Source organism: Ailuropoda melanoleuca, chromosome 16 (assembly GCF_002007445.2).
Source record: "Ailuropoda melanoleuca isolate Jingjing chromosome 16, ASM200744v2, whole genome shotgun sequence".
NCBI classification, from domain to species: Eukaryota; Metazoa; Chordata; class Mammalia; order Carnivora; family Ursidae; genus Ailuropoda; species Ailuropoda melanoleuca.
Window position 1 is genome coordinate 28941695 of NC_048233.1, and position 144179 is coordinate 29085873.

At 38.4% G+C, this 144179-nt stretch overlaps 1 protein-coding gene and 1 non-coding gene across 4 annotated transcripts; one reads left to right on the top strand and one right to left on the bottom strand.

Moving 5' to 3' along the window:
• Positions 1–5875: 5875 nt before the first annotated feature.
• PKP2 (plakophilin 2) lies at positions 5876–97223 on the bottom strand. 3 transcript variants are annotated; one of them, XM_034645236.1, is made up of 14 exons: positions 97135–97223; positions 96474–96738; positions 82955–83067; positions 81348–82042; positions 70892–71027; positions 54809–55016; positions 46153–46330; positions 30251–30368; positions 29222–29386; positions 28160–28333; positions 20287–20440; positions 12498–12687; positions 9964–10051; positions 5876–9816 (listed from the first exon to the last, which is right to left on the bottom strand). In XM_034645236.1, exons 2-14 carry the CDS (start codon positions 96694–96696, stop codon positions 9748–9750), a joined length of 2511 nt encoding a protein of 836 aa, XP_034501127.1. In that variant the 5' UTR covers positions 96697–96738; positions 97135–97223; the 3' UTR covers positions 5876–9747. The 3 variants fall into 3 exon arrangements, with proteins under 3 accessions (XP_034501127.1, XP_034501128.1, XP_002916631.1); XM_034645237.1 differs by lacking the exon at positions 97135–97223 and adding an exon at positions 97045–97062; XM_002916585.4 differs by lacking the exon at positions 97135–97223 and having other exon boundaries at positions 96474–96941.
• Positions 74124–74231, top strand: LOC117796873. The gene has a single exon (XR_004621574.1). It is a non-coding gene; the product is annotated as a U6 spliceosomal RNA (small nuclear RNA).
• Positions 97224–144179: the final 46956 nt, after the last annotated feature.

Below are 144179 nucleotides of genomic sequence, written 5' to 3' on the forward strand. Positions count from 1 at the left end.
AAATCAAAATAATAATTTTAATACTTCTACGTACACCTAGAGGTAAGTTTTAAAATCACCATTATAATCTGCATCTAATTGTTATTTAACACATTTAATACAATTAAGGAGATCTGGCATTTTGTACTTGTGATTTTATTTTTTTAAGTATTATTTATTTTTTTTAGTAATCTCTATACTCAAGTTGGGATTGAACTCATGACCCCGAGATCAAGAATCCCATGCTCTTCCAACTGGGCCAGCCAGATGACCCTGTACTTGTGATTTTAATTTGAAATATTTAATTAATATTAGTCTTGTGATTTTTATGAGGAAGGTATTTGATATAGTTTGAAAATAGTATTTGTCTAAAGGAATTGGATATTTCAAGTCTTCATGCTCAGGTTTCTTAGCACGATTTAACTTAGGAAAGTTTAATTAAATATTTGGATCTAACATGTTGGGTGTATGAAGGCCTTGAGATACACTGAATTTCTATGGTTATTGTTTAACATGCTTAACTGAAATATAATTAATTGAAGTAGTAATTATTTGGAGTAAATTACTCTGTTGAATTTATTAGTTATTGGAATATTAATCCAAGATCAAGTAAAAATTTTATAGAAAATTATGTGTATTGAAAACAACCAAATATTTAAGTTGAACTCCATGTTTAAGAAACACAAATCTTTATGATATACCAAAGATCCCTTTTTAACATTAAGGAACTCAGCAAACGATTAGGTTTTTCTGGGAAACTAATTTCCCCAATTCCTGGCAAGTATGAGTGACTGGAATACTCTCTCAGGGTTTAGTACAGAGAACAGAATTCACTCTAACACAGAATTTTTATTCATACAACAGTGTACGAGTAGAAAGACTCTGGGGGTTCACACACTTGTGCAAGAGCTGGGAGAGCAGAAGTCAGGAGGCCAGCTGCTGCTGCTCTTACCATCACACCTGTCGGTATCATGGCTGCCAACACGCATGGAGCTGGTGACTGGACATTGGTACACTTACATCTATTGGGACTTGCTTGCCAAAAGCAACAGCAGCTGGAACAAGGCCTCTGTCTTCCTCCCCATCTGCATCGTACTGGCAGAACCTAAGAGGTATCCCAAACTCTAGCAGCGAGAGTGAAAAAGGTAGCTTCTTGCCTCCTAGCCCCTAGGACACAGGAGGGAATTTGGAAGAGGTGGGACTGGGTGTGGAGATCCCAAAGACAAGATCCATGAAGCAAAAAGGCCACTAATCCATACAGGCCTATTTACTATGACTTGGCATTATTTCCTAACACCACAGCATGCAGGTCAGAAATTGGATGCCTTTTATCAGATAGAGCTCCTGGGGGATACAGAGTATTAGTCAACCATAGGTGGTTTTCCAGTAGAAGTTTTAGAAATGTTTGTGACCTAAATTAGACGACTTAATGGCTCTTTTCATTTTGTAAACTATTTCCTCTTGACATTTGTCAGCAAATACATTGTAGAAAACAGGCTTCCCTAGTCACATAGTTTTACAAGGATTACATTTCAGGCACTACGTCCCCCCTCCCCCCCAGGCAATATGTCCCAGAGCCTGCTTCCCAGAGAAAATAGGACACCCTTAGGTCAAACCTGGGCCTTCCAGTTCCCTCTTGGAAACATATGTATTTTCCTATTAAGTAGAATTAATTTCACAATGTGGCTGAAGACTGCTTTGTAAAGAGCCTTATCAACAGAATAAATGGATCTGAAGTCCAAAATTAACTCACTAAATTTACTTCTCTTTTTTTTATATTCTTGCTAGCAGTTTAATCTTCTAGTTGGCGTTTTGATCTAGGACAGAAGCACTGTATCTTCTGGCTTGGAAATTTTCTTAATTTGATTTTTCTCTATATAACAGTGTCAAGAAGTAATAGTTATAATTAATTTTGATTGCAAGATATAAAAACTAAAATAATAATAGCTTACACCCAATAAAATTTTATTTCTCTCTCATGTGTGCAGTGTCTGAAGGTAAGTGCCCCAAACTGGTATGACCAGGTTCCACTGAGATCACTGTCCTACCACACCAGAGTGTGGCCTTTATCCTTGTGGTCCAGGCAGGTAATACCAGCATTCCAGGCAGAATGGAGAAAGGGGGAAAATGAGGGCAAAGGGCATGTGCCCACTGTGTTAAGGAAGGTTTTGAGAGGCAGGGGGGATCATACATTACTTCCATGCTGCTGGCTAGCATTTACTCACATGCCTTCAACTCAGCTGCCATGTGAGTCAGGGAAATAGTCTTTACACTGGGCAGCGCATGTCTTGTCAAAAATTCTATTGTTGGGACAAGGTGAGAAAGGATGTAGTGGGGGCAATGAGCGGTCTCTGCCACACACATACTTTCATACACACATAAAACATTTACTTCGGAGAAGTATCAGGATACTCTAAAAAAAAAAATCGTTTTTTTTTAAGAAAAGGAAATTAAGCTCTACTGTTTGACCCGATGCATTATTTACCGAAAGTAGCACAAATGCCTTTCTTTAATAGAAAAACTTATTCAATATTTCCTCCTGGATTAGCAAGAACACATTATCTACCACTGCAACCCTGGCAACAAAGGGAGTCCTTTCACTCTGTGCTCCTAGGTTTCTCTGACTTGGGTTCTTCAGGAGGACAGAGTTTGGTGTGGATTACAGATCAGCAGAAGAAAAGTGAGAACAAGGAGGCATGAGAAGGGGCTGGAGGGGACAAGGAGATTCAGCAGGGAAGTCTTCCCTCTCTCTCTCTCTTCATTTCCTGTTTCATCACTACGGAATTTGCTTTCTGCTCTAAGATGATTCCTGGGCCACTGTGAAAAGCAGGGAAATCAAACTGGAGGCAGAAGTTGAAGGCTGGGGACACCTGGGTGGCAGCCCGATCTGCAGGAGGTTGTCAAGGCTACCTTGTATTAGTGCCCAGGCACCAAGCGTGATGAAAACATCACCTCATTTTATTCCCTGAACAATCCTACGAAGCGATAATTGTCAACTCCATTTTACCAGTGACTCAGAAAGTTAAGGTAACTCCCCAGAGTCACACAGCCAGGGAGAGGTAAAGTCAGAATTCCAATCCATGTTGTGTCTACTGGCCAAACTGACGTCTCACTGAGGAAATCAGATTATCCAAGCACCTCAGGCTCCGCCCCAAGTCCCTTCTAAGATGCTGTGGTCCATGAAGGTATAACTTGGGTTCCATAATCACTAAAGGTGAGGAATGGTAGATGTCAAGAAAAGGAGAATGAAAAAGAGGCACAGTACTTATGAAATGATTTTATTCCATCCCTACCGTTCAGCTGAGCCTTTTTATCATCTTTCATTATTCTCCTTGAAATCATGATTATTAGTTTAACTGCAGTTCCCAGATCTTCCATCATTCTTTACCCACAAGCCCTCACGGACTTTGTCCTAAATGCAACAGCCATGCAGACAAACTCGTTCTTTCCCCTGCGGCATTTGAGACAACAGGCCAAATGAAGTCAGTTTGCTAAAATAATGTTTAATTCTTAAAAAAAAAAAAGTTGACTTATTTCTTCTTCAAATATCCTTACAGATGGCAGACGATGCTGGTTGACTACTCTGCTGCCCCTTTTGTACTTGCTCAATAAAACCCCGACTGTGTCCAAGTATTTCCCATCCATGTGTCTCAGGGGAGGTAGGCCCAGCTTTGGGTGAAACGTGATCAGCTTGAGAAAGGAACAGTAGTTTCATTTTCCTCACCAGGAATTGATTTAGGAATGGACAGGTGATAGAATTCTGGGCCATATGAAATGAGGGATATCTGATGGAGGCTTCTGGGAAATTTTTCTTTACGTATTAAAAAAAGGATTCAAGAAAGGATTGCTTGCTCTTCTGGGCTTTAGACATGGCCCTGTAAAGGTGGCATGTTTGGAGCTGCTGCAACCATTTTGTCAACGTGGAGAAATCAAACAGGGGACAAATGCAAAAATGCTGAGGATGGCAGAGCAAAAAGATTGAAGGAATCTAGATATTTTAAAAAAATATTTTATTTGAGAGAGAGTGAGAGAAAGCTTAAGTGGGAGGGAGGGGGGTAGGGAGGCAGTGGGAGAAACAGGCTCCCCGCTGAGCAAGAAGCCTGATGCGGGGCTGGATCCCAGGACCCTGCGATCATGACCTGAGCCGAAGGCAGATGCTTAACTGACTGAGCCACCCAGGAGTCCCAGGAATCTAGATTCTTGATGACTTCAGTGAGCTGCTGAAATAACCAAGCCTGAGCCTCAACCTGGTCTTCCTGTTACACAAAATAAATACATTTATTGTTTAAGCCTCTTGAGTTGAACTTCTTTGTTACTCAAATGCAAATGAAGTATCTTAAGCGATAAACTAAAGCAGGAGAAATAGAACTATGAGATGAGGAAGTGGGTCACTTTAGGTATGAGCCACCAGAAGTGGGAACGTGCTAATACTTAGGATGTTCACACATAATTCTTATAAAAAGCTGTTCAGGCAATACCACAAAAATAGATCACTTCTATTTTTTAAATTAGGAACTGCAAAAATCTCTAATTAGAGCAAGAGGTAAAACAAATTCCCAAGAAAAGAAATTGTCAATTTTCTAAATATTAAAATTTTCACACACTCTTATTAAAGGATCTCAATTCTGACAAATCCTTCTGGCTAAAAATGCAGGTATCTTCTTAATAATCCTCTGCCTCTCAGGCTAACCATTTCTTGTTTTATGAGAGACCTATTCCAGAAGGTCTGTATGGGTCTAGAGTTCCCCAACTGTCACCCTATGGATGATGACGTTCATTCCCCAGTTCCCAGATAACGCAAAGGATACTGTAAACTGTACGAGTGTCCATCACAAAGACGTCCATTTCACTCAGATGCATGAGCACTTTCTCATAAAGGTGCATCTCACTGGTCCTCAGCTCCAGGAGTAAATGTTCAATACATGGATGTTGAAAGATAATTAAAAGTGGAACTCCCCCTTTTTTTTCTAAAACAAAACTCCCAAAGGATTATTTGTTACTGGGAAGAACATTGTATTACAGTTGTAGGAAAATCTGCAAATTTGAACTTGTTTTTTATTCCTTGCCAGATGGATTGTATGTTAGTAGCTTACGGTGAAATTCAGGCCTGTGAGAGATTTACCTGCTTCTTGATGTGAGATTTATGACGAGGTTTGATCAGCTGCGTGTAGGAACGTCTGTAGCTGCCTCGACCTGCTCCTCGGGGCTAAGAACTGCCTTCCGAGCTGCCTTCCTGCCTGTAGACGACCAGACTCCGGGTGGGGATGAAACAAAACATTCAGGAACTAATCCTTAATCTATTGAATCCTTGGTTTTCAGATTTCACTAAATCATGGCTAAGCCCAGGTTTGGTTTCTGAGTAGTCCAGGCCTCAGATGAACCCGACTGGCCTGTGAAGCAGAGAAATCCCTCCTGTCCTCCTGCCTCTGGCCAGATCACAATGCCTACAACAGAAGCATAGCTTCAAGGGTCATCTGAGAAAGAAGGGTGTATTGATTCAAACAAAAATCTCCCATCCTTGGGAGATTTCACAATGCACATTGCATGTTAGGGACTCTGAGAAGTCTTGCAATCAGTCTTTGTATAACTCAGCCCATCTCAAACTTATTTGATTTGGGGCTATTTCTTTTCATATAGCACTTATAAATACCTCCCAAAAGACTTGTTTCCTGAGGAACAGACATTCAGAATCACTTGGCTGGGCCATATTTGTTTTCCCCATTTTTACCTGGCCTTCTAAGGGATGGGTGCGTGTGTGTTGTGTGTGTGTGTGGGAAATGGGTAGCTCGAGGGAAGGGGTTGGGACTTTTAACTGAACCAACCATATCTGAAAAGAGAAACTCAAGAGATGGAGTAGAAAGAAAAGCAAAGAACCCTCAAACCAGGGAACTCCAAGTAATGTAGTCAGCATTTATTGGGTACAAACTGTCAGGCAAGGTTTTAAGTGCTTTACAATTAAGAAAACATTTAATCCTCAGAACAACCCAATGAAGTAACTACTACTATCATTCCCACCTAACAGATAAAGAAGGCCGAGATTCAGAGTAACTAAGAAACTCACCCCAGCTATTCAATGGAGAAGTCACACTTGGAGCTCAGACTGGCTGGTTCTAGAATCAGTCCTCTTCACTCTCCAAAGAGAGATAAGCCAAAGAGATCCTCACATCTTCCCATCTGGCCTCCTATGGCCTCCCTGCACTTTCTGGCTGTATTCCTTTGGAACATGACCTCTCTTGGCTTCACATTATTTTCATGTGTAAAATGTAAAAAAAAGAAAGAAAAAGGAAAAAGTATATCCTTCATGAAGAGACTGTGAGGACTGCTCAATATATGTCCACTATTGTTCAGTCAAAGCTAGTCTCACAAGTCTCTACCTATCGGCCCTGGTCTGTCCTCTACTCAGAATAAGTCTGTCATCTTTTATAATATATATATATTGTATAAAAATATATATATCTTTTTTTTTAAAGATTTTGTTTATTTATTTGACAGAGCACAGGCAGGGGGAGCAGCAGGCAGAGGGAGAGGGAGAGGCAGACTCCCTGCTGAGCAGGGAGCCCGATGCAGGCTCGATTCCAGGGTCCTGGGATCATGACCTGAGCTGCATGCAGATGCTTAACCAACTGAGCCACGCAGGTGCCCCAAGTCCTTCAGGATTTAAAGACAGGTAACACGGCACCTTTCTTCCAGGCTAACTATTGCTGGATTCTTTACGTGTGTCTCCCAGACCCTGGCTTCAGAATGCTTTCCCTTCCACTCATACTTTAAATAGCTCTTTTACCAATGTACAGCATTTTGATATCTTTTTCCTGATTATATCATAGAGTTTTTCTTTCTCTTACGGTCCTTAAAAGGTTAAAGTTTATTTCCTAAAAGATGAAATTGTCAGTACCACTATGAACTAGAACATTAAATCTAAAGCAGGATTTTATTTTGAAAAGTTTGTTTCCTTTTTTATTTTCTCTTCCACAACAAATGCTTTAGTGCAACAGTTACTGACTCTCAAAATGGGTGAATTACAGGATCGTGCTGAGCGTTAGCTGAACGAATGACTGCATACTTTTCTCCTCTGTTACTTTAATAAGAACTGCATCTTTTCTGATGCAAGACGATACTTTAAGGAGGATTTGACCAGATGTCCTCTAAATTCCCCCCTAATCCTTAGATCCTGTGATTTGAGGCTTCTGCAATTTTGTTGAAAGTACAAACATACTGAAGTCGTCCTCATTCCAAAGCATAATAAGTTCATGACACATTTTATTTAGAGGAAATTTCATTTATAACTCTAATACAAATAAATTATATGTATATAAAGATATATTTAAATATATTTATTTCCTATTTCCTTTTTTTATTCTAAGAAATTGCTTCTTCAGAGGGTGATTAAATTCATTTTAAAATGGTTTATCTACTCATGCTGCTTATTTTCCCATTTGACATGTTACCCCCTATCTTGCCAGATAACCCTTTGGTTATTTCCATCAGGTATAAACAAATGCTTCCAGTGACAGAAAGCCAGGGCAGCGACCTCGCATATGCCAGAACACCATTAAGAATCCTTAACAAGGCAGGAGCCCTTTGGAACTCAGCACAAATACACAAAAAGGCCCCGCTCAGCCTGTCAATTCCCCTGATGACATGGGGAAGGTTGGGACACATATTTAAAAAAAAAAAAAGAGCTTTTTGTGTGGACCTGTGATCAAAACTGATATTCCACCACACAAGGACCTCCCTCAAAGGCATCCACAGATAGTGATGTAGTGAGGTTTTTGATAAGCAGAGTGAACAAAGCAGGACATGGGGATCAAACACAGCCCATCTTGTCAGGGTCACAGACCCACTCAATTTACTAAAATCTATCACATTTGTATGTCTCTCCATTGTTACATGTTTTAGTCATTAGCTAATTCCAGTTTTCTTACAGGAAGTGTTTCTTGGGAAAGAATTTAGGGCTTTAAGTAGGGAAGAAACAGAAATAATTACAAAATATTAAAACTGTAGCAATGGAAGTTTATAAGGTCAAATCTTCAAAAGTCATGTCAGTCATACCACATATACCATGATACACAAATAAATCAGATATACACAGATACCAATGCAGGCAACATTATTTTGGCCTCCTTTTGTGTTTTATATTGAAAGCTCTACTCATGCCTTAAAAAACACAGAAGCTTCTTGAACATCCATCAGTTACCTAGAGGAATAAAAATGTTCCAAATGTTATTCATTAAAACTCTATAAAAAGAGATGATTTCTCTCTTCAGTATTTAAAAATTGGTATCTAATTTCATTTTGAACTAGGTTAGTAATGAAAGTCTTCTCCAACAAGCTCTTAAAATTCAAAGAATTTTATCTTCTAAATAAAATAAAGACTTAAATATACATTCAAATTGAATATGGGAATTTATTTTTCTATTATACTTTTCTGGCCAAAAGGAGCTGAAGGATTTTTTCCTTCTTACTTTTTTATAGCAAACACTGTCAGGTGTTTTTTTTTTTTTAAAAGCAAAATATAACAGTTGTAGTTGAGAAGACTAACTTTATGTAAATGGTATTAATCACAGCTCAGTTAAAAGAACACTTGATATAGATTCGCTTCAACAGATGACGTCAACTTTTCAACACTGGTATTTCTCGTATCATTTCTGGGTGGCCTTGACATATTTTTCCTCAACATGATGTCTTCATTTTTTTGCTCTAGAATTTCCTTGACTTAAAATATTGGCTTGAGGAAGATCCCAGGAGATTGAGAGGCTTTGTGCTATTTTTTAAATGTTGGGCAAATTTGGGTTGATTGATAACGTAATTCATTAAAATGAGCTGTGTTTTCAGTGCCCTGGGTTCACCCAGCAGTTTGAGAGGTTTTGGTTCCTTCTGTAGCTGAAGAGTATAGAGTCCATTTTTCTACCAGCCCACTGAAGTTGCTGAAAAAGTCCAGGCAATAGATCATACCGAATCCTACTATTCAGGAGAGATTTGCATTTCATAGTGTTGTGATAGGGTAGGTATTTCCTTGAGCAAGACTCATATTTACACAGTGTTAGAGGGGACACTGAATTTCATAACCACAGTTGCCTTTCTCTGTGAAAAGATTTTTAAATTTGCTATGATCACTTTATTTCAGTGCACGCTCTGTGATCTAAATTTCTTAAGTTCATTTCAAATCAGAGAAAAAAACTTCAAGAGGATAAAAACAAGCACAAAGTAAACAAACGTATAATTTTGCCATTAAATTTTCTCCTGGATAACTCTGCAAATTTTTCTTGTCGTTTCCATTCTGTTTCAACACTGCAGAACAATACAGTCGTGGCTCAATGGCGAAGCAACGTGCATATGAGTGACAAAACATGGAAACCAGAAAAGGGATATACATGTAAATCACAATTTAAAATCCCAGTAATACAACCGCCTCCTTCCTTACTTGTTGTTAACGTTCATTCCACATGGATTCACATTTTGGTTCCGGAAGGCCCTGCACCATAAGCCCAGATCACAAGGACCACAATCTGTGGAGGGTAAAAGTAGCCTGTGGCCAGTATCTACTGGTAGCAAACTTGCAGAAGTTTTCTGGAAGACTAATAAAATTATATTCTGCTTATTTGTTTTTTGGATTCTGGGAACCTTGGAAATAGAAAAGGCTAAGAAACAGGGCATGCTTTTTTGAGGTTTCTTGGGCTGGAAAGTAGAAAAATAGGTGTTTTCCTTTGGGGCTTTTTTGTGGCTGAGAATGGTGAGGCTGAGGTTTCTGAGAGCACTTTTTCGTTTTCCTCAGTCTTTAAGGGAGTGGTAGGCTTTGGCAGTCCGGCTGTTGACAAAATCTGTCTTCTTAAACTGAGCCTTTGGAATAAGCAAACAGAAACGTGAAAGGTAACAACATTTTCACACAAGAAAATGGAGTTTTTAGTGATGTCTCGCCAGGGGCAGACACGCGGGCCATTATGATCTGGCTGTTAACTGCAGCCTATACCTTTTTAGCGTTCTTACCTTCTTGTAGGCATTATGGAGCTCCGTGTGTGTCCACAGAGAATAGAGGAGAACAGAAGCAGCTTTACTTGCTTTGTTGGAGGCATAACTGAAAAGAGGAAAAAGGCATTCCGAGATCAGTGAGAATGTGTGGGGCTTCTGGATGCTGTCTGTGGACATTCCATAAACCTTTAACTGCTGTTTCTTGGTGGCCGTCCATTAAGTGAAGCCACTCACCATGACAAGAGATTTAGATGGTGAGCTTTGGAGGCTAGGGGCCACATTGGGTTTTTTTTTTTTTTAATTATTAAAAAAATCTTTTAAAACCACTAGCACAGGCCAACAAATAGTTTACAGAGCAGATTTCTTTTTTTTTTTTTTTTTAATGATTTTATTTCTTTGAGAGACAGCAAGCAAGAGTGAGAAAGCACAAGCAGGGGGAGTGGCGGAGGGAGAAGCAGCCTCCCCCTGAGCAGGGAGCCTGATGTGGGGCTCGATCCCAGGACCCTGAGATAATGACCTAAGCTGAAGGCAGATGCTTAACAAACTGAGCCACCCAGGGGCCCCTATAGAGCATATTCCTCATATTTAAAAGGACCATATCCTTAGATTTCATAAGTCCTTGATTTATAGAATACAATTTGTATATTTAAATACACCATTTACATTTATTTTGTATTACATTAATAAATAAAATTAAATATATTTATATTAAATATTATATATTATTATATAATATTACATATACACTATAGAATAGAAATATATTTGTACATTCATAATGCATATATGTAGAATATGAATTTGGGAAAGCATGGCTGAAAAATATATCTACCTCCTAGAATTAGTGACTCAAAGAAAAAAATGCATTTATGGTCATTTTTATGCAACTAATTTCCAGCCTAGCCCCTAAATAACAGGTCAGCTATACGACACTCTGGCAAGGAAGGAACAGCAGCCACAACTGGTAGAAGCCCCTTGTTGATAGTTCTGTTTTTTTTTTTTTTTTTTTTTTAGATTTTACTTTTTTATTTGACAGAGATAGAGAGAGAGCACAAGCAGGGGGATTGGCAGGCAGAGGGAGAGGGAGAAGCAGGCTCCCCACTGACCAGGGAGCCCAATTCGGGGGCTCGATCCCAGGACTGTAGGATTATGACCTGAGCCAAAGGCAGACACTTAACCGACTGGGCCACCTAGCACCCTGATTTTTTTTTCTTTCTTTTTTCTTTCTTTTTTTTTTTTTTTTTTTGNTTTTTTTGAGACAGGGCAAATGGACACTCAGGGCAAGAAAGAAGTAACAGAGTAGCACATTCCCATATGTTGCTAAGGTATAAGAAGTTTCCAAAAGTGAGGGCGTATATTCTCACACAGTTCCTATGCCTGAATACTCAAATAATTAAAACCGTATGGTCCCATGGAGATTTGCTTATAAGCACGGATGACTACTTGAAATAATCATTTCTGTTTTACAGCAATCATTCAATCCCCCATAAAGATTGAGCAACTGCTCTCTGCCAGACTCTGGGGACAGGTGAATATTCTGACGAGGGGAACTGACATTCTAACCAGTGCTCCCTTTTAATCCTGACTCTGCATATGGTATTCCTTCCCCCTGAGGTCTGCCAGAGCGGGGCTGCAGAGCACAAGGACCTGCCTGCACGGCGCTGTGGGAAGGAGATGTGTGTTCACTCCAGGACACCACGAACCCCCATGCTTGCCCGTGGGGCGAGGCGCACATTTGTCTACCGAGGGTAGAGTCTGTTTGCTTTACAACTTGTTGGAATTGGGGTATAACGTTTCGTCTCTTTCTTATTTACAAAAGTAACTTGTATTTAACAAGTCAAACGATTCAGAATTGTATAAAGAGAAGAAGATGCCCCCTTTGGGTTCCATGCTCTGAATTAGCTAATAGTAATAATTTCGTTACACAAGGTTTTCATTCTCTTTATCACTTTTTTTTTTTTTAATGGGGAAAATTGAAAGACACAGAAACAGGGATGTGGGATGACTTCTATACATTAGACCTTCTATTCTCAAAAGGGAATAAGAGATGGAAGAGATTTGATAGAGAAAACCGAGAAAGCAAGAATTTCTGATTATGTGGCCTCCTACTTCTTGTGTTATTGCTGTTTCTTCTAAGCCACCTGGGGTGGCACTGGCTCCATATCTAAGTGAGGAAAGGGGCAGTCCTTGTCCATAGGTCTCCCACTTCGCCTATGTTTTGCTTGTCTTAAATCATAGCTACGGCTCTGGGAAACAAATTAATTCATTAGGTCGATAAAAGACTGGAATGTACTACCCAGGGAAACTACGGAGTTCGACTATCTGGATATTTTAGAAGAGAATGGGCAACTATTTGCCTGGGAGAATTCAGTTTTTCACTTGCTTGGTTATCAAGCATCTTGAACCCAATGATCTGGCCCAACTTTACAATCTCGTTTTTTGGCCATAATGCCCACGGTACTCGATGTGTGGACATTCAAAACTAGATTTACATATGAGAGTGGTGGTGAGGAATGGGGAGAGAGCCAACAGGCAGATACTATAGGACTTACGCATCGCCTGAGCTGATGGTCATGATTTTCTGCAGGCCTCCAGTGTTTAGAAGATCCCGCGCATTCTGGTAACTATTTTGGGTTATATTGTTCAGAGTGTAGCAGGCAGAGGCTGTAGTCTCAATGAGAAGGTCAGTACTCGGGACTGTGTCAGGGATTATGGAAACCAAATCAGGTAGGGTTTCTTTGGCTACAAAGTGAAAAAAAACAACACTTGATTAGAAGGATTGTTCCTTAATCTCAAGATCCCAATACATTTTGGGTAAAGAACATTTTAAAAAGAAACACAACTGGTTAACGAACATCTGGAAAGATGTAATCTCTAATACTCAAATTTAAGAAAGATTCTTAAAAAGATATTTTTTTAAAAGATTTATTTGAGAGAGAGAGAGAGACCACATGTACGTATGTGTGCCTGTGAGTGGGGGAGGGGCAGAGGGGGAGGGAGAATCTCCAGCAGACTCTCTGCTGAGCTTGGAGTCCAATGTGGGGCTCGATCCCATGACGCTGAGAGAACGACCTGAGCTGAAATCAAGAGTTGGATGCTCAACCAACTTAGCTACCCAGGCAACCCCAAAAAGATGATATTCTGTGCTCAGTACATTGGAAATCTTTTGACAGAAATGACAACAACAATTTGACAGAAGTGTCAAGAATTAAAAAAATTTTTCACATTCTTTGATTTGGTAATTTCACTTCTGCAAATTCATCTTAAAGACATTACTTTAAAGACAGAAAAAGCTTTATGCAGAAGTTTTTATTATAGTATTATATATAAGTGAAAAATTATAAAAAGCCTAAATAACTCAATAATAGGAATATGATTATCTCAAACATGTCTGCAAAGATTATGTATCCCAAAAATATTTATGAAACATGTATAACAAGAAAATATTTATGTTAGCATTCTGTGTGAAAAATCAGTAGTTATTTATAAAGAATACATAACATTTGAAAAGAAAATATTCCAAAGAAAGCTGACAAGAAATACATTAAAATACTCACAGGACTTGTTTTTCTACAATACTATATTGATGGTGACCTAAAAGTTAAAAAAATTATCTGTACTGCTTAGTTTTTTCAATGCAAAAATAATATTATTATTTAAAAAAGAAAAAAAAACCCCACTATTTTAAATTTATGTTTTCACTCTATATGTAAGTTCTTGGTTGTAGGGTTTTAATTTGGCCTTTTTTATGGTAACAAAAGAGGTATTAATATTTGACGATTTGATTATAACTTGTCAAATATATTGGTATAGATTTTAGGCAATATGAATTTATACTTGATTTTTTGCAAGAATTCTTTTCATGTATGTTTTCTTCATTTTCTCTTACTACTTTGGACTCTTCTCGAATGATGGCGAGCATGCTCCCATGGCTCCTCACAACTCTTTATTACAGTGTTGTGTTGATCATGGCTGTATGACAAACACTTCTGCTTAACTTCTTCATCTGAGCTGATGTGTCCTGATGAACTGCACTCCTCTCTCTAGGGCACTGCATTGTAACTAGTCATGTGTCTGTCTGAATTCCAAAGGGGGCTACGGGTCCCTGAAGACAAATTATCACATTCACTTCCGGATTTCCAGCATCAATCGTCATGCCTAAAATGGAGAGGGATGCAATGAAAGGAACTGAGTGACTGTTGTTCTCTGATAATAAGTGGACCTGATCGACAGGAAAGATACACCTTCTGCTCAGAGACCTGAACTCTGGTTTTCACTGTCCCTGAAGCATCACGGCACAGTGTTCAGAGCTCAGAGTTCAGCCTCTGAAGTCACACTTCTTCAGTTTCAGTCCTGTCTCTGCCACTCAGTGGCTGTGTGGTCTGGGCAAGCTACTTAACCTCTCTGTGCTGCATTTTCCCAATCTGTAAAATGGGGGAATAATAGTGTCTACTTCACAGGGTTGGTAATATACACACATACATAACTGCATACAAGTAACATTAGGAAAGAAAATATGCAAGAGAAACCTGAGAAGAAAGAGCATTAGGTATATATATGCATATGTACATACACACATAACCGGGCCTGGATAAATGTATTTATTCTGGGACAATTAAAATGGGATCTTTAATAGTGAAATATAAAATTAAAGGCCTTATCATGATATTGGAGGGTTACAGCTCAACGTCATATTGTTGAGGGAGATTTTACTTAATCCTTAAACTCAATGCCTTAGAAAGCCAAGACATTAGTTGGATGTCCGAAAACATCTGTAACTATGAGTAAATGGGAACTGAGAATCTCAAGATGTGTCCAAATACCTCCTTATAAATATATTATTTTACCTGATCCTTGTAAAAACACCGTGAGGTAGTGATTATTAATCTCATTCTGTTCAGATAGCTACATCACTAGCCGCGGTGGTGTGTGTGACCAAGTGGCATTGTAGGACGTAGATCCGTGCCATCTGCATGAGATCTATTATTCTGTCACCATACCAAGTGTGCCTATCTTTAAATTTGTAAGAAAATATAAGTTTTTAAAAAAGATTTTATTTATTTATTTGATAGAGAGAGAGTGTGCGCGCACAAGCTGGGGATGGAGGGGCAGAAGGAGAGGGAGAAGCAGACTCCCCGCTGAGCAGGGAGCTCGACACAGGCCTCGATCCCAGGACCCTGGGAGCCTGACCTGAGCTGAAGGCAGACGCTGAACCGACTGAGCCACCCAGGTGCCCCAAGAAGATATAAGTTTTAAGTTTATTTCTGTAAATCTAAGTAACACGTGAGGATTTCATTCCAGGTCAGCACATGGAAAGTTTTAGTCTAGAAGTCTCTCATGAGAAACAGGATTCATGTATTTCAAACTGATTTTCATTTATTCCTGGCTATGAATGTTCTGAATCAAGATGGGTCCTGTCACTCAAATTATATATTTGACATAAAGCTGACTTGGAATTTAAAAAATGCATTTATCTTGCGCAAGTCTCTTCTCTATACTGTCCTTGAAATGAGACGAGCTTTATCAGCGCATCATCTCATGAAAGCATGGGGCTTCACAGAAAACCCACAATCATATGGTCAATTACTCTTCGACAAAGGAGGCAAGAATATGCAATGGGAAAGTACCAGTCTCTTCAACAAATGGTGTGAGGACAACTGGACAGCAACATGCAAAAGAATGAAACTGGACCACTTTCTTACACCATACACAAAAATAAAATCGATTAAGGACCTCAGTGTGAGACCTGAAGCCATAAAATTCCTAGAAGAGCGCACAGGCAGTAACTTCTCCGACATCGACTGTAGCAACATTTTTCTACATCGCTCTCCCGAGGAAAGGGAAACACAGCAAAAGTAAACTGTTGGGACCGCATCAAGTGAAAAAGCTTCTGTTCAGCAAAAAACAACCAGCAAAACTAAAACACAACCTACTGAATGGAAGGAGATAGTTGCAAATGACATATCTGATAAAGGGTTATTATCCAAAATACATCAAGAACTTATACAACTCAACACCCAAAAAACAAATAATCCAATTAAAAAAATGGGCAGAAGATATGAACAGATGTTTCTCCAAAGAAGACAGATGGCCAACAGACACATGAAAAGATGCTCATCATCACTTATCAAGAAAATGCAAATCAAAACCACAATGAGGTATCACCTCACACCTGTCAGTTTGGCTAAAATTAAAAAAAAAAAAACAACAAACCTTAAGAAACAACAAGTTGTTGACAAGAATATGGAGAAAAAGGAACCCTCTTACACTGTTGGTGGGAATGCAAATTGGTGCAGCGACTGTGGAAGACAGTATGGAAATTCCTCAAAAAATTAAAAATAGGACTACCCTACCATCCAGTAATTGCACTACTGGGTATTTACCCAAAGAATACAAAAACACTAATTCAAAGGGATACAGGCACCCCTATGTTTATAGCAGCATTATTTACAATAGCCAAATTATGGAAGCAGCCCAACTGCCCATGGATAGATGAGTAGATAAAGAAAATGTGGTGTGCATGTGCGTGCATGTGTATATTATATGGAATATTATTCAGCCATAAAAAAGAATGAAATCTTGTCATTTGCAACAACATGGTTGGAGCTAGAGAGTATAACACTAAGTGAAATAAGTCACTCAAGGAAAGACAAATACCATATGATTTCACTCATATGTAGATTTTTTAAAAAAAGATTTTATTTATTTACTTGAGAGAGAGAGAGAGAACAAGCAGGGGGAGCAGCAGAGGGAGAGGAAGAAGCAGTCTTCCTGCTGAACAGGGAGCCTGATATGGGGCTTGATCCCAGAACCCCAGGATTATGACCTGAGCAGACACTTAACTGAGCCTCCCAGATGCCCTCATATGTAGAATTTAAGAAACAAAACAAAACAAAACAAAGGGGAGAAAAAGGCAATCTGAAAAACAGACTCTTAACTATAGAGAACAAACTGATGGTTCCCAGATGGAAGGTTGGTGGGGGATGTATGATACAGGTGAAGGGGTTAAGAGGACACTGATCTTGATGAGCACTGAGTAATGTACAGAATTGTTGAATCACTACATAGTACACCTGAAATGAATATAACACTGTACGTTAACTACACCAGAATTAAAATTTTTTAAATTGCAAAGAACCCAATAAAGATGATCTCATTAGAATTTTACAGATAAAAGCCTCACTACAATAACAGGCTACGTAAAAGAAATCAAGCAAAACTAGACTTTTGGAGCAAAGTACTTCATTAGTGAGAGGATTGGATCAGGTTGGTCGTAATAAACTCTGATGTGACTGTACCATAATGGTCCTTTGGCCCTATTCATTAATAAAGGAGGCAGCCAGACCTACTTAACATAACACTGGTTCTCCCTAGAATGCTCAGTGGGCATTACCTACAAGTTACATGCCACTTTAATTAAGAGGACTACTAAAATGACAAACTGGAATAGAGACATTGGAACAGAAACTTTCCTCTCTCTTTCCCTCTCTCCCTTCCTTCTCTTTCTTCTTTCCTTTCTTTCTTTCCATTTTATGGTTTTACAAGCTAGTGACAAAAATATACATGTTAACATGCATGTCACACGCATGTTACAAAAGAGGAACTCTTAGAGATGGAAGAGACTAATATTGCGGTGGGTGCAACCAAGATATTCCTCTAGGTTTGGCCAAAAGTTAGAAATCAGAAACAAACTTGGGTACACATTACCACAGTCTCTAAAACATGCCTAAAATGTAATGAAAAATTTATCCAAAGTTCAACGATTCTGTATCATTCAGTTTGCTTCTGTTAAAATTAACTCTAATAATTTATTAGCTACTAGATGTTGTATGATCCAAATTTAATTATCATTTATCTTTCTGTTCATCTAAACTTTAATCTGTCTACAGGCAGAGAGATGTCTGGAATAATGTTCACCTAAGATTAACAGTGATTGTTTTCTGAGTGGTAAGAGGAAGTATTTTTCCTTTATTTGTGGTGCTTTTCTTAATAGCTTGAATTTTTAAAAATGAACATATATCTTTAAAAAAATTAAAGTTATTGTTCTTTAATAAAACCATCTGAAACAACAATTTTCCATTTATCTAGCTTCTGGTTAAAAGTGACAATTACGGGGGGCCGCCTGGGTGGCACAGTCGTTAAGCGTCTGCCTTCGGCTCAGGGCGTGATCCCAGCGTTCTGGGATGGAGCCCCACATCAGGCTCCTCCACTATGAGCCTGCTTCTTCCTCTCCCACTCCCCCTGCTTGTGTTCCCTCTCTCGCTGGCTGTCTCTATCTCTGTCGAATAAATAAATAAAATCTTTAAAAAAAAAAAAGTGACAAGTACGGGAATGAGAAGTCACATTGTTTTTTTTAAATTTTTTTTTTTAAAGATTTTATTTATTCATTTGACAGAGAGAGACAGCCAGCGAGAGAGGGAACACAAGCATGGGGAGTGGGAGAGGAAGAAGCAGGCTCTCAGCAGAGGAGCCTGATGTGGGGCTCGATTTAAGCCATTAAATATTAAGAGAAAAAAAGTGTAAATATTATAATTACTCAGGTGAGCCAACAAAATTTAAGATGCAATGTGTCAAAGCCAGAACTCACTCAAAGTAGGCAAACAAAGAAAATAAATAAACATTAAGTATAGTGAAATGCAAAAAAACCCTTTCTCTGCTAAGGCCATCTCCTGCTCAACTGAAGAATTAAATAAAGTATTTATTTATAAAAAAAATAAAAGTAAAGTGTGGGGCTACATTTGTATCTTCCCCACAGTTAGAGGATGGTAGGACATGGGAGCAACAGCACTTCTACCCTGAAGGCATGAGCATAATTCGGGGAGTGCAGTTACCCTCCATCAGCACCGTTTTAAAGATGGAGTCAACATTTTCTTTGGGAAAAGAAAAAAAAAAAAAAAGTCAAAGGATGATATACCTGATTAAAGTGCAGCACGAAAGTCCACAAAGGACAATGAGGAGAACACTTTCATAATTTTCAGAGTGCCTAGGGCAAGGTTTCTTTTAGATTCATGAAAAATTTCCAGGCTCTCTCTGTATTTATAATGGGCAGGAAACCATTGTATGAAACCGCCTGTCCAATATTGTGTTGCCGGCTGGCTTTGGAAATGATGTTATTAAAACATAACCACAGACCTCAGTCTCTCTGGTGCTGCGTGTCTGTGTGCATTCCAAATTAATCCAATGCACTAAAACCAAACAAGAACTTCTTTATAATTTTGGTGGAATTTTGTGGAAAACTGAATTTTGAGTTGCCAGGAATGACTAATTTATGGAGCGTTAAGGAGGCATGACTGATTTTGGCGTTATCTTCCTATTATCTCACTTTATAGTTTTTGACTTGATTCGCAACATTTCTCAGACATTTCTGTGTATAAAGCAAATGAACAAAACATTATATTATTTGATAGTTTAACAAGTTATCTTTGTCAATAATATAGACTCAAAAAAGGAGCAAATACTTCATTGTACTCATTTTAAAATTGTCTATGCCATTTTTTTTTAATTTTTAGAATTTTTATTTAAATTCAATTTAGTTAACATATAGTGTATTCTTAGTTTCAGGGGCAGAATTTAGTGATTCATTGCATATAACACCCAGTACTCATCCCATCAAGTGTTCTCCTTAATGCCCATCACCCAGTTACCCCATTCCCCACCCACCTCCCCTCCAGCAACCCTCAGTTTGTTCTCTATAGTTAAGAGTCTCTCATGTTTTTTTATCTTATTTTTCCTTTCCTTCCCCTATGTTCATGTGTTCTGTTTCTTAAATTCCACATGAGTGAGATCATATGATAATTGTCTTTCTCTGACGGATTTATTTCACTTCGCATAATCCCCTCTAGTTCCATCACATTGTTGCAAATGTATGCCGAATTCAGTATATACTCAGTGACTCCTCCTTTTTGTCTTTTTTGCATGTCCATCCATTTTTTTCTAGTGCAACAGGGACCAAGCTTCTCAAGTGAGGACCGCCGTGTGTATATTTTCAATGTTTTAGAAGAGCAGTGCTTAAGCAAGCTAAACTAACTGAGTGGGTTAAAGAGACTCCCCCTGATTGCAGAGCCGAAGGCTTTTGAAAAACATCAGACATGTTACCTACCTTGTTAATTATAGTTAGTTCTAAAATTTCTCTTCTATAGTAATTAAAACAACAACAACAAAATGCTGGATATTAAGAAAAATCCTATTTGAGGCCCGGGGAGAAAGCCTACCTTGATGCCTGGGTGCAAAGGCCAGGTCTATCACATTTCACCCCTCAGTCATATTTTCAGTTCATCATTGTAGAAAATGTGATACATTTTCAATATGTATTCACAACATCGAGACAATTTGTTGACTCACCAATTTCATTCTGCAGAGAAAGATTCCGAGACAAATTTCTCAGCAGGGAGACCGCCGTCTTTTTCACACTTGGGTCACCGACATGCAGCATCTTGCGGGTGTGCTGAAGGCCATTTTCTTTCTGGACGACTGTCTGAGCTACTGACGACGGCATCTGTGGCATGAGACGTGTCTTATCGATACTATTGCATTTGACTTCACACTAATACTGAATTTCTGTAGACTACTAGAGACTGAGCAAGATGTTTTGAAAACTAGCGCTGTGGTGAAACTAGTTTTCCTTTAAATTCTTATTACATTTTCGGGGGTACTGGGTGGCTGAGTCTGTTAAGCATCTGCCTTCGGCTCAGATCATGATCCCGGGGTCCTGGGATCAAGTCCCAGGTCAGGCTCCCTGATCAACAGGGAGTCTGCTTCTCCCTCTCCTCCTGCCCCTCTCCCTCCTCATGCTCTCTCTCTCAAATAATAAATAAATAAGATTAAAAAAAATAAATTCTTATTATGTTCTCAATTTTATTACAGGATAAAAACAGCTATCTGGTATTTTTAGATAGAATATTGGATTTGGGAATCATGGAACACTACATCAAAAACTAATGATGTACTGTATGGTGACTAACATAATAAAAAAAAAAGTATTGGATTTGGTTAATTGCTATTTTTGCATGTTTAGAAATAAAATGGGCCGTCTTTTCCTATCCTTCTTAATTCACATTTTCAGCTCAGCATTATGAAAAGGATATAAGGACGATGTAGAATCAAACACTAGTGTCATGAAATTAGTTGCATAATGTTTTTTTTCCCTTTCCTATTTTCTTGAACTATTTGTTTAATTAATATTTCAGCATATTTGCTGGTTGTTGCTTTGGTCACCTTCTTGCTCACATTTTGGCATTTTATGTATTTTAATGAAATTACTCATTTCTAAGAAGCCTGCTTATTCTGAAGGAGATATTGGAGTTTTAAAGAAAAGATGTACGGCTAGTTAGATTACTCTAATTTTACGTTTTCAATCAGAGGCTGTATGTGCAAATCTTATTTGAAATCAGGCTGGCCACCTACTTTCAGGGGGTCTGAGTACTGACCAGAACATTCCTAGCATCAATAAACCTCTAATACTGGGGTTTGTGTCTATCACTTTATAGATTTGTATTTGAAGCTAACTTGAGGCCACCTGCCAAAAATTCCTGTAATTCTTGACCATTCTTCAGGGTGACTATCTTCTCTGTTTATCTTTCCTAAACACTGTTTATTTCCTCCTTCCTTCTGCAAACTGCTCTCCTTACATTCTCCACTATACTTTTTAGAACAGGGGGTCTTAATATAGGGCCCTGGATAGGTTTCAGGGAGAGGACAGGGGAACCTTAAAACTATTTTTGTATTGGGCACCTGGCTGGATCAGTTGGTGGAGCCTGTGGCTCTTGATCTTGAGGTTGTGAGTTCGAGCCCCACGCTGGCTATAGAGATTACTTAAAAATTTAAAAAAAAAATCATAAAAAACAAAAGAAAGCCTATTTTTGTGTTTATAATAAAGTTTCTCAGGGAAAGGGTATATAATTTTATTAGTTACTCAAAGTGTCCACTACTCCAAAGAAATTTAATAATCATTATTTTAGAATGTTTTATTGTAAACAAGTTACACTTTATCTTTCACTAATTTGCAGAGCACCCCATTAAACTATGTGCTCCACTCTGAGAAGAATCCTTCCTCCGAAGCCATCCAGAGAGGAGGCTACTTATTCTCTACCACTCCTGTGACTTGGGTGCAGAGGTAGGTAAGCGTTCCTTTCTCTTCCCAATGGCCTGTCTAGATAGTGCCTTCCCTCCCATACAAGAGCTCCGTTCTTCTGAGTCACTGTCATCCACCTCTATCACCCCCATACCGTTTTCTTTGTCGTCTTGAGGCCTACTGGTCCTTTCCCAGCATCCACTGGTGGCTTCAGAGCCTGGCTTAGAGCCTTCTCCACCTCCTACTCACTGCAGATGACCGCATTAATTACACCACAGTTCCTGGACTTCCTAAATGTCAACGACCTTCATCTCTCCCATATATCAGCCATTCACTTCCATGGTCATACAGAACCCGTATTCACCCCACAAAACCTTGATTCTGAAAACATAAACTCCAAGGCTAGTCCCTGAACACAACTTCCTGTTGTCTTTGCTCTCTCTCCCTCACTCCTACCATATTTCTTCTTCAGCCTCATCAAGAACTCCAGTGCCTTTATCTCAACCTTTACTCCCCACACCTCAATTTGTCAATCCTCTTCTGCCTTACCTTTCTTTCTTATTTAGACTAAGGTACATGAACCAACACATCAAAAACTATCTTTCAATACCCTTAGCTCTCTGTCATTCCAGCTTATTTCCCCCACCCATTAAAACTGCAAAACTGATTTTATGCTTGGCCACCAAATACTGCTAGAGTAAATAGTGCATTTGTGCAATGATACTTTTTTTTTATTTTTAAAGGTTTTATTTTTTTTTAAAGATTTTATTTATTTATTTGACAGAGAGAGAGAGAGAGAAAGAGAGAGAGAGCACAAGCAGGGGGAGCAGCAGAAGGAGAGGGACAAGTAGGCTCTCCCCTGAGCAGGGAGCCCGATGCGGGGCTCAATCCCAAGACCCGAGGATTGTGACCTGAGCTGAAGGCAGACGCTTAACCAACTGAGCCACGTGGGTACCCCTGTGGAAGGATATTTCTGCAAATTTATGGTCTCCAGTCTTCACCAGGAACCAAATGTTGCCAGTGAACTTTCTAAACTGCCTGTTGGGGCTTCAAAGCCTTATACCAGAATGCTCCTCCTAAAATTTAATCTGATTATGTTCCACCTCAGGTTTAAGCCCTGTAATGACTCTCCATTGTCTCCAGAATGATTTTCAGATGTCTTCATACGGCCTGGCATCCACTTTCCTCTCTTTCCTTATCATTACTAATTCTCTAGGCTATAACTATACTAAACTGCTATCTCTCCTATTAGAACACAAGCTCCTTTAAAGGAGGACATGGACCTTATCCATCACTTTTCCCCCCCTCAAGGCCTTGTATGGTGCCTAGAACATGAGAGGTCCTATGTAAATGTTTATTGAACTGAACCATATGAATAATATGTTATCAAGTTTTCCTAAAGATTTACTATCATCTCAGGATATCAAGATGTATTAAAAAGTCACAAGGTAGGGGCGCCTGGGTGGCTCAGTCAGTTAAGCGTTTGCCTTCAGCTCAGGTCATGATCCCAGGGTCCCAGGATCAAGCCCCACATCAGGTGGCTTCTCCCTCTCCCTCTGCCTGCTGCTCTGCCTGCCTGTGCTTCCTCTCTCTCTCTCTTTCTCTCTCAAATAAATAAAATCTTAAAAAAAAAAGTCACAAGGTATTTATTTCTTAAAATTTTTGCTTTAAGATGTAAGATGCTTTTAAAATTGAAATCTTGCTTTGTATGTATATCACACTATACCACCTAATGATATATTCTTATATATGATAAAGGGTTCTGGTGTTAGTATATATAAAAAATCATTGGGGGTGCCTGGGTGGCTCAGCTGTTAAGCGTCTGCCTTCAGCTTGGGTCATGATCCCAGGGTCCTGGAATTGAGTCCCACACTGGGCTCCCTGCTTGGCGGGAAGACTGTTTCTCACTCTGGGGCGCCTGGGTGGCTCAGTCATTAAGCGTCTGCCTTTGGCTCAGGGCGTGATCCCAGGGTCCTGGGATCGAGCCCCGCATTGGGTTTCCTGCTCCGCTGGGAGCCTGCTTCTTCCTCTCCCACTCCCCCTGCTTGTGTTCCCTCTCTCACCGGCTGTGTCTCTCTCTGTCAAATAAATAAAATCTTTAAAAAAAAAATCATTGAAACATACAAGTCCTGATGAAGTCTGGATCCTCAAACGATGTTTAATCAACGAGGGGAAAGCATAGCATATCAGTTTTATTAATTCTGATTCATTGAGGGAAATGAGAAAGTCCAAAGTGCGACGGTCTTTACAATTTGCTCAAAAAGCAAAGTAAACAGATTTACCAAATAGAGATTTTTTTATTCCAGCTCTAGGAAATATGTGAGAATGACTATTAATAAGTTGGACTATTTGCAAATAACATTTTAGTTCATATTGTCCTGATTACTAATGAGGTTTCAAGCACCTCTTCAAATGTTTATTGGCCATGTCTATATTACCTTTTGTGAAGGGCCTGTTCAAGTCTCTTGCTCATTTCTATTGGGCTACCTTTTGATTGTTAACTTGATGAGTTTTTTTATATTTTCTAGACACCAACCTTTGTTATTTATATATGTTGCAAAAATCTTTTTCTACTCTGTGGTTTGCCTTTTTACTGTCTTAACAATGTCTTTTTTTTTTTTAAAGATTTTATTTATTTATTCGACAGAGATAGAGACAGCCAGCGAGAGAGGGAACACAAGCAGGGGGAGTGGGAGAGGAAGAAGCAGGCTCATCGCGGAGAAGCCTGATGTGGGGCTCGATCCCATAACGCCGGGATCACGCCCTGAGCCGAAGGCAGACGCTTAACTGCTGTGCCACCCAGGCGCCCCTTAACAATGTCTTTTGATAGCATAACAGCATAAGTTATTAATTTTAATGTAGTCAATTTATAAAATACATACTTCGTAGTAGTCCCCTTTGTGTCTTATTCCAGGGCATGAAGATATTCTTCCACAGGCTTTATTGTTTTGTCTTTCATATTTAAATCTTATTGCTGTTAGCACTTGTTTTCTAGTAAGGTCTGAAGGTAAGGGATATGTTTTGTTTTTTTCCAACAGATATTAAATATTTTTAAAGTGTTTTAGAAATTTGAAAAATGGTTATTTCAATGACTTTTAACTTTGACTATGTGATGTTTAACTTATTGCTATTGATACATAACTGACATATAACATACATTGTAATAGTTTTGAGTGTAAAACGTAATGATTTGATATACCTATATACTGCAAAATAATTACAATAAGTTAATATTCTTCACTGCACATGATTACACTTTTTTTTTCTTCTTCTGATGAGAACTTTTAAGATCTATTCTAGCAACTTTCAAATCTACGAAACAGTACTGTTAAGTATAGTCACCATGCTGTGCATTACATCCTTGGGACTGACTTATCTTCTAATCGCCAAGTTTGTACCTTAACCTTTTCTTTCTTTTTTTGTACCTTAATCCTTTGATTTATAATGTACTTTTAATTTATACTGTACTTACAGAGTTTGCTAAATGGGTAAATTTTATTAATTCTTTGTCTTTCCTTATTTATTATTAGAATGACCACTTTATCTGAACCAATAAAGTTTATTAATGTAGTTTTACTGACTAGAAATCAGTCATAATTTTATACTTAAATTACATAACCTATCTTTTAGGAAGCTATCGATTTCACTTTAGGTTCTTTGCCATTTCAGGCACATGGCCATCAACTGCTAGGGCTATCTCAGTTATGAACACAAGGTTAATGGACTGGATGCTTTCTGAAACAATTTTAAATGCCTTGCTTTTTGTGTTTTCCTATTCAGTGATTCTTTTTAGAAATTATAAAAAACAAGTATTTTTTTATCATATTATTTAAGCATAATAAAATTAGGAAAAGTAATGATTAGAAAGGATATATGTATAGATATATATCTATATATATCAAAATTTTAATAAAAAGCATCTTGTAACTTTAAAGACCATATAATTGTCCCATGGTGCTAATGATTTTCTCCTATAAATCTCCAGTCAAATTAACTCTTAACAACTCTGAGTATAGGTGATACCAGTTCAGTGTAGGCCTCCTTTCAGGGGACCAGGCTGGTTTAATATTAGGTATGATTTTAAATGCCTTGACACAATTAGGACGGTTATGAAGATATTTCCAATGCTTAGATTCCTTTCGGACTTGGAATGTCCTAGTACCTTAGATTTCTGTTTATTCATTCATCCCAGTTAGATTATTACCTACCACAGGGATTTTGTCTTATTCACTGCTGCCTACTTAGCACTATGCTGGTTAGTATCTGCTACATAGGAGGCGCTCAGAAAATGAACAAAGGGACTTAAGATCTAGGTAATAAACTACGTTTTCAGAACTTAAGTGGCACAAATATTTCTATCCTTGGGAACATGGAAACATCTCTGGACTGTTTGGATTCCATGTGAGATCTTGGAATGGAAGAGGCTAAAATGCAGGCTTAAAGGGTCAGCTCATACTGAACCATACTCAGGGCACAGGGAACTCAGACACGCACACACATACACGCACACCACTTAATTCCTGACGTTTTCTTTTAAGTTGGCTGAGAGTTAGTAAGAGGGCTTCTGTAGTTTGGGAAAGTGAAAGAAATGGTTTTGGGAAGCCTAGCACGGGAAAATGAGAAGGTATGATGACTGTGCATCATTCAGGGCTCCCTGGTAGTTTCTTGTTCCCTCCTCCCTGTGCACAAGTAAATTTTGCAGAAAATCAAAGAGATAAATTTTGGTCATTTTCTTTCTTTCTTTCTTTTCTTTTCTTTTTCTTTCTTTTCTTTTCCTTCCTTCCTTCCTTCCTTCCCTCCCTCTTTTTTTTTTTTTTTTAGATTTTAAGTAATCTCTACATCCAACATGAGGCTCAAACTTATAACCCCAAGATCAAGAGTCCCATGCTCCTCTGCATGAGTCAGCCAGGTGCCCTATGTTTGGTCATATTCTTAACCACAGTGCTGAGATAAGAGAAATACTGGTTTTAGCATTTCACAATTTTGTTCAAAACACAGCAAGCTTCTGTGTAAATATATTAAAGAATGAATATGGTTTCTCAAAAATAAATAATATTTTTGTTATCCATAAGAGTACTCTTCTCAGTGGGGATGGATAATTGGAAACTGGACATACAATGAACAATTCTGTGTGTGTGGGGATTTATTCTAACTTCATGATCAAGACAAAGATATAAGCTTAGTTCAAATAACTAAATATTTACAGAATCCCTAACTATGTAGTGAGGTGTAAAATACATGGGGAGGGGAAGCTTTTACTGTTTTATATATTTTGACTTTGCTGGTATAAAGTAAGTGCATCAGGAAGAGAAGCAGCTCTTTATTTTGTAGTTGAATTTCTGGGATGTTAAAGCACAGATGTCCTTTCCAACTCCATACACAGTGGACATCTGTTGTTTTTGCCTGGCCAGGACTCATTCTTCCTTCTGGTAATGAGCCACTCCTTAAGCATTTCAGTCCATGTGGTCCCAGTGGCAGTGACCCTGCCTGCTTAAACCCATGCCCCTTAAATTCACAGGTGGGCACATCACCCAGACCTGGACAGTCACAACATCCCAGGCTCCTAGCCACAGGTATTGCTTCAGATATGGGCAAGTGAGACTCATTTCTTGAGTTCCAAATGGAGCTACTGAGAAAACAGTAGTTTCTTTTCTGTTGGGGACACTGGACTGGATAAAACGAAAGTCTGGAATCATTGGTGACCTTTGCTATCATATGAGAGGAGCCTTTGAGAATAAAAAAGGGGAAGAGAGAACCCAGAGATAAGAGTTATAATTACAATTGCTGGGGCACCTACCCACCATGACAGAAAGAAGACACACCTTGACTTTCCAGTTAAATAAGCCAAGACATTCCTCTTTTTTGCCCAGGCCACTTTAGGTAGGATTCGAAGACATAAAATTTAAAGAGTTCTAAAATAAATATCTAGGAGTCTTTCACTCACAGCCTGACATGGCTCTGCAGAAATGGAGGCTGAAAGTCCTAGAAAGCTGGATGTCTTGCTGGCAATTACTGAGAACTGTCTTGACTAAAGAGAGAAAACTTTTGCTCTTACTTCACTGTCTCATCTCTGAACCTAATGTAGATACGTATGTCCTACAATGTCATTATTTTTAAAAAGCAGAAGAACAGGGTGATACTCACTGGTCCACTTCCTGCTGTGAGATTCTGCAGAGCTCCCAAGGACGCTTCCTGAGTGTAGTTTCGGACACTCTTGGCAATCAAGGACAAATACATCCGTATCACGATGGAATGCCACAGCCATTCCACACCCTTCGGGTTGCTCTTTTCTTCTGGCATTGGCATGTCCTGATATTGCTAACCACATACACAGTGAAATCCAGAATTAATGCCTTCAAGTGATTTCTACAATTCCGTACCCAAACTAAGGGACCAGAAATACCATCTAGTCTAGAGAGACTGACAATTTGCATAATAACAAGCCCCTGATATGGAAATGAAAAAACAAATATGTATGATTTCCAATCAGTTGACTTTTAGCTCATAATGTCTATTTCTCCTTAACAACACCCCAACTTTACATTTCATAGTAAGAGAAAACTCAAGCATGAAGGATAGACTGTTCTAGAATAGTTTTCAGGCTGCTGTTAAGCTAAAAGCTAAATTAGTCACAACCACTGTGGAGATAAGAAAAACAGGCCTCTTCCCTCAGTCTTGTTAAGTTGTCTGGGATAACATCAGGATTCTAAATTTACCAGTTGCTCTCCAAGTTCACAAATATGTACCATGATAGTCTGAGGAATAGGAGAGGTAACATTCTTCCAGTTTTCATGGAATGCCAGTATGGACAGTATTCCTTTGTATGGATATACTTTTAGGATACCCAGAGCCAAACATCAGGGTTGCTTTTAATGTTAAGCAATTTATACACCATTGGCTATGCTGCATTAAGCTTATTTCCTAACTTATAGAGCAGATAGCAGTATGATATGGTGGCTAACAGTGCAAATCTGGAGACAGACTGCCTGGGATTGAATTCTGTCCCCTCTACTAATTTCTTGGATTTTTCTGGGAAAATTAATTAGCCATTCTGTACTTCTGTTTCCTTGTCAATAAATGAGGATAATAATACACACCTCTTAAGGTTGATGTAAGGATTAAAACAACTTAAAAAAGCGCCTGACATATACTAAGTACTCAGAAATACACATATACATAATTTTTCTTTCAAAGTCCTCCATATACCTCTTTTATTTTCCTGCTTCGACTGCCAAAACACCCAATACTTCTGTTGTTGTCAGTCTGCATGGTCCGGTTGTGAATATAGATACTCTGCGAATATCTATCTGGGAGCTCTGCCTCCAGCTGGTAGGAGAGGTTATGAAGAATGCACACACAGTTCTCCGTGGCCTGAGAAAATAGGACGTGAGCAGTGATCATACACATATAGACATCCCTTTGCAGGTGTGCTATCCCAGGACTTCCTACGCCTTAAGATTTTACAGTTTAGTGGATGCCGTGGGGTGTGCTCGACTGTGCCCAGGGGAGTCCAATGAGTGTGGCTAGATCATGAATGGTCATGAGCACAATGCTAAGAAGTAGAGGCTGAATTCCTCAAACCACCGGAGAGCCTTTCTAGTTTACTTTTAAGAGTGTGTTCCGATGATTCCATATTTTAAGATACGTAATTTAGTAGCCACGTGGAGCTGGAAACCAGAAGAACTGTTTGTAGGACCAGTCAGGAGGCTACTGCACGGGTAATATGAAAGATACACAACCCAGGGCAGTAGGAGCAGCACCAGGGAGGAGGAGTGAGCCAACTGGGGGGTGTTTCCAAGATGGAACGCACACGGTTTGCTGCCTGATAGGTACAGGATGTGAAGGAAGGCAGGCAGTTGGAGATTATGCAGATTTCTGCTTTTATTTGGTGGATGGGGATAATTATTAAGAAGGATTATTCAGAGAAGGAGTAAGTTTGGGAATAAGGGAAGAAATGAATTTAAGTTCATTACTGCACATGGAGCACTTGGGCTCCTTTCAAATATCTACACAGAGTTGTTAAACAGGTAGTTGTAAATTTGAGTCTGGAAAGTAGAGAGAAAAATGGGGTTAGGTAGATATTAATATTTCTAAGCATAGATGGGAAATCTTAAGCTTAGCAAGTGAGTTAATGAATAAAGCTAAACCCAAACAGAATGCTTCCAGAATTCTCTGAGGAGTCTTAGTAAGACAAAGTAAGTAATTCAAATGAGAGGTATTTAACACACGAATCACCTTGTCATCTGGCTGATAGTCTGCAATGGTTCCTCTGACATAATGGACCAGGGAGTCGATCAGTCCGTCACACCTTCTCATCACTTTCCTCCCATCAGGGCCTGCTGAACTCATGTTTCTATCAGGAAAAACAGACAACCAACCATAAGACTTTAGCTGCGTATCTAATAGGCCTTTGTTTCAAAGCTTTATTTGATTGATGCTTCTTCCAAGTGTTTGGAAAACTGACAAATTTGTAAAAGCATGGCAGACAAGTCCTGGGGTCAGTTCATTATCAATTGCCCGACGGTCATCATATCTGGACACAACCTCTCGCTATATTCCTATAGTATGCCATCGTGTCAATAAAACCTTTCTGTCTACTTCACTCCAAGCACCAAGGTCACAACATCATTTCCTTAATCTGCAATCTGTTTTTGAGAGGGTAAATATGAAGCAAACACTTTGCAACTAAAAGACTAAATGACACATTCAATGTAGCAGTATACTAGATGCCCAAGTCCCAACCTGTTTGGTGTCTTAACTCTAAGTAACTTAAAATGACTTAAATTCTCTGGGCTTCAGTTTCCTCATTTGTAAAGACGTGATGTTGGACTCTATTATTTTGGGGTTTTATAGCTTTCAGTGTAAACAATTATTGATAAATATCAAACCAGATTTTCTAAAATGTGATGATTCTATAATTAAAATGGCAGAGAGATGTGACAAGAATGCAAAGTTCCACAGTGTGTAGGACCTTAGTCAAAAGCACGACCTTAAATATCTTTGCACTTAGTCTATTTCTAATTTTGCGAGGCCATGACACCTTTCTATAAATAGTAACTACATCTACAAGTGGAGGCTGCTTCCTTATAGAGAATTGAAACTTATCAAATACAGCAAAGTAATTTATTTGGGGATCAAATTTCATATTCAGATCATGTTTATATTCTAGTATGATGATGGTGATGACGATGATGGTCCTTTGGATTAAGATTTTGTAGCATTAACAATCAAAAAAATTTTTCCTCAAAAAAGGTTAATACCTCTGTCAACAAAAATGGCAAAAGAACAGCACCTTCAGATTTTTAGAATTTTGAGAACCATCCTTACTTATTGCCTTTGTTAACTTTAATTGCTAAGAACTATTCCTATAAAATGTATCAGACCAGTATTTTTTTAAAACTGATACGTATTCAAAGTATATTCAAAAGTTTTTGTTTATAATGTCTCTGTCATTCTGAACATCAAAAGAACTACAATTCTGAGAACTTTCTGGGTCTAATTTTCTTCATCTTTAAAATAATATATTGCATTAAGTGATTTCAAAAAGCCTTTCTGCCCCAAAATACTGCTTTCAATACATACTACATCAGAGAACAAATGTACCCAGCATGGTATCAAGAAAGGAACACATAGCATTGTACCCCGCTCCCATGAAAATCACATCTATAGGATGAACTCGATGATAGAAGACTGTTTTAAACCCACAGAAATGCAGTTTCATGATTCAACCTAATAGTTGAGGAGATGAGACTAATATATTTAAACTAAGGCTATACTAACAATTTAATGGTTGTGGATTGATACAATGAACTTTTAATTTTAACAAAATCCTTTGTGACTTTGGTTTTCATTTGACTATTCCAATTAAAGATTTACCTTATTTAATTTTTACCTCTTATTTAATTTTTACCGTACCTGAAAAACTGATGCTTTGTCCATTAAAAAAAGATAATGCATGGGTTTATAAAATGTAAATCGAACCATTTTTACTACAGTTTGTTTCTCAAGAAACGATCATTTGAACCAAGATCCTGTATCTATTCTCTGAAGAAGCCTGACAGAGACTGAAAAAAGCGTCTTTTCCAGTCATCTTATTTTACACATGGAGAAACGGAGGTGCAAAGAGTTGAAGTTACTTTCCCCGGTGACAGCATAGTAGTGGTCAAGTCAGAACAGGAGAGCTGTTCTTTATGCTATTCTCAGGGGCGACTCCAGAACAGAGCACACCTCGTCAACATTCATTCACCCTGCCATTTGCTTAGCAAATACCATATGTCCCCCAACTCCAAGACAACGTTATCACATGTTTTAAAGCTTCCCCTTGACCTTTTCAACCTCTGGCTTGGAGAAATGGCAGTAGTTTAAAACTGCTTTGACAAATCAAAAGGTTTCTCACTAGCTAAACCCGCCACATACCTTGCAGATGGATGACCTAGCTTTGTTAAAAACTTCAGGGTGTTTATTTTGGGTGCGAACGGTAATTCGCTTTGGCGGTACTGCCAGTTCACAAGCACGGACTCTTGTCTCGTAGTCTGGTATTATCCAGACTCTACTTGCTTGAAATGGGACTTATCAGGGTTTTCTGGCAGTTGATACCTTTGTTGACAGAAAGTGCAACCCCACTGCTTCAGTATTTGCTCCTGCATATCAAACATAGTTCCTACCTTACTCAACTGGCCAGAAATATGAACGATAAGGGTGGATTATTTTATAGCGCTATATCCATGAATAGAAGTCACTAGTCAGAAAGGAATTTGCTATTGTACCACTCCGAAAATAAGCAGTAATTATTAAAGTGATATATCTTAAGGCACTAAAATATTTTTTTCAACAGCCAGTACTACTTAAGTTTGTGGGAATCAGAGAATTACCATGGCTAATCTTAGGCAGAATGGAAGCTTTTACAATGTCTCTCTCAAATCCTGAGAAATATTTATTTATAACTATTTCCTATATATAGCCCAAAAGAGGTTTCATATGAAAAATCTCCCCAAGTTACAAATGAAACAATATCAAATATCAATATATGGAAACAATTATCTTATTGAAAAGTAAAAGAGAATGAGCAAACACACTACTCAATAAAAATTGATTATCAGAGCTACCAGTGAATATATTAGAAATGTTTAATTTAGTGTCTATAATTTTAACTCAATTAGATGATGGCTTTACTTCCAGAGGTATAATCTAGCCAAAGTCTGAGTAAATATGTGGGCAACTTCCAGGAAGCTAAAATATATATGTCATTGTACACTGAATTTTAAAAACCAGATCCTTGGACCGGGGTTGGAGGCTGGTGGCCCAGGCCTCCCGAGAAGGGAGAAGTGGGGAGTATAAACTCTTCACACAAAGGCAGGATTCTTCTGGAGCTCTTCACCTTCCCTGAGCCAGAATAGGAGGACAACAGCTTGATCAATTACTTATGCTTGACATGAAGAAGAATTTTTCTAGTAATAGGACTTGCAAAGGGTGGGCAAAATAGAATCTGAACCTCTGTATGTCTCTGAACAAAACTTTACAGATTTAGGAAGATTCAGGTGTTTAATCTAAATGCAAATCAATGATTCATGACTCTCTAGGACCACTTATCTCACACATTCCTGAGTGTTATTATGAAAAGGAGAAAAGAAAACCAAACACCCAGGACCTTGCTATAATTAAAAGAAGAATGGAATGTCTTCGTTAAGATTAATGACAGGGTGACTAAACCTTAAATTTATAGGGCAAACCAAAGAATGGACAATGTCAAATGATAAAGACAACTGCAACTTAGTGTGTGTGATAGACATTATAGCAGGCACTTTACAAATACCGTTATCTGTAATTTTCACAAAATTCTCCAAATTAGGGCATGCTAAAATTTCATTTGGAATCCTGACCTGTGACTCTTGTTTAAAATCGTAATTACCTGCTTCTAGTAGGATTTTTACTGGCCCTTCCATAAAAAGTTAAGTGTGTGTGGCTGCGTGTAGGCATGCTGTTACAGCTGGCTGGCCAGCACCAAAAGGAGGTTTGTTACAGCACAGAATGTCCAAAGCTCTGTGTGTGGTGTATGGTCAACTAGCTTGGAGAAACGAACACTGCATGTTAACTATACTGGAATTAAAACAAATAAAGTTAAAGGCTATAATTACTTACCAGATGAGAATGGCAGACAACACGATAATATGGTTAAAGTGAATCTTTTCAAGACACTTCACCACCAAGTAATTCTAAGAGGCAGAGATTATTTTTTTTTAAATGGGGCGATATCTACTGATAATAGGTTAGTTTCCTACTAACAGTTTACATGTGTATCACATGCAAGACCTACTGCCTATGGGGCCAGTCTTCAAGGTCTAGCTAGCTGACAGAGGGATCATCTCGATGGTTTAACAAATACTGTAAGTACACCTTCACGTTCACCAACAACTATAGGAGTTCTAGTATAGGGTATCATACCGTGCGATAAGGCCCCAGTCCACTAAGTGCTCGGTCAGAGTCCATTCTAAGACCCAACAGGCACTTGATAAGAGATTGGTAGATAAGGAGGCATCCTTCTTCCTCTTGTTATTTGAGATTTAGGTCTGGGCTTTTGTTTGTCTCTCAGCTGATATCTATCAGACAGTTGGGCCTTGTCTGTGATTACCCCAGAGAAAGCGGCAGAGGCAGATTGTTATGGCCCACAACAAAAGGTGAGCCTCATTTGAACTGGCAGAGGAACAAAAACTCTTTGCCAAGAAAAGGGCTTGTCTGTTACCCTAAAGTCAACATCAGTTCCTGGAGGTATCTGCAAACATCAGTCAAAGTCAACTGTTTGGTCTGCTAACAGAAGCAGCATTGGGAGGTAGAACAAAGCTCTCCCATCTACATGTCTTGTTCCTTCCAGGACAAGGAACATTAACCAAACAAAAGTATGTCAGCATCTGTTACACATCAAGAAACCAGAAGGCAGAGGAGGAGAAAATCTATCCTTAAAAATCCTTTGGTTTTGCTTTCCTGCATTTTTTTGGACCCTCCAAAAACATTCTGAATAATCAATGAAGCCAGCAATCATCTGGTTGGTAGGTAACAGTCACTTCCTTTGGATTTAGCTGGTTGTTCAAGGTAGAATGCCAAATTCCATTCTGAATCAATTATAAACAGCAAACTACTTTTTAAAATATACCCGGGAGCCACTGGAACTTGAGTAGACCTTCTTGACACTTAAAGGAGACGTCTCGGATGCCAGACAAGGATTGATGAAGATGCTTAAGGCTTAGAGTAAAATCATATGATGCTCACATGGTCTGCGACTCCAAAACAGGCACAGATTTTAACCACAGGATAGCAACAAAGTCATCTGGGCTTTATCCAAATATATCAACCAGCTCATTTTATTTATCATGATGAATTACAAATTTTTTAATAGTTCTATGATGATAGCAAAGTTTTTTGGAAAAAAATTTTCAGTGACATAAGATGTAGTTAAAAATAAACTACTTCCAATTAAAGCCATACACAGATTACTTTTAAATAGGAGGATGCTGAGAGAGTAAATCTGAAAAGGTCTCACACAAGAAAAAAAATCTTTGTTAACTATATAAGCTGACAGATGGTAACCAGACTAACTGTGGTGATCATTTCACAATGTCTACAAATATCAATCACTATGTTGTAATGAAACTAATGTGTCAATTACACCTCAAAAAACAAACAAACATAAGGATGCTTTAAAAATTCTTGACAAAGTCATTCTTGGGAATTTTGTTGTTGTTGTTTAGGACTCAAGTTACATACTGACTGATACAGAAAAACAAGCAAATACAGTCCTCTTGATATAATAAAAATTATTCTTCTGTTACCTTCATTGATTTTTCTTCCTCCATGTTAGTCTTATTCATGTATCCTTAATAATTATCCCAGGGCTGAGCCCAAAGCAGGTAGTCAATATTTATGTGTTGATTGATAAGAAAAAAGAGTTTCTTTGGCAAAGAGAAATGTCATATTATTACTAAGAAGTACGACTCCTAATGTGAGCCTATCTGCTAAGGACATGAATAGAATAGTGGAAAATTTAGTCTGAAGAACTGAGACATTTGCAAGGGTTGTAATTGTGCTGTTTGACAATTCTAATTCGGCCTATATTCTTAAGAACACTGGGTTCAGGAAGATCAGAGAGGGGTGATCAGGTAGGCACAGCAGTATTTGCTTGGTTTGTATGTTTGATTTGCTTGCTTTACTAAATTACTGTTGAGAGATTTCAAACAGAGATTTCAATGACCTAAAACCCCAGAGATTTAGCTTATAAAACAATCATTTTTTAAATCAAGATTTTATATATCCATTTAAATACCACTTTTCTTAAAAAAGATTTTATTTCTTCTTTTAAGATAGAGTGAGAGAGAGAGAGAGCGTGCGCACAAGTAGGGGGAGTAGCAGGCAGAGGGAGAAGTAGGCTCCCCACTGAGCAGGGAGCCGGATGTGGCTGGATCCCAGGATTCCTGAGCTGAAGGCAGATGCTTAACTGAATGAACCTCTTAGGCACCCCAATATCCATTCAAATACTGCTTACATCTTTTAAATTTACTTAAAGAGAAATTTACAAAATGATTTAATTCATTAAACTTGACATTTGGTTGTATATTATTGGGGATCAAGAATTCCTGTCCCCTTTGAGGTCCTTCTGGCTGGACTAAAAATCAATTGACAGGAAACAGATTAAGAGGAGAAAATCAAATAGCATATGTACAGAGAATCCACATAGTCATGGAAATTCTAAAGACAGGCAAAATGAGGTATATATGTTATTCTAAACTGAGGATAAGGGGGTAGAGTCCTGGGACTTCAGAAGAAAGGAATGCAATTCACAGGGTAAAAAGAAGAGATATTTGGTAATTAGATGTTTGTCCTGCCATACAGAGGGGACACTCGGATCAAATTTACCTCTGCTAATTACTCTTATTCTGGGAAAGACCCCCAATTTAGAGTTTTCTATGTAGTTAACAAAGGGGCAAAAGTTTCTCTTGAGCACAAAGGTCTTGATTGCCTTCAGCTCAAAATAATCTTCATGTCAAAGTGGCCCATCTTAGGGTGGCCTATTCTTGGCCCCACAATATCTGAAATACACAACATATAAAATACAATTATGACTGATAGTATAACATTGCTAGAAATATTGCCAATTCCATTATTTATGGTGTAGGGGAGCAAATTTTGCCACCCCAAGATAGCCTCTTTGACATGCTATTTTAAGCTGGTTATTTTTAGGAAACAGCAAACACAGGAGAAGTTCTGCAAACCAAGTGGAAGTGACCCTTTCTAAAGAGACATTTACATTCTCTTACAATTTGTAAGGAAAATCTCCATTTGGAAGGGTGTGTCTCTCTGCTATATCAGGAAGAGAGGGAAGACTAAGTCTTTAGAAATTTATCAGGAGAAAGCATGGATTTAAAACTGCATAACAGCTTTATTCTTGTTTATTGTGCTTTGCCTGGTAACCTCCCTTAACTGACTCCCCATCCCCAACATCTTTGTCTTCAGCTGAAGATGATATTTAAGGTGATGGCTTGGAGCGCCTGGGTAGCTCAGTCTATTAAGCTTCTGCCTTTGGCTCAGGTCATGATCCTGAGGTCATGATCCTGGGATCGAGCCGTGCATCAGTCGGGAGTCGGCTTCTCCCTCTCCCTTTGCCCCTCCCCCTACTTGTGCTTTCTCCCTCTCTCAAATAATTATATAAAATCTTAAAAAAAAGGGTGATGGCTTTAGGCATTCTGCGGAGTTATGCAATTTTCCTGGTTTCTCCCATGTTTACAGGAGGTATACATGTTATTAAGCTTTTGTTAGATTTTCTCCTGCTAATCTAAGCCAATTTGATTATTAAACGAGCCAGAAGAACTCTGAAGGGTAGAGAAAAATTTTTCCTCTTCCACAACAGACTTCATATTTCTATATTTACACATCAAATTAAGAGTTTAAATAATTAACCAAATAACTGTGTTTGAAGTTGATGGTCAATTGTCTTTATATTTCTGGAAAATCATACTTTAGGGTGAATTATGTGAATACTACTATCAAGTTTTGGTATTGTTTACACTATCTTAACTAATGTTCTTCTAGTTTTATGTTAAATTATTTTCCAGAAATAAAGAACTACATTTAGATAATAGCTTTAAAATGTAGTTCTGACCTGCTTTGGATCTACAATCTCATAAAAAATTGTTATTTGATACTCAGGGAAATTATTAGACCCTCATTTAATTAAGTATCTTAATTATCCAATTCTTAATTATTTAAATAATCATCTGGCATGTATTTGGCTAAACCAAATAAATCCTCTTCTGTCATGAGTATTTTGAATAAAGGATGAATTAGCACAAGTAAATAGAATGAAAATATACAATTAAGGACATACAGACTCAGGAAAGTTCTGAAGTTTGATATGCAGATATGTGTAAAAAATGAAATTTAGTAACATGACATGTTGTCTGGTTTTTTTTTTTTTATATTGGACAAGATAGAAGTATTCGAATACATTAAAATTTTACATGGAGACATTCTTTTTCCAGAGAGTGTGTATATTGATATTCAAGATCCCCTTTCCCACCCTGTGACATTACTCTTAACCCTGTGGCTAATTAGGAACAAGATTAATAGTTACAGCTTTTCTTTCTAAAGGTAGTTTGCTTCATCAGACCACTCGAATCCACCCCAATTACATTTATAGTGGTGACAACTGAAGTTTCTTTTAAGACAGTTATAAATTTTAATACATGTATTATACATTCATCAAAACACATTTACTACACAATGACACGTGGGGAAAAATGAGGTTTAAGTAACTTGCAAGAGAAATGTATTACCAATTGCTTCTCTTCTTTAACGGGCATCTATAGGCACAAAATACAAGAATAAGAAAAATCATCCTAAACAAAGTGGCAAAATTCTAGGATGGCCTTCAATTATGGTGATATGATAAAGGTGCCAATGCTATATGAGTTTCTCATTATGACTATATTGAATAATGATAGAGGTGAACCAGTAATAGAATGAAGAGCTGAAGATGGGGAGGGACATTCAAACACCTATTCATCCTTTAAGAGCTCCTTAAATGTGACTGTCCAGTTAATTTTTCCCAATGCTCAGGCAACATCAGTTAGGCAACTCAGTGCCTCCAGAACAGTCTTTCATACCTTTTATACTCCTTATCAAATGGATTGTGATTTTCCCTTCAGGTGCCTATCTTTCCCACTAAACCTGGAGTTCCTCCAGGGCGAGGTAGGTCCCATTCCCCTTGGAAATTTCAGAAATTTAAACTGTGCTTTGAATATAGCAGGCATTCAAGGAACAAATACAGTGTTAGATAAGAGGAAAGACAGACCAAATGGTAAAATACCAAAGAAAGCTGGGCTAGTTTCCTTTCTCAAATTTCTGATAATGGTTCTATAATCGTGGGAGAGTCACGGTCAATTTCTTCAGGAATGAAGAAGACTGCTAATAGAGGCTGCCGAGATGTGTTTGTGTTTGGTTGGAAGTGTCTTCCAGAACTCTGAATCACTGCTCTTGGAAAAAGCATATTTTTCCCATTCTTTACTCTGACAGCTTCCATCATTCCCAATGGTCTTATACCGGTCCACTTAAATCCAACCAGAACCTGGAGGCACTCTAATTTCTGACCTCTAAGTTGTTTCCGTCCCTTTTTCTTCAAGAGAACAAAGACTCAGGGAAGACAAAGGAAGAAAGGAAAGGCAGGAGGAAGGAAAGAAAGGGGAAGGAAGAAGCCATGAGAATGACATGGAGGAATGGAGAAATAATGATAACTCTTTGGTTGAAATTTGAAATTTCCTCCTGATAATAATTGGTTTTATTTGTCACATCCAAAGGTTTTTCAAAGGTGTGCCAATCAGCGAGGTGGAACATACAGATTTGACAGCCATGTCACATCATTCCTAAGAAGTTACCCATACTAAATAGAAAAGCAGGGGCTCATCACAATGAGTGTGCATGTAGGAGAGGTGTTAAATCGAAGAAGGCAGCTCATGCTTTTTGGTAATTTACAATTCTATGAATGTCACATAAGTCTTTTGGAATCTGAAATATCTGAAAGAGTATCCTAGTGATTGCAATAAATTATCAAATATCAAATACTGTTACACTTCTTGCCCTAAGTAAATGAAAATAACTGGGGGGGGGGGGAAAGAATGGGGCATTTTAGCATGTTTCCTCCATTAAAAAAAAAAAAGGAAAATGCTGAAGCTTTGTAATACCTTCCAAGGAAACAAAGGATTTGTCTCCTCTTTGAAAAGGGATGTGTATAGAAGAAAATATGCCTCTACCCTAATTACCTACATTTTCATGTTAATATTAACTAATAGAAATTCAGAGCCAGTGGTGTGCTGGTAAATGTTTACTTAACAATCAGTTTTCTAGGGGCAAAGGAGTGGGGAGACCCCTGACTTGTAGCATTTGCCAATTTCTGTGGTGTAAATACTCCCACCATGGCTGATTACAAGCTACCAACACGATGTCACTGCTTGTGGAGTTATTAAGAGATACTGACAATTGCTTTCACTGGCTCTAGCACAAACTGGAGTATACCATTTTATTTTTCCTCTCCTAACTTGGATTTTACTACTCATTATTGCCAGCATAATATTGTTTAAGATGTTTTCCTCATTGCAAAATTTGTATCAACTTTCAGTGAGTAACTTTAGTCATGAAAAGTATGTTATTTCCAAAGGGACCTAAAGAAAGCACCAAGGCCCATGCATGGTAAATGCTGCTGCAGACAGATGCTAACTAACCCTGTAGATAATCTGATACCTGACAAACAGGCTGTACCTGACAGCGTTAGTCTTTTCGAAGGATAAACTCTGCATGTTCCCCTATGTGAATGCAATCTCACTGTACCAGCTCCAGGTGGGCAGAGCCAGAGTCCCTGCTTCAAGTTCATGAACAAAGCAAACATCTCACCTGCAGAGCAGATTCACTCTACACCACTGCTATAGGCAGACCAAGGGAAGTCCCTCTCAAAACTGATCTCAGTGTCAAGTTAGTAAAGGAAAAAGGTCATTGGTGTATGCAGTTTTTCTCCAAAGGAGATTGAAAAAATTTAGTTACACTAACCTGAGTCAACCACAGTGCCAAAGATATTGCTCATGTTGCCAATTCATTGTTGGCTCTACATGCACTGGGGGAGAGAATACCTCAAATAAACTTACAGCAATTAAGATATTTGCTAACATTTATGACCTTCTTATTCAGCAAGATTCACTTTTGTTAGAACCAGTCAACACCTGTCTTGAAATCTGTTTAGAGAAGCTGTGGTCATAAATAAGCAACTACTCAGCAGACACCTCTATTGTTATGGAAATGGAGACTATTTGATCACAGGTTCCCTAGAGGTCTTTTCTTGCATTCTGCATGCCATCTCCTAGTGGCTTTTATACTCATTGTGACAACATCAAACCTGACATTGCCTACGATGCCCTCTCCTCTCCCGGAAATGTCTCCCATTTCATAGGCTCCATCCTTTGTATCTTCTCTGCTTATATGAAATGCAGTACAGAGTTCCATTTGCATAGAACTTCTAAAACAAAAACAATGAGACACAGATGCAACGCCCTTGACAAGACGTGAATGTGACTATAAGTTGGACTACCAAGCCGTGTGATGTTGCAAGGCTGTGAAGGGCAGAGGTTTTATCCACATCAGCACAGTCTGTAGAAACGTGGCTTTGGAGACAGGCTTCCTGATTTGATTCAGCTGTGTCTCTTACGAGCTGCATGATGTTGGGAATATCACTTACCCTCTCTGAACCCCTTAACTATAAAACGGGGAAAGCTTGCTTTACAAGGGCTACTGTAAGAATAAACTGAGAAAATCCTCATAAAGCATTCAGAACAGTTTCTAGAACATAAAACACAATAAATGTCAGCTATTATTATTGCGAATTAGATACACAGGTGAAATAAGAACAGATATTTAGGCATGTAATACGGCATTCAATTATGTATATTTTTTGCTATATTCTCCTTCTAAAAGTAGTTCAGATCAGTGGTTTGGATTGGCTTTGCAAACACTGTTTAAAAAGGCGTCATATTGATGGGAGTGTATTCAGCTATTACATCTTCTGGAAAATGTGTGTCAACTAAGGCACTGCTTCACTCAAACCAAGTCTTTTATTCCTTGTTCATAAGGGGAAACAGCAGAAAAAGCTTTGTAACTAACACTTTTGTCTTTAGTATATTATTCACCTTTTCAATACACCTTTCCTGTTAATATTATTCTTCACACAGAACTTATCATATTTCTATCCACCCACTGTAGCTAATCTTGCTTACAGAAGAAAAAAATTAACCCCTTAACATGACCTTCAAGGTTCCCACAATCTGACCTTAGCCTATGTTTCTAACTTCTGTTTCATTACTTCCCATCACAAATTTGATACTCTCGCCAGACTTGATTATTCACTCAGTTCATCATGTATTTCCATTTGCTCACTCGTTCATTTATTTTTTTCATTCAAATACTTTATACTTGCTTACTATAGGCCAGAAACTTTGCTAGGTGTTAGGGATTAAAGATAAAAAGAATGCACAGGCTTGTTTGTAGAGAATGAGTGCAACATGTGAAAAAGAAGAGCAAGTGGAGAGGAGATATAAATTTAAAAACAGAGTGAGTCCCATGGATGCTGAGTGTCTGTCCTAGCCCTTGAGGTCACTGTTCCTGGTGCACTTCCTTCACTTCCACAAGTGACTGTCAACATCTTCTCATGAGCCAATGAATCCTTACTTAGCTTTATTGAATTTGAGCTAAGTATCTCATTTTGAGTTGAAAGAGTCCTGATACTTTAAGAACTCTGATGTCACACAGTCAGGCAATGGGAGCTACAGAGAAATTTTGAGATGCAAAATGTTTTTAAATAGATCAAAATGTGTTACTAGATCAAAAGTGCAATAAAAAAGCAGTTCTAGTTAACTGTATAGAAGATGGATTCAAAGAGACCAGTTAGGCCCCTTTTCTGCTGTTCAAGGATTGAGACCCTAGTCCTTAGAGAATTTCTGACTATTGAAATAATCCACTGAGGCCTAGTTCATTTGGCATCTCTTCTATACTGTCTTTCTGATTCCACTCCGCTGGCGTGAATGGTCCTTTGTTCTGCATTCCTGCAGCACATCCCTTGTACCTCTAATACCATGACTCTCATAATTCGGCTACATCAGAATCACCTGCAGGGCTTGTTAAAACTAGATTGCTGGGACCCACCCCGAGAGTTTCTGATACAGAAGGTCTGGGGTGGGACTTGAGGATTCTAACAGGTTCCAGGTGATCGAGATGCTAATGCTCCAGGAGCCACTGCTCTAACATATTTCATTGTAAACTATGTTCTCGTTCCTTTGCTCATCTGCAGCTCCTGCTGGGTTAACAGTTCCCTAAGGATTTTCTTATTCATCTTTGTGAAATTCTCAGTAACTAACATAAAAGTTTACACAAAATTGGTATTTGATATGATGTGTAATTAACTATGGAGATAAGATAAACATTTGACCATAATAAATTCTCTTAGTTACCATCTAGATTCCCTCAAAAAACGAAGTGTAACTCGAGAAAATATCAAAAGGCAGAGTATATTCTGACCTCTCATGGGCTGCCTAATTTTGATTAAATCTTTTTTTTTCCCCCCGGCAGGAGAGAGAGAGAGAGAGAGAGTAGGCAAAAGACCTATATACTAACAACAATAAGACACTGATGAAACAAACAAGACATAAATAAAGGGAAAGATATACCATACTCATGGATTGGAAGAATTAATATAGTTAAAATGTCCATTTTACCCCAAGACAGTCTACAGGGTCAATGCAATTCCTATTAAATTTCCAATGGCATTTTTCACAGAAATAGAACAAACAATTCTACAAGTTGTATGGAATCACAAAAGACCCCAAATAGCCAAAGCATTCTTGGGAAAGAAGAGCAAAGCTGGAGGTATCACACCCCCCGATTTCAAACTGTATTACAAATCTATAGTAATCAAAACAGCATGTGGACACATAGATCACTGCAACAGAATAAAGAGCCCAGAAAGAAACTTGAGCATATACGGTCAACTGATTTGCAACAAAGAAGTCAAGAATGCTTGGGGAACGTGGGAAAAGAAGAAATGAAAGTCTCTTTAATAAATGGTGCTGGGAAAACTGTATAGCCACATGCAAAAGAATGAAACTGGACCACTATCTCATACCATACACACAAATTAACTCAAAATGGATTAAAGACTTGAATATAAGACCTGAAACCATAAAACTGTTAGAAGAAAACATAGGTAGTAAGCTTCTTGACATTAATCTTGGTGATTATTTTTGGGGTCTGACACCACAAGAAAAGGTAACAAGGGCAAAAATAATCAAGTGGGATGATATCAAACTAAAAAAGCTTCTGCACAGCAAAGAACACCATCAACAAAATGAAAAGCTCACCTGTGGAATGGGAGAAAATACCTGCAATCATATATCTGATAAGGGGTTAACATCCAAAATATATGAAGAACATACAATAGTAAACACAATTTGATTGAAAAATAAGCAGAAGATCTGAACAGACATTTTCCCAAAGAAGATACAGAGATGGCCAACAGGCACATGAAAAAATGCTCAGTATCACTAATCACCAAGGAAATGCAAATCAAAACCAAAAGGAGATATCACTTCACACCTGTTAGAATGGCTATCCTCAAAAAGACAAGAAATAACAAGTGTTGGTGAGGATATGTAGAAAAGGCAAACCTTGTGCAGTGTCTGTGGGAATGTTAATTTGGCACAACCACTATGGAAAACATTACAGAGGTTCCTCAAGAAATTAAACATAGAACTACCATATGATTCAGCAATTCCACCTCTGGGTAGTTATCCAAAGGATACAAAACACTAACCTGAAAAGATATATGCACTCTCACGTTCACTGAAGCATTATTCATAATAGTCAAGAAATGGAAATAAGCTAAGTGTCTATTGATAAGTGAATGGATAAAATCTTGTATAGACATGTAGAATATTATTCAGCAATAACAAGGAATGAAATATTGCCACTGGCAACATCATGGATGGACCTTGAGGGCATTATGCTACGTGAAATAAATCAGAGAAAGACAAATACTGTATGATCTCATTTATAAATGGAATCTGAAAGAAACAAAACAAAACAAAAATAAAAACCAATGTCATAAGGGTGCCTGGCTGACTCAGTTGGTAGAGCAAGTGACTTCTGATCTCAGGGTTGTGAGTTTGAGCCCTACGTTGGGTATAGAGATTACTTAACAACAACAACAACAACAATAAAAACAAGCTCATAGATAACAGAGAACAGACTGGTGGGATTGTCAGAGGCAAGGAGGGGTGGGCAAAAATGAGTGAAAGTGGTCAGAAGGTACAAATTTCTAGTCATAAAATAAATAAGTCCAAAGAAACCATAATGGAAATATATTTTTCATATGCCATAAATGAACAAACAAATAAGTTAGTTAGTCCTGGGGAGGTAATGTACAGCATGGCAACTACAGCTAATAATACTGTATTACATATTTGAAAGTTGCTAAGAGAAAAATCTTAAAAAGTTCTCATCACAAGAAAAAAGAAATTCTGTAACTATGCATAGCGATGAATGTTATCTTGATTCATTGTGGTGACTGTTTGCAATATATACAAATATTGAATCATTATGTTGTATATCTGAAACTAATACAATGTATAAAAGAATAAAAACATTAGGTTTAAAATTATTTTTTTTAACCATGTCAGTAAATTAGATTTTTGTGACTTAAAAAATAGCATGGAGCCTACCTTAAACCCTGGGAGATAGGGAAGGCCAGTCTGCATGGGATTCTGGGTATTCAGATCAGATCTGTTTTCTTTATTGGAACTGACATCCTCTCTCTTGTGAGCTAAGGTGGGTAGCTGCTGAAACCAAATATGCCTAAAACAATATTCTGTTCTTACTTTACCTTTCTCATTGTCTCTACATGCCCCGTTGGTAACAACGGGCAATGACACTCTTCTTGTGCTTCTTGTATTTAGCGTGATCTTTAAAATTCTTATTGCATCTCCAAGTAATGGGATAGAGCTTTAGAAACCTGGATGCAGTACGTAAGGTATACAGAGAAAAGATTTGTAGAGTGGCATTACCTTAAGCATCCTGTGACGTTGTAAAATATATCAAAATCAAGCAAACCGTTTGCTTTGGGGTAGTCTCCTTCTGGCCACCCCGAGAAAGGAATGATGATATTCTCAGTCAGGATAAGCAAGGCTTCTGTTATCATGAGATTCTTGAGTTTGTCATTCGATGACAAATTCCACAGCAAACCTAGAAAAGCAAAGAGTACTATCAAAACAGTGCAGGGATGGGTCAAAAATACTACTGAAAAGATGAGTTAAGGCATCCCCAGGTCTGTGGCTGGTTGTTTGGAGAAAAGGGTGAGGGAGACAGCGCCTCTCCCAACCGAAATAATCAGTTTAGAATTTGTTAGATGGCAATGAAGCTGATCCAAAAAGAGAAAGAGAGAGAGAGATTATGATATGAAATTATGCAGGTTTAAATTAGTCAGGAATGTGAATGAAAGTTAGAAATCCTTTAACGTTGATGCTGTTTCTCTTAAAAGATCCTACCATTAAGCTGACCTTACTGAGATGATAAATTCTGGTCTCACCAATGTGGAGACTGGAAATGATCTTGTTTTAATAAAGACTTCGATGTTTTTATTTTTATTTATTCTATTTTTTTGAAAAAGATTTTACTTTTTTTTTTTTAAAGTAATCTCTAAACCCAGTGTGGGGCTCGAACTCACAACTACGAGATCAAGACTTGCACGCTCTACCGACTGAGGCAGCCAGGCGTCCCAAGACTTCAGTGTTTTTGAAGGGTCATATTTTTTCTCCTGTAGAAGAAGGGAGAGAATATCTCCCTCTGCCTCCTGCTCCCCACTACCTGCAACTTCCACCTGATATTTGCCTCCCAGTGAGAGCAGGAAGGGCCCACAGAAAGCCTTTGCCTATACCTATGCCTGTCACCAGTAGGCTGATCAACATCACCAATTAATATTTATTAAATCCTACCCAGTGACAGACTGTCTGTCCTCCTGGAATTTATGCTAGCTACCTCATGTATTTCCTATATTATAGTTTGGCAGTGAAGGAGATACAAGAGTATTTGATCTATCTGCCAACGTGTATGGCCTAAAGCATTGGTCTGAGGCTGGTACCATTGTCCTCATTCAACTTTCCCTTTCCTCTTGAAACCTCTCCCCCTGACCCACCATTAAAGAGAAAGGCTATATAAGCCAACTCAGAAAGAAATTAAGATAACAGCACACTGTACTTTCTTTTTTTTTTTTTTTAATTTTTATTTATTTATTTGACAGAGAGGGAGACAGCAAGAGAAGGAACACAAGCAGGGGGAGTGGGAGAGGAAGAAGCAGGCTCCCAGCACAGCAGGGAGCCGATGCCGAGCTTGATCCCAGGACCCTGGGATCACGCCCTGAGCTAAAGGCAGACGCTTAATGACTGATGCACCCAGGCGCCCCCACACTGTACTTTCCAGGGCATTTGTGAGACAGAGCCTGAAGCTGGATATCTCAGAGAGAATCCAAAGTGGCACATATATTTAGGATTTGTTTTTCTCACAAATTTGGCATTCAAATACCTCCGATTCAGTGGAAGGACTACGCATCTCTCGCTGGCTATTCCAGTGACTCCAGGGACGTGTCAAGTTGCCTCACCTTCTTTCGTACCTCAGTAAATGACTCACGCCCTAGCATCCAGGGTGGCAGAAAGACAGAAGGGGCAGAAAGAGAAGGGATCTTGATTTTCTTCTCTATTCATCCCTCCACCACCCAGTCAGTAATACTGCTTTGTCTGCATAAAAGAAAGAGGAAGCACAGGTATACAGGACAGTCTACCTTGTGAAAAAAGCAAAGGTGCTTTTTTTTTTTGGCTGAATTATGTGGTGATATCATCACCCCTGATTTTAATGACTGAAATAATCATCTGCGCAGTTAAAGCTTGCTAATTATTCAACCATACTAATATTTGGCCCCCCATTTAGCACACTCGAGGCCAAACACAGTCTTTTGACCTTAATCAATTTACTTTGGCTGTGTACCAGTATGTAATTTCTGAACCAATAACCAAATTTCCACTGCAGCCTGCACTGAGCTTCCGTCAGATAGAGAGACACTGGGTTGGTGTCTTGTGAGGACTGGCATTCTGGCCCAGGAGGAGGTCTTCTGATCCAACTCCAGCTAGGGATTAGTCAGGAGCAGTGTCCCTCAGCCCCAGGTGTTGCAACACAATGACTTCATTCCTCCCACTTCATCTTGAGGGGCGCTGGACGGGGGAGTGACAAAAGAAAACTTCAAAGGTGGTTGAAAACAACTTAGAGGCAGGTCTGAGGTGGCCAAGTTGTGTGGTTACTAAGCTACTAAAGAGAGTTAAAAAGAAAAGAGAGAAAAGGAAAAAGAAAAAAAGCTTCCTGTTTTAAAGAAACAAACAAATTAACAGTCCCTGCCTGCCAGAGGCTTAAAAACATAAAGCATAATGACATTTCCTCTTTTTAAAAAGGACCACACAGGGCACTCAAAGGAAAAGTATACCTTACAACAAAAACCAGAAGAGGATTAATTTTAAACAAAGGGAGTGGAATTTTCCTTCAACAGTCCTTTATAGCTTGGCATGCAGTATTACTTCTATAAAAGAATCTGTTTTGGGAGTGTCAGTATAATTTTTGAATTTTTAATGTAGGATATCGTATAGAAATGTCATGCCTGCCAAATTTTTGTATGGCACAAAGCTAGGAAGGAGCTTAGCGTTCACTAGAGATTTGGGATTATACATACTTAGACACTCCCCCTACCTGTACAAACAAAATCAATAAAGGACCAATTACAAATTGGGAAAATATGTATGACAATAAGAGGTTAATATCCTTAATATATAGAGTTCTTATAAATCACTAAAGATTCAATTGCTAGTAGAAAAATTAACCCAAGCTAAAAAACACTACGATCTAGTATACATAGGAAAGCATTTTCTCTAGTAATGAAAGAAATGCAAATTTAACAGCTAGATATCATTTTTTTGTGACTATAAGAAGGCAAAACCAGAACTAATGAGTAGAAAATTCTAGGGGAAAAGATTCTGGCTCACTGAAAATATAAACTTCTAAGAGAGCTTTGAAGAAAACAGAAAGATCTGCTTGTAAGATTCAGCTGTCACTGGAGCTGATAAAAATGAGCTCATCCTTAATGAAAACGCTGACAAGGGTTTTTTTTTTTTTTTTCCTTTTTTTATCCCAAAGCTAGAGAGTTACACAGACTAGCAGTCTCCAAATGAACCTAGTGGCATATCAGAATCACATATTCCTGGACCATATCCCAAATTTACCTGCCAGAATCTCATGATGGATCTTAGGAATCAGTATTTTAAAAATGATTCCCAGGGCACCTGGCTGGCTCAGCGGGTAGAGCACACGACTCTAGATCCCAGGGTCATGAGTTTGAGCCCCACACTGGGTGAAAAGATTACTTAAAATGATTCCCATTTCTGGCACTGAGAAATGAATGGACCAGATGACCCCTGATAGAGGTTCCTTTCAATGACTTGATTCTAGATACCCTGAGATAGTATTAGGTTTTAGGTTTTCATTGGTCTGACCTTTAACTTCTGGTTAATTTATTCATAGCACCTAGATCTCTATTAGAGTTCTTTGTTGAAGCTGATAAGCCTGTCATTTTCTATCACTAAGTTCTCATTTGAGCCAAAAAGAAAGAGAGATGGATTCTGGTAAGGGACATACTTTGAATAATTAGCACTTATAACAGAGATAATAATAACTGCATTATCCAGAAATTTATTGCCAACTGTGAATTTGTAAAAAAAAAAAAAATAGCTAACTTTAGTAAAGGGACCTTATAATATATTAAAATCCATGTTTTATTAATATTGCCCTTTAGGACTAGAAATACAATTATTTAACAAAGTCTTCATGACACTTAGGCAGCAAAAACTGCAAGCATTATGACTAAATGAATCCCTATTATCAGTGCAGAAGAAGGAGGAGGAGCTGGAGGAGGAAAAGGGGAACCAGTGTGTTTTAACCTCGTTTTGCAAAGTGATCATAGGAGGATTTTTTTTTAAAGTAATTTCCCTTGCATGTATATACTCTTTTCACCTAAGTTTTGTAAATCTTACCTTAAGTACCACACTATTGCAAAGGCCATTTATTCCGAGTTGTATATGAACCCAAGGTAACTTTTTGCACATTACAAATGCAGAAAAAAATAATAACATACAATTATTTTTAAAAGGTAGTGAATATTTTATAGTAAAATGTTTCTGCTATTAAAAAACAGCAATCCAATTACATATTTCCATGAAATGTGCAGAGGTCAATATGCATTTTCAACAAATCTCATCATCATCCCGACCCTTCCTTACGTAACATGCCCGAAGGACAAGAAACTCCTGCTTCTTTCTTCCCAAGGCAGAGACCTACTCACTCCTGAAAGTGCTCATTACTCAGTGACCCTGAAGGTGAACCTGAGATCAGTATGAACTGTTCTCATTTCAATCAAAGTACACTACCATGCTCGCTTGCTAAGGGAGGGGACAATCTCACAGAGGGAAAGTCTTTGATCCTGAAGTCTTTTCATCTGAAAAGGAAAGAGCTTCCCTCCTAGGCTGGTACTGAAAATGCCAGGAAGGTCAGTGAGTTGATGTTCTCTCCCAAATGAACAAAGCTCTGGTGCTTCTTTTATGCATATATAGAAATCAGATGGTTAACTGTTTTATATCTTGGCCAGAAAAATCAGGGTCTTACCAGAAAACACACTTCATTCTCTTATTTGTGTGTAATCTAGATATTCCCAGGTCTCAAGTCTCTCTCTTTTTTCAAAGATTTTATTTATTTATTTATTTATTTATTTATTTATTTATTTATTTATTTATTTATTTATAAAGATTTTTTAAAAATTTATTCGAGAGGGAGCGAGGGAGCACAAGAGAAATCAAGCATGAGTAAGGAGGAGGGGCAGAGGCAGAGGGAGAAGCAGGCTCCCCAGTGAGCAGAGAGCTGGATCTCAGGACCCTGAGATCATGACCTGAGCTGTAAGGAAGACGCTTAACTGGCTGAGCCACCCAGGCGCTCACAAATCTCTTTCATATATTCAATCAGACAGCCACAGTTGTTGAGAAACTTAGAGGAGTAGCACTGTTGTTATTGCATACAGCCATGAATGAAGTAAGTGGCATCCTAATATTAAAGGATGCAAAAGTAATTCATTAGAAGCCCCTTTTTTCACAACTCCGCGGGGGAGGGATGGCAGCAGACAGGGAGTAAAGTATGATGGGATGGCATCTGAAAATGCTTCAGAGGAAAAGACGCCTTTTGAGAGGGTTCACCAGGTAGTCAAGGTGTGGAAAGGATTCTAGTCCAAGAAACGGCAGAGACAAAGATACCAAGACATGGAACAGACCAGCTAATCCTCTAGGATTTCAGAAGCTGGGCTGGAAGGGTATGAAAGGAGACACTGCTGCCCATGGTTACCAGGCTCACGTCATAAAATTAATTGTGTGGCATACTCCACAGTATGGACTATCTTAGAGGTAATGGGGCAGTATTTTCATATTAGAAAGAAATAACTAGGAGCAGAATGGTGGATCGAGTGGGAATGCGCAATACTGAATCAGAGGGTGGGTAAGAAGTGACTGCAACAGTAGACCAGTGGCGTGCAGAGGACCGAAGCACGTCAGTGGTAAGTGGAGAGATAGGAAAGCTCAGAGGAGTGAAGGAGCTCTCTGATCTGAGATTCTTAAAGACAAGCCCTTTCCCAAAGTGTAAAAATGAGTCACTCTCTGCCACGAAAGCAGTGGGTGGGAGCCACTTTTATGGAGCAAAACACCCAGATAAAGCTAGATTCTGGGCCTTGTGCTCTGCTAGCTGTGTAATCCTGGGCGATCTACTTCTCCCCGCTGCGTGTCACACTGACCATGTGGAAATCATCAATAATGCCTTATGGAGATGTCAGGGGGCACAAAGATGAAAAATGGAAAGTCCTAACTTAGTGACTAGCCTGTAAAAGGGGGTCAATAAAAAGATGTTCACCAAATAGACAAGGAAAGACTCACATATATGGTTGTTCGCTTTGTGTTTCTAAACAAAGATCAAACATATCTACATTAAGTCAACAGTTTATTTCTGAGGCCCTGAAAGCACTTACTTGGCTGTTCTATTAATAGAGCTAAAGGAAGTTATTTGGAAGGATTTGTATCAAACATTCAAGCATCAACTCAATTCAATTAGCGTGTAATGAGCACCCTCTGGTAGGGGTGTTTGGCTTGTTCTAGAAATCCTGAGAACTGCAGAATAAACCTCCATTTATCAGCTCTGTAGATTATCTAAAGATAACTGAATGGTTTCTATGGCATTAATACCACAAAACGTTACCGTAGTTTCCTATTGCCTAAACAAAAGAGGAGGGAAGTGTGGCTCAATGGATTACTTCCTTGACACACACCCACAAAGCCTCCCAAGCTCTCTAGCTACAATACGCCCTAACCTCAATACTCTATTATCCAACTCCCTCTAAATGACCAGCGGCTTCTTTTTGCTTCTTTGCTTTGCTAATGATGTTCACTTTGCTGGGAATAACTTCCACTCTCCTTCAAAACACCAGTCCAAAGAGTATCCTATGCTTCTTTTAAAGTCCACAAGGAAACATACCTCCTTTGTGAAGTCTTTTTTTGACTGTAAAACAGTGACTCTGTTTGATTCTCTCTTACGGTTGTCATTACTATATTTTAATGAAGGAAATGTTAGGTTCTAATTATGAGGTTTTTGTTTTTTAAGTACCAACCATTACATAATTGTTCATGTTTTAGTAGAGGGAAAAGAACATCTACAGCCTCTCTAGACTGATTCTCATTGCCTGGCACTTGAAGGTAGCCTTGTAAATGCCGTCTGGATGAACGAATGAATGAGATCACTCTTAGTTTCTGTACGTATTTTAATATAAGTCATAAACATGGAAGGAAATTTCTCATGGGACATGACAGCATGCTGGCAGAAGGGCAGCATGGCACGGTCCTTCATAAAGTTTTATAAAATTAAAATATATCAAGATAGAAAAATATGTGATTATTTTAAGATATAAATGGGCAGAGAAGATAGAATGACAACATTTCTACAGAAAAAAAGAACTGTTGGGGGTGCCTGGGAGGCTCAGTCAGTTAAGCGTCGGCTCAGGTCTTGATCCCGGGATCCTAGGATAGAGCCCCAAGTCAGGCTCCCTGCTCAGCCTCAGGGAGTCTGCTCCTCCCCCTCTCTCTCCCCATCTCCTGCTTGTGCTCTATCTTGCGGACACACACACTCTCTCTAATAAATAAATAAATCTTTAAATTAAAAAAAAAAAGAAAAAAGAACTGCTGTATGGTAAAGGGGACATGGCAGAAGTGTAAAACATATTCAATTTAAAATATTTGTGAAATACCTCCTCTTAAAATAAATAACACTGTCAAGCATTATTACTTAAAAATACTTTTCTAGGATATATTAAAAAGTGTTAACTTCTTTGGGCCTTCTTTTTCTCATCTATAAAAGATTTAATCACCCAATAATACCTAAAAATACCTCAAAACCTTTCCGTGATAATTAAATTAAAAATGTATGTTTCCCACCTGGGCCACTGAAGCTACTTAATTAAAGTTTCCCCAGGGCAATCCTACTGACAATCGCAGTCTGAAATGTAGCAGGGAGCACCAGCGGGGAGCTGATGGCGATGGCGAGTAGGGTGAGCTTAGGGAGGGCACGTATTGCATGGAGCACTGAGTGTTATATGCAACTAATGAATCATGGAACTTTACATCAAAAACCAGGGATGTACTGTATGGTGACTAACATAATAAAAAAAATATTATTATAAAAAAAAAGACACCGATGAACCATTTTCTCCTCTACTGCGTGTACTATTCATTTAAATGAATCTAGGTCTCTCTTCTCCACGTTTCAAGGATTACTAAAACTGTTGCTTTAATGCTATCAGACTATTTCATCCTTCTAATCTCTTGGGCAGATAGAAGATATTTATTTGTGCAAATCAGTATTTTGAAATATAAAATAGAGAACTAAAAAAAAAAAAAAAACCACATCCAGCCACTCTCATCTTTTTCTCTTTTTTTTAGGGTGCAGGGATGGGTGGGCTAGGGAGCAGGTATTTTGAGGGGTCCAGGCAATGGAAAGATTGGGGAACAACACTTCTTGTATTCTGACTATTTGATTAAATTGACCCTCTACATTCGGGCACTATTTGACTTCCTGACTTGGTTTCTTCAAATAGATCCAGGGAGTGGATTATTGAGTATATAATAAAAATAACTGGGTGTGGTTCCTATTGAGTTTCTTCAGAATGCATGCCTTGGACACCCAAGACAATACTCACACCTCACACGTCCTCAACTACACAGCTGGCTGTTAGTAAACTGATGCAGGATTTCCAGGCAGCGTGTCTTGCAAAGTTGTTCTAAAAACATGTAGTCAAAGTCACAGTTTTTAATGAAAAAGATTGAGCAAAAGCCTCAAAACAATTTCTCCTTCAGAAAAAAAGGAATTCAAACTTGACCTGAATCTGTGGTCTAACTCAGCAGGGTGACAATGTGCCTTGAAAGCCACCACTCAGATAATGATGAGCCTGTGTCAATCATTGGTTCTGGGAAGCTTAAGAAAAAACAGATGGCATAACATATCCAGCTGGGGTACCCTGTTCTACATCCTTTAATATTCCATAAACACTACCTGTTATTTGCTTTTTAGTCTCCAAGTCTCTGGTTTGCTTCAGCACCTGGAGCAGCCGAGGTACCCCATTGAGTTCAGCTACCTCCAACTTGTTGTCATTGTCTTCAAATACCAAGTTTCTCAAGGCCCCACACACGGCTCGCTGAACATCTTCATTCTGAACTTTTAGGAGCTGCAGCAGCTTGGGGATTCCACGAAGCTGATTAACCTGGGGAAGAAGTGAATGTGTATTTCAGATATTTATTCTGATGTGGCATTAAAGACATTGGTTGTAATATGAATGAACAGATGAAGTTCACTAATGTGGATTAGAACTTCCATCAAACAACAACAGAGACACAACCTGAGACTCACAGCATACAGCACACACCTGCTATAAGGCAGTACCTCTCACAGAGGAGCTAACAATAAATTTGAGAAGACTGAAACCTAGGAGATAATTGAAGGGGAAAGTAAAGTGACAGGAGGTGGATAAATGATAGTGAAGTGGATAGAAAGAGTTAAGTTATAAAAGCCTTAAGCATAATGAAGATGAACAGACTTGGGAATGCAAGGAATGAGGAGTTTTATGGAAGAACAGCCCATTACCTGAGTGTTCTTTCCAGGACAGAATTTTACAGTCAATATAAACAAACAGATCTCACCTTCATTAATGGTAGAAATAAAGATTCACTTACCATAGCAACGGTAGTAGCAACGCAAACTAATCCTAAATGCCGGCTATTTTTATGATCAATTGCTTTGGGTATTTAAAAAGATTTATATAAAAATTATGTGAGCATTTTCATTTCAGTAAATAATATAACTTTACAATTTTTGAGATGCTATTTTAAAAATATTTCTCCTATCCAAATATGCAAGGAAGAATGTGCTGTCTGTTACAGAAAGGGCCAGAACAAGGAATAGAAAAATAGATGGTTTAGATTCTGAAATGGATGGTTGTTCAAGAAGAGGTCAAATAATGGCAATCTAAGCAAAGTGATATTATATTTCAGGCTGCAAATATTATCTAAAAAAATCAAGAGGTGGACATGGGGTTGCTGAAGAAAAATGTTAAGTTGAGGACTGAGGGCTTTCCTTCTCATAGATTTCCACTGGCATCTGATGCAGAAAAATTTGTTTTTTAAAGAGAGTGAGACAGAGAGTGAGTGGGGAGGAGCAGAGGGAGGAGGAAAGAGAGAGATCCCAAGCATGCTGAGTGTGGAGCCTGATGCAGGGCTCGATCTCACAACCCTGAGATCATGACCTGAGCCAAAACCAAGAGTCTGATGCTTAACCAACTGAACCAACCAGGCAACCCCAGAAATTTTTAGTAAGAACTTTTGGTAAAGATCTCAGTCATTTTCACCATCTTAATGCAGAAATTTTTAGTACATAACTGTTGTTGTGAATGGGCAGGAGTTTCCCTTTCAGGTCAAGTTCATCACCTACAAATGATGCCCTACCTGTGTAACAGTTCATGCTCCGGGGCCCCATAACACCTCTTCATATTTTCTATGTATCATCAAACTCCAGCTTCCCTTTCATAGACAGATAAATGGTATTTAAGACATAATCTTCCAATGTGACATCTTTCTTTGTTAGGATTGGAAAGAAGACTAGCAAGGCAAGAATAAAAGTCAAGGCTTGAAAATAATAACCATAATAATAATAATAAAACACAGATAATGCCTCCTCTACCCACTTCCGGTGGGTTCTCTAATTAATAGCTTGTTAAGAACCTTAATAGATTAAATACTCTTGAGGCCCCTGGGTGGCTCAGTTGGCTAAGCATCTGACTCTTGATTTCGGCTCAGGTTGTGATCTCAGGGTTGTGGGGTCCTGGTCCCCATTAGGCTCCATGTTGGGCATGGAGCCCTGCTTAAGATTCTCTTTCTCTTCTTCTCCCTCTGCCCACCCCTCACTCCTTAAAAGAGAGAGATAGAGAGAGAGAGTAGTAGTCTTTTGGTGCCTTTAAGGCTTTGCCAGTAGTAATGAGGAGGACCACTTCCGTTTATTGCTCCCTTCAGAGGAGCCATTCGTTTGCAGAACAGGACACAGTTGGTAGACTGGTCACAGCAATTTTGTTGGGCTATGTCTAGAGCTATTCTTATATATTTGTGTGACAATGCTAATGAGAAAGATTTCCTAGCTATCAATTAATTCTGGTCCCACAGATCATCTATTTGCTTACTTCATCTATTCCCATTATTACACTTCTTCAAAAGCAGAAAGGCACACTTTATTTTAAAATAGACTATAACTCACATGTTCCCCTAATTCCATCAATTTCTATTTCATAGTTAGGTTTTAAAGTGGTTAAATGTATACTCTGTAAACTTCATAAATGCCAGTTATGCTAAATCTTCACACCAGCAGTATAAACATCAGGTGCGAAAAGAAAATCCTGTTTGTCCTGAAGGTAGTCTAAACTTTAGAAATATTTTATTGCTTAATTTATAATTTATAAGTTGCCTTCTTCAAAATATGATGCGAAGTGGCTTACTGGCCATATTGCATTTCCAGATGCAATTACAGAATTAGCCAGAAGTGGCATGTGGAAGCCTCCACTGACCTGATTTTGGGGGGGGGGGGGGGGGGGACNTTGCTCCAGCCCTGAAAGAAGGCATTGCAGACACACCATGCTCAGATAAAGGCTGAAATCTGCTACAGCTCTAGTTACTGTAGAATTTGACTCTCTAGTGTCTAGCACCTAGCCCAAATTGAAAAATAGACTTTAGTTACTTTTATCCATTTTTATCAAGCAGAATGATACAAAATCAATATCAAATGCTGATGACATTCTCCTTATTGGATATAACTAGAAGGACGGTAAGTGATGGATTCTGTTCATTAGGACCAATATCAAATGTACTGTCCTTGCCCCCTTTACATTCAGGGAAGCAGATGGGACCAGAGAGGTTGCATGTGTTTCCCAGTTATACTGAATCCTCAGGGGATTTGTTCTTCCTTTTGGGGAGAGGAGACAAGAAACAGACTAACATGAATGTTTCAGAACTTCAAAAGAGCTTTCATTTGAGGTGGTTTCTAAATATATGGAAGGGCTCTATTCTGATTCTCTTTCCTGCCAACTATAAAATAAAAGATGAGGATTTCTGGTGGCAAATGAGCAGACTGACTCCTTTGGGGCAAGAGCTCCCTTATGCCCTGGTGCCTTTGCTCTCTTTTTCTTTCCCGTCTGGAACGCTCTGACCACTATGCCTCACTTCCGGCAAAGCCCCACTCATTTTGCATGAGCAGGCTCAAATGTCACCTCCGTGAAATGTCACTCCCCTTCTCTCTTTTCTTCCCATTAGAATTAATCACTCCCTGTAAATTGGTATAACCTTTCAGGAAGGCAATTGGCAATATGTGTCAAAAACTTTAAAAATATTCTCTTCTAATAACCTTCACTAGGAAATATATTGAAATGCACACACACGTAATTGTAACTACATTATTTATAATAGTGAAAAATTTGAAACCATAAATGTCCAACAACAGGGGAAGACTGGTTAATGATTGTCACATATCCTTATGTTGAGGTTTCCATGGGAGAGGCAGAGCAATGTTAGAACTGACTGATATTTTATTAGTCATTATAGTTCCCTCACCAGTCAAATGGAGATTATCTAAGATTAACAATCTGCATGGAGGGTATATAGTATTCACTCAGCACACGGTAGCTACTACTATCATCATTAATATGCCACCATTAATATGAGGTATGCAAAATATTGCTAATGTTATGACAAAGTGCTTATGATACAGTGTTACTGAAAAGAACTGTATAAAATATCTATGTTTTGCCATTCAAACACAGACATAAAGAAGGAAATGAAATTAGGGGGTTTGGAAGAAATGATGGGCATATGAGTTATAAAAGCAGCTTGTTATTTTGTATTTTTTTAAAACAACAAGCATACGTTTGTGCATATTTTTAAAAATCACACAAAAAAACCCCTAAAAAGCTATATATTCAATTTGAGTATAGCTATGTACATAAATGCATTTAAGAAGTCAGAGAACAAAAATGATAACAAGAGTGGGAATTGTGGGTATGTTTTTTCTTTTTTCTTACTTTCTCAAATTCTGAGTAATGAATTCATATAAATTTATAATAAGATTCTGCAAGGCAGTTATGGCAGTCAATACTTCAGTGATGAGATCTGAAGCAGGCATAGAAATAAGGCCAGTTTTAGACGGTCTTGCAGATTAAATTAAGGGGTTTGTCCTTTCTCCCACAGGCAAGGGGGGCAGCTATTGGAAAGGTCTCCCTTGGTGCTCTGAGGCGACTGTATCAGAAGTGGTTAAGAATGGAGGAAGGGAAATTAACCAGGAAGCAGCTGGATTAAACATCGTGATAGGGATTAGCACAGTAGCACTGAGTGGGGGAGGGAAAGATGTGGGTAGATTCAAGACACTTTTAGTAGCAGTACTAATAGGTCTTAAAAACTGCATGAACATGAGTAATGTTGAGAGGTAAGAATAAAAGAAAGTTCAAAGTCTCTGTTCAAGTTTTTGTGTCACACCACTTGGGTGAACTACCACTCACCTACAAAGAAATAATATGCTGATTCATTACTTCAGGGCAGGCATTGTACCATTATCTGACTGCACTGACTTTGTTCTCACAATTCCTTCTAGTAGGACTATTATTTCAACTTCAAAGGTAGGTATCCTGAGGCTAAGAGAGGTTAAATATCTTGCCCAGGGTCACTGAGATAATCAAGGTGCTGGGTTCACCCCCGAGTGACTCGAGTGACTCCTGAGAGTTAAAACCACCAAGGGTCCTGCCATCCAATCCAGTAGGAAGAACAAGTTTAGAAGGAGTGTTGGATACTAGAGAAGAAGAGCAAAAGAAGATAATGTGTTCATTTTTTGAAATGCTGATGTTGAGTTCAGGGGGATGGCCAGGAAATAAACGGACACATGGTTTGGAGCCCAGGGCACAGACGGGGGCTGGAGATGCAATGAGTCATCAGGATCTATCATATGGGAACGGAAGTCGTAGGAGTGGATGAAACAGGTCAGGAGATGGTGTCGAGGGAGAAAAGTCCCAGGAAGGCATCTAAGGAACATGAACATTTAAGGGACAGGTTAAAGATAAATTTTTCACAGAAGAAACCCAAAGGTGCCAGAGAGATGGAAAAAGAACCAGGAGACTCTGGGCCAAAAGAAGAAAGATTCAAAAAGAAGAAAGAGACCAACCGTGTAAAATGGGCTGGGTCCTAATCAAATAAAATAAGGATTAAAAAGTTGCCACTGGTTTTTAAAGTTTATGATTTAGATTTTTAATCTTTATGTACACTTTGTAATTATTTTTTTAAGATTTATTTTATTTTTGAGAGAGAGAGAGAGCATGTGCATATGTGTGTATGCGGGGGGGGGGGGGGGGGGGGGGGGAGAAANGGGGCAGAGGGAGAGAATCTCAAGCAGACTCCCTGCTGAGCGGTAGCCCCAAGGTGGGGCTTGATCTCAAGATCCATGAGATCATGACCTGAGCTGAATCCGACAGTCAGTTGCTTAACTGACTGAGATACCCAGGAGCCCCTAATATTTTAAGTAATTTTTACACCCAGTGTAGGGCTGGAACCCACAACCCTGAAATCAAGGGTCGCATGCTCTACTGACTGAGCCAGCCAGGTGCCCCTGTAATTGTCTTTTATACATAACTTCAAACACTATAGCACTATGCTAAATATTAGCAGGATTGTGTTAATGTTCTTGGGTTATAACATAATTCTTAAATTTTTCTACCATACATATATATTTTTAGGTTTCAGTGTGATTTTCATGTTTCATTACTCTCAAAACCAGTGTTTGTCCTAGCTTTAGAATAAGAGCCAAGAATGCAAGCACAGCATTAATCCTATATATAAACAAAATGATATTTATAATTAAATTAATAACTTAAGAGATGGTAGAAATCTACCCCAACTTGAGTAACAAAAGAAAAATTCAAGTATTTCCATATTAGAAAATGAAAGCATGCATAATAATGCCCAGCTTTTTAAAATTGGAAATAAAAAAAGATATAAACATTTATCTGATTTCATCATAGAAACTTTTAGCCCAATTTCATCATAACTTTTAGCCCAATTCTCTTCACCTATATGTACAAAGAAAGTTCATTACTAGTTAAATATATTATTATTTTTTAAATCCTTATTCTTCCCATGGAACAAACATAGGCAAAGGGGCAGTGAGAAATAACCAATAATTATACAGCTTTTAAAACCAAAAATATTCTAGGGGCGCCTGGGTGGTGCAGTTGTTGGGCGTCTGCCTTCGGCTCAGCGCGTGATCCCGGTGTTCTGGGATCGAGCCCCACATCAGGCTCCCCCATTGGGAGCCTGCTTCTTCCTCTCCCACTCCCCCTGCTTGTGTTCCCTCTCTCACTGGCTGTCTCTATCTCTGTCAAATAAATGGATAAAATATTAAAAAAAAAAAAACCAAAAATATTCTAGACATGGGGATAGGTTTTTTAAAGAAACACCTAAAATACAGATGCCATGAATAGAAATATTGACAGATTTGTCTTCGGAAGAATTTTTAAATCCTGCATGATGAAAGATGCCATAAAATGCGTAACACTGGATTATATATAATATTATAAATAGGTAAAGAACTCCTACGAATCATTAAGGAGATACAGATCTTAGTAGAAAAAAAACAGTCAACAGAACTCTTTTGTCTGATTCTACTTAACTGACCTGCAGGATTACCTACATTCTTTATTCCCTCTGTGAGCTCTATGGATTCAAAGCTGGTGGGTTCCTAGATAATGGACTTTGAACTCTTATTTCTACTAGTTGAGTTACATGTTTTCCAAGGATAACTTAGGTGTGTTTCCCAATGTATTTAGGCCAACTGTACTTGTTACTGTAATCATGTAATTTAGTTACCTGTTCTGAAAATGAATGAAATATAACTGTGAAAAGAGTTCTGTCTCTCTGAGAACTAATCCGCATGCTTTGGAAAGACTAGAAAAAGGTAAACAACTTTAAAAAGCTCTGTAATTATTTTTGGACAAAATTAATGTAGAAGACTAGGGAAAATGTAAAAATCCAGAAGGATTTGAACTCAGATGAATTAGTGCCACTAAGTTCTCATTTCACTTTGACGAAACTAAAAATTGCAGATGATACATAATGGGCATATTTTATGAAAGATTATGACAAACTGTGTAATTGTGTGTGTGTGGTATGTGTGTATAAATTTTTTTTCTCTGTAACTGATTAAATGACCAACTCTTAGTCTTGATTTCAAAAAACAGGAAAATTTCTACCATAAACAGATGGGCTTTTTTTTTTTTTTTTTTTTTTTTTTAGATTAACAAAACCAAANCAATAAAGAATAATTTTGTGATGATGCATGTAAATGGGAACTGGGACACAATGTTACTGGGTTGTAAGTTTACACAATTTCAGGGAGAATTTATTAGGGAATTATTTATCAAAACTGATAATGACTCAACAGTGAGAAGGACTGGATTTGCCTACCACCTGAAACAACTTTTAAAAACAGATAAAACATGCAATGGTTTCAAGAACTGGACATGTAGCAATGATGGATAGTGATCCCTCAGGGATGGTAAACAAGCAAGGTGAGCCCCACTGCTGTCAAAGATCACTGTCTTGAGAGAGTTAGTTCTCAGGCTATAGCGTGCTGAGGGAAAACCCAAATGGAATTCAACAAGCAGAGTTGAGAAGACAGAATGCAGAAGTAGGGATTAATTAGTCCTAGAATAAATGCTGCTCTGGTTCCACCTAAAAAATCTCAAATGCGAGATTTGAAAGGATCAAACTGTTTTCAAGTAACTACATCCTAGAACAAAGCTCAGGAATATTTACAGAAATATAAAAATACCCAGCATTCAACAAGGAAAAATTCATAATACCTGGCATTCAATGAAAAATTTCCAGGAATGCAAACAAGAAGTGAACACAGATATTACAATTAGCAGACAAGGTCATTCAAGCAGCTATTTAACAGCCTTTCATATGTTCAGAAATCTTGAGGAAGGATGGAAAATGTTAGGTAGAGAAAGAAGATATTAAAAAAAGACTGAGATTTGGGGCGCCTGGGTGGCACAGCGGTTAAGCGTCTGCCTTCAGCTCAGGGCGTGATCCCGGCGTTCTGGGATCGAGCCCCACATCAGGCTCCTCCGTTATGGGCCTGCTTCTTCCTCTCCCTCTCCACCTGCTTGTGTTCCCTCTCTTGCTGGCTGTCTCTATCTCTGTCAAATAAATAAATAAAATCTTTAAAAAAAAAAAAAAAGACTGAGATTTAACTTTTAGAGAGGAAAACGATAATTTATGAACTGAAAAAACAAATCAACAAATCCAAATGAGATTGCAGAAGAAAGGATCAGTGAATTTAAAGCATAGCAACTAAGCAGATCTAAAAGGAAACATACAGGGGAAAAAAAAAACCAGAGAAAAAGAATAGAGTACGGATGAGCTATGAGACAACTTCAAGTAGCCAAATATGTATGTAAAAAGCTCCCAAAGGAAGGACAGAAAAAATATTTGAACAATTAATGGTTGAAAAATCCAACCAAAACTCCAAAATTTGATGAAAAGTAAAAAATCTAAAAATTTAAGAAACTCAGTGAACTCTCAAGCACAAGAAACCTAAGGAAATCTACACCAAAGCACACTGTGACCAAACTGCTCAATATTAGTGATGAAGAGAAAACCTTAAAAGCAGCTTGGGTGGGCAGAGAGAGACACAGTATGTACAGAGGAACAATAAAGACGATGAATCATTTTTTGCCTGAAGAAACACAAGTGAGAAGCAACAACTTTCAAGTACTAGAATAAAAAACTGTCAACCTAGGAATCTACTGCTAGTGAAATCTCTCAAGAGCAAAGATGAAATTCCTTTTCAGACATACAAAAGCTGAAATAGTTAATCACCAGGAGACCTGCACTAGAATAAATGTTAAAGAAAATTCTTTAGGCAATGGGAAATAACAGATAACATCTACAAAAAAAAAAAAATGAAGAGCAACGGAACAACTTAGATGAAATGGATAGTCTTCAAATGGCACAAACTACCAAAGTTCACTGGGAAGAATACATAGCCCCAAATGCCCTGTATCACTAAAGAAACTGAATTTATAGTTAAGAACCTAGCTAGCCTCCTTAGTGCAGTAGGCAGTGTTTCAGTCTCATGCTCTGAAGGCCCTGAGTATAGTTAAGAACCTCCCACAAGAAAACTTCAGGTCCAATTAGCTTCACTGGTGAATTCTACCAAACATTTAAGTTTGATTACAATCAAACTTTCAGAGAATTGAAGACGAGAGAACACGTTCCAATGTGAAGCTAGTATTACTCTCAATCGAAAATTGGACTAAGACATTACAAGAAAAGAAAATTACAGATCAATACCCTTTATAAACATAGCTGCATAATTGCTTTAACAGAATTTTAGCAAATCTAATTTTAAAAAGTAACAGTACATCATGACCAAGTGGGATTTATCCCAGGAAGGGATAACGTTTAAAAATCAAAGTAATTTACCATATTAGCAAAATTAAGATAAAAACCATAGAAATATTTTAATGGGAGAATAAAGCATTTGATAAAATCCAACAACTATTCCTGAGTAAAAAACCAAAACAAAAACTCTGTAAAATTAGGGATAAAGGTAAGTTCTTCAACTTGAATGGAGATTTATGAAAAACCTACAGCAAACATCATACTCAATAGTGAAAAGTTAAAGCTTTCCTTCTGAAGATCAGGAACAAAAGAAGGATGTCCATTCTGACCACTTTTATTCTAAATAGTATTGAAGTCCTAGTTGGTGCAATTAGACAAGAAATAAGCAACATCCAAATTGGTAAGGAGAAAGTAAAACTGTCACTATTTGCAGATGACATTATATAGAGAACCCTAAAGACTCCCCAAAGCTCTTCTAGAACTAATCAATGAATTCAGTAAAGTTGTAGGATACAATATGCAAAAATCTGTTGCATTTCTGTATACCAATAATAAACTACCAGAATTAAGAAAACAAACCCATTTACAATTGCATTAAAAAAAATACCTAGGAATAAATTTAACTGAGGAAGAGAAAGACCTGTACACTAAAGATTAAAAGACAATGATGAAAGAAACTGAAGACACAAATAAATGGAAAGATATTCCATGCTTACGGATTAGAAAAATTAATATTGTTAAAATGTCCATACTATGCAAAGCAATCTACAGATTCCATGCAATTCCTATAAAAATTCCAATGGTATTTTTCACAAAAATAGAACATACAATACTAAAATTTATATGGAACCACAAAAAGACCCTGACTGGCCAAATTAATCTTAAGAAGAATAAAACTGGAAGCATCATGCTTTCTGATTTCAAAACTATATTAAAAAGCTATAGTAAAAAAAACAGTATGATATTGGAATAAAAAGATGCACAGATCAATGGAATAGAATAAACACTCCAGAAATAAACCTACACATATATGGTCAATTAATTTACAACAAAGAAGCTGAGAATTCACAATGGGGAAAGGAGAGTCTCTTCAACAAACAGTGTTGGGAAAACTGGACAGCCACATGCAAAAAAAAAAAGAAAGAAAGGAAGGAAGGAAGGAAGGAAGGAAGAAACAAACAAACAAACAAACTGGACCACTATCTTAAACCATACACAAAAATTAACTCAAAATGCATTAAATCTTTAATATGAGACCTGAAACCATAAAACTCTTAGAAGAAAACATAGACAGTAAGCTCTTTGAAGTCAGTCTTTGCAATGAGTTTTTGGATATGACACCAAAACAAAAGGCAAAAAAACCAAAAATAAACAAGTGGGACTAGATCAAATAGGAAAGGAAACCATCACAAAATGAAAAGGGCAACCTATGGAATGGGAGAAAATATTTGCAAATCATATATCTGACAAGGGGTTAATATTCAAAATATATAAAGAACTCACATGACTCAATAACAAAACACAACAACAATCCAATTAAAAAATGGGAAGAGGATCTGAACAGATATTTTTCCAGAGAAGACATACGGATGGCCAACATACAGAAAAGGTACTCAGCATTCTTAATCATCAGGGAAATGCAAATCAAAACCACCATGAGATACATCACACCTGTCAGAATGGCTGTTACCAAAAATACAAAAAAATAACAAGTATCGGCAAGGATGTGGTGAAAAGGGAACTCTTGTGCATTGTTGGTGGGAACATAAATTGGTACAAACATTCTGAAAATATTATGGAGGTTCCTCAAAAAGTTAAGAATAGAACTACCTTATGATTCAGTAATTCTACTTCTGGGTATTTATCAGAAGGAAATGAAAACACTAACTCAAAAAGATAAACAAACTCCAATGTTTACTACAGCATTATTTACAATACCCAAGACATGGAAACAACATAAGTATCCGCTGATGGATGAATGGATAAGGAAAATGTGGAATATATACACAATGGAATATTATTCAGTCATAAGTAAGAAGGAAATCCTGCTGTTTGCAAAAACATGGATGGACCTTGAGGGCATTATGCTGAGCGAAAGACAGTGAACATATACTATATAATCTCACTTACACGTGAAATCTAAAAACAAACAAAAAACAAAATCAAAGATACAGAGAATAGACTGGTGGTTGCCAGAGATGGGGGGTTTGGCATGGGTGAAATGGGTGAAGGTGGTCAAAAGGTACGTACTTCCAGTTATAAAACAAATCATGAAGATATAATGTATATCATGATGACTAGTTATTAATACCATATTGTATATTTGAAAGTGCTAAGAGAGTACAACTTAAAAATTCTCATTACAAGAAAAAAAATTTATAACTGAATGGTGATGGATGGTAACTAGACTTGTGATTTCACAATATATACATATATCATGTGTATACCTGAAAATAATATGTTTTTCTATATTACTATCAATATAGCTCAACTATAACTCTAAAAAAAAAGCAGGAAAAAGAAATGGTGTTAAAAATATTAAAATATAAACTTCTTCCTTCCTTTCAAAAAGAACCACATAAAACCCCCCAGATTAAATTCCTAAAAACAAAACAAAACAAAACAAAAAAACTTACAGGTTGCACCATACTTAATAGAGAAAGAACAACCGAATGCTCCCCCCTATGATCAAGAACAGGACACGTTGACTCTTCTTTTTAACACTGCACTAGAAGTTCTAACCAATACAGAAAGAAAAAAAGAAAAAATAAATATAAGTTATCCAGATTGAAAAGGAAGAAACAAAATTGTCTTTATTAGCAGATGGCATGATATATGTGGAAAATCTGATGAATCTACAAATATTCTACTGGAGCTAGGAGTGAATTTAGAAATATTGCAGTAAAACTACAAAATACAACTGAGAGCAATTAAAGGAGACCTAAATAAATGGGTTAGGGGTCAGGTCAGGGGTCAGAGGACTCAATATTGTTTAGATGAAAATTCTCCATATACTGATCTATAGATTCAATGCAATTTCAAACAAAATCCCAGCAGTTTGTTTTTTTTTTTTTTATAAAGAAATAGATTCTAAAATTTATGGGACTGCAAAAGACCTAGAATAGCCAAAATCACTGGAAAAAGAACAAAGTCAGAGGACTAACACTAGCAATCTTTAATATAAAGCTATATTAATATATAAAACTATAGTAATCAAGACAGTATGAGATTAGCATGAAGACAGACCAATAATAGATCAATGAAACAGAGTACATAGTGCAGAAATAGACTCCCATATATGTGATCAATTCCTTTTCAACAAAGGCACAAAAACAGTTTAGACCCAAAATGATAGTCTTTTCCACAAATGGTGCCTAAACAATTGCATATATATATGTATATGTATATATATATATATATATATATATATATATATATACATATTTATATCTTTTAAAAGAAACTCAGTCCACATCTTGCAATATATACAAAAATTCATCCCAAATGGATCATAGACCAACTACAAAATCTGACACTTATAAAACTTCTAGAAGAAAATATAGATTTTCTTTGTGACCTTAGAGTGAGTGACCAGAAAGATTTCTTGGATATACCACGAAAAGCACAATCCACAAAGGAAAAAATTTATAATTAGAATCCATAAAATTAAAAACTGTTAAAAGAATCAAAAGATAAAATACAACTGGGAGAAAGTATTTCCAAGTCACATATCTGAAATTAAAAAAAAAAACCACCTTATACCCAGAAAACATAAATGTCAAAATTCAATGACAAGAGAACAAAAACCGAAATAAAAACGGGCAAAAGAACTATGAGCTATCACCTCACACCTGTCAGAAGTGGCTAAAATCAACAACACAAGAAACAACAGGTGTTGATGACATGTGGAGAAAAAGGAACCCTTGTGCACTGTTGGTGGGAACGCAAACTGGTGCAGCCACTGTGGAAAACAGTATGGAGTTTCCTCAGAAAGTTAAAAATAAAACTATTCTATAATCCGGCAATTGTACTACGGAGTATTTACCCAAAGAATACAAGAACATTAATTCAAAGGGGTACATGCACCCCTATGTTCACAGCAGCATTATTTACACTAGCCAAACTACAGAAATGGCCCAAGTGTCCATTGACTGATGAATGGATAAAGAAGAGATGGTATATACACAATGGAATATTACTTGGCCATAAAAAAGAATGAAATCTTGCCATCTGCAATGACATGGATGGAACTAGAGAGTATTATGCCGAGCAAAATAAGTCAGTCAGAGAAAGACAAATACCATATGATTTCACACACACATGCAATTTAAGAAACAAAACAAATAAGCATGGGGGAAAAAGAGAGAGAGAGAGAGAGGCAAACCAAGAAATAGACACTTAACTATAGAGAACAAACCGATGGTTACCAGAGGGGAGGCGGGTGGGTGGACAGGTTAAATCGGTGATGGGAATGAAGGAATGCACTTGTTGTGATGAGTACCAGCTGCTGTATGGAAGTGCTGAACCACTGTTTTGTACACCTGAAACTAATGTTACATTGAATGCTAACTAAACGGAATTTAAAATTATTTTTAAGGGCATCTGGGTGGCTTAGTTAAGCGTCTGCCTTTGGCTCAGGTCATGATCCCGGGGTGCTCCCTGCTCAGTGGGGAGTCTGCTTCTCCCTCTGCCTCTGCTCCTCCCCCTTGCTTGTGTGTTCTCTCGCTCTCAAATAAATAAATAAATAAAATCTTTAAAAGTATTTTTTAAAAAAGGAAAAAATGGGCAAAAGATTTGAACACACATTTCAGTAAAGAAAACATATGGATGGCAAATAAGCACGTGAAAAGATGTTCAACATCATTAGTCCTTTGGAAATCTAAGTTAAAACCACAATAAAATACTACGACAAACCAATGGGCTAAAATTCAGATTGATCAAATATTAGGATGTGGAGGAACTAGAAGTCTCATACATTGCAGGTGGGAATGTAAAATGGCTCAGCTATTTTGTAAACAGTTTGGCAGTTTCTTAAAAAGTCGAACATACAACTACCATATCATCCAGGCATTCCACTCCTAGGTACTTATTTACCCACCAGAAATGAATACATATGTTTGTACATGTATGTTCATAGCAGTTTTATTTGTAATAGCCAAAACTCAAATGTCCACCAATGGGTGAGTGAATAAACAAATTAAGGTGTGTCCATACAAGGAAATACTAGTCAGCTATACACACACACACACTTTTGATACACATGGCATGGATGAATCTCAAAAGATTAAAGCTCAGTAAAAGAATACAGAGGAAAAGCACATATACTATATAATTTATGTAAAACTCTAGTAAATTCAATATAATCTATAGTAACAGAAAGCAGATCATTGGTTACCTGGGGACCAGAAGAGGGTTGGGGAGGGGTCAGATGTATGGATTACAAAGGGGCACAAGGAAACTGTGAAGGTAATGAATATATTCATTATCTTCATTGTGATGATTTCATGATGTCAAACATGGCAAAACTTAAATGGCCCTTAATAAAGATGTTAAAAAACGAGCAAACAAACTGGTACATTTATACAACAGAAATCTACGTAGCAATTTTAAAGAATGAAGTAGGGCTAATATATACCAAACATTTCCAAGATCAGGGTTAAAGGAAAACAAAATGTGGGGTGCTATACATAATTTGCTACCATCTGCAATTTTGTTTTAAACAAAGAATGATACCAATACCAACCCATCTAATAATTGTTTCTATATGCACAGAATATCTCTGGAAAGAGACCCAAAAATTGATGAGAAAGAGAGATAGGGAGAGGAGGGAGGGAGAAAGAGAGAGGACAGAAGAGTGAGAGAGAAGGAAAGAGGGAGATGGGGGGTAGGCTGAGATTTGGTGTGGAAGGGAAACAGTTTTCACTACATACCTTTTTGAACTATGATTTTTTTCCTGCACAAATGTACCACTTTTCCAACAAACATAAAGTGACCTATTAATTCCATTTTGGTGGGTTCTGTCCTATAGAACACTTATGCCAAGATGCCTGGGTGGCTCAGTCAGTTAAGCGTTTGGCTCCTGATTTCGGCTCAGGTCATGATCTCAGGGTTGTGAAATTGAGCCCCACATCAGGCTCCACGCTCAGTGTGGAGTCTGCTTGAGATTCGTTCTCCCTCCCTCTCCCTCTGTTCCTCCCCCCACTCGCATGCACGTGCGCTCTCTCTCAAATAAATAAATAAAATCTTCTAAAAAAAGTCTCAAGACTTTTATTTATTTTATTAATTTGTTATTTAAAATTGACCTATAGGGGCGCCTGGGTGGCACAGCGGTTAAGCATCTGCCTTCGGCTCAGGGCGTGATCCCGGTGTTATGGGATCGAGCCCCACATCAGGCTCCTCTGCTATGAGCCTGCTTCTTCCTCTCCCACTCCCCCTGCTTGTGTTCCCTCTCTCACTGGCTGTCTCTATCTCTGTCAAATAAATAAAAAAATAAAATCTTAAAAAATAAATAAATAAATAAAATTGACCTATAACTGACAAATAACTCAATAAAGATTTTTTAAAATTTAAATATTTGATTACTTGCAGTTTGCATGGCCACCATAACCGAGGTGAAAGCATGATCATTTTAAACTGGACTTAGGATGACACTCACCCTTTTCCGTGCTTCAGATTTCTGGAAGCACTCGTGCTGTATGAAAGTAGCTGCAGCAGAAATCCTGGGAGGCGGTGTGCGGTCGGCATCGAGCATACTCACTGCTCGCTCCAGAGTCATCTCCATGTCTGCATTCCTAGACAGACAGTCATACATTCAGCAGAATTCCAAACCTGCTCCCTCCTGCCGACCAACCTCCTCCTCCAGAAATGACTAGGCTAATATCTGAAAGCACCTAGGACATCTGAGCCTTGGCTTCTCTTCACCCAAAAGAAAAATCAGCACCTGAGATCAGAAGGTACCGGAAGCCAGCAGCAGAAATATTCCAGCTCTGGTCAGACTAGCCTCTGAAAATGTCACTGAATTGAGCAGAACCATAATATATACCAAAGAAAGAAGACGGACTCTGTTTAAGATAAATAAGTGTAGTATGATAATTGCATATTAAAAGGTCACTTTAAAGGCACAATACCGGGTGCCTGGGTGGCTCCATCAGTGGAGCCACTTAAAAGCAAACAAACAAACAAATGAAGGCACAATAAGTGGAATTTAAAATAAATTTGGTCTTCGAAATTAAAAGTTATCTCTGCCATGGTAATGTTACACCTGTGGATGAAATACCTTCCTTCAATAATCATTAGATTTTTCTCAAAGCTGGTCAGAATCTGTTATTTCACCTGGAAATGAGTTTTAAAAATAAGCATTCAAAAAGTTTTCTAATAAATATAACAGTATGTAAACAGTAAAAGCCAGAAAAATTGAATTTGTTTTGTTCAAATAAGTCATGCTGATGTGACAGAATCCATCAGGAAAGGTGATGATTAAACATAATTATAATATGCTTTTTCTTAAAGAAAACAATTTCATACTCTTTCTGTTACCATTTGGTTTGCCATTGCAATGACATTTGGTTTATGTCTATCTAGTAGCATACTTTTGTCCTTTACTAATTGCAGGCATTTATAGTGATGATGAAATCTGATACAGTTTGACACAAGAGAGAATACTTTATAGAGGACAAATAAAATTGCCACTTGTAAAACAGTAACTCCCAAATGCCTCATCGAACTGGTTTTTTCTTCCCTTTTACTTCTGCCTGGAGGGTAACTAGGTTAGGCAACCTATTATCACTGTGGATGTTAACACATTCCTGTTTCCTTAAGCACTGACTCAGAGAAAGCAGACTCAGGATGGCAACATCTTAGAACTGTGGCTCAACACATGCCTTAAAGGTATCCTAGGACTTTGGCTTCAAAGAGAGCTATACCTGATTCATTCCTGGAAATGGAGAATAAAAAGATAGCTAGGCTGGGTGTTTTCCAGTATTTGCTAACAAGCACAATGAATACAGGCATACCACGTTTTACTGTACCTTACTCCACGATGCTTTGCAATATTGCCTAATTTGAAGCTTGTGGCAACACCGTGTCAAGCATGCCTATAGGCACCTTTTTTCCAACAGCTTGTCTCTGGGTCACATTTTGGTAATTCCCACAATATTTCAAATTTTTGCTATGGTGATCTGTGATCCATGATCTTTGATATTACTATTGTGTTTATTTGGGGGGTGCTATGAACCACACACACATAAGATGGTGAGCTTGACTGATAAATGTATGTTCTGTCTCCTTCTCCTTAGGGCCTCCATATTCCCTGAGAAACAGGCTGAAATTAGGCCAGTTAATAACCCTACAATGGTCTCAAGGTGCTCGAGTGAAAGTTACACGTCTCTCACTTTAAATCAAAAGCTAGAAATTATTACGCGTAGCGAGGAAAGCCAAGAAAGGCTGAAGGCTAGGTCTCTTGCACCAAACGGTTGGCTAAATTATGAACACAAAGGAAAAGTTCTTGAAGGAACTTCAACGGGGAGTTTGCTTCTCCCTTGCTCTCTGCACCTTTCCCTGTCCCCCCACCTCGCTGCCCACTCATGCTTGGTGTCTAGCTTACTCTCTCTCTCAAGTAACAAATAAAATCTTAAAAAAAAAAAAAAGAAAAAGTGAAACAGCCTTATTGCTGATATGGAGAAAGTTTCAGTGGTCTGGAAAGATGATCAAACCAGCCACAACATTCCCTTAAGCCAAAGCCTAATCCACAGCAAGGCCCTGACTCTCTTCAATTCTGTGAAGTCTGAGAGAGGTGAGGAAGCTGCAGAAATGTGAAGCTAGCAGAGGTTGGTTCATAAAGTTTAAGGAAAGAAGCCATTTCCATAACAGATAAGTGCAAGGTGAAGCACTTTAAAAAAAAAATTACTTATTTGAGAGAGAGAGAGAGCGCGTGTGTGCACGCACGCGCGTGCACATTGGAGGGTGGAGGGTAAAGAAAGAGGGAGAGAAAGTCTTAAGCAAACCCCTCACCACCCGGAGATTAGGACCTGAGCCGAAACGAAGAGCTGGATGCTTAACCAACTGCTCCATTCAAGCATCCCTCAAAGTGAAGGACTTTTAAAGATACACATTTTTAAATTTTTTATTTTGTTTTGTTTTGATTGGAGAGTGCATGCAAGTTGGAGGGGGAGAAGAAGAGGGAGAGAGAGAATCTCAAGCAGACTCCACGCCCAGCAGGGAGCACGATACAGGGTTTGATCTCACGACCCTGAGATCATGACCTGAGCCAAAATCAAGAGTCAGATGCTCAATGGACTGAGCTACCCAGTCACCCCTAGGTCAAGTACTTTTGTAGAAGCTACAGCAAGTTATCCAGAAGATCTTGCTAAGATAATTAATGAAGGTGGCTACACAAAACAACAGATTTTCAATGTAGACAAAGCAGCTTTATATTAGAAGATTCCATCTGGGACTTTCATAGCTAGGGAGGAGAAGCCAAAGCCTGGCTTCAAGAAACAGGCTGACTCTTTTGTTAGGTGTTACTGCAGCTGGTGACTCTAAGTTGAAGCCAATCCTCACTGACCATCTCCAAAATCCTAGGGACCTTAAGAATTATGCTAAATCTACTTTGCCTGGGCTCTATCAACGTAACAATAAACCCTGAATGACAGCACATTTGTTTGCAACATGGTTTACTGAATTATTTAGCTGACTGTTGAGACCCACTGCTCAGAAGAAAAAGATTCCTTTCAAAATATTACTGTTCATTGACCATGCACCTGGTCACCCAAGAAATCAGATGGAGGCATACGACAAGATTAACGTTTTTGTGCTTACTATCACAATATCCATTCTGCAGCCCATGGATTAATGAGTAATTCTGACTTTCAAGTCTTACTATTTAAGAAATACATCGCTTTGGCAGTACATATACTAAAATTGGAACCATACAGAGAAGATTAGCATGGCCTCTGCGCAAGGATGACATGCAAATTTGTGAAGCGTTCTACAGTTTTTATAAATCGGGAATAAAAGGCCCAGCATAAGTATAGTCAACGATACTGTAACAGCATTGTATGGTAACAGATGGTAGCTACACTTGTGATGAGCATAGCATAATGTATAAACTTGTTGCATCAATATGTTGTATACCTGAAACCAATGTAACATTGTGTGTCAACTACATACACTCAAAAAAATAAATAAAAAAAAACACTGCACAAGGCTATAGCTTCCATAGATAGTAATTCCTCTGACGGATTTGGGCAAAGTAAATTGAAAAACTTCTAGAAAGGATTCACTGTTCTGGGTGCCATATAAAAGCATTCCTGATTCAAGGTGCCTGATTGGCTCAGTTGAAAGAGCAAGGGACTCTTGATCTCGGGATCATGAGTTTGAGCCCCACATTGGATGTAGAGATTATGTAAATAAATAAAACTAAAAAAATAAAATAGAGCATCCTGACTCACAAGAAGAGGTCAAAATATCAACATTAAGAGAAGTTTGGAAGAAGTTGATTTCAACCCTCACGGATGACTGTGAGGGGTTCAGGACTTCAGGAGAGGAAGGAACTGCAGATGTGGTGGAAGCAGCCAGAAAACTAGAATTAGAAGTGGAGCCTGAAGATGGGACGAACTGCTGCAATCTCATGATAAAACTTTAATAGAAGAGGAGTTGCTTCATATGGATGAGCAAAGAAAATGGTTTCTTGAGATGGAATCTACTCCTGGTGAAGATGCTGGGAGGACTGTTGAAATGACAACAAAGGGGTTAGACTATTACATCAACTTAGTTGATAAAGAAGCCCTATGGTTTGGAGGATTGCTTCCAATTCTGAAAGAAGTTCTGTGGGTAAAATGCTATCAAACAGCATTACATGTTAAAGGGAAACCATTCATGAAAGGAAAAGTCAATCAATGGGGCAGACTTCATTGTCTTATTTCAAGAAATTGCCACACCCCAACCTTCAGCAACCACCACTCTGATCAGTCAGCAGCCATGAACAATGAGGTAAGACTGTCCACCAGGAAAAAGATGACCACTCTCTGAAAGCTCAGATGATGGTTAGCATTTTTAGCAATAAAATATTTTTAAATTAACATATGTACATTGTTTTTTTAGACATAATGCTATTGCATATTTAATAGATTATAGTGTAAACATAACTTTTATGTCCACTGGGAAAACAAAATATTCATATTTGACCCACTTTACTATGATATTCCCTCTATGGTGGCTGTCTGGAACTTAACCCACTATACCTTCGAGGTATGTAAATTCTCTTGTAACAGGCTAACCCACTAATACACGTGCAGAGATGAGTGCATGTATGTGTAGTGTTGTGAATGGTCTGTTTGTGTGTGGGTGGGTGTGACACAGGTGAGGAGGTAAGAGTAATGGGACTCATAACTAAAAACCAATACCCAGTGCTTCGGATACACATGTTCAAACATACCAGTGTTACCTCATGAATATAAGGGTATTAAGAATGAAACAGAACAGTTCTGGCATCTGTACTGAGGATTATATAATGATCTCACATTTTAAAGTTGTGCCTCAGGAGTCAATTTAATGGGTAAAAAATGTAGGCTATTACTATTTGAGTCACTTTTATTTAGTATAAACACAGCTTTTAAAAGAGATGAAGGGGTGCCTGGGTGGCTCAGTCGATTAAGCAGTTAAGTGTCTGCCTTCAGCTCCGTCATGATCTCAGGGTCCTGGGATTGAGCCCCGTGCTGGGCTTCTGGTTCAGTGGGGAGTCTGCTTCTCCCTCTCCCTTTGCCCCACCCCCACTTGTGCCCTCTCTCTCTCTTAAATATAGAAATAAAATTTAAAAAAAAATTAATAGAAGAGATGGAAATATTTTACATGCATGAACTCCAATGCCTTTACAGAGAAATCAAAACTCTAACACTCTCAATCTCGTGGCAATTTTAAGTGTTTACCTTCCAACACTATAGGTGTTTTAACTGATGAAGGATCATTTATAAGAATAGCCTTCTGTTCAACGCAGTTTTTTTTTTTTTAAAGATTAAACCTTTAATCTACTTCATAAGTCATACATGACTCAGGAAAGTTTGAATTTCCCAACACTGTAACACCCACAAATAATTCTATTACTCTAACCCTTTATTCTCCTGAACGTGACGCACAAAGGAGCTCTGCACCCACTGCTGGTCAAATTAGTGCTACTTCACTGTATCCTTAAAACAAAATTCCCAAACCGAAGGAAGACTTCCTCTTCCAGAAGGTCTGCTACAGGTGTGAGGGTGTCGATTTTCTGTCTTGTTACTGTCTGTGAAGCCCAACTCTGTAACACAGCACACATTCTGCCCCCGGTCTGGCTCCATCTCCTTGCCATCCTCACCCCCTCCCTTCCCTCCTCTGACTGCCTACCCCATCCTCCAGCCCCAACGAGCTTTAATCCTTCTCTGAACACTGCGTGCCTTCTCACAAGCTGCTCTGATTTTTCTAGAAAGCCCATCATTCTACCTCGTTCTTATCCATTCTTCATGACTCAATTCAAATATCAACAGCTCTGTGAGATCTTTCCTGTGTCCCTATCCCCAGCTAGAACTTTTCTGAATTTCCTCCTCTATTCTCCCACAGCATTCCTCCCCTCCTTCCCTCTCTCTTCCCTTTCTCTTCCTTCCTCCTTCCACTTCCCTTCCCACTCAATCACAAGACACTTCTTGAAGACTGTGGAAATGTGGCTTGTGAGATGGGGCGGAGAGAGGTGGGAGAGGAGAGTCAGGAAAAGTAGTTGGTCCTGTGCCCCATGACTGCCTGAACACATTCTCCAGAGTTGAGTCTTTTAAACAACTTTAGATAATGTTAAAGTGATGTCAATGTAAGTGAAAAATGCAAGAGGAAGCAGTGTAAAATATCTTTGGCCAACACAGGAGATGATATAGGAAAAAAATTAAAAATGGTACTTTTTTGTGTGTGCAATCCTTCAGCAACCAGCATTCCTGCTGACTAACAACGCAGCCCTGCCCCAGGCTAGTTCCCAGATATTATATATATTAATAGGGCTACACCTCAGAGGGCCAAACCAACGTGAGATGATGAATGGAAAGCTTCGGGGTGTTGTCAGATGCTCAGGAAACACAAATTCCCCCACTTCACAAAGATGTAAGTGTGATGAAAGCACTGCTTTGGGAATATGCCTCTGGCGTGGGCATGTGTTCCTAGAGACCGTTTTGAGGGAACTAGAAGAGTGTTAGCTGAGGCAATAAAGCCTTGAACTGGGCCATTAAAAATAGAAATGGAAAGAAAGATATAGCTGAAAGATACCTGAAGAATCAAAGAACTAAAGACATCAGTAATTAAGAGGATATGGAAGGTCTTTTCTGCTCTGTGCCACTCTATGTCATGAACTTGACTGGTAATGGTACTAGGGATCCGATCTCTTTCCATAGGCTCCATCTACTAATCTCAGAGCACAATGCTCTTTTGTTCTCCGAATTCCCATAACCTATGACTGAATGATGTGTCTTATTTTCTTTTTCACCCATCCTGTCCTAGACCTTCTATAGTCCATTCCATTTTCTATCTCTGGCAGTGCTGGGTACACTAGAAAAGCCTGATACTCATTTGCTGAACCACCAGTCCCCCACAGGTACAAAACTCATATTTTCAGAAAAACAGATCTGGAATGTTTCACTTGGGTAATTTCTTTCTTTCTTTATTTTTTTTTAAAGATTTATTTATTTGACACAGAGAGAGAGCCAGTGAGAGAGGGAACACAAGCAGGGGAGTGGGAGAGGAAGAAGCAGGCTCCCAGCGGAGGAGCCTGATGTGGGGCTCGATCCCAGAATGCCGGGATCACGCCCGGGGCCGAAGGCAGATGCTTAACGACTGCGCCACCCAGGCGCCCCCACTTGGTAATTTCTTAAACCTTTTTCATCAGTCTGATTTAGACCAGATACTGACTCTCTTTCACTCCAATGCCTTGACTTTCAGCTGCCTTTGTGTAACTGTCTGACCGGCCATTCTTCTTTTAGAAAGAAAAGATCCATTGTTTAATACCTTATGTTACTATGTAGGTTTATAATTGTACCCACCTACTCTGTAGGAATGTTCCACATACATGAAAGAACTCTTCTTTACACATGAGACTTTCACTGGACATTAAAAAAAAAATGCAAAAAAAAGTAGATTCCAGAAATGGGCTGGATAGGTTTGAAATGGGAGAGAATGCGGGGCAAAGGAGAACACAGGTCCCAGAGCCAGGACTCTCAGGAGGTGGCCTAGGGAGCTGAACTGCCATGGGGAACACCACAGTAAGGAAGAGACAAGGACACCATAGACACAGGCGTCAGGCACAGACGCCATCTTGAGGACTTATTTTTCTCATTATAGGAAATACTACTGAGTCCCTTCCCCTTTTACAGAGAGCAAAAATTTCAAGAAGAGCTCATTTTTATAAATAGCAACTCTCTAGAATGGCAACTTCAGGAATTGTCAAGAATAGAATTCTTACCCTTTATTTTAAATTTCTTGACCCCCAAGTGTTCCTTCTATTCTTTGAAACAGAATTAATTATTCTAATAAAATCTGCCCTGTCCATTAAAATAACTAAAAACAGCAAATACTTCTAGAATCTGAGCAACAAAAGAACTTAGATGGCAAAAAATAGAGTTTATATTTCATTTCTTCCTTCCTGAATTCTTTCATTCTCTCACCATGCATTTATTTAGTGCCCATAATGTTTTAAGGTACTGAGAGTATAAAGATGATAAGACACTCACAAGAGGTTCAAAGTCTAGAGGAAGAGACATAAGAAGTGAATGAGCACAATGTATTATTTTGGCAGAGACATCCACACAGTGCAGCTATCTGGGGCACCTCGATTACGAAGGGGGTGATCAGGAAATAGGCAGGATCTGAGCCACATCCAGAATCATGAGGAGCCAGGCAAAACCAGAGCTACTGGGGGGAAAAAAAAGACAGAAACAGACGGATATAGATATAGATAGATGGGGAAAAGGACGGGAGGAAGGAAGAAGGCAGAGAAAAAGGAAACATACGAATGAATATCTATTAAGTGAAGATGTTCCAAGCGGTTTGTTTGTGTAGGGGACGTGTGGGGGGATGGTGATGAGAAAGGGTGGAGGGGAATGGGACTGGAGTGATAAGCAGAGGTGAAAACGCGGGCTGGCCATGTTTTCTAGAAAGCAGGAAAACTTGGTGGAATTATGGAAAGGTTAAAATCGAGGCAGAGAGAAAAAAAAAAACCGAGGCAGAGAAAGAATCAGATTTGGGAAGATAATTCTAAAGGTCAGAGAACAGTTCTGAGCAAGCAAGACCAGAGGCAGAGAGATGCATGCAATGGAGATGGACAGAAGGGTAAAAATTTAAGGCCTGCTGAGGATCTGAAATATGGTCATGTGGGAACGTGAAGCATTGAAGATAAGCATGACTTCAGGCTTGGAAGGGGCAGGACTTGGAAAACCGGAAGAGGCTGATGCCCTGGAAACCAAGGGAAGGGAGAACTTCACAGACAGTGCTGTCAAATGCTGCCCAAAGGCTGGGTAATATAAGGACGGAATATGAGTCTGCTTTGGATGTAACAAAAAGGCAGTCATTGGTCATCTGTGCGGATGAGGCTTCTGTGAAATGGTGAGGATGGAAGCCAAAGTGCAGCAGAGTGACGAGAGACTGGGAAGTGACTGGGCGCCTCAAGAAGCATGGGGGCACAGAGATGGAGGAAGAGAAGAATGCCAACTGTCAGGGGATATGGCTTGAGTTCTGTTAAATCAGAACTGCTAAAATCACTTCGTGAAAATTGTGCCAAGAACAAATCCTAGAATATAGCAGGCATTTCATAAATTTTAAATTATCCATTTAAAGGTCTTGATTAGCTTTTTCCTCAATAATGACCTCATGCATTTTCTTCTTTATAAGTATGTCCACAGTGACAAAGATCTGCATCCTATAAGAAATGTTAGAAGTCTCATGCTTAGTTTTGTTTTATAAAAAATATTTCCTGGGGTGCCACAGTGGCACAATCAGTTAAGCATCTGATTCTTGATTTCAGCTCACGTCCTGATCTCAGGGTCGTGAGGTTGAGCCCCACCCCCATCCCCCACCCCTAAATAGGCTCTGTGCTCACCAGAAAGTCTGCTTGAGATTCTCTCTCCCTCTCCCTCTGCCCCTACCCAACCACGCCCCACATGCTCACGCTCTCTCTCTCTCTCTCTCAAATAAATAAACAAATCTTTAAGAATTTCCTGCTTCAAGATTAGATGAGTCCTAACATCTTTTATCACCACTGCCTGCCCAGTCAATGCGTATACTGCACAATTACACTTAAAGGGATGAGAGGTGACAACTTCCATTAAGCAACCTTAGAAAAACAAAAATCATGTATTTAATGTTTTACCATAATGATACATCATTATTTCATAATGATTATTTAATAATCAATTTCTCAACCTTTCTCTTAGTAACTTCCTCTATTCATGAAATTTGTACTCAGCATTAAACCTGAATAAGACTTAGTTTCCAAAGATCAGATTGGTTGATCCAGAAAGTCAATACGAGAGGCAGAAGAATGACTTCAAAAATCTGGTTATTTTAATTATTCAGTACTGCCAAAAAAATACCCTTCAAATCACTGTTGCTAGAATCAAAAAGTAAAAGCATCAGGTATCAAAGGAAAGAGACACCTAGAAATCAAGCTGCCTTTGCTTATTTAGCTCTCCAGCTCACTTTTAAGCACCAGCAATAAGCATTTTTTCTTTTTTTCCTACCTTTTTTTCAAGGAGTGATTGAGAAAATGCACACAATTACCTATTTCTTGGTCTACTTTGGAGTTAACTCTCATTCAGAGCAGATTTTCACACAGCAAAGGGGTGGCCATCCCTTCAGCCAGCATCTAATTTGGAACAGATGGACTCAATGTCACATTTCCCCACAAAGCCGCCATCGGGGCAGGTAGCTTGGCCCCTGTCCCTGAGGTAAATAGGCTAATCTGTCAATTAGGCAGCTGCCTGAGAAGTCATTGTTTTAATCACTTATCTCTGGAAGCCTTTCTCGGCAGCCCCAGAAATGCCAGCTCACACTGCAGGGCTTTGGGAACAGAATGTGCTGGCACTGGCTGTCCTGTGGATGACGAGGGGACTCACCCGAGCTGGGAGTCGGTGAAAGTGCTTCTCTCCAAGAGCAGGTTCCCACTTCCACCTGCTGCCACTTGGCCAGCGGTCATGTGTGTCCTCCTCCCACCTGCATCCACGGTGACGCTGGGCCCGGCTTCCCTCACCATGCGGGCGCTGCGGAAGGAGCTCTGATGCCAGGACTGAGCAGCCCTGTTCTGACTGACAGCCTGCAGGGGCGCCAGTGGCCGCATGTGCCCAGGGGCAGGCCCTAAAGTCAGACAGTTCTCCTTCTCCAAGAGGTTTCCCATGCTGTGACTGGTCCCAGGCCTGGGGTACGTGAGCACCACTGGGTTGACAGAAGCATTGTCAAACACAGTGTCATTCACAGACCCGTACTGGTACTGTCTGTGGTAAGTGTCATAGTGGCGATGTCTGCTCATGGCCCTGGAGTGACTGAAACCAACGATTTCTGAGCGAGCATATCTAGGCGGCAGAAGGAGGGTGGATCTCCTGCTGTCTTGGTGCCGCAGAGTGTGCCCAGCCTGGATTCTCTGGCCATACTGGTGATCACTATGTGAGTAATGAAGCCTCTCAGGGCTGCTGTCTGGAGAAATCTCAAGTCTCCTCAGAGGCTGCCTCAAGGATCTTTCTTCCGCTGACTTCTGTGAACTGTACTGTGCCGTTCCTCTCCCCCAGCGACTTTCGTAAGTGGCAGTGGCACCTGTCTGCAGAGAAACAAAGTTTAAACCAGGCATAAGTCAGTTTTCATCTTTGTTAAAGACCAAGGACTCCAGGACTATTACATAAGGTGTCCATTTATCTGAATCACATGAAGAAGTTGGCCCCTTTTCTTAAAAAAAAAAAAAAAAAAGAGTTGGTTGGCTAGTTATTTGTACTAGGATTTGATACTATTTAAAGTCCCCAGTTTTGGGGCGCCTGGGTGGCTCAGTCAGTTAAGCGTCTGCCTTCAGCTCAGGTCATGATCCCAGGGTCCTGGGATCGAGTCCCACATTGGGCTCCTTGCTCAGAGGGGAGCCTGCTTCTCCCACTCTCCACCCTCCCCCTACTCATGCTTGCTCTCTCTCTCTCAAATAAATAAAATATTTTTTAAAAAATAAAGTCTCGGGGCGCCTGGGTGGCACAGCGGTTAAGCGTCTGCCTTCGGCTCAGGGCGTGATCCCAGCGTTATGGGATCGAGCCCCACATCAGGCTCCTCTGCTATGAGCCTGCTTCTTCCTCTCCCACTCCCCCTGCTTGTGTTCCCTCTCTCGCTGGCTGTCTCTATCCCTGTCAAATAAATAAATAAAATCTTTAAAAAAAAAAAAATAAATAAAGTCTCCAGTTTTTCCTGGTGTCCACACAAAATCAATCCTCATATAATTCATTTAGGAAATAACAACATTTAGGAAAGGCAAACATTAAAAAATAATCTATAAAAGGGGCGCCTGGCTGGCTCAGTCGGTGGAGCATGTGACTCTTGATCTCAGGGTCATGAGTTCAAGCCCATGTTAGACATACAGCTTACTTAAAAAAATAAAAATAAAAAATTAAGATCTGCAGAATTAAAAAAAAACTATGGAAGTTTAAAAATGTTTTCATGGTAATCTGATAACTAGGGTTATTCTTTGGTTTCCTACCTTTAGCATGTCATAGGTTTTAGTACCAGGCGAACGCCCAACAGCAAAGTCATTTTCAACCAAGTGTAGGTTATAGACATACTCAGGAACACTGCTGGTTCGGTGAAGATTTCCTGCAATCAATCATATAATAAAATATTAAGTGGGCCAATCAGTAAAGATTATATAACAATAGCGTATTTTAAATTTAAGTAATTAAGACCAATGACAAGTATCAGGTTTATACTAGTGTTTTTAAGTGCTTAACATCACCCTTGGATGTGGGAAATGATCAAATGTTATCACAACATTCTTTATGAGTTTTCAAAATAAAAGTTGAATTAAGAATAAAAATGTATTTTAAAAAATTGGTTAGGGGCGCCTGGGTGGCACAGCGGTTAAGCGTCTGCCTTCGGCTCAGGGCGTGATCCCGGCGTTATGGGATCGAACCCCACATAAGGCTCCTCTGCTATGAGCCTGCTTCTTCCTCTCCCACTCCCCCTGCTTGTGTTCCCTCTCTCGCTGGCTGTCTCTATCTCTGTCGAATAAATAAATAAAATCTTTAAAAAAAAAAATTGGTTAAATATTTTTGTAAGAAAAAGGAAGAATGAGGAGAGGTGATTTTCACGAAGATCCAAAAATGGGGGCCCCTGGGTGGCTCAGTCAGTTAAGTGTCTGCCTTCAGCTCAGGTCATGATCCCAGGGTCCTGGGATTGAGTCCCACATCCGGCTCCCTGCTCAGCGGGGAGCATGCTTCTCCCTCTCCTCCCTGGTCATGTTCTCTCTCACTATCTCTCTCTCAAATAAATAAATAAAATCTTTTAAAAAAACAAAAAACACCAAAGATCCAAAAATGCTTGTTATGACACTAAGGAATTTGGAAGTCGCTTATTGGCTTAGGTGGTCCATACCATAAATATTCCATTTCTTATGTCAGAGGAAGAAAGAACTCTATTCCTGGGGTGGGAATTCAGAAGCTTCCTGAGAAGGATACAGGTGCATAAATATAATGGTGACAAACAGAATAGTGACTCAATACTAGTAGATAAGACAGCTTGTAAAAACAGTAAGGTGGGTCAGTGCAGTCAAAAGAAACATCTGCTTGAAAGGGGCCAAGCCTGGGGCTGAGGATTTGACACCGTGAGTCAGGCAGGAGAGGAAACCATTCTCTGCACCACACATGAGAGCTTCTGTGGAATTACCAGGCTTACTCTTAGTCTGGTGGTCTAACTCAACCCACTCCCCTACAAACGCTGAGTAGGAGGCAGCCCTTCCCAATCAACTCTGTGTGGACACATGTCTCTCAAACACTCCTTTTTTTGGGGGGGGTTGACAGAAGACAGTGTTGTGACCCTCTTCTATGCCCCTTACCCTTCTCTCAGCTTTCTATTTGTTCTATTTCTTTTATAGTCTCCCACTGCCTTACCAAAAACAAACCAAACCAAAACGAAAAAACAACCCTAATCAAAATAATCCCAGATCTCAGGGCGCCTGGGTGGCTCAGTCGGTTAGCCATCTGCCTTCAGCTCAGGTCACGATCCTGGAGTCCCTGGATTGAGCACATCGGGCTCCCTGCTCAGTAGGGAGACTGCTTCTTCTCTCCCTCTGCCCCTTGCTTGTGCTCTCTCTTTCTCAGGTAGATAAATGAAATCTTTAAAAAAATAATAATAATAATCACAGATCTCTAAGACCTAGGTAATTTCTGGTTCTCTGATTTTAATCAATATTTCTTTTTCCTTTAAAAATCAGAGGAAAAAATACTCAATGAACTCTCTTAGGTTTCAGACTCGTGAAGGACTCGGAGAATAGAACAACACAGGCAGTCCCTTTCCAACATGATTGGAACATACCAACATACTCTCCCAGCAAGACTGTTGTAAGGTCAAAATTTCAAAGGCTAACATTTTTAAATAGAATCACATATTTTGAGGGGGAGGGGAGATAGAGATGGTTGTTGCCAGAGGTATGAATCCATCCCAAATTGTTTGTACATGTGTCTTACTTCCTGGAGCCAAACAACCTGGCTGGCAAACAGTTTCAGGCCTCAAAGGGTCCTGGGGGGAGGCAGGCTTGTAACTGTCACTTTTCTAGAGACCAGGGAAGTTGAGGTAAGCCAGGGATCTCCTGTTTCTAGAGGACTGGCAGGCAAAAGCTCAGGTAGCCCCTTAAGTTTCAGCCTCAATGACAGAAAACTTCTGAAACCTCCACATGGAATGAGGGAAAGGAATTCTTTACAACCCCAGAGCAAAGGCTGTAATGTCTTAAGGACTTAAAATCTCCATGCCCGCAGCTGGGGCTCCTGCCCAGCTTGCCAGCTGGCTGAGGCTGTCCTAGGCCCCAACTCTGCCCTCAGTGATCCTTCTGTCACCCCAACTCCCCATCCCAGGCTATCAGAAAAGTAGGGCAGCAGTCCACACCTGCAGGTGTGGAAAAGGCGGCTAGCTGGGCAGATCCAGAGAACATCCTGGCTCTAATACTGAAGGGTCTGTGGGCTAGGGTGCTCTCAGCATTAGTGATGTCAAATTTATGGTCTCTCAAAAAAGTCGTTTCAGAATTTAAATTATATGAAAACTGAACATATGAGTCAGGGACAATCTTAGAATGGAAAAACACTAATGACATTATGTGGATGGTTGCTAGAACTATTAATTCTGGTTACATGGCCGATGACGTAAGGGTGCAATTTTAAAAACCCATGACAATTTTTTTCCTGGGCCCCCCTAGCCCATCATCACCTGCAGTATTAAGTATTACCTGTGCCCTACTTCCAGGGGCAGGCAGACATTCAGGAACAGTTAATAGGGGACTACTTCCATTTTCAAGCTGAGATTCCTGCAAGGATTTTTTAAATGTGTAAGAATCTTTGGGAAAGATTCAGTGAAAAAATGTATCCTATCAAAATAGCTAATCAGTGAGTTTTATAATCAGGCCTATTGAAGTAAAATGTTTAACTTCCATTGTTGCTGGGGGCTGTAAGTCTTTTTAAAGCAACTTAAATGAACTCCTTATATTTCAATATTACTTTTCTTTAAGGAGTTCAAATTATTTTATATGTTTCTTTCCAATATTCTGACATGCAGAGCCAGCTCCTATCATCTCCTTTATAAACAGGGAAACTTAATTACTTGTTTTAGATTGCAAAGCAATTTTGTATCATGTTTGAACTCTGAGTTCCTCATTTCCACTGGTCTCTACTGGTTTGACTGCATTGCAGTTTTTCTGAAACTGCTATTTACCAACGCTCTGGAGGGATCATTATCATAGGTTTTGATAAGAAAGCCAAAAGCAATCATTCTCTTTCCTCTAGAATCTTCACCTGGGCAACTCCAAATACTCTGTAACTATTAATTCTTTATTTGCTGACATAAATCCTTATAAGGAAGCTTCTCCCTCAGTTTTTAGATGAATGAACCGAGACCAGTTTACTGGTTCCCAAAATAACTACAACACAGTTGGGAACAAGGAATAAAATAAGCTTGGATCTTTAAGCCATGGACTCTCTTCCTATGCTAGAAGGGCTGTGATTCCTGATATTAGCTTGCAGCTTTCTCTGGTTAAAAGGCCAATCTCAAACAAGCAATGCACACTGATCTGCCTAGGCAGTCATGAGTTTGCCATCAATATAGTGGCTTAAAGATGAATGAGCAGCTGTATTCTAAGATTTTATCTTTTTAAAGACTTTATTTATTTATTTGAGAGAGAGAGGGAGAGTGGAGGGAGAGGGAGAGGGAGAAGCAGACTCCCCACTGAGCAGAGAGCCTGATGTGGGGCTTGATCCCAGGACCCTGAGATCATGACCTGAGACAGAGACAGACTGAGCCACCCAGGCGCCCCTGTATTCTAAGATTTTAAAGAAATTTTGAACTGGGTGGAATTTTCAAAATATATATATTAATCAGGATGGAAACTAATTTCTTTAAGGCAAGTCATTTTCTGTTCAGAGGATAAAATATATAATAATAACTACCAAACATATGTAATAAGTCAGCCATGCCCTTCTCCATAAACAGAAAAAAGAAAGCAAACAAAAACATAGCATACTTCAGGCACATCCTGCTTTAAATAAACCAGCATGAAAATTCAGATTTTCTAACATGGAAAATGAGAGTATCATTATATTTCAAAGAATTTGTTTATATCACAAAATGAGGCAGGTAACTTCCTGAAACGGAAGAAATCTGTGAACTTGGCCTGGAGCCTCCACTCTACTACTCCTATGTGCCTAGACAAATCACTTCCATGCCTCAGTTTCCCATAATTCTGGTCACTAACAGAGTTGCTGAGGGATAGGTTTCCCTGAGAAAGCATATATTCAAATGCTTTTAAAATTGTAAAGCAATATGCAAAAATAAGACATTGTTTTCTAGAATTTGGGTTATAAAAATTTGTTTTTTACCCTTTCTCATGCAGTAATCTGTTCTAGAAAGAGGAATAAACTAGAGTGCATGCTTTAATTTACACTGTGTTTTATCTCGGAATTCTTATTCTCCTAAATTTACCAGTGGTCTTGAATTTAACTTTCTCTGGTTATTTGTGATTGACCCAGTCACTGAGGATCACAATGACAGGACTGTGGTTTTTCTAGCCACTCATTCATTCATTTTTCTAGCCATTCAGTGTGCAAATGTACTTCTTGTGTTTCCTAAAGAAGGTGATGATTTACAGGAACTATTTCAAATTAGTAATAATTCCATACCTTTCCATCTAAGAATGCCAGAGACATTTTATGGAGCCCACTTTAAGGAAAATGAAGAAGGTAGTTACAGAGCAACTTTAAACTCTGCCTCCTCAAGTAATAAGCAATTCCGGTCAAAGCAATGATAGAGTAGGGGTGGGGTGATGGGAGTTGGTTTTGATGGTGGAAGGATTCCAAACTGGTCAGAAGACTGCAGAGGTGTAGACCTCACAGGATAATGTAATTTTCTCTTTCCTGGTCTGAACGTGAATTTGAATAATAGGACTACCTAAGCAGCTGTTAGGGGGAAAATATCTTGGTTTCTGGTTATGTATGCCAGTATAGCCCAAAAACAACAGATTATTGTTAGGGTTAAAAATAAACTAACTTCTATAATCAGTTTTTTGTTTGTGGGTTTTATGAGCAGCTTTGTTACCTAATTGGTTAGATTTAATACACTTATAAAGTCAAACTGACAAGCCTCTAACTGTGACTCTCTTACCTATATCTGAGTATGTTTAAAAATCAACTACAGCCTCCCTTATGGTAAACAGATGATTGAGAACTGCTAAACAAGCAAACAAAACCTTTATATAACTTGCTTCTATTAGAGTAGCATTTGCATTCAGAAAAGCATCTTTTCTTTCAAGCTTCTAGTATTTTCTGAGATGGTTAAAAACTGATTTGGTTCACCCTAAGCTCTAAGAAGAGAATTTGTAGAGCTGGAGAGAGAAGAAATTCCCATGAAAACAGGTATGGTTAAATGTATAGATAGAAATCAGCAGGCGTTCACTGCTAGTATTGATTTAAATGTGCTACAAGACGTTGCCTTCACAGTGTGGGCTGACAATGGTCTTTTGGTGGGAGGAGAGCCCAGAAGTCTAAGAGCTATCATCTTCTTGCATTTGGCCTTTCTGCAGCAACCTCTGGGTAACAGCAGTTCTCTTTCTTCACATACCTTAAAAAGATTTAACTTCTTCCCTAAGAGTAAAATTGGGGGCGTTATTACAGGTGACAAAGGGCATCCTGAAACTTATTGGAAGAAATCTGTATAGAGAAATTCACATTTAAATGGCTCCTTAAAGTCATTTACTAAAAACGTAGGAGCTTAAAACATGAATTACATTAGGAGCCATCAAGAACCCTAAACACACAACAGGACTCCAGAACTGGTGAAGGATTTTTCTTAGCCTGTGTGGGCCTATGACACAAGCTTCATTTCCCTGGATTTATATTAAAAAAAAAATACTTCTTTTATCTTCTGTTCTTACTTTCTAAGAAAAATGACCAGATATTTGTGGAAATCACAATTCTACAGCATGCATACAACTCAGTTGAGTACTTGCTCGGGCTGGAAAATGAATGGAATTTGGTTTAAAAACGATGGCAAAGATATATTTTAAAGTAGGTCAAAGTCTGTTCATGCTCTGCCTCATGAAAAAATTAACAGAAAGTGTGCAATGCTGCTTATTGTGACCAGTTAACACAACTTACATAATCGACTATGAGCAACAACTGATATATTGGGTATACGGTTGGAAAGTACGAGCTAGGACTTTCTTACAAAGCTGATATTTCAGGAGTCAGCACTGGGGAAATAGTGGGAAGGTGACTATCCCAGGGACAGAACAGCTCTCCTCGCTCGATGGGCCACATGCACCATGTACCACTGTGCAACTAGTCTGGGGCTATTGCCCCTCACACAAGAAACCAGCCAGCCACTGGAAGGCCTTATTTCCTGGAAACCCCCTAAGCAGCTTGAGGTTATCCTCGGATAGATCTGTTTATGGCATGTGGGGGACAATCCTCAAATTACTGCTCGAGATAGCCACAAAAGTACATATTAAAAAGGACCCTTATATACTGCAGGTGTCTAGAGCATGCATTTCAACAGTAGCCGGAATATATGATTATAGAACATGTGATTTTAGGCACACTGATGAAGTCCTATGTTGATACATCCTGGAAGTTTCTAAATCTATTAATTCCTGCCACTTGTCTCCTTACTTTGGCATTCCTAACTAATTCATTCGCAGAGATAGCCGATAATGATTACTTTCGAACTGCAATGACAAATATCACATTATACTCACAACAATGCAAATAATGGTCAAAAAGATGAGTTTACAGAACTCACAAACTTAATTATTTTTCTTTTAAAAACTCACTACAGGTTTTTGTAATGAGTCTCAAGTCATTATATCCCCACTGCCTCTCACATGCCAGGGCTAATCTCTTCCCTCCCAACTCATTCATAGCTGCCGTCCCTTCTCCTTTAAAATTCTCCTTGCGCCAAATCTTCCAAATGTATTTTCAGAAATCCCCTGCATTTTTCACATTTCTCTCCCGCTGAAACGTCTTCTGTGACTTGCAAATATCAAATCTTCAACTTGCATTCAAGATCTCTCTCTCTATCCTCTGAGATAGTGTCCATCCAGCAACACAACTTTACTGAGTTTTGAGGGGGCGGGTAAGAGGTTAACCAGGCCAGAAGAGAGGAATGAGGGTGGCAGGAATAGGAACACCAAGTAAGATAAGTCACACGTGTTTGTTTGGTGGGGCGTGGGAGGAGGGGTGATAAGATTAAGTTTGAGAAGTTGCAGGCATCAGACCATGAAGAACTTGGAATGCCTTGCTGAATGAGAATTTTATTCATAGTGGAATAACTATGTCGATAAGAGCAAGGAACTGAAGGAATTTAAATCAAGAAATGATGTTGTGACACTTTAGAAAGTTTACTCTAGTAGTGAGGTGAGGAATGAGTTTGAGTGAGGCCGGATTCAAGCAGGAAGTGTTTGTCTTATCTTCTAGGTAAATTTTTACATCCTGACATAAAGAATCACATCTCTTCCTACTGCTTCTAGCACAGTCCTGCATCAGCACTTGACGAGTTAATTAATTAGTCATATTTCCTTAACCATTTGAAATATCCTAGTTACACAAATTCACTTTGCACTTAGGGCTTCAGGCCGACATCCACCCTGTGACATCCATCCTGCGGGTCGCCACAGTGGAGCCCAAACGTAGGGATGGCAGTCACACGTGTGCTCTTGCCTTGGCGTGGATAGAAGGTGCCCAAATATTTTTTGTGTCTGTCATTCTGGGAATATAGAGAGGAGAAAAACTTTCTTTCCCCCTAATGTAGGCAGACTCGTTCCTCCTGAGTAGAAAGGCTATGTTCCTTTCAGCAAGCTTGAGTCTACATCTGGATGTTAAATATTTTTTGTCATTCTCTTATCTGTATGGCTTGAGATTGACCTGTAATATTTTGGTGGTCTATAAGTTCCTATTATCTGTCAAGAAAAGTTCCCATTTGTTTTCCTCCTTCAAAGACAAAAGGTACCCCAATATGATAATCTGATGTGACCCTCCCCACTCCCATCCTCTACGTGTGTTAGCGAGATTTAGATTTAGTGGGAATAATTTATTAAGCTTCTAATGAGCAACATTTTCTTCTGGAAATCAAGACATTTCAATACTTTGATCATGATGCTTTCACCAATGAACAGCATTAAGCCTAAATTTGATTATTCCAAGAATATAAGTATGTGGATTCTTCTAATGGTAATGGTGAGTTGTGTTTCCAAATGCTCAAGGGAGGCTCTTTTCTTTGAAATGTGCATTTCTATCTAAATCGACATATTGGGTTCCCCACTTCATTTTAAGCACTTAAGAACATAACAACTGTTTTTATGTCCAATATCCAATCACCCCTAATGGCATTACACAAAAGATAGAAAATAGATTTTTAAATATTTCTATTGTTAGAGGATCTGAAATTCTGTTATTCCTACCATAAGTCAGGCAATCGAGATGGTTCACTCTAATACAAAGATTTTCTCCTCATTTTTTCTATTCCCACTTGCAATGCTGCCTGCTACTGTTTACTTCCCCAGGAGAAGTATGGTATTTATGTCTTCAAACATTTGTGTACATGCACAAAATAGCTGGAGTCGAACATTTATCTCAGAATTGTATAATTTTAAATTTTTGGATATCATTTGAGATGGAACCAAATGATCTTTCACGGGACTTATCAATCAAGTCTGGTTTATAAATTCCAGAGGTTCTAGCAAAGTATTTGTTATTATATTTCTTACTATCATAGATACGTTGCCAATAATATGCTTACTTTTTCAGAAAAGAAAAAAATAAAGCTTTTATTGATCAGGCCAGAAATTCAATTTTAGTGTAAAATCAATGTTAACTATATCTGAAGATAAAATAATGCAAATATGTATATCCTTATTTTAATACACGAGAAAAAAGTTTTAAAGCCGGTGACCAAAACAGCACTTTAGAAGAATGAGCCAATGTGAACAACAAATACCTCGAATATCTAAGTCAAGTGAATTCCCCTCTGTTCCCATCATTGGAATCACTAGGACAGGGCACAGATAACATTAAAGGAGCCTTTTTAAAAACCTAAATAACAGTCTTCTCTTGAAGGGAATGTCCTGCATTTTATCTGTGACACATAGAGCAATGAATTTTTATAATCAAAATCAAACGTTGTTATAGTTCCACTAATTCTGAAAGATCCCCACCACACTCTCACTCAAGACCTTATCCATAAAGAATGTGTTCTCACTATTTCTGATGGTATGGAATATAGTTTTTGTGATATTTTGCTAACATTCTATTTCCTTTTATTAACTATAATGAGAAGAATTTCTAAAAAACAAAACAAGGGGTGCGTGGGTGGCTCAGCTGGTTAAGCGTCTGCCTTTGGCTCAGGTCATGATCCCAGGACTCTGGGATCCATGGGGCTCCCTGCTCAGTGGGGACCCTGCTTTTCCCTCTCCTTCTGCCGCTCCCCCTGCTTGTATGTGCTCCTGCTCTCTCTCAAATAAATAGTATCTTTAAAAAAAAAACAAACCCCACAAAACTAAACTAAAAACCCCGCACACTTTTCTGTACTTACTGCAATCGATCTGCTGAACAGTAAACAGAAAGTAGCCCAGGGGCAATATTAGGAAGACACAGAAGTACATTAAATCAGGTGGCATTACTGACATACTACATTCAGAGCAGCCTAGGCATGTCTCTGCCACCCCACCATCAGACTCTTTTTTCCACCCCTCTCCTGGTCCCTCCCACTTTCTGAAGGACTAGCCACCTTGCTCCCAGAATTGCTTCATTCCTGGAATTCCTTTTTGGCAAACAAATAAATGCATACAGGATTTGAACACCCCCCCCCAACTCTGTTCTCCCCAATAACACAATTAATAATAATCTTTCTTGCTTTCTTAACCAAGTCTCAGTCCTTTCTCCAGAATTTCCTCTGATCACAGATATTCAAAACATCTTGAACAGGGAAACTAAGTAAATGACATGCTTCAAGTTTTTATGGCAGATTTCCTAAAAAGTTGCAAATTTTAATGAGGATACTGTTCACTGTGTTTTACAAGTATTAATACAACAATATAAAACAGGACTTTTCCCATTCAAGCACCTGGGGGAACTGTGTATTAAGTACAGTAGTACTTTCAAAGTAAGTGTAATAAATAGGATAGGGACACTTTAAATTTTTTCATTTGCTGATACTTGCAGTTCTTAAATGTCTTCTCTGTGATGTTTATAAAGTGATTTTTAAAATTCCCTACAATACACTCACTCATTTCACAATGCTGCTACATACCTCTGATCCCGTCCCTGGATCCCACCCCCCCTCACACCCGCCACTCCCAGGAGTTACAGCCAACTTTAAAATGTTCAACACAGCTTGAAACAGCAACAAAGGTTAGAATGATTTACAATGAAAACCACCCACCTATACACTGAGGCATTCAAGACCCTTGTAGGATATTTATCAACAAATCAGCCTCATTTATCACAGCTCTGTTTCAGCAGATTATCTGCTGCCCCAATCTTGCAGGTATGTCAACAATTCAGAATTCTCCAGGGCTCTGGAACTAACAGCAGTTAACACCCAGGTCCTTTCTTCCCAGACTTTTCTTGTGTTGATACAGGAGACTTTCCAGACCAGCCCTACTGCAACAATTGCGTGTCTGTTTCAACTTTAGAGACAGGATAGTAATACGGAAATAATAAAAACAATACTCACAACCATCACAAGCCCCCAGGCCTTTTCAAAGAACTTTAATTAACATACATGAACCACCCTAGGTAATCGGTAATCGTTCCGTGGCGGTAATCGTTCCGTGGCGTGTTAATGTTAAATTCCTTTGAAGCCGATTTCCTTTTTAAGTCTCAGAAAGCTGAGGCTTTAGAATAAGTAGGTGTTGTTTGCTGCCTTATCTCTCTGCCTGACTTGTACTTCTGTGTAGGCTGCTGAGTGTACTTCGGCTTGCAGGGAAGCTCCTGTTGTAATCAAAATATTTCAAACACTTTGTTTCTTAGTAGGCAGAACCATTCAAGTAGTTGCCCTAAGCATTAGAGCAGAAGCACCACGACATGACGTGTTCTACCACATCAATTCTGTGAACTATGGAACATTCCCACTGCTCCCTCCTGGAACGCTCTTCCTCCAACCACCGACCCCTGTCCAGTCCTACTGATTTTTTGAGATCTAAAATCCCAATTCCTCTAAGAAGCTTTTCAAAATCCCCTTCAGCTGGTAGTCTAACTCGTACTTCCAAACTCCGTATTGTGTTAGCTGTTCTTCGTTTGGGTTGCTTACTATTTTTTATGTGATAACACATTTTTTTAGAGGTAGGTTTCCCTCTTCAGACTTTAAACTTCTTGCCTGAAAGCAAGTGCAGTCTTTGTTTAATCCAGCACCTGCACAGTGCCCTGAATGAAGAACAGACTCATCTGATAGTTCTTGAATTCACCAAGCAATATGAATTTACTATGTTGTAGGGAGGACAGATCATGTGTGGGTTTGGGGCAAAGAAACCAATAAAAGTTGAGAGACTGATGCATTCTTCATATGTGAAGTGGAGCTTCATATCCATCTTATGCAATTGTTTTAAGGATTTAATGAAATGCAAACATTAGAAGATTTTAGAACAGGGTTAGGCACGCAGTAAGACGCTCAGCAATGCTCCTTTCATTTTGTTGATTTTCCCCATTCATTGAATACGGCTGTCTAAATCCTCTTCTGGTTAGCCATTTTCAGAGGGTAAGAAATAACATTTAATGTGCATCCCCTGTGTCCCCCAAGCAGAACACCCTAGTTTGGTTTCAGTTTAACACTGGATCTGTACAAACGGTGCAATGACGCCACTGATCAAAAATTGGCCTCAGTTGTCACACTCTCAAATGTAAATTTAGTGTTTTTTTCCATGTACTGTGGCAGTTCAGTATTGTCTAGACCTCCCTACTCTCAGAACTACCTCAATTTTACTTAAAGGAAAATGAGAAGAGACCAGGGAGGACTCAGGGTCTAACAAAAATCCCATTTTGTATTAATAACCAAAAAGCTTAACAATATAACTGATAAGTGGTTTAAAAATTCAGGCTTGGTGGATTAATACCAATTCTGCTACTTACTGTCTGTGGGAACTTGAGTATTACTTAATTGCTTAGTTTCCTCATCTGTAAAATGGGGATTAAAACACCTAGGACAAAAGTTTTTTTTTTTTTTTTTTAAACATAACCATACAATGAATGCAAACCACGTAGTTCAATTCTTGGCACACAGTAGGGAATTGCATTAACTACAATCATTAAATATCTTTTCTTTACCTTTCAAGTATGTAAATATTGACTGCCTGATCCTTTAGGAGTCTTTCACACAAACTGAAAACAATATAGCCTTCCAGGGTCTGCTGTTTTAAATCTCTGTTCTGGTCTGCAAGCATTTCCCCCCTCCCCCCAATGGGATCTACATTTGCCATTGCCCAAGTTGTGTCCTAAAGAAACAGTTCAACAATGCAGCAAACAAACGGATATCCCAACTTAATCAGTTTCCCTCTTCTCTTTTCTGTAATAAACCTATAATGCTTTTATAATAAAGAAAGTAAACAACTAATAAAAGTGTTACTGTGCGGCTCTGATTATATGACTTTTAGCAGACGAGAAAATGATATATCATGTTCTCTAATTTTCACAGCTGGTTTACCATCTTCCCTTTCACCTCCCCTATCAATTACTAATATAGTGTAATTGTTGTTTTTTAAACCCCTTTCACTTCCAAGTTTAATTTTTTGGAGAGACCAGGGCTGTGCCCAAGAGGACATCCAGTCGCCTTAGCAAAGCGGGTGAGGCTGCTGCTGGCCGGGCCAAAGTCCCCTTCCGCCTCCTCCGCGGGGTGGTGTGGTTGTTCCCTGGCCCAAAGCCTCCTACTCAATTTTTTTCACTTCCCAGATTAACCACTCGCTCCGTACACAGGGTGGAGAGCCCCGAAATACCTGGGCGAGGCACCACAATCGCAATTTACAGGTTGTAAGAGCGAGGGCCAGTACTTTCAGGTTTTCTCTTTCAAAAAATTTATAGAGTGGTCATAGACTCTTAAAAATCTAATAAAAGCTAGGAGCATTTTCCTCCAGAAAAAATGATCATACCAGTTTTCTGCACAGAATCTCCAAGTGTTTATAGACTCCTAGAGCCTCCAGATTAAGTCTACAATATTGGTGGTGGGGGTGGGGGGGAGGGTGTTAAGGAAGGGGTGAAAATCTTGTATTGAATTCTTTCACATATATATATGTATCTGCATTTAATATATGTAGATGCATATACGAAGAAGCTGAGAAAGAGTGCTTTTCCCAAGTTAAGTCGGTCAGAGTCTGGAGGCCCGGCGGGTCATACAAAGGTACCGCGAGCAACAGGTGGGCAGAACACCAGGTTCCGCACCCTCAGGAAGCAGCGAGTCGAAGCAACAGGGCGCTGAGAATGAGGGAGGGGAAGGGATAAGGAGTGGGATGGGGGCGGTGCGGGGGGCGGCTGGGCTCCACTCACCGTTGCCCACCAAGCTGCGGCCCTTCCGGGCCAGGGTCTGCTGCACCTGCTCCTGGATCCGCAGGCTCTTGGCCGCCTGGCCACTGCGGCTGCTGCTCCCCGCCAGCTTCAGCTTGGCCTCGGAAGGCAGAGCCAGGCTGGAGCTGTCCAGCTGCCCCAGGATCTGCTGGCCCAGGACTGTCCGGATGTAGCCGCACTCAGTCGGGGAGCCGGGGGCTGCCATGGAGCCGGAGGAGGCGACGAAGCCGCTCGCCTGCCGCGAGACCTGCGGACGAAGCTGCAGCGGAGCCGGGGGCACTGGCGCGAGCCCCGCCCCGCCGCCCCGGCCCCGCCTCCGGGCCCCACCCCCACGCCTGGTGCGAGGCCCGTGCCGGGGGGAGCGCGGCCTCAAGAAGGGAGGCCCAGCTTCCCCCCAACCCCTCCGGGCAGGGGGCGCGGCCAGGCACGCGCACTCGGCCTGGGAGCGGGGGCGGGGCCGGCCGCGCCCAGACACCTGGCGAGCTGGCCGCCCCGCGGGGAAGGTGGGTGAGAGGCGGGGTCCGCCCGGGGCCGCGCAAACCCTCCGAGTCACCTCGGATACCGCCTGCCGGGGCCGCGCCCGGCTCGGGTTGCAGTGCTCCGCGTCCGCGCAGCTCTGGCAGAGGATGTGATTTCCGCTTACTTGCAGAAGCAGCCGCCCTCTAGACAGGTGCGCCCCGAGAGTCACTTCTGATCCTGGGTTAAGATTTGCTTGTGGGATCCCCAAGTGAGCTGTTTATCTGGTTAGGCAGCCTCTGTCAGACTGCTCAACATTCCATGGTTTTCCTGGACCTGAGGGTGAGAAAGGTCAGGCAGAAAGGGCAGCAGGAGGGAAATGTGCCAAAAAGATGACGTGTGTGAAATAAAAGACTTTTTTAAATAGTTTTTTTTTTTCTCGTACAACTTAGGGGCTATGTACTTTTTGCACAGATGCAGTCCCAGAAACATATGTTCTTCCTCATTCAGAGCTTCTGTTTTCTCTTGTAAATACACAAATTGTACCCAGTACACTCTTGCTCACCCACTCTCTTACGAACACACCCACACAGAGAAACTCCAGTAAGGCTCTAGAGAAGAGTACGCTTTTAAAAGGTGATTCTGTTTAATAGCGCTGCTAATGTTAAGTCTTGTTTATGATAGGCTTTTTGTAGGGGGCCCATGGAAGTGACCTCTGACTTTCAGTTGCATCTTCCACAACTTATATTTATCTTGCTATTAATTATGTTTCATGCGCGGTTGACTACTGAGAACTTGAGAGTGAAGCTCAACGGAAAGGGTCCTTGACCTTAAAGTTTACAACAATCACTAGTCCTGATTTTCCTCTTAGGACTTGAGAGGCAGAAAGAAAAACATCTATTCCTCGTATTAAGTAAGATAATATTCCCTTCAATTGCTTGGGTTTGTATGTTCACTTTCCCTCAAATCTCTCATATACTGCAAACTTCCATTTGTTCAGGTCTGAAGTGGCTGAAGAACACAGCTTTCCCCTTCCCCTGTGCATACACCTCCAACCTTACACACACACTTCATGCATGGGTACATGTGCTTCCAGGGAGTGAAGAGGAAATCAAGGGGCCCAAAACCTAGACAATGGAGTGGTGATAGTTTGCCAGCTGGCTACAAATCTAAGGCCTCTTGGAATGTAATGCTTAAATGAAGTCATGTGGATGGCGGATCTTAATTCCGCATAGCAGGACCAGTCCTGAAGTAGATTATACCTTGTGAAGAGTTCAATTACATAGCCAGATGTAAACATTCAACTCTGATGCTGAGATTCGATTGAAAAGATCAGTGAACTGAAGGGGCCGTGATGATAGAGGCTTCCAACATCAGACTCAGTTCCTGTCCCCTCCTTTTTTCTCTCTTCCTCTCCCTGCTTATGGCCTCTTCTTGCAGCCCTGATAGTGCTGCATTGAAAGACATTGCAGTACCAGCCCCCATAGGGACCACTGAGGTATCCTTGATTTTATGCCTGGAGAGCCATAACTTACAAGGTCAGCTCTGCCTTTATCTAGACCCCTAACCAGGGGACTGGAGAGGAATTTTTTTTTCAATTTCTTTATTTGACTGAGCCAAACTTCGTTTACCTTTTTCCTCTCAAGTTTTTTTTTTTTTCTTTTTAAGTTGACGTTGTAATTGACCATCCTTTTAGGTAGGGCATGTAGAAATCTTATTATGGGATAGGTAGGTGATTTGACAGGAGGAAGATGGTTAAAAGCCTCACTCACACTTTGTGAGGGAGGCAGATCTGGGTTCAGATCTGATATTGCCCTTTGTGAGTAGTGTGGCCTTAAGCAAGTTTCTTTACATTTTTTGAGCCTCAATTCTCTTACCTGGAAAATGGGAGCAATAAAAGTACCTACCATAAAGTGCTGCTGTGAGGATTAAATAAGTGGTTCAAAAGAATACTCAATAAGTAATTGTTTAATGCTCTTTAACATCTTCTGGGATCCACTTTTGGATTTTCTCACCTCCTTCAGGTCTTTGCTCATATGTCGACTTATCTCAAGGAGAGACATACGCGTATACACAGATCACTCACTATCTCCCCTTGCTGCTTAATTATTTCCCATAGCACTTATTTTCATTGAACATGCTTTATTTTTTTACTTATTTGTTGATTGTTTCCTACTGAAATATAAGCTTCATGAAAGCAGGGATGTTGTTTTGTTCACTGCTGTTCTCCAGGCCCTAAAATAATGCACATAGGAGACAATAGATATATGTTAAATGAATCCTGCATAAAAGCACTTAGTATATTACACGATATATAATGAGTGCTCAACAACTGTTAGAAATAATTATTTAGGCTTTCAAACTCTTGGTAACTCATTATCTTTTAAAAAGTCACTTAGATATCATTATATATTCTAGGTATTCTACTAATTAGCTGTGTAATATTCCCTGTAAATAAAAAACAAACTGAAATAATTTTTCAATACTTTTGTAATTCAATGGTTCAATAGAACATTGAATTAAGATAAACATATACACTCATTAAAAGGATCTCTTTGGATGTGAGAATCCTATTGCAATAGCAATAGTTAACTACAGGGTGAGGAAGTAAGCAGACTCTGGTATTGTGCCCCAAAACACAGAATAGATGTGTTTCTCCTCCAACAGAGTGCGAGTCCTGTCATGTTCTTTGCATTTCCTGGGAATGCTGCCTAGCTGACTTCCTAAACTGTGAGCAAGCCCTCGTATTAAATGCTAAAGGCAGCTTCTGGCCAACAAATTGTAACACGGAAATAAAATGCTGGTGAATACTTTTGTGGTATTTGGCTGTTCTGCAATCTGCTACTTTTTAGTATGTTGGTTCAGTTTTGAAAATGCTCCCATTTCTTTTGTTTTTCATTTATCAGCAGAAACTAATCAAAGGGAGAAAAAAGGTAAAACCACAGAAATGTTGAAGTGGATTGTAAATAACAGATAACTGAATTATGAGGTTACTTCTGTTGGAAATATGCAATAAGGATTCAAAAAATTCTTGAGTTTTAAATTTGCATTTTTACCTGATTTCTACATTATAGTCTTAAAGCACTAATCTTTTATTGTTTTCAAATATACAGTTAAGATTTCCTCAGAGTACCATTTATTTTCTTTAACCATTTATAAATTCCAATATGCACAAAATTCAGGAAGTTACTAGAAGACTATAGTATAAACTTTAGAGCAGAAATGTTAATGTTCATTAAAATACTAATACTAATGGCATCAAAACTCATTCATATGTTAAAAAATAAACTAATACATTTTCATGAGTGTCTTTCATGAAACATTTTCCTGTTACTTTGTAGGCTATTAATATCTATTACTTTATTTATTTTTAAAGATTCTATTTATTTATTTGAGAGAGAGAACAAGGGCAGGGACAGAGGGAGAAGCAAACTGCCTGCTGAGCATGGAGCCTGACTCAGGGCTTGATCCCAGAGACCCAAGACGACCTGAGCCAAAGTCAGATGCTCAAGTGACTGAGCCACCCAGATGCCCCAACATCTATTGTTTTTTAAAAAATATTTCCTAAATTAGTATAAGAGACCTGGCAGATAGAAATTTAAAATAAACCTCAGGTTTTATTTCTCCTTTAGGAAATGGGTATGTTGCCAAGGCAATGGGTCACGGTTTTATCATTAGCCACATACCATGAAACTGAATTAGGAGTGGGAAAGGAAGCTCTGAACATGTACGTGCCGAACACCACTCTGTGATGGGGACTTCAGTGGCAGGGAGGGTTAAGGTGTTTATCTTTAATGCAGATATTCATCTTGTCTGCTAATTTGGCTACATTGTCAGTATGTAGGTCTGAAAATTATTCTTTTTAACAGACCCCAAATGTGATGTGGGAGGTGGAAACCAGGTGGGCAACCATAAGAGCTGGCAATGAACGATTTGTTCATAGTTACTGAGGCTTTCAAGACAGTTCCCTTAGGGGCAATTGACTGGCTTAGTCGGTAGAACATGAAACTCTTGATCTGAAGGTTGTGAGCTCAAGCCCCACATTGGATGTAGACTTTACTTAAAAAAAAGGAGAGACAGTTCCTTTAAATCATGACTCATGGGCATGTATGAACTCAGTACCTTCTGGGGGGATGACTACAGCTGCTACGTTAATGGTTGTCAGCACTTTCATCTGATAACCGGAGAGGCTGAAGGGAGGGAACAACTTGGTGGATTTCCACAGTACATTCTTGGTTTCATAAGAGACCATGTTCCTCACTTCTTTGTCTCTGCCATAGAACCTAGCAATGAGATAGCTAGCAGGTGTTCAATAAATAGCTTGTTGAGTATAACCTCTCATCTACAAGAATTTTGATTAATTAATTTGCCTCTGAGTGGGCCCAGGTACAGCTGAGCAAAGGACCCTGAAGGAGGTAGCTTGGCCTAATACAAAATCTCAGTGTAATTTGAAGGCCTAGGAGGGAACAATGTTTTTGCTGTTGTTGTTCTTGTCATTTGATATTTTTAAATTTAAATTCAATTAATTAACATATAACGCACTATCTGTCTCAGGGGTACAGGTTTGTGATTCATTAGTCTTACATAACACCCAGCTCTCACCACAACACATACCCTCCCCAATGTCCAGCACCCAACCACCCTATCCCCCCTCCCCTCCAGCAACCCCCAGTTTGTTTCCTATGGTTAAGAGTCTCTTACTGTTTGTCTCCCTCTCTGGTTTCATCTTGTTTCATTTTTTCCACAATTCCCCTATGATCCTCTGCCTCGTTTCTTAAATTCCGTATATCAGTGAGATCATATGATACTTGTCTTTTTCTGATTGACTTATTTCACTTAGCATAATACCTTCTAGTTCTATCCACGTCATTGCAAATGGCAAGATTTCATTTTCTGATGGCTGCATAATATTCCATTGTGTATATATACAACATCTTCTTTATCCATTCATCAGTGGACATCTGGACTTTTTCCATAGTTTGACTATTGTGGACATTGCTGTTTTAAAAACTGGGGTGTAGGTGGCCCTTTGGATCACTACATTTGTATATTTGGGGTAAATACCCAGTAGTGCAATTGCTGGGTCATAGGGTAGCTCTATTTTCAACATTTTGAGACACCTTCATACTGTTTTCCAGAGTGGTTATACCAGCTTGCATTCCCACCAACGGGGTAGGAGGGTTCCCCTTTCTCTGTATCCTCACCAACATCTGTTGTTTCCTGACTTGTTAATTTTAGCCATTCTGACTGGTGTGAAATGGTATCTCATTGTGGTTTTGATTTGTATTTCCTTGATGCTGAGTGACGTTGAGCACTTTTTCATGTGTCTGTTGGTCGTTTGAATGTCTTCTTTATAAAAATGTCTGTTCATGTCTTCTGTCCATTTCTTGATTGGGTTATTTGTTCTTTGGGTGCTGAGTTTGATAAGTTCTTCATAGATTTTGGATACTAGCCCTTTATCTGATATGTCATTTGCAAATATCTTCTCCCATTTTGTCAGTTGTCTTTTGGTTTGTTGACTGTTTCCTTTGCTGTGCAAAAGCTTTTTATCTTGATGAAGTCCCAATAGTTCATTTTTGCCTTTGTTTCCCTTGCCTTTGGAGACGTGTCTAGGAAGAAGTTGCTGTGGCTGAGGTCAAAGAGGTTGCTTTCTGTGTTCTCCTCTAGGATATTGATGGATTCCTGTTTCACATTTAGGTCTTTCAACCATTTTGAATCTATTTTTGTGTATGGTGTAAGGAAATGGTCCAGTTTCATTCTTCTGCATGTGGCTATCCAATTGCCCTAACACTATTTGTTGAAGAGACGTTTTTCCATTGGATATTCTTTCCTGCTTTGTCAAAAATTAGTTGACCATAGAGTTGAGGGTCCATTTCTGGGTTCTGTATTCCGTTCCATTGATCTATGTGTCTGATTTTGTGCCAGTACCATACTGTCTTGATGATTATAGCTTTGTAATAGAGCTTGAAGTCTGGAATTGTGATGCCCCCAGCTTTGGTTTCCTTTTTCAACATTCCTTTGGCTATTCAGGGTCTCTTCTGATTCCATACAAATTTTAGGATTATTTGTTCCAGTTCTGTGAAAAAAGTTGATGGTATTTTGATAGGGATTTCATTGAGTAGATTTCTCTAGGTAGCATAGACATTTGATAATGTTTGTTCTTCCAATCCATAAGCATGGAACGTTTTTCCATTTCTTTGTGTCTTTCTCAATTTCTTTCAGGAGTATTCTATAGTTTTCTGAGTACAGATCTCTGCCTTTTTGGTTAGAGTTATTTCTAGGTATCTTATGGTTTTGGGTGCAGTTGTAAATGGGATTGATGGGAACAATGTTTAGTGATTTTTAACCTTATGAAGGGATCAGAGAAATTCAGAAAAAAATTATTTTCTATAACTTTGTAGAGGATCTAGCACTGCAATGTCATGCATTGTTTAAATTTTAAAAATTACTGCATTATATGCTTTCTTGGATTGTGTGGAAATTATTTGAATATAAGATATTGATTGATACATGTGTATTTTCATTCATGAATAAATTATCTTCATTTTTAATTTGTGTCCTTTTCCATATATACTATTAGTTCCTTGAAATTCTATAAACAGAAGTATTACATTCTGTATAAAAAATAATACTAATAATCTGGCTTGGATTTTAAAAGCCGCATCTCCCCACTACTTTTCTTTCCCAAACATCATTGTAGAATGATATTTTAAACATCCTTATAGAATGGTAGAGGGATGTAATGTGTGCTTGAGGCCAGACAGTACTGGATTTGATTTGTTGCTTTACTGTGTGACCTTAGGCAAGTTACTTAAATTCACTGAGTTTCAAGTTCTTTATTTGGTATGTCCTGTTATTAATAGTATTGGCCTCTCAGGTTGTTAAGAAGATTTATTTAGATACTAAATATAAAACACTTTGATCTCCTAGTCCACACTTAGTTCAGTTATCCACAATTGCAAATCCAACATTTTGGAGTTTAAAACAACATTGATTTCTTTCTCATGATCTGGTGATTTACTTGAGAGTTCTATGGGTTTAGCCTGGGTTCACTCATCGCTGAGGTCAGCTGGTGGCTTGGCTGGAGCTGGTTATTCTAAGACAGCCATACTCATGAGTCTGGGAACAACTGGAACAGCTAGGATGGTTGGACCTCTTTCCATATGCTTCCCATCTTCTAGGATGCTAGTTAGGCTTCTTTACAGGGTAGTCTCGAGTAGCATTCTAAGACAACAAGAGCAGAAGTAAAAGGCCTTTTTAGGCCTAGTTTCTGGCACTTGCTTAATGCTGTTTTTGACCACATTGTACTGGTTAAAGCAAGTTACAAAACCAGTCCAGATTCAAGGAGTGGGGGAAGAAATGCCATCTCTTAAGGGAGAGGCTACAAAGTTGTATTACAGGAGGCATGCATGCAGGGATGGGGGATCTGGTGGATATCTTTGCAAACCATCCAAAACCCTTAGTGCCCAATAAATGGTAGCTGATGTTATTATTTATCATTATCAAGATTTGGTATACCTCTCAGAACTTAGCAGGACTGTTATTATCTTTTAATGGCTGGAGGAGGAAAGCCAAAGGAAATCAATATTGATTTACCTGTGATGAGAGGATCCATGTAGCTCTCTGCCTGTTACATCAGTGGAGTTTAAACTCTATTCAGAGAAAACTTGGATATCTTTAGAAATCAAGTGCAGTTAATCCAGACATGTTTCATTGGATGCGATGCATTCCCTGCTGGTCCTCTACTGGTTCAAAAGTGGATGGAGTTCCAGTGTGTTCACTGTCTCAGTGATGTCATTGGTGCTTGAACGATCATCATCCTGGATTTTATTCAGAGTACACTCATTAATAACTTTAAAAATTAACAACTTTAAAAATACATAAATGAATCTCAAAAATGATTAATAGTATAGTTTCACTGTATTGTGTCATTCCTACTTATAATGGTAAGAGAAAAATACATAATATCTTTACAATAGTAAGAAGAAACATTTGCTATTCACTAGGAATATAGTTGCTGTAGTACAAAAGAACAGCAATTGCCAAGAGCGTGTATGAATGAGAAAGAACAGACAATTGTTATTCCAACCCCATTATTTTACATTTATATTCCATTATCATCTTAGTGCCAGCTGCTATACAAGATACCATAAAAAGTGTGGCTTAAGGGGCACCTGGGTGGCTCAGTGTGTTAAGTGGGGTCCTGGGATGGAGGCTCCCAACCCCCCCTCCTCAGGCTCCCTGCTCAGCAGGGAGTCTGCTTCTCCCTCTCTCTAACCCTCTTCCCTGCTTATACTCACACTCACTCTCTCTATCTTTCTTTTTCTCAAGTGAATAAATAAAAAAATCTTTAAAAAGAAAGTGTGGCTTAATGGCAACAAGTATTTATTTCTCACAGTTCTGGGGGCTGGAAGTCCAAGATCAAGACACCAGCAGATTTGGTGTCTGGTGAGAACCCACTTCCTGGATCACAGAAGGCATTATTTTACTGTGACCTCACGTGGCAGATGAGGAAGAGATCTTTCTGGGGTCTTTTTTATAAGAGCACTACTCCCATCCGTGAAGGCTCTGTCCTCATGAGCTGACCACCTCTCAAAGGCGCTACCTCCTAATAACGTCACATCGAGTTTTAGGTTTCACATATTAGGGAGCCCAAACATTCAGACCATACCAATTATGTTCTGTTCTCTTTTATTGGGTCTGCAGCCTCAATTTAAAAATTGTCCAGGGGCGCCTGGGTGGCTCAGTCGTTAAGCATCTGCCTTCGGCTCAGGACGTGATCCCAGAGTCCTGGGATCAAGCTATCGAGCCCCACATCAGGTTCCTCTGCTGGGAGCCTGCTTCTCCTCTCCCGCTCCCCCTGCTTGTGTTCCCTCTCTCGCTGGCTGTCTCTCTGTCACATAAATAAATAAAATCTTTAAAAAAAATAAATTAAAAAAAATAAATAAATAAAAATAAAAATTGTCCAGGTAAGGCTTAGGTGGTGAGGCTAAGTGTCCTTCCTCATATCTTGATGAAATACAACTGTGCATTCGTTCTTTCCTCTTCCTGGAAGATGCTTTCCCCAAATCATCATGAGGTTGATTTCTTCCTGTCATTCAAATCTGTTTAAATATCTCCTCCTCAGAAAAAATTTCTCTGGCTGGCTGGTTCAGCTGGTGGAGCATGCTACACTTGATCTTGGGGTCATGAGTTTGAGCCCCACATTGGGTATAGGAAAAAAAAAAAGAATTTCCCTGGCCAACTAGTCTGAAATACCTACTCTGCCACTCTCTACAAAGTACTTACCTTGTCCAGATAGTTGTCTTCTTTATAGAGGTATATATGTTCATATGCGTTATTTCCCTCCTAGAATGTAAGATTCCTGCAAGCAGAAAATTTTTTTCACCAATTCATCCATAGTGCTGAGAATCCGTATGTATAGTAAGCTCACAGTATTTGTTAACTGAATGCATAATAGAAATACACTTTAATTTTAGTTCCTCTCTCTTCTTTAATACAGTTCATTTACTTATTTTTAAAGATTTTATTTATTTATTTATTTATTTATTTATTTGATGCAGAGAGAGAGAGAGAGCGCACAAGCAGGGGAAGTGGCAGCAGGAGAGAGCGAAGCAGACTCCCTGCTGAGCGGGGAGCTCAATGCAGGACTTCATCCCAGGACTCTGGGATCATGACCTGAGCCTAAGGCAGACACTTAACCAACTGAGCCACCCAGGAGCCCCCTTTAATATAGTTTAAATGTGAGGACAATTTTTTTGTATCTTTTTCTCGTGGAAAAAAAGAAAGCTTTATAATGAAAGATGGGATTCTGATTTACTTATTTCATTATCTTTTTTTTAAACTTAATGCTTCGAGTAATAATGTGTTAAATGAAGGTAAGGTTAAGCAATCGTCTGTTTTCACAATTTGTTTTGCTCTTGGAACCTGAAACCCGGAGCTTACTGCAAATCTCCCAGAGCCACCCCCTTTAGTTAGGGATCGTGTGGCAATTTTGTAAAGGGCAAGGGCCTTTTGGAAAGCTCTGGATTTCCATGGTTTCAGGGACAGGTCTAGACAGAACACATACTTCTGCATCTCTCTGAGGTCACTTTACAATCCAAGCTTTCTTGCAGCAACTAAAATTCCCTAATATCCACTTAATTGAACTAAACTAGTTCAAATTTAGAACCTGTCCAGCTCTGCTCTTCTTTTTTTTAATACCTAGAGAGCGTGGGAGCACTGGGGGGTGGGGAGGTGGGCAGGGGCAGAGGGAGAGGGAGAAAGAGATCTTAAGCAGGCTCCATGACCAGCATGGAGCCTGACAGGGGGCTCGATCTCACAACCCTGAGATCATAACTTGGGCTGAAATCAAGAGTTGGCCATTTAACTGATTGAAGCACCCAGGCACCCCATAGTTCTGCTCTCTTTAAGCTTAAAGTGTTATAGCTCAGACAGCAGGAAACTTTTTGAAGAAATATTCTGACCATAGAACCAAAGTCACCTAGGAATCCTAGTGACTGTCCTGTGATACAGAAAAGGAGGTAAGAAAGGAAGTCCTTCTGAAGTTATGACTGTGCAACAGCTTTCATGAAAATGGTTTAGAATGATTTGCTCTGTATTTTGAATGGCCTTGCTGATATTTCAGTGTCATGTATTTCAGCAGAAACATCAAGCTTTGAGGCCATGAATAACAAGGCAATTGTTGACTCAATGAACCAAATTTCAAAGACATTATCAGGAAAGTCCTTAAGTGGGAAAGTGACCCCATCAGCAATCAGTTGCATAAAGGATCAAGCCAGCCTTAATTATCCTGGCATTCAAAGTCTTTCTCATCAGCCTTACCGACCGAGCTGACTTTATCTCACAGTATGGAACTCTCCAGAACAAACATTCTAAAACAGGCAGGCTGAAATTCTTTTCACACCCTAAATTGTTGGTGTTCATTTCCTTCTATTTTCAGTGACTGCCTAGTTTACGTCTACTGCATCTTTTAAGGTCCAATTTATGTTTCCTCTCCCTAACAAGGCTGACCTCGTCTGCTCTTATGGGTTCCCCTATGCTCTGCCCCCAGACTCTTTAAAATCATTTGGTTTTGCCTCCTGAAAATTAAATGAGATGACATTTTTAAAGAGCTGAGCCTAGTGTTCAGAACAAACTTGCTTGTTTTATGTTTGCTTGTATATCTGAGGTACTGAAAATAAAAATTAGTAAATGAAAAATTAATAGTAAATGCATGATGAATAAAGAACTATAGCATAATGGTTAAGAGTTAGCCTCTGAAATTAGATAAACCTAAATTCTTTTCTCTGTTTGCCATTTATTACTTATTTAACCTTGGTCAGGTTACTAGACTTCTCTAAGCCTTTGTTTCTAGCTTGAAGAGGGCGGGGTAATAAATACTACCATATTTATTAGGGTTAATGTGACAAGTGAAATAACAGGAAAATTCTTTATAAACCATAAAGCACTATGTGAATGTTAAATATTATCTTGCATATTTTAGAATTTTTAGATACATGCCATCAAAGTAACAGATTGTTTTGAAACCAGCAATATGCAAGATAGTAGCTAGGAACTTGGTATGCTAAAAGAATAAGGAACATTCTTGCCCTAGAGGCCCTTCCATCATAGATGGGGAGATAAAACAAAAATATGTCAAAAGTTAAATAACAATAGCATGTCAAAAATCATTCAAAGCAACAGTAAGGGAGGTGGTACAGGATGATCTGACAAATAAATTGGAAATTTAAACAGTATTCCTGAAAGTCCCAGGCCATAAGAGATTGCTTTCTAGTTGGTGCAGTAAGTATAGAGATTGTGATAGGGTATTCATCGAGAGGGATCTTGAGGATAAGTAGGGTTTAATTAGGTGGAAAGTGGTAGAAGGTTTTAAGAAGATGGGCAGCAGATGTGTGGAGATAGAAAAGTGAGATTGTTGGAAGGCTGATAAAACTAGTCGGACTAGAATAAATCTGGCTAGTGTTCCCAAACCAGTTGAACATTAGAATCAAAGAGGAGGGGTGTCTGGGTGGCTCAGTTGGTTAAGCAGTTAAGCATCTGCCTCCGGCTTGGCTCATGATCCCCAGACTCCTGGGATCATGGGCCCTGAGTTGAGTCCTGCTCCCTGCTCAGTGGGGAGTCTGCTTCTCCTTCTCTCTCTCCCCTCCCCCTGCTCCTTCTCTCTCTCTCTCACTCACTCTTTCTCAAGTAAACAAATAATAAAGTCTAATCTAAAAAAAAATAGAATCAAAGAGGAAACTTTAAAAATTGTACAGATTCCTGGGCTCCAGTCTGCACAATTAAATCAGAATCTGTAGGCTTGAAAAAGCTTTCAAGGAGATTCTGATCAACAGCCAGGTTTGGAAAACACAGATAAAAAGGATTAGCGGGCCATAAAGGGAGAAATTTAGTGGAGGTCCAAACTACAGAGGCCTTAATGTTGGGAGCAGATTTTGTAGCTTATACAACACCATGTCTCAAACTTTAATAATGTACGAATATATATATATACATATATTTTTTTTTTCAAAGAAAAGTGTCTCTGGGAACCCTATGAGAAAACTGCAAAAGTCAGTGAAGAGTCATAGAAAGTTTTGGGGAGTGAAGGTGTTCTGAGGTATGAATCTGAGATTCTGATCTCTTTACCTGAGATTCTGATCTCCTTACTTATAGTCTCTGGAATGTCCTGGGAGGGAAAAGAAAAGTGGAGATGAGATGGTAAACTAAGAGTCCTCAGCTGCAGTGCAGGAGTCATGGGGGTCCTAGGTGATTCCGGGGCTCTAGAGAGTGTGTTTTTTCAGCCAGATGCAGAGGAAGGAATGGTACCAGAATAATTTGTTATGTAAGAGGGATGTTTAGCAGCTTTCAAAAGGCCCCTAAAAAGTTTGGCTGTTTAGAGGATTAAGACTGCTTCTTTCCTTTTCTCTGTCTCCTTTGACTCTCAACACAAACAACTCTTGGGACACCTTTGCAACTGATTTGCTTGAGAATTCCAAATTTCCAGTCCTGCTGTTAAAAACCTATTCCTGTATAACTTTTCCTGGTTAGCTTATACATTTAGAGTAGTGGTCTGTACTTAGGGATCTGTAGGGTTAGGGATCCCCTAGGACTCTTTTAGAGTTCTGCAAAATAACACTATTTTCATAATACTAGGGAAACTTTCTCTGCCTTTTCTGCTACGTTCACATTTGCCCTGACCGTGGAAAGCAATGGTGGGCGAAAGAGCTTAAGTCAGTGGTCCTGCCCCATGCTAGGAGTCATGGCCATCTCTACTGCCACACACTTGCAGGAGAGAAGAGAATACCAGTCTCACTCAAGAGTATCATTCATGGAAGACTTACAATTATTAATTCTTTTAAATCTTGACACTCGAGTACACGTCTTTTAGAAATTCTGTATGACTGGAGTGTCCAGCTGGCTCAATAGGTAGAGCATGTGACTTTTAACCTCAGGGTTGTGAGTTCAAGCCCCACGTTGGGTGTAGAGTTGACAAAAAAAAAAAGTTCTGTATGACTAATTGGAGGTACACATATAGAACTGCTGCTGTGTCTGAGGATTGCCATGAGGAAAAGCATTTGTGCATCTGTTTCAGTTGTGAGTGAAACAAGTCCCCTTTTTCAGGAGATAGCATTGTTCACTTGTAAGAGGGACTAACAAAATATGATTATTCAGATTTGGGTATTTGGCAGGTATTTTCTTGAAAATAAATGAAGTCTATCAATTCAAAGACACCAACTACAAGTATTTGTTGCAAATGACAAGATTTCAAACTTTTCAGTAAAAATGAGAAATTGGAAAAATGTGTCGCCATTGTGACTTTAAAAGCTTCCCATATTTTTCTGAGATTGATGGTGATATTAACAAATATAATTTTTTTTTTAAAGATTTTATTTATTTATTTGACAGAGATAGAGACAGCCAGCGAGAGAGGGAACACAAGCAGGGGGAATGGGAGAGGAAGAAGCAGGCTCATAGCAGAGGAGCCTGATGTGGGGCTCGATCCCATAACGGCGGGATCACGCCCTGAGCCGAAGGCAGACGCTTAACCGCTGTGCCACCCAGGCGCCCCAACAAATATAATTTTTTGTTATTGTATAATAAGATGTGCCAACATTTAGAAGAGATACATGACTCAGTGAGCCAACATTTCTGTTACAATCATGCATGGATGAAAGAGCTAGTCAAAGTGCTAAATAGACAAATGGATTTTAGTGTGGAGAGTAAGAAAAATTCATTAATGTAATTTCAAATTCCACATCACAATGAACCTTTAAGATTCTACCACTAAACTTTTCATGTAGGATCAAATAAAATGCTCATAAATATCCCAAAATGCTACTAAACCACCCCATGCTTTTCCAGCTACATATCTGCGTGAGGCTGATTTTTTTCCTACACTTCAATAAAACAACTTATCACCACAGATTAACTGTAGAAGCAGGTATTAGAATCCAGCTGTATTATTATTATTGCTCTTTTTTAAAGTAATGTCTACACCCAGTGCAGGGCTTGAACTCACAACCCTGAGATCAAGAGTTGCAAACTCTACTGACTGAGCCAGCCAGGGACCCAGAGAATCTAGCTGTCTTACATTAGCTTCAAATGTACGTAAATTTCACTCTTGTCATTTCATTTTGGAAAATACCGTTGTTTTTCCAAGAAATATGCCTTTTATGCTAATACATAATGGTTCCATTATTTTAAAAAATTCTCAGTTTTAATTTCTAGTACAATAAATATTGATAGACATGGCCATCACAATCAAAAGCACTTTGGGTTCTTTAAAAATGTTTGAGAGTGTAAAGAGTTATGGTGACCAAAAATGTTAAGAACTGCTGCTTTAATTGACATTGTCCCACCACTTCTACAGTTTTCTATCTAAACAAGAGCTGATGACAGGAGAAGAGATGTGCTACAAAAAGTATCATGGCTGTTCCTCAAAGAGTTAAACATAAGATTACCACGTGATCCAGCAATTCCACTTTTAAGTGTACCAAGAATAATTAAAGCTGCTACTCAATGGAGTGAATAAGTCATGGGGATTAAACATACAGCATGGGGAATATAGTCAATGTCATTGTAATAGTGTTGTACAGTGACAGGTGGTAGCCACACTTGTTATGAGCACAGCATAATGTATAGAGAAGTTGAATCACTATGTTGTACACTTGAAACTAATGCAACATTGTGTGTCAACTATACTTCAAAAAAAAAAAAAAAGAAAAAAGAAAACCCTGTTATTCAAACAAATACATGTACATACATGTTCATAGCAGCACTATTCAAATTATTCAAAGATGGAAATGTCCCAAATGTCAATCAACAGGTGAATGATAAACAAATCATGATATATACATATAATAAAATGTTATTAAACCATAAAGAGGAATGAAGTACTGATACATGCTATAACATGGATGGACCTTGAAACCATAATGCTAACTGAAAGGAGCCAGACACAAAATGTCATATATTGTATGATTCCATTTGTATGACATATCTGAAATATGTAAATACATAGAGACAGAAAGCAGATTGGTGGTTGCTAGGAGCTGGGAGATGGGTAAGAGATGTGTTTGCCTAATGAATACAAGGTTTCCCTTTGGAGTGATTAAAGTGTTGAAACAAACAAACAAAAAAGACATGGAAATTTAGTTAAAAGTGGTGGTTGTACAATATTGTGAAGGTAATTTATGCCACTGAATTATTCACTTTAAATCAGTTAATTTTATGTTATGTGACTTTCACTTTAATTAAAAAAAAATCACAGCTGGGTGATCACCAGATATAGGACCTGGTATCTAGCATAGATTCAGAATTTCTTTTTCGATTTTAGTCAAGTTAGCAAAATGAATGATATCTGTTTTCTTTCTGTTGGCAGTGTTTCAAGTATCTGGTGTTAGTATAATCATTGCTTTGGCTATTCACAGGCTTAGCAATGCAATTTTTGCTTTGATATTCTTCCCAGTTGTTATGTCAGGAAAAAGGCAGAATTAGGCAGTATGCTAAAATTGAATCAGTATTTCTTACATAAATGATCTGTTTTCAGTCACAAATCTCCTTTGAAGTCTAAAGGCAAACAAAAAACTTGAGATCGTTGACATGTTCTACAGAAGAGCTGAAAGGCACTGAGCTGTAGAAAGAACACAAGAAGGCATCAGAGCCTTTAATTTATCAGCTAACGACAGGGCCACTAATTGTGTTCTTTGTCCAAGGTATGGGTTTTTCTGTCCCTCACTCTGCAAAATTTTAGGAAATGTCCTATACATGTTGGATTGTCACACAGCAGTTGGCTCACAGTTCTGGGATTTGTCGTTGACTCCTCTTTCCTAGGAACCATAAATGATATGACTCATCAAGAAGATTGCATATTATGTCATTATGTAGGGCTCTTGTATTTAACTTGTAGTCTAATTTTCCTTGAAGTTGGCACACTGAGTACTTAATAAATTGGTCAGTAGTACAGTGAACATATTTCTGATAAGACAAAACAGCATCTAAAAGAGAACAAAAACTGGGGCACCTGGGTGGCTTAGTTGGTTAGGCAGCTATCTTTGGCTCAGGTCATGATCTCAGGGTCCTGGGATAAAGCCCCATGTGGGGCTCCCTGCTCAGTGGGGAGCCTGCTTCACTCTCTCCCTCTGCTGCACCCCCTGCTTGTGCTCTCTTGCTCTCTCACTCTATCTTTCAAATAAATAAATAAATAAATAAATAAATAAATAAATAAAATCTTAAAAAGAATAAAATAAAAGAGAGCAAAAACCAAAGAAGGTATTTGCATTAGAATTTCTGATTTAAGTTTGGAGTGTGTGGGTGGCAAAATTCTGGCTTCAATGTCTTCATTTGTAAAGATCCATTAATAGTACTGGCCACATAGGGTTTTATGAAAGAATGTACAAATGTATGTGAAATGTCTTATATGGGATATAATATAATTGGCATACAATTGGCTAGGAAAGGGAGTTATTTTTCTAAAAAATACATTTGACGTAAAACAATGTGTAAATTTAGCAAGGGAGTTTGTTTTTATTATTAGGAATAATGCTGGAACTAGTATTGTGCTTGTCATAAAAGGGAGGACTAAACGGCAAAGGGAGATAGTTCAGCTTTGCTTCAGTTGAAAAATAGACATGTAAGTAAAGCAAAATATATAATTATTGCAATTATGAGAATGTATACTGTGTAATAAGGAATAGAAAAATAAAGAGGCGATATCAAGGTAAAGAGATGAAAGAAAGGTTTGAATGAGGTATAGGGTGCTTCCCAAAAGTTTGGTCTAAGTGACATATGAGGATGTGAAAATGTAAAATTATTTATTTGTATTGAAAACCAGGTCTGCTTACATTCCCTAATGTTATAAATTAGAAATGTAGTACAAAGTGGAACAGAGATTTCTAAACCTTGCTGATAATCAGATCACTTTGAGAGACTTATAAAAATGTAAATGGCTCTGCTCCACTCCAGACATTCTGATCCTACAATTCTTGGGTAGAGTCCAGTGACCTGTGTTTTTAAAAAGATCCTCAGATGAATTTTGATACATAGCTAATTTGAGAACAGTAGACATGGGAATGAAATATTTGTCTTGGTCCGGTAGGATCCGCTCAGTCCCTACAACAGAATTCCCTTTTCTCTGCAGAGCGAGAAAAAAAAACATGGTGGAATAACCCAATTTAAAACTGAAACGGTCATCAGCTTTTAAAAAAATGTCCATAAAAAAAGATTAAAATGTCTGTTTGTCTCGTTTTTCTTTTCTGGTGACTTACGAAGGAGCCAACTTCCAGTCTCCTCTGAAGCTGGAGATAAGCTACAGCAGTGACATCAAGTGGTTGTTATAGGGTATCTTCCTTTTTATTTGGGACTTTGACTTTGATATTTAAGGGAATTAACTTAAACAGGGTGTTGTTTTCTTACTCCCTCCCCCCACCTCACCGGTTAGAGAACGTGTTCTTTAGTTTCTGCATACCTCATTCACCAGAAATGCTGAAAGAATGAAAAAACAACAAACAAAATCTGACCCTGACATGTGATCCTTTGAGTGCTATCCAATACATACACCTTTGTTTAGTTGTTTCTAAACCAGGTGGTTTCAGTGAAGCAGAAAAAAAGCCTAAACTCAACTCTACATGCAGAAACTGATAATGCTGATGAAACTATCAGCATATTTAAAACAATGTGATTCGGGGTGCCTGGGTGGCCCAGTTGGTTGGGCCTCAGCTTTTGGCTCAGGTCATTATCCCAGCGTCCTGGGATCAAGTCCAATGTCCTGTTGGGCTCCCTGCTCAGCAGGGAGTCAGATTCTCCCTCTTCTCCTCCCACTCTGTTCTGGCGTGCCCACATGCGCGAGCCCTCGCCCTCTCTCTCTCTCTCTCTTTCTCTCAAAAATAAATAAAATCTTTAAAAAAACCCCACCAAAACCAGAATGTATTAAAACAATGTGACTCAGGAAACGAGAAACCACTACAAACTTGACTAAAGTGAGAATACTTTGGGTGCATGCCAAGTAAACTCATGAGACTAAGATGAAGGTCAAAGCTCCTTTCATAAACATCAATGGTAAACTGACACTTAGGTATCCAAAGGATAACAACATTCAAAATGTCTTGATTAAAAGCAAACAACAAAGTAAAAGTGGATTTGGAAAGCTTTCTTACTCCAAAGACCAAAAATGTTTATTGATCTTTCCCACTTTATGCAACTCAATAAGTGGAAATCAGATTTTATAGTAGAGAAATTAAGAGGTGGTTGTCGGGATTTTTACGGAATAGCAGCATTCATCAAAGATTTTCTTTAAACAGTGACCTCACCAGTATATTTATACTGTGACTGGGTTTATCAAAATCTGATATACACAGTTTAAAGAAATGCGTTTGCTAAGGAGAATGAGACACACCCAAATGACAAACAAAAGAAGAGGAAGTTGGGCAATAACTGGCATGTGGACAAGAGAAGTGTATTTAGTTAGTTGGACTGTGGAGCTTCAACAGACTGGTAGAAGAACGCTCAATTGTAAAGAAAGAAAAATAGAAAAATTGGATTTCCCTTGGTCCCAGGGACCATCGTTTGATTATGAAAAGAACTGCTGTGGTTGAAGACTGTCTGTGCAACTAGATTAGCCACCATTCTCAGGCCACCCATGCTGAGGTGAGAACTGCACAACAAAGTCACTCATCACGGGAAAGTCCTCTTTATTTTTCTTTCTGTGTCTCTCAGATGTCATTTTTCTTAGTTTTTATTCGTTATGTCTAGCCTATGCTTTTAAATTCTGAAAATAAAAGGAAATATGTTGCATTTTCAAATTTTAAATTTAGCTACCTTCTAAGTAGGGGCAAGAACTGGTCCTCAGTTTAGCTCCTTGATGCTTACTCATTTTAAGTCATAAGTAGAAAGCTGATATATTAAGACAATTGGCAGAAGGAAACTTTACATGAAAACTAAAAACAGCTGTCAGCTGATATGGTGGGTCATAGATTTGTTGTCACAGAGAATTCAATGATCAGAAATAACAAACAAGGAGAGAACTTGTATGAGTTATCATCTATTTTTGAGCTAAATATTCTAAAATCTGTGAATGACTAAGTGATGAGGCATCCTCTACATTTCCCATTCATAGGTGAATAATAGGGAGAGATTGATGAGTAGTTTTCTTTAGCCTCCCAGTAATAAACAATTCCAAAATGTGGAAGACTAGGTTACTTTGCCTTAAACAGAGCATGTCCCTGGATTGAAATACTGGGAACTTTATAAATCTCTGTGAGATTATCTAAAGGCTCCAAATGAGAGGATTGAGTTTCCACTTATTTTACCCAATCAGATATTAAAATGGATTGAGCAAAATTGTGTCTGTTTAGGCCACAGACATAGCATAAACATTTACATTATAGTCAATAATAATTGTCCTTTTCCCAAGTCATTCCATACATTCCCCCCCCCCCAATTGAGGATATAATAAGGACCCACTAAGCATGAAATAAAGTTGGAAGAGTAGAGTAGGGCCAGAATGTGGATGACTCTTACCTTTTCTTCAGCAATAAGTGGATGTTGTCAAGAAAATAAAGACATGATTGAGTCTGTGTCTTGGGGAGATATAACTGCTAGTGGTATGGAAGACATATTTGTGAAGGATGAGACCAAAGTCAGGGAGACAGACAAATACCGTGGCTGGAGAAATGGAGAGGAGGGTAGAATTAATAGGGTTGGCTTGTGTGAACTAATACTTTTTTTTTTTTTAATTTAAAAAGAGTGAATGCTCAAAAAAAAGTTAAATGAATATATGCTGGCCATTTGTTGAGGAAAAGGAAAAGTCAGCGATGACAGTAAAGTTTCGAGTCCTAATAGATGGGTTAAGACTAAACTCATTCTATTCCATCAACATAGGCATTGCTGACAGTGTCCTGCCAGCCTGAGACCCTTTGCATGAATTAGAAAAGGTTATCTTTTTAAAAAAATTGTCATAATACAGTGGTATTTTTTGGGACAAGATTATTTACTTTCATCAGTGGAAAAATTTTATAATAAATGCATAAATGTGATGTCTTTGATTGGATTAATGCCCTTCGGATGTAGTGGGTTGGGCAATACCCATCCTACACAACCATATGCAGTGTTCTTAAGTGTTGCTTGTTCTTAAGGAAATCACAACTTTTCATTTACATCAAAGGAAAGAAGAAAATGTGATCAAGAGTGCCAAGTGCAGCAGTGGCAAAACAAAATCAGAAAAGATCAAAGAATACTAGATGCAACAGTTAAAAGGGTTATTGGTGATTTATTGAGACAGGACTTTGATAAAATTGATAAAACTTTGGGCTGAAAAATCCTATAGAGATCTTTTATTTTTTTTTATTTTTATTTTTTTTAAAGATTTATTTATTTATTCGACAGAGATAGAGACAGCCAGCGAGAGAGGGAACACAAGCAGGGGGAGTGGGAGAGGAAGAAGCAGGCTCATAGTCCAAGAGCCTGATGTGGGGCTCGATCTCATAATGCCGAGATCACGCCCTGAGCTGAAGGCAGACGCTTAACCGCTGTGCCACCCAGGCGCCCCTATAGAGATCTTTTAAATCCCTTTTCCTTTCCAGTTTTAAATGTGGCAAAACTGAGACACAAGACTTTGAGGGATGTACTCAATCTCTTGGAGTGCTGACATTCTACATTTCTTTTAGTCTTGGGCTTGTGTCTTGTATTCTTCTATCTTTATGATTATTTTCCATTAAGAATTTTCCGAGCTCATATTCTTTTCTAATTACTTCAATTTGGGACATGTGAAAGGCTAATGGGCACATTTTGGTAAGTCAAACTGGCACTGGGGATGAAGAACGTTACTGACAGCATGGGATATACTAAGGATCCTCTACATTTTTAAAAGGAAAACTCAGAATTTCTTTCAGTACCTACTTTCATCCAGAGGAAGGCTCTTCTGTGCATCTTATCACTGGCATAAGTTTCCATGTCTCAGGGTAGATGAGCAGGACGAGGAGAGATGGGTTTAGACTAGGTAACAAGAGTGTTTCCTTTCTATTCTTGAGTACCACAGTGATGATGGTAAAAGCTAAACTGTCCAGAGTTGAACAATTACTAGGAGGTGAGGAGTGGAGCAGTGCGGGGGACTATTTATAAAAGAAGTTTGGCAGGGAGTGACAAGAGGTTGCTAGGAGAGGAAAATAATGACATTAAAGAAAAAAATAAAAGGGGTAAAAACACAGTCTTTACTGACATTTCTTGTTCAGTCTCTCCCCTGGGTGCTCTTCTTCTCATTTCCTTATTTTTTCCTTCCTTTGGATTCCCTTAGAAAATTCATTTTCTTTAGGAAGTTTTTCCTAAGAATAATAATCACATCATATACTACTATATACTCATATGTGACTTTTTAAAGTTATGTGTTGTTATATACTTTTGCATATGTTCAACTTTTAAAAATTCAGTCTTTCAGGAATCAGTGTGACTCATGTTTCTTGTATCCAACCCCAATACCTCTTGCCACACACACACACACACACACACACACACACCCCGCACATATACAGACAGTAAAATATTGTTCTTGTGTTTTGCTGTCCTCTTCAAGTCATTCCTAAGCCTTTAATCCACTCAAAACATTACTGAGTACCCAGTGTGATGAAGTGATGGATACAAAGGGAGGCTGATGTGATTCTGGCTGCCTTGCCGGTTCCTGCTCCTGGAGGCTTGAGTGGCTTTGTGGCCAATGTAACTGTTCATCTCCCCAACAGTTGTTGTCTCTCTGCCTTCCTGCTAATTGAACCTTGCTTTAGTTGAGGTATTAGACAGGTAGCAATGGGCTCAGGGAAGTGAGGCCCACCATTGGTACAAGAGGTGAACCATAACTCACTAAGCCAATCACATTAATCTCACTCTTCTTGCCCGTGGGAGGATGGGCTTAGTTCTAGCTATGGCAAAGGGCTCTAAGGGAAACCATCTGAAAATATGAGAGAAACATGTTCTTCCTTGATAACAGAGAGATCACTTGGTAGGAAGGTACTAGGGTCTATTTTGCTCAGTATACCAGTCGGAGGAAGTACTAACTGAAACAATAGTAGCCATCTTGTGACCTTATCATAAAAGCCAAGAGAATCTCAGAGATTCTAACCTGGAACATTGACAGCTTTGAGTCACTAAACTGCCTGGATCCACTTACAACTCGACTTTTTGTTGACTATGAGTTATGTCTTTTTGGTTTAAGCCTCCATTAATCAGTTTTGTTGTTGTTGTTGCTATTGATACTTGTATCTGAAAGCATCCTAGTAGAAGGTCTGATAGAAGCCCTGACCATGAGGGTAGTGTAGCTAGGTGGGAGAAAGTTCTAAAGCTGAATCAATTCAGGGAGGTTGTTTACTAAGGAAAGTGTAAAATAGTACATCTGGAGAAAGAATAATTATTGGGAGCTGAGAGTAAGGAGATACAGAGAATGCCCCCCAAATCTAACCAACATCTGGAATGGAAGATCAAAATAAATACTTATTAAATGTTGCATAAAGGATGGTGCTCATTGTCAAACGTAGCATATGTGATAAGGGTAAGGAAAGTCAGAGGCCAGGAAGATAAAGATCACGATGAAATGCATTTTAAGGAATCTTCTTAGAAGGATAGTAATCCCATCATGTGGACCCTACTCTCGTGAGTTCACCCAAACTTAATTACCTTCAAAGGCCCTACCTCCAAATACCTTCACATTGAAGGTTAGGGCTTCAACATATGAAATTTGAGGAATGAAACATTCAGTCTGTAATACTCTTCAAGCTTTGATTTTCTCATCTGTAAAAAGAGGAAGCTGATGTAGGGCCAAGGATGGGGCTTGGCATGAACATTATTATTATTTTTAAAGATTTTATTTTTTTATTTTAGAAAGGGATAGAGAGTGTGAGAAGGGGGAGGAGCAGAAGGAGAGGGAGAGAGAGAATCTCAAGCAGACTCCATGCAGAGCACAAAGCCTAATGCAGGGCTCGATCCCAGGACCCTGAGATCATGACCTCAGCTGAAATCAGGAGTTGGATTCTTAACTGACTCAGCCACCCAGGCACCCCCTCATGAACATTATTTTGAGTTAAAAGCAATCAGTACCCAGCAGATTCAGGAAAAGCTCTTTACCTCCCCCCAACTGCCAGATTGTATCAGAAAGAGAACCATTAACAGAGATACTTCTTTACCTGAGAAACTTATCTACATAATAGGGCAACCTTTGTTTTTTAAACATCTCCTTTCACCTTCCTGCTAATGGTCTTTCTCCCCGTTGTATCCTCAGAGCCCTCTCCCATCCTTAGCCCAAATAAGCATCATGTTTCCTGACTGTTTTTGGAATTTCCATGTTTGTGTGGATTCCCCATACATATGCTATTAAATTTAATTCCCTTCAGTTACTCTGTCTCATGCCAATTTGATTCTTCTTGCAGCTTGAAGGACCTTTGAATGGCAGAGGCAATTCTTTCTCCCTGACACTAATAACTATCTCATAAGGTTATTGTAGGGATTAATGAGAAATTAATAAATGTAGAGCATTCAATTAAGTAGTAAGCAGTTGATAAATGATATTATTATTGTAGTCTTTTTATATTATTGTATTGTTATTATTATTTTAACCTTTGGTGTTGCCTTTTTTGGTACCTGGACTCTTCTTAACTCTCTAATGGCTAACATATCTCAGTCAGGAGCAGGTAGCCATTGGCAGATCAGTGAGCTGGGAGGCTGAGATCTGATTCAAATGCTAACACTAATGTTCTGAACGCTTACTTACTGTGGACATCTTATTCAACATTATCTTTGTGGTCATATCCCTATAGACATTTGACACAATTGTGTAGGCTGGGCCAGTAACCATGTGTCCCTAACCCAGGCTGATGACTATGAGACATATAAGTGGGGTATGTGCTACATAAAGAATTCAACATATGTGGATGTTATGTGTGAATAACTGAGAACTGAGAACTACATCAAAATAGAATAAAATGAGTAGATTTCAATTCACTTTAATTTAAACAAACCAAAACCAATAACAAAATTACTGAAAGTCACTGGGAATATAAAGTCACTGAAAGTCACTGGGAATATAAAGATGTAAGTTTGACGGCTTATCTGCAAAGGATAACAGTCTGATAAAGAAACATGTGAACAAATAATTATGATAAAGGAAAGTAGGCATAGGGCTAGAAAAAAAAATTACAAAGTAAAGGGACACCACCACATCATGGGAAAGAGGAATCAGATCGACCAACTGTACAGGCCAGTGAGGGCTTCAGACGGATGTGACATCTGACTTCCAAACCAGATAGTTGGGCATCACATGAAAGAAATTCCAGAGAGTTTTGAATGTATGTGGGATTAAATAGCCAGGTGCCAGCTAAGAAATTGGAAATGAGAGAAGTGCATTATTTTCTGAAATTTTAGTTCTAAGATCAACACATAATGGATTAGAGCATAGATTCAATTTAATATGTCTGGGATGGATTCTGAGATTCTGAATTTTGAAAAATCTCTCCGAGTGGTATGGATACTCCCTAGGCTAAAATAATCTGATGTACCTACTTCATCGGATGATCTGCTCAGTATTTCCCAAGCCAGTGTCCTATAAAAGACTGTTCCTTAAGATGCTCATAGCAGTGTGGGAAAGTTCTGTCCAAATAATTTTGGAAAGTGCTTTGGAAAGCAAATTTAATCTAGTTTCTTTTTATAAAATCCTTTAAAGCAGGTTATGCATCTTTAAGAGAGAATATAATGTGTAGCCATTTTGTATAGATTTATGGTAAGTCTGTTTGTAAGGATTTTATTGTATATATGTGTCTTTATGTAAGTCTGGGTGTGTTCACCTGTGTTTGTGTGTGGATGTCTGCTTATATATATTTGTCTCTACTTGGGTGGTGTGTGTGGGTGGGTGTAAATGAATGTATATGGGTATGTCTGGATGTTGTAAGGGAGGAAAAATCTTTTTTACTCTACCATTGTAGGTTCAAGGACTGGAGGTCTTGAATCAATGTGATAAAAGACAGATGGTGGGGCGCCTGGGTGGCTCAGTTGGTTAAGTGTCCAACTCTTGATTTCAGCTCAGGTGATGATCTCAGGGTTGCTCAGTGTGAAGTCTGCTTTTCCCTCTCCCTCCGCCTCTACCCTTCCTGTCTCTCATGCCCTCTCTCTAAAATAAATTAAGAAATAAAATCTTTCTCTGTGCAGACTACCACTTCTGATATCAAAAAAAATTTTCTCAGGACTTTTTCTTCTACTATATTCTGTACTCTAAGCCTCAGTTATGTTTATCACACACACAGGAAATTAAAAAACAATAGACTAGAGCATTGTAGCTCCCTTATCAAAGGTGAGAGTCTATTTCTAAGCTAGATAAGTAGAGGACCTCCACTTTTTCTTTGAGCTCACATGGAAAGGCTGAAACAAGTGGGCCATTGACCCCATTGTGACCTTAAATGAGTGAGGTTCCTGCCAGCTCAAAGCTGCCTGTGAACTCTGTTTCTGTAATTGCTCTTTGTAGGTTAGGTGCTGAAAATTGTTCACACCAAGGTTAATACATGCAAATAATTCCTGAATAAAAGAATTCAAGTAAGCAGAAGATTAATATGCACCTTGATTTTTATTCAGGCCATTGGTGTCTTGGAAATCAATGTAGAAATTATGCAAGAAGAAATTACTCCCCAGTAGGTACTTTGTGAAAAGGTTGTGCCATATTAAATGACATTGGTAATAGATATTGCAGAAATTTAAGACGAAATTGAGGCTTAGGTCTCACTGGGAAAGGGAAATACCTGGATGACAGAATGATAAGTGACTGTATTAAGCATTTCAAATACTTCATTTTTACCAAGTGCAGTAAGCTAGACAATCATGTCTTCTCAACTGCAACTGGCTGCCATTGATGCCATTATTTTCTGATGATGATTTCACATGAAAGATAAGTTTTCCAGTAAGCATCCATTCTGATAAATAAAAGCATAGCTGAGCAGCAAATCCAAATGAAAAAAGTGGTAAAATAAGTAGCAAAACCATCTCTATTCTTGCCAATAACTGGAATCTCTAGTCAAAGTTGTAGTTTCCTTGTACATACTACTTAATTTAGAATTTTGATAGAATACTGTAGTCTTATAGTGCCAATTGCTAAAATTAATGTTTCAGTGATATGGAAACATGAATATACTCTTAAACACAGGTCTGTTACAGGCTGAACTATGTCCCCCAAAATTCATGTATTAAAGTCTTAACCTCCAGTTCCTTAGATGTGACTGTATTTGAATATAGGATCTTGTTTTTTTTTTTTTAAGTTTTATTTATTTGAGAGAGAGAGTGAGTGCAACAGAGCATGGGTGGGGGGGGCAGAGAAAGAGGGACAAGCTGACTACCTGCTGAGCAGGGAGCCTGATGCTGGCTAGATTCCAGGACCCCAGGGTCATGACCTGAGCCCAAGGCAGATGCTTAAGCGACTGAGCCACCCAGGGGCCCCTGAATAGAGGATCTTTAAAATGGTAAAATGAGGTCATTAAGGTGGGCCCTAATCCAATATGACTGGTATCCTTATAAGAAGAGGAGATTACAGGGCACCTGGGTGGTTCAGTCAGTTAGGTGTCTGATTCTTGATTTCCACTCAGGTCATGATCTCACGGTTGTGGGATTGGACCCTGCACTGGGCTCTGTGCTGGGGGCATGGAGCCTGCTTGAGATTCTCCCTCTGCCTCTCTCTCTCTCTCTCTCTCTCTTCCCCTCTCAAAAAAAAATAATAAAAAAAAAAGACTTAGAGGGGCGTCTGGGTAGCGCAGTCGTTAAGCGTCTGCCTTCAGCTCAGGGCGTGATCCCGGCGTTGCGGGATCGAGTCCCACATCGGGCTCCTCCGCTGGGAGCCTGCTTCTTCCTCTCTTACTCCCCTGCTGTGTTCCCTCTCTCGCTGGCTGTCTCTATGTCACATAAATAATAAATAAAAAATCTTTAAAAAAAAGACTTAAAAAAGAAGAAAAGGCAATTAGGACATGGACATACACAGAGGAAAGATGATGTGAAATTATAGGGAAAAGACGTCCTTGTGCAAGGCAGGGAAAGAGATGTCAGAAGAAACAACACTGCTAACACCCTGATCTTGAATTTCTAGACTTCAGAACTGTGTGGAAATAAATTTCTACTGTTTAAGTTACACACTTTGTGGTAATTGCTGTGGCAGCCCTATCAAACTAATATAAGGTCTCAAATGGCTGCTTTGAGAAAGAATGGGAGATTCTGGCAAAATTCGTATTTATTGTCTCTAGAGAGGTATACCTTTTCCTTTTTGTAGAGGGTTGGGCATGAGAGGTTGGGTAGGTGCAAACAGAGTTCTCAAATTTTAGTCAACAGTGTCATGATCTGTCCATGATCTGTCATTTCCCTTATTCAGAAAATGTTTGGGCAAAAATAAGAAAGATCCACGCGTACTGAAAGTGAAGAATGTTCATGATATGTATCATTATAAGGATAAAGAAAAAAATTACAGAACAGTAGTATAAGATGATTCTATTTATATGTAAATCCAGATTCCTGCTAGTGCCTATGTCTACACACTGGAAAATATCCCCAATTAAGCATGGAGGGACAATGTTGAGGAGGAAGATCTCTTTGAATAAAGTCAAACATATACTTCTGAAGTTAAAATTGTTTTGAAAAGAAAATGCTTGAATTTTACTTATTTCAAACTTGCCTTTAGGGAATTTAAAGCACCATCTAAAAAATGGCTTATTAAAATGAGAAATTGATGTTAAAACCTGGCATCTGTGATAGAGATGTTATAAAAGTTTGTTTAGTGTCTTCTTCTTGGCTGATATTGTTCTCTTTAATATGTGTTTTGTCTTTGAAAAAAAAAATCGGGTGTTAAACCAAGCTTTCATTGGTATCTTCTTTAATTGAGTACTTATTATGGGGTGGGCATGATTATAAGCACTATAACACAGTGAGGAATAAGATAGGGCCCTGACTTACATTTTATATTCTAGGGGATTGATAGAAATCAATCAATACATAAACATGGTCTGTCATGCTTTCTATGCTCAGAATCCCTGTGTAGGAATTGTCAAAAAGGAACGGCATTCTCTAGACTCGGGCATTATCAGGATGTTGGCCTTATGATGGTTTCCAAATTGGTTAGGTAAGCTATTTCCCCTCTACCCCAAAGTCTCTTTCTGGGAATAATTACTTTTCCATTCATTTAATCTTAAGAGGACTATCGTCGGGGCCTTTAATTCTTTAAATTTGTAGTCCGGCAGGAGAGACTTAAGGTCTATATTAAATGATAGTCTACAGGCCACAGATGACTTAATTTTTCAACTGTTAGATTTTATTTTATCTGTAATAATCACAATCAGGAGATTTTCTTAAAAGTACGTCCATGTCCAGTGGAAAGTAGCGGACAGCTAAGACTTGAATAGTTAAAATTATGGTGAGTATATATTTTTAGAACAAAAAAATCATAGAATTTATTGTAGCTGTCTCATTACATTTTCATGAAGCACGCCTTCATGAGTACCTCATAAAATAATAGCAAAGATAATAATGGTAGGAAAGGGAACTTATTGAATAATTTCTAAGCACTTCTGTATATCAGTTGGTTGAATCTTCACAACCACCACAGAAGGTAGGCACCTTAATCAGCCCTATTTTGCAGATAAATGAAGTGAGGCCCAAAGAGATAAGTAACTTTCTCAAACAGAAAATTTGCTTAATGACATTTCTCATGTGATCTCCTCAAGCTAGTTTACCAATTTTAGGTGACCAACCATCCCACTTTGCCTGGAACATTTCTGGTTTTATCACTGAAAATCCTGCATCCTGGGAAAACCCTCAGGCTCAGGGAAATCAAGACATTCCTCGAACTGGTCACTTGAATGTTTCCAGGAATTATTTAAATGTTTTCAGTAATTATTTATGTTTAAATGATTTAATTATGTCTGACCTCTTCATCTTTCTTCCAGTTTATTACAATGACCCTTTGTTTATAATAAATGTTAACTTTGGCGTAAAATGTTTAAGAAGGAATAAGCCAAAGACACTACTTTGGGGGCCTGGGAATATGGAGATGAAATAGGCAAGATGAGTCAGTATTAAATGGTGTGATGCAGGAAATGGGCCCAGGATCAGAGTGGATAGTGATGGATCATTTCTGCAGCCTGAGGTAAACCTGAGTAGGAATACTTTTGAGATGCTCAAGTGGAGTAACTCCAGACAGATTCTCAAACATGGTAGGAATGAATTGACGCTACAAGTTTAAACCTGAAATGTGGAATACATTAAAATTGTTAGATGACATATCAGTAATGAAGTGCTAGGTTCGATCCTGGGCTCTCAAGTCCTATTATGATATAACTCGTGATCAAATCTCAACATCTTGGTTCCTCTATTTTTTCATTTGTTAAGTGAGCAAAATTTTTTTCCTACTTCACTGTCATAGTGTAAACTGTAATCTTTGGGTTGGCATAATTTCTCTTTTTGTGTTAGTTGTGGAATCATCCTTACTCTTGTCTATTTATTAACTCAGTCATTTACTTATCCAACCCACAAGTACTTACTGAAATCTAATAGATTAGATTTAAGGAAGTTAATTTCTAGCAAGGCAAAGGCTAAAAAGATTACATGCTATCTTTCCCAGCTATATTCTCATTGTAAAGGAAGTCTTAAACTGAAGGAGTGGGTATATAAGAATGCAGTTTTGGATATCCACTGATTGAGTGAAGAAGTTTGGATTAATCTTCAAGAAATGTATGCAGATGAGTATTCTCTAGTGAGGTTGGGAATCGAAACAGTCTTGTTTGTTGCACAATGTTATCATCTAGTATCTTTTAGTTATTCAACAATTATTTATTGAGTAATTTCTGTAGATAAGGAACTGTGTTAGTCCTGAAAGGAATACAAAATTGAATGATATTCTGTGTCTTCCCTCAAGTAGGTATATCTTGATAGGAAAGATGATCCATTCACATAGGGACCATCTGTAAAGTAGTATGTAACAACCTCTATATCAAGGACTCTCATGGAAGAAATATAACCATTAAATTATTGGGAATATTGTGGAGGAACTTGAAGGCTAGACAAAGGATTTTAAATTTTATTTTATAGGTCATAAGAATCCATCAAAGGTTTTTAAACAGGGTTAATGGAATCAAAGCAGAACTGGGCAGCACTAAATTGCTCTTTATAACAAGATAGGGATATTTATTCCTTATTCTGTGTCTTTCTTCTCTAAAATGTAAGTTCCAGAAGAGTAGGGACTTTGTTTTGTTTTATTGTTGCTGTTGCCAGCACTCTGAAAAATGCCTGGTATCTAATAAGTTCTCAAACATTTGTTAACTGTTGAATGGATTAGTTCAGAGGTTATCACACGTTATTGGTTCATAGTGCTTTTTGTGCCTCAGAAATTTTTATGACACCCCTAGGCAGAAAAAAGAGAAAAAAGAGAGAAAAAGGAAATTAACCCTTTCATTGATTTTCAAATAGCACTTAAAAAAAATCACAGTAAAAAAAGTCAGCTTTACAAAGATATGACATCAATGAAAGGAATGTAGGGTGAGTTAATGGTGAAAATAAGCTACTTTGGGCTAATCGTTAATGCGGTATCTGACAGATGTCAACATACGTTTCACTTGAAAATTTAAAATATCTTTCAGTAGCCCTGTGAGTTTCCTGCAGTGCCCTGGCATGCCTGGCACACAATTTGAGATAAAAAGAATTATGTTAGGTCCCTATATCCTCATTGTTCTTCTATAGGATGTATTTCCATGTTCCAACTAAATTTAGTATTTTTAGCCAGATTTTACTTTATCCAGCTGCTCTAAGGACTTTAAGCCATTGAATAGAGCACAAAGGTGAAACTGATTTGCATAGTAAGAATGCCAAAGTCAATGTACAATCTACCAATTTATCATGATAACCCATCCAATATTATTAGATCAACATTTTAAATTTGATCCATGATAGGAATATATTATATGGAACATATTCCTATGAGATTCTCCCAAAAAAAGACCAATATTCAAATAAAGGTTGTGAAACCTGCATATTACTATATTTATCTTCAGTAAAAGTGTAATTATAATTGTAAGTCTTAGCCATTGATTTAATAACTTTCGGAGAAAAGTCTATAGCTAAATTAAATATATACATAAATTATAAGTCCATAAATTATAAGTCCAATTCTGACTCCAAAAACATTATAAGGTGAGTAAAAGTGTACCACAAAATTAAGAATATATTGAATATCCTTTCTTAGAAAGTCAAAATGCAAATTAGCATATTAAATACTTTGAGAAGCCTCACATTTTTTTTTAAAATTTATTTATTTATTTGACAGAGATAGAGACAGCCAGTGAGAGAGGGAACACAAGCAAGGAGAGTGGGAGAGGAAGAAGCAGGCTCATAGCGGAAGAGCCTGATGTGGGGCTCGATCCCACAACGCCGGGATCACGCCCTGAGCCGAAGGCAGATGCTTAACCGCTGTGCCACCCAGGCACCCCAGAAGCCTCACATTTAAAAAAGCTTACTTATTTTGTTTTACTCTGAATTATCCAAAATTATTTGACCACAGATATATTTGTTCATGTATTACCTACTCTCATATTGTGACTCTATTGTTCAAGAAATTTTGCCTTAACATTTGGCTTGTTGTTTACAAATTGACCTCCAATATTTGATTCAAAGGTGTCCAAAAGAATTCTTTTAGGAATATCTTGAATTTTTTTTCTGATCAGATTTCCCACTAGGTGGTAGTGTTACAACATTAAAATCCTTCACAATAATGACTTAGTATTTCCAATCCAGTTCCACAAGCATTTGCTGAGTGTCTGCTATGTGTAAGATACTAAGATTTATGATTCTGAAATCTTATCTTCCCTCAGTTACATTCAGGCAGCACACATGCCTCAATCTCTTTAGCATGTTCTAACTAGATTTATCTTCCAAAAACACTTTAACAGACATATCAATAGAAAAGTGGGCAAAGGATATGAATGGTCAATTTAAAAATTCATTTTGTGACTTTATGTATAAAAATTGTTGAAATGCACTAGTAGTTAAGGAAATGCAAGTTAAGATAACCATAATACAGCAATATTTACTTGGCAAAGATATAAAAGGAAAATTTCCAATTTAGATAAAGCTATATGAATAGGAGTATTCTCAGAATTTAAATTGCTGTAACTTTTTCAGTAACATGTTCATTAAAATACGTATATTTCCTTTGATTCATAATGTATTCTAAACTTGCACCGAATAGAAATAATCTGACAATATTCTGACATCGTTGCATTTAATATCAAAATTTGAAAATGCTGTAACAGCTAAGTAATAGATTTGATAAATTATGGTATATCCATATAAGGAAATACTATTTAAACATTAATATGGTTTTTAATGTTCATTGATTTGGCAAAATAGTCTTAATATATTGTCAAACCAAAAAAGGAATTTTCATAATAGCATACACTGTATAATTCCATTTTCTTTAAATGCATCTCAAAGGACATATATGAAAATATTACATTAATTATTTCTACATCTATGTATTTTTTGTGTTATTTGTTTTCTTTTGGTAAAAGCTTTATTGAGATATAATTCACATGTTTGTGTTCATTTCAAATGTCCTTTGTTAGGTTTAATCAGAGGTATTGTTGGGGAGGAAAAATTTTCCTTTACCTCTCAAGCTGCTTCTGGCTGGTTTAGGAATCAAACTAACATGAGCCAGATTAACAGGGGAAAGTCAAACAAAAATTTAATAATGTGTATATCTCCTTAGAAATAGGAGAGACCTAGGAAAGCTGAGTAACTCCCTGACATGGTTCAAACCATCACCTTAAATACCATCTTCAGCTAAAGACAAAAGATGTTGGGAATGGGGAGTCAGTTATGGGAGGTTACCAGGTCAAACACAGTAAACAAGAGTGGGTTGCTATGCAGATTTAAGTCTGGCTATTGCCACTGATAAAGAGTTTCTAGAAATTGAGTCACCCCCCTCTTCCTGGTGCAGAGAGGGAGACACCCTTACAAATGTAGATTTCCTTTATAAATATAAATATCTTAAAAGGATAGGTTTTCAGAGCTTCTCATGTCTGTATTTTCTTAAAAATAACCAGTTTAGTGGTGCCTGGGTGGCTCAATTAGTTAAGTGTCTGCCTTTGGCTCAGGTCATGATCTCAGGGTCCTGGGATCAAGCCCTGTGTCAGGTCCCCTGATCAGCAGGGAGTCTGCTTCTCTCTCCCTCTGCTACACTCTTCCCCTCATGCTCTCTCTCTCAAATAAATAAATAAAATATTAAAAAAAAATAACCAGCTTAAAATAATCAATATGTCAAAGAAGCATATCTTGGAGTGGCAAAATCTGCTCCCCTACAGCTCCCCTAATAATAGCAACATAGCTATTATTATTAACTATTATGAATGGGACCTTTCTTAAAATTACATTTTCTAAGCTTAATATTAAAATGTTGTTGTAGTACATTTATAACAAAAACTATTTCCATTAAGAACATTTTAGTGCTGTTTAAATAAAGGTTTCATAAAATTTTTAAAAAGACTTCAAGACAATTGCTTCTTAGTATTTTCACCAATTTTTAACACTGTAGGGACTATAAAAGGAAACAAGTCACTATGCAAATGTAACAAATAAAAATAAATAAATTAAATTATATTACTGCTGTGTTCAAAAGTCTCTGATGCCTTCCCATACATTTGGGGCATCTTCTTCAGCTGTAAACCCATCCACAATCTAATTCTAATTTTAACACATTAATTTATTGATTGGTTATTTGTTTGATTCTTTTCACAAACATAAGTTTGCCAGGTACTTTCCTATTTTCTTGTCTACTCTTACCTTTCATACTTTTTGTTGCAGTTGAAACATACCTGTACATCATTTCTTCCCTGCCTATGGAGGGAACTTGAAGTCCATCTATTCAACACCTACCATTCATTAAGGCACACTCATGAATCAATTCTTTTTTCTTCAAATATTCCTACTCATACTTCTTCCATTTCAAATAATTCAGTTTCCCACTGTTTATTCTGAATAGTCTATACATTTTGAGATTTCAACTCTGGGATTAGGATTGACTGAGGTGGATCTCTGATAATGACACCTGCACCCATTTAAGGATGGAACTATTTCTTGTTTTTCCTGGCAGTATAGTAACCCCTTTCTATCTGATTGGTCTAGAGGGGTCCCTTGAAATGAACTTTACTGAGGAAAATTAATAATTCAAATTTAAGATGTGACAGAATGGTGAATTTTAAACCTAAGGTAAACCATTACTGTTCTGCAGGATCTAAATTTGATCATAATATTTTCAAAGAAGTTTATAATTTTCCTAAATGTGTTTCTCAATGTGTTCCTCTAGAGCTGATTGGAATTTTATGGCTTACCTCTGTACTTTAAAATTAGTTCCATAGGAAGAAAACCCATAACATATCATCCATAACCCACTCTTTACCTCTTTTTCATTCTTTAAGAAATCCTCTGCTGCACTGGTCTTCTAATAGTTTCCTTCTTGTCCATGTTTGCTTGTGCAGTGCCTTCTAGCAATGGCCTCTATTGCTATCCCCATTTTTTCTACTCACCAAAGTTTTAGTAAATCTTATAAATTTGGCTTAAGACATGTCTATATTACTATTAATACTGAATTTGGTCTAAGTTGATCTTTTTCTATTTATATTTCTGCAAAGACTTTTTTTTTACATTGTCTGTATATACATCACACACTTGTTTTGCCTCAGAATTATTGTGTTTCATCTTTCAAAAAATTTAGTTTGATTAGAATTTAGTTCTCACAAGAACAGGCTGTATGGGTGGTAGAAAAACCATGGATTCAGAATTGGTTTGATCTGTAGCTCTGCCATTTTCCAGCTATTTGATCTCGGGCAAGTTACTTACTCCCTCTAACACATGATTTTCTTCTCTGTTAATGAAGGTAAAGATACTTTCATCATGGGATTGTGATGAGGAATAAATGCAATAATATATAATGTGCTATGTAAATAGTAAGTGCTCTTAAAAGTGGTTATCTTTTTTCTTACCAGTTAGAAGAGGTTGGTTATGCTGTCGTAACAATTTAAATCTCAGTCATGTAACACAGAAGTTTATTTCTGTCTTGGATTTCATGTCCAACGTGGGTCAGCAGTGGTGCTCTGTTCAGTGGAGTGACTCAAGGACCTAGGATAATGGAAACTTCATTTTGATATGTGTTTCCAAAATCATGGAAGCGGTAGTGAGAGAACATGACAAATGCACTTAAAACTTCTGCTTGGAAGTAATATGCCACTGGCCCAAACAAATGACATATTAAACATGCCAAACAAACAGGCCAAAACAAATTATACGTTCAAACTTAACTTCATAAAGAGGCAGAAAGTGCAATCACCATGTGTTTTGAAAGGAGAGAGCCAGAAATATTTGGTGAACAGCAATGATGACATATCCTTTATAACACTTGCAACGCTATATATGGAACAAATTCTCAATGGATAGATGTTTACTGAATAAATATTGACATGTCTAGGAAAGAATTAGGGCCCACAGTTAGATAAAACTTCTTTTTTTGACTAGGTTTAAAAAACATAAAGGATTTCTCTTTCATGACAAAATGGAAAATTTTCATTACCTTTATTTAGCAGTGTGAGATAATAGAAAATGCATATATTGGTCTCTACCCCCAGTTCCTGGCATAAAGCTCCTGAAACCCTTGTAATTTCCTAAGTGATAAGAGTACTCGGAGCATTTTTTGTTTAGTCTTTGACCCTGGTTTCTGACACAGGGCTCTTGAAACTCTTATAATTCCCTGGGTGATTGGAGGATCTTTTGTTTTAATAAGGCAACTCTGAGTGGGCACCTTGATGGCTCGTAGATGAGGACTGGTCACCAGAAAGTCTGTGCTATGAGTAGAAGCTTGGAATTTTCAGCTCTGCCCCCATTCTCTTGAGAAGGGAGAATGGCTGGAAATGGAGTTAATGATCCATCATACCCATGTGATGAAGTCTCCATAAAAATCCCAGTACTATGGGGTTCAGAGAGCTTTCAGGTTGGTGAACACATCCAAGTATCAGGAGGGTGATGTACCCCAACTCCATGGGAACAGAAGCTCCTGTGCTTGGGACCCTCCCAGACTTCACCCTAGGTATCTCTTCGTTGGACTGTTCATCTCTATCCTTTATCAATCCTTTAATAAACTGTTAAACGTAAGTAACTGGTTTTCTAACTTCTGTGAGTTGCTCTAGCAAATTAATTGAATCTGGGGAGGGGGTCATGGGAGCCTCTCATTTACAGCCAGTCCATGTCAGAAGCACAGGTGACAACCTGGACTTGCCATTGGCATCTCATGTGTATATGTGTGGGGAATCTTGTGGGACCAAGCCCTTAACCTTTGGGACCTGATGCTATGTCCAGGTAGAAGTGTCAGAATTGAATTAAACTGTAGGACACCCAGCTGGTGTTGCAGAAAGTTGCTTTCTGGTGTTATAAATGTCAGGGGTATGGTAATCATGTGAGAGTAAAGGAGACACACAGGAGAAGAACTGGGTTTTACCCTACTCAGGTGGAAAAGCGGGAGTTTTCTTAAGTCAAGTAAGTTGTTTAGTTCTAATGTTGTGGGACACTGTGACTGTATCACAGAAGCATTGCATTTTAATATAATGAAGGTCCTGATAGATCATCTAGTCCAAGGTCTTATCCAGTCCTCCTCCATTTTCCTCCAAAGTGGTCATTCTGTTGATTAAATAAACTATAAGTTTGGGAAGTTTTTTTTATTGAAATAATTAGATTTCAGTGGGGTATTCTATGCATGTTTGTGATTAACACATTTATAATTCTCTGTTTTTCTTTTACTTTGAATTTTGGCTTTGCTTACAAATCTTGCTGTGGAGCTAACACCTGGTAGCACAAAGGACCTTATTAGGAATATAAAAAAGATTGATGCATCCTATTCCAACCTGTAGGTGAATTGTTGCTTTAATGTGATTGTTCTGTTTTATGCCTGGGCTTTTTCCCACCTTGGTGAATACCGAGACATAATATTGCAATTTAGTCAGGAGAGCACCAGGTGGTACATAATGTCATCACTGAAGATGCTGTTACTATGGCATCCAGAACCCTATTCCAGCTCTATGCTTTCACCGTCTTTCTCTGTTTTCATAGAGGGACAGAAGCTGCTGCAAACCAGATTTTAATATTTTAAGCATAGCTAGAAGGTTTTGTTCTCTATCAGGATTGATGTTCTTTTCCATTGTTCATTTTTGTCAAGCAGTCTCACTGTGCATAATCTAAAGCTTCCTTTGGTGTTAATAGATTCATTCCCAGAGAGAATATTTTAAAGTATTACCATTGTGATCTAACAGTTGAACCAGAGAAAAAGAATGAACCTCTGAGAAAACGTATTAGTGAACGGAAAGTTAGCAGCCTTGCTATGCACTGGGGAGAGTAACTGGTAAATGAAATGATCATCCTTGCTTCTCAGAACCTTAAAATATATGGATTGTTTATTTGGTTCTCCAGACACTGAAAGACAGTCTTCTGCCTGACAAATTTTTAAGGAGCAGTTTGGACACAACAAAGGCTTATGAATTTAAGATCCTTCTTAATTAACCCTAATAACCTTTAATATTGATAGCTCAGTGAAAAAGTGTGCTATTTGGGTAAGACCTTTAAGAAAGAGGAAATGAAATTCTGAATCTTAGAATCAGCGGTTCCCAAAGTATGTTCTGCAAGATGTTGTTGAATATTATACAACAAATGATTTCACTGGGAAATGCTGGGTTAAACCAAATTAAACAGGTTTACTCACTTTGAGAATTCACAGGAGCCTTAGTATATTAATGTACAGTATGAATTTCTAAGACTTGGATAAAGTATTAAGCTTTTTTTTTTTTTTTAGTTTTTGTTTTGGAGTTAATTTTGCATATACTGTGAGGTGAGAATTAGGTTCAATTTTTTTTCCCCATAAGGACATTTGTTTTTCTTTTCTTTTCTTTTTTCTTTCTTTCTTTCTTTCTTTCTTTCTTTCTTTCTTTCTTGCTTTCTTTCTTTCTTTCTTTCTTTCTTTCTTTCTTTTTTTTTAAAGTAAGTTCTATGTCCAACGTGGGGCTTGAGTTCACAACCCTGAGATCAAAAGTTACATACTCTATCAACTGGCACCCCAAGTACGCAGCATTTTCTGTTTTTATTTTACCATAAATTTTTTGGAGTATTTTCATGTTCTCATGTATCTCAAGCAAACTTTGGGAAAACCTCCCCTAAATCCATCCTTTGAAAAAAATTTTGTCTGCTATCTGGACTACATAGGTAAAGCATCTCTTGTTTAATTAAGCAATGTGCATATGATCAGATGAAGAGATAGTTATTATAAAAAACAATGAATTATACAAGTTGGAATTATTGTCAAACATGCTATGGTCTAAGCTTCTGTGACAGATCATTGATTTAACTGTGACAGATTACTGATTTAACTTCAGGTGCCAGTAGATTGCTCGAGACTTAGATCTCTCACAATCTGAGTGCAACTGAGCAAGTCCACCATGAAGACACCATTTCACTCATGAATGTGAAAAGTAGGTATTGAATAGTTGTGTTGGACTCATGTAGGATATAGTCTTGCCCTTAATTTGCTTGTATTCTCATTATAAAAGGCAGTTTTACACACATGAAAGTGAAATAAAAGTGTAACTCAATATTGGTCTAACTGTGTTGTAGAGACAATATATAAGAATTCAGAGGAAAGAAAGATTAATGACTATGTTGAAAGTCTTCAATAGTAGATGAGATTTGGCCTAGTTTTAAAGAATAGCCTCAAATAGTAAGAGGTTGAATTGGACTACAAACTTAGTATTTCTAGACTCTGTCTAAACACAGTCCTGACATTTCTATACTGTCACTCTCATCTCTTATAATTCAACAAAATATTTGTGTTGTCTAAAAAATGATGTAAACTCTCATTCCTGAAATGAAGGAGGAAAAGACAAGAAATAGGGTGAGGGAGGAACTTGGATATTTGATTTAAAACAGTTTTTGCTTTGTTGTGCCTTTGAAAGTACTCTGTGGTAGCAGGTTTCTGGATCTCGACCACAGCGTAAGAAAAATTGGTGGGGGGCACCTAGGTGGCGCAGTTGGTTAAGTGTCAGACTCTTGGTTACAGCTGATGATTTTAGGGTCCTGAGATCGAGCCCTATGTTGGGTCCATGCTGAGTGTGGAGCCTGCTTAAGATTCTCTCTCTCCCTCTGCCCCACACGCTAGTGCTCTCTCTTTTTCTCCCTCTAAAATAAATAAATAAATCTTTAAAAAAAAAAGAGAGAAAAATTGGTGTTAGTTCAAGCCATATAAATTGATAAAATGCTATGTTATTTCTTAATCACACAACTAACTAGGGACACCTTGTGGTTCAGTCAGTTAAGCATCCGACTCTTGATTTGGGCTCAGGTCATGATCTCAGGTCGGGAGATCAAGCCCCTAATTGAGCTCCGCGCTGGGTGTGAATACTACTTAAGATTCCCTCTTCCTTAATTTCTCTTTCTTCAGTCACATTGTTAGTGTATAGAAACACAACTGATTTCTGTGCATTGATTTTGTCTCCTGCCACGTTGCCGAATTGCTGTATATCAAAACTGAATGATGTACTATACGTTGGCTAATTGAATATAAACAAAAAAATAAAATAAAGGTTCTCTCTCCCTCTCCTTCTGCCCATCCTCCCTGCTTGCTCTCTCTCTCTAAAAAGAATTTAAAAAAAATCACACAACTAATTCATCGTTTGTACAAAAAATATAAAATAAAAACAAACAACTGAAACAAAAATTTAAAAATCACCAGTAATTCTAAGCTCAGGGATAAACAGTACACAAATAAAAAAATTACATATACAATTTAGTGTATATATTTCAGATATATATTCCATGTGTATATGGAAGACTAATATATATCAAAGATATATATATATATATATATATATATATATTTGAAAAAGGGGGATTATACTATTCATGCTACTTTTTAACCTTATTTTTTCAAACAACAGTGTTGGTCTTAAAGTGGTTCAGAAAAATCGCCCCATGACGTGCTACTTTGGCATATGGATTATTTTGAGCTGAAAACTGTCCAGGCCCAAAAGACTGAGGAAGAAACTTTGACCTTTCCCCTAACTGCCTAAAAGTGTTTAGTTCGAGGTCCTACTTCAGGAAGGGATATATCACCATGGTTAACTATATTCTAATATGAACTAGGAGTGGTAGAGAGGAAGGAATTTAGCAAAGTCTGGTTGCTGAAGCGCCTCTCTATGTTCTGTTGTTTCTGTACGGCCCAGCAAACATCTGTTTACCAAACATTTACTACTTTTCAACTTCCTATGAATTGCTTTCCTTCCCATTGAAGTCCCGGAGCCCGACTCCCTCCTCCTTAGTTCAGGTTGATGTATATATCTCATTTTGCCTGAGTGTCTTCCAAACAGTACACTTTAGTAGATCTTTTTCTTTTTAATCTATAATCTGTTTCTTCTATAGATTTGATCGAATGCTTATTTTAAAATAAATGATCAGAATGATTGACCCATAACTGAGGTTTAAAATTAAAATAATCTGAGACTTTAAAAAGCATTATTGCTACTAGTTTATATGACTAAACAGTATTGGTGCTAGGATATAACCTACCAGCAATCAGTCAGGGCACCATGACATACTAGAAGTGTCCCAAATTAAGGTCTACTTATGTCTCAGTTGTGTTTTATAGTAAAAACAAAACAAAACAAAACAAAAAACCAAAAAGAACCCGAAGTAATGAATTAGAATATATTTTTTTCAATCTAGTTTTAAAAATAGGGAGGAAAGCGCCTCTTGGAAATCAGTGATTGCCACTCTGTCTGTCCTCTCTGGGCACTTAAAATATTCTGATTGCACCTGTGTCTCAGTTACTGGTGTGGAGTCGGTTACATGCAGAGAACCTCTGACTGTTTTGGCTTTTGTTTTTAAGTTCCACTTGTGCCAGAGAAAGAGAGAGAAAGTACAATACATGAATGTAACAGTGTATCTCCACTCTTGGTGCACATTAAAAACAACTGGGACACTTTGACAAATACTCTTACCCAGGCTCCTTTTCCCTTAGGAGATTCTGATTTAATTGGCTTGAGGTGGAGCCTGGCCGTCAGTATTTTAAACTTTCCAGGTAATTCTAGTGAATAGCCAGGTTGAGAACTGCTCATGTAGAGAAGCCAAATACATGTATTTCAGCTCTAATGGAATAAAACATTTATCTTTTCCTTGGGCCACTGTAAGCATATTTTTGTAAAATATGTCGTCAAAGTTTTGTTAGTACCTTTCAATTCAGTTTATGCAAAGAAATATGGAGACAATAGAAATGACTTTTAATTTTCCCTCAGAGGTAAGAAAAAAGCAATTTTAGAACAAATGGAATAACATGATGTTTTACTTTACACATAAGTGGTAAATCCATAGAATGTGCTGTTCAGAATGGTAATGCAGGTAGAAAAGTAGGATGGATTCCACACAATGTAGACAAAATGGGGTGTGATTGTTTAGAAGGACACTGAGACTATTCAGATGCCTATTTAGCCCTTGGGTATGAAATCATGAAAATAATTACATTGCTCTTTTCCAAATGTCTTTTTGACTCATAGTTACATACAATATCAAGCTTCAAGAACAATCAAATTTTACTTATAGGTAGCCCTATAATACTGCTTATTGTGGGGTATTATCACGGAGCTCTAGAGCAGGAAAGGACCTCTGGAGTAATTGAATCCAAGCTCCTCATCTTACACTTTTGATTCCTTGCTATGACATGCACAGCAAGTGGTGTTCATCTTATGCTGAAAGCCTGCTGGTGACAAGGGAATCACTAGCTCACATTTAAGTTTGAACATTCCTGGGTGTTAGAAGATTCTTTCTTGTACTTCATAAAAATGTGATGTTCCATAACTTCCACCTCTTTATTCTGTTATTTGAAGAAAAAAAACATTTATACAGGTAATTGTTCTAAGTAAATCAAATGAAAGAATTAGTGATTCTTCCCTGTGTAGATGAAAAGTATGGACAATAAAAATTACAATACATTTTAAATAAAACACTAAGTTTTCTGACAATTTTGCCTATATGTAAAATGAGGTATTCTAATTTATTGAATACTAAGATTATATATAATTCAATTTAGTAAATAATGAGCATTTCTTAGGTACAGGAATATGAAGATGGAGAATTGTGGAACAAATGACTACAGGTAAACCAATTTTTAACTGTTTGAACAATTTTTAAATCGGAGCAAGCTTTCTCAACCAGAGGGCTAAGGTTCATACTCGAATTTTTCCTGATTAATAATCAATGTCTGAACAAAAATACAAAAGTCATGTTTATTAAATTACAGATATAAGTCTGGGGGTGGAGGCAAATGGTTATTGCAGTGCTGTGGAGCCTGGGATGAAAAGAAAAATGTGTGCCTCTATATACACTTGTCAAAATATCCTCCCATATTATGAACCAAATGGTAATAAAAACTCTGTAATCAAAAAACTATGAGTATATATACAAAGCCCTAATTTGTCCAGTCTGTTTGCATATCAGTGTCAGCCTTCATAAGCCCACCAGGCTGGGGATGAGGGGGGCTGCACATGGGGGTTTGATGGCTAGGCTGGCCTGGTTGCTTGGAAATGACTGTTCCCATTGTGTAATAATACAGGGTCATAAAACAAATAAAAAATAATAGGGTGTCTATTTAAAATTCTGGTATTTTATTTATCATGGATTTTTTTTGCATGGATATTGGTTTTTTTAAAAATGTCACAATAAAATGTTATTTGTTATCTCAAAGAGATATCTGTACTTTCACGTTCACTGCAGCATTATTTATAGTAGCCCAGTCATGGAACAATCTAAGTTCTCATCAATGGATGAATGGAGCAAGAAAATGTGGTGTATATATATAAACACACACCACACACACACACACACACACACACACACACAAATACATACACGGAAATATTATTCATCCATGACAAAGAAGAAAATCCCGCTATTTGTGGCAATGTGAATGAACCTGAAAGGCATTATACTAAGTGAAATAGACAAAGACAAATATTACATTGTATCACTTATATATGGAATCTAAAAAAAATTGAACTCAGAAACAGTAGAATGGTGGTTGCCAGGGCTAGGAGGTGGGAGAAATGGGGAAGGATGGTAAAAGGGTGCCAGCCTTCAGTTAAAAGACGAATAAGATCTGAGGATCTAATGTAGAACACGATATTGTACAATTGAAATTTGCTAAGAGAGGAGAACTTAAGCGTTTTCACCAAAAAAGAGGTAAATATGTGAGTGGGAATCCTTTCACAGTATATACATATATGAAATCATCACATTATATACTTTAAATACAATACAATTTTATTTGTCAGTTATACTTCAATAAAGCTGAAAAAATTTGTCTCGTTTTCTGAGAGTTTTGGTGTCCCTTAAATTTTGTCCTTGAGGTGAATGCCTTACTTGCCTTACCCTAATCTTTGCCCTGGCTATTGAATAATGATTCATTTAAAAATTAATAAGGTAGGACAAATGAAAGTAAACTTACAAAATGATAAAAACAAATTGGAAATTCAGAAAATCACCTTTGTACATTCGGGTTGGTGACTCATGGTTCAATGTCAGTTCATTTTTTTTTTTTTTAAAGATTTCATTTATTTATCCGACAGAGATAGAGATAGCCAGTGAGGGAGGGAACACAAGCAGGGGGAGTGGGAGAGGAAGAAGCAGGCTCACAGCGGAGGAGCCTGATGTGGGGCTCGATCCCATAACGCTGGGATCACGCCCTGAGCTGAAGGCAGATGCTTAACCGCTGTGCCACCCAGGCGCCCCTAGTGTCAGTTCAAATGAAGAAGAATTAAGAGCTTTAGTTGACTGCAGGCTCACTACGTGCTGCCAGTGTCACATAGTTAGTCAAACACAAATGCAATTCATTCTGCAAAGAGTAAGAAATCACCATGGCAACTTTATCCCGCACTGGACAAACCACTGGAGAACTGCTAGGTTCTGTGTGTGAGGATTGACTCCAATAAAGTAGAGCATGTTCAGTGGACTAAGATGATGAGGGAATCTGGAAATTAGGTCATGTGAAGAATAACTGAAGGAAAAGGGAAGACTCGTTTTGGGAAGAGAAGACTAAAGTGTTGGGAATGAGACACCTCTTTGCAAATACAGTGGTTCTCAAACCTGCCTGCATATTAGAATCACATGGGGAGCTTCTGAAACTTTTGATCCCCAAATCACACCCCAGCAAGATAAATCAGAAATTTGCTGCTGGGATCTAGGCATTAGTAGTTAAGCTTCCCAGATGACTCTAATGTGCATGCAGGTTTGAGAATCACTAATTTAAAGGACTGACCAGTGGCAGAAAGATTAGCTTTATTTTGTCATGTTTCATGGACTAGAGCTAGGTTCTAAATGTGGAAACTTCAAAGAGAGTTACTTTGGCTCGACATTTGAACTCTGGATTTTCTAAAAATACTTTGAGATGAGAGACCTCCAACACTGGCAGAAGTTCAAACAGGGGTTGGATATTGTGGGGGAAACTTCTGCTGTGGCTAGGGAAGGTGCTTATATAATCTCTAAAATTCTCTCCATTTTTATAATTCTATTATCATACGCCAGAAATTATTCAGCAATCCACTTTAGAATGAACATCCCTTTTGCTTACTTTGGTCTTAGAGTCAGAGATTCATTTACTGACTGACCTCCCATTTCTGCTCTCCTACTCGGTTAAAATGGATTAAAGCTGGAATAATTACATTTGCAGTGAGAGCTATTAGTCTGAACAGATTATTGCCAAGATAACCTAATTGCATAGGTGCAAATGACTTTGCAGAAATGATTATTTGACAGAACATTTCTAATCAGTGTGTGTGTGTGTGGTTCAGAGTATAAAATACAGCATCTTAGATGAAACTTAAGGATTGGATTTTAACTTTGATTGTATTCTTATTAGCACGGAAGGAATAAATTGCAATTTGCCTCCTGGAGAGTTGCAGGTAGGAGAACAGGTTCAGTGGAGAGAATTCTCCTTTGTTGGTTTAAAACATGCACACTTCTTTTTTCATTCAGTTCAGTGACAAAATGATGATATAGATGTACACCAGGTATTGAGATAATAAAAAGCTCCATGAACCAGAACCAGAAATATTAAATACTTAAGTAGTGTTGTTTAATGAAATTAAGCGTGTTCCAAAATTAATATCTTTCTTCATCTAGTTATTTCCAAATACTCTCTCCTGATAGCTTACTGCTTATTATACTTGAATATTTAAAATTGTTTACCTTTTCTCATAATATATATAATAATTAAAATATTTCATAAATCCTGGAAATTTCACTTAGAAAGGTAAAAATCATTCATATTGAATAATGAAAAGCTTAATTGCTAACAAACACTATAATTCACTGAAAGGAGATATTATGGACCTCTAGTCCTGTGATTTGTCATCCTTCAGGTTTCTGCTAGTATTTCTCTCTGTACAGTTACAAAATGGGGTAAAAGAGCATGAAGAGCTGAGTGTAAATTCATTACCACTGCTTCAAAAATCGTTCATTCATTCAAAAATATTTACTGTGTGCCTACTCCGTGTTAGGCACTGTACTACACAATTGGTCTGCATTAAGAACAAGAATAGACAAAGTTTCTCCTGTCATGAAGCTTAGATAGATGATTAAAAAATAAACACACAAGGAAATAAATAATATAATTTCAGGCATTGGTAAGGGCTATAAAGTAATGTAGGATAATAGGATAAAAGGTAATAGGGCAAGGGGAATCTTTTTTAGGTAGAAAGATATTTTTGAGGGGGTCACATTTCAGCAGACACCTGAATTAAGTGAGCTAAGGAAAAAATAAAAAGACTGGCGAGGAGTGTGGTAGCCAGTCTTCAAGATGACCCCCAATGATCCTTGCCTCCCAGTATTCATGCCCGTGTGTAGTCCCTCTCACACGTATTGGGATTGGTCTGTGTGATCAGATTCTAGAGTGGAAGGGATGATACGCAAATTCTGAAGTCAGGATGTGAAAGACATTTCCATTTCCAGCTTGAGCTCCTGGAACATTTTCGGGGAAAGCCAGCTGTGAGCCCATGAGGGTGCTCAAGCAACTGTATGGGGTAGGGCCACACGGTAAGGAACTAGGGTCTCCTGCCAACACCCACCCAGTACCAGCTTGACAGCCAGGAGGAGGAACTTTATTGAAAGTGGACCCTCGAGCCCTCAGTCAAGCTTTGAATGACGGCCACAACGGACACCTTACAGAAATCTCACAGGAGACCTTGAGCCAGAGTGCCCACCTAAGGCCCTCCTGAGATTCTGACCCACAGAAACTGTGGGATAATAAATGTTTATTGTTTTAAGTCATGAAGTTTTGAGGTATTTCGTTACCAGAAATTCATAACCAGTACAAAAGGAAATAACAAGTACAAAATCTTTTGAGCAGGAATACGTTTGGCATGTTTAATGAATGGCAAAAAAGCCAGTGTGGTTGGACATTAGTGGTGAGGGGGAGAGTGGTGGGTAATTTCTATTCATGGCCTATTTTTGTTAGATAATAGAAGATAACCAACATTTTATAAGTACTCAGTATATATTTGTGTTCAGAATTCTTTAATTATCTTCTTGGGTTTTGTAACTTATAGTAAATAATACATTTAATAAATCTTCATTTAAAAGCTCCATGTAGTAAAATACTGTATTTCAGCTATGGTCAGGTTACTAAACTTTCCAGTGTAT

Coding starts and splice junctions, on each gene's coding strand:
- PKP2 (XM_034645236.1), bottom strand. CDS start 96,696: ATGGCAGCCCCCGGCTCCCCGACTGAGTGCGGCTACATCCGGACAGTC. Junction 82,043..82,954: donor AAACCTATGACATGCTAAAG/GTAGGAAACCAA, acceptor GTTTCTCTGCAG/ACAGGTGCCACTGCCACTTA. Junction 29,387..30,250: donor ACTATCAGCCAGATGACAAG/GTGATTCGTGTG, acceptor CTATTTTCTCAG/GCCACGGAGAACTGTGTGTG.